The sequence below is a fragment of the Mustela erminea genome, chromosome 13, assembly GCF_009829155.1.
Source record: "Mustela erminea isolate mMusErm1 chromosome 13, mMusErm1.Pri, whole genome shotgun sequence".
Lineage (NCBI taxonomy): Eukaryota > Metazoa > Chordata > Mammalia > Carnivora > Mustelidae > Mustela > Mustela erminea.
The window spans coordinates 64,818,363-64,942,515 of record NC_045626.1 but is presented as its reverse complement, the minus strand read 5'-3'; the positions used below and the strand labels follow the sequence as shown (position 1 = coordinate 64,942,515).

At 51.1% G+C, this 124,153-nt stretch overlaps 7 protein-coding genes across 14 annotated transcripts; 5 read left to right on the top strand and 2 right to left on the bottom strand.

The window, feature by feature from the left end:
- Positions 1–6,331: 6,331 nt before the first annotated feature.
- GUCD1 (guanylyl cyclase domain containing 1) lies at positions 6,332–20,064 on the bottom strand. 5 transcript variants are annotated; one of them, XM_032309367.1, is made up of 6 exons: positions 19,878–20,064; positions 14,118–14,202; positions 13,128–13,293; positions 11,610–11,701; positions 9,516–9,768; positions 6,332–8,833 (listed from the first exon to the last, which is right to left on the bottom strand). In XM_032309367.1, exons 2-6 carry the CDS (start codon positions 14,126–14,128, stop codon positions 8,453–8,455), a joined length of 903 nt encoding a protein of 300 aa, XP_032165258.1. In that variant the 5' UTR covers positions 14,129–14,202; positions 19,878–20,064; the 3' UTR covers positions 6,332–8,452. The 5 variants fall into 5 exon arrangements, with proteins under 5 accessions (XP_032165258.1, XP_032165260.1, XP_032165257.1 ...); XM_032309369.1 differs by lacking the exon at positions 19,878–20,064 and adding an exon at positions 19,125–19,359; XM_032309366.1 differs by lacking the exon at positions 19,878–20,064 and adding an exon at positions 19,125–19,273 and having other exon boundaries at positions 6,332–8,830.
- Positions 20,065–20,068: 4 nt separating this feature from the next.
- On the top strand, positions 20,069–38,267 carry SNRPD3 (small nuclear ribonucleoprotein D3 polypeptide). 2 transcript variants are annotated; one of them, XM_032309373.1, is made up of 4 exons: positions 20,069–20,167; positions 21,767–21,910; positions 35,825–36,017; positions 38,050–38,267. In XM_032309373.1, the coding sequence occupies exons 2-4, from the start codon at positions 21,785–21,787 to the stop codon at positions 38,109–38,111; spliced, it is 381 nt and encodes a 126-aa protein (XP_032165264.1). In that variant the 5' UTR covers positions 20,069–20,167; positions 21,767–21,784; the 3' UTR covers positions 38,112–38,267. The 2 variants fall into 2 exon arrangements, with proteins under 2 accessions (XP_032165264.1, XP_032165263.1); XM_032309372.1 differs by lacking the exon at positions 20,069–20,167 and adding an exon at positions 20,174–20,338.
- Positions 38,268–48,494: 10,227 nt separating this feature from the next.
- Positions 48,495–49,645, top strand: LOC116571508 (small integral membrane protein 15-like; the record flags this gene model as incomplete). Its single annotated transcript, XM_032309467.1, has 1 exon — positions 48,495–49,645. A coding segment is annotated over one exon (348 nt), but the record flags the coding sequence as incomplete, so codon positions are not given.
- Positions 49,646–59,446: 9,801 nt separating this feature from the next.
- Positions 59,447–67,041, bottom strand: LRRC75B (leucine rich repeat containing 75B). Its single transcript, XM_032310074.1, is given in 5 exon segments — positions 59,447–60,829; positions 62,251–62,366; positions 63,702–63,830; positions 66,400–66,651; positions 66,654–67,041. Coding segments are annotated over 5 exon segments (1,260 nt in total). The 5' UTR covers positions 66,891–67,041; the 3' UTR covers positions 59,447–60,303.
- Positions 67,042–72,517: 5,476 nt separating this feature from the next.
- On the top strand, positions 72,518–83,116 carry LOC116571507. The gene is made up of 4 exons (XM_032309466.1): positions 72,518–73,475; positions 73,762–73,989; positions 80,130–80,254; positions 82,902–83,116. Exons 1-4 carry the CDS (start codon positions 73,336–73,338, stop codon positions 83,114–83,116), a joined length of 708 nt encoding a protein of 235 aa, XP_032165357.1. The 5' UTR covers positions 72,518–73,335.
- On the top strand, positions 82,998–94,511 carry LOC116571758 (glutathione hydrolase 1 proenzyme). Its single transcript, XM_032310072.1, has 13 exons — positions 82,998–83,086; positions 83,614–83,790; positions 84,399–84,529; positions 84,693–84,779; positions 87,557–87,749; positions 88,326–88,483; positions 89,482–89,631; positions 90,161–90,297; positions 92,905–93,092; positions 93,311–93,438; positions 93,538–93,650; positions 93,723–93,836; positions 94,179–94,511. The coding sequence occupies exons 2-13, from the start codon at positions 83,627–83,629 to the stop codon at positions 94,323–94,325; spliced, it is 1,710 nt and encodes a 569-aa protein (XP_032165963.1). The 5' UTR covers positions 82,998–83,086; positions 83,614–83,626; the 3' UTR covers positions 94,326–94,511.
- An 83-nt stretch (positions 94,512–94,594) lies between these two features.
- On the top strand, positions 94,595–123,315 carry GGT5 (gamma-glutamyltransferase 5). Of its 3 annotated transcripts, none has more exons than XM_032310070.1 (12): positions 94,595–97,548; positions 113,777–113,907; positions 114,732–114,827; positions 115,317–115,512; positions 116,094–116,251; positions 116,781–116,927; positions 117,776–117,912; positions 118,297–118,487; positions 118,881–118,987; positions 119,177–119,295; positions 119,419–119,529; positions 123,150–123,315. In XM_032310070.1, exons 1-12 carry the CDS (start codon positions 97,376–97,378, stop codon positions 123,231–123,233), a joined length of 1,650 nt encoding a protein of 549 aa, XP_032165961.1. In that variant the 5' UTR covers positions 94,595–97,375; the 3' UTR covers positions 123,234–123,315. The 3 variants fall into 3 exon arrangements, with proteins under 3 accessions (XP_032165961.1, XP_032165960.1, XP_032165962.1); XM_032310069.1 differs by lacking the exon at positions 123,150–123,315 and adding an exon at positions 121,273–121,913; XM_032310071.1 differs by lacking the exons at positions 94,595–97,548; positions 123,150–123,315 and adding exons at positions 111,695–111,907; positions 121,273–121,913.
- The last annotated feature ends 838 nt before the right edge of the window (positions 123,316–124,153 follow it).

Sequence of the window (124,153 nt, the reverse complement as noted above, 5' to 3'; positions counted from 1 at the left end):
TTACTTTCCAGGATTCTCAACCAAACAGGATGGCCAAATCCCATGAACCGTAAAGGTCTACCTTAGAAAGTCAAGTGGTGGTCTCAAATATTGACCTTTCCACTTTGCCTAGATCATTAATCCGGGTATGGCAGGATATATTAGATGCTGCCCAATCTTCACCTGGGTCCACAGGGAAGTCTAGGCAAGTCTATTATCTATACCAACTTAGCCACTGACCTGAAATGCCCTCCAGTGCCAAGATGGAAAGAAAAACCCTGATTGCTTTGGCTAAAATCAGGGGCAAATGTTGCATCATCTTTTCTAATCAGATGTTGACCATGATGGAGATATCTTCCCACAGAGGACACATAAATAATGAGTAAGTCACTGGTTCACAAAGCTCCCCTGAGTAACTAAGGCTACCGCATTTTAGCGAGATCACCATTGTCTGTGGGTGACCTGATCTACTGGTGGTATTGGTTAACCAGTGTAATGGAACAAAGTCCCAAGTGTAAGAGCTAACACTATACAATTCCTAAAAAGAAAACACAGAGAGAAATCTTCATGACATTGGACTTGGCAGTAATTCCATGGATTCCGGCCCATGACCAGCATGACAATGCAAGACACTATTCTGGGGGAAGTTGGCAGGTTACTGCCTGGCTTCCATACAAGAATAGTCATCAGGGCACATGTGGTGCCCCTAGAAAGTGCTCTTTGCAAATACTGGGGTCCCTCAAGTAGGACCTATATCAGGGCACAAGTTCATAACATTTCTGGTGTGGCCTCCTGACCAGCTGGTAGGCCTTTGGTTTCCTAGTTAGTTTGCATAATGAATCTGATGCTTGTTTTTAGAAGGACTGCCGGAGGGTAGTCAGGCCAATCTATCCTGTTTGCCCCTGCCACCAGCTGGGTGACATTTGTCTTCTCAGAATGGCTGAATGAATTCCATGGGGATAGGGGTTGGGAAGACATCTGGCAGTCTTGTGGTTGTTTTCCTGGGAGATGCAGGATCCCAGGACATCCCTGAGTTGTGTTTGCAACAGTCTTCTGGTAAGGTTGATGGGAATGGTGATCAAGCTGTGGTTAAAGCCGTCTGGTTAGGAAGAAAGCAAATGCCTGCAATCAGTTCTATTTAACACGCTTACAAAGTCTGGGTGGGCCACACTGGAGCATTTTTTCATAATGAAGGCTCCAGAAGCAATTATGAAAGACAAAGATCTTTAATGATTAGTGCTCCTCCCTGCCTAGCTCCTAGAACCTGAGCTTTTCCCTATCTAGCTGTCAAAGTTGCTCTTCTTCCTCCAAAGTCATTGTGAATTCCAAAAGCTGAAACATCCCCTCCCCTCCCCCACAACCCCCAGCCCTTGTTACCCCTTTCTTAAACCCCTAGCCTTTCTTTGGAAGGGCCAGGGGCAAGAGGAACAAGGGCATTTTGACAAAATGCACGAATTCCCAACCTCCTCCTACTCGGGCCACCATATGGGGTCTCAGCAAGCAATGTACTCACTCAAGTGCTCATTGTTCTTATGACCTACCCCCATGTCACTCCAACAAGAGAATCCAAGTGCGTGAACCAAATTCAAATTTGAAGCCCTAGGTCTCCTTTTAGCTGGGCTGTCACTTTATTTATTTATTTATTTATTAAGATTTATTTATTTATTTAAGGGAGAGAATGAGTGAGAACATGTGAGCAGAGGGAGAGGGAGAGAGAGAGAAAATCTTAAGTAGCCTATGCCCAGCGGGGGGCCCAAATCTCACAACCTTGAGATCATGACCTGAGCCATATCAAGAGTTGAACGCTTAATGGACTGAGCCACCCAGGTGCCCTCGGGCTGTCACTTTAGAACATGTGGCAACCAGGCTGGCCTGGAGTTACTCTTAGGACAAAGAAAGAAGCAACATGCCCAGGAATCATCAAGTCTGAAGCCCCAAATCCAAAGTGCTGTATGAGAGAGTGTGGCCCAGGAAGGTGTGAAGAAGGTAGGCTCAGAGACCTTTTCTTAAGTTGATTCTGGAGGAGACTTTCCTGTGTTGGTCCCATTTCTCATTATCAGCTACCTTCGTCAACACTGCAAAACGAATTGGAGGTTAGAACCCAAATACTGGTCGGTACTTCTGTGACTTTATATGGGAATTTGTCTCGTTGTCTCGTGGGAGTCTCTCTAAGAGGACCAAAGCTCTTTTCAGCAGCCTGAACCCACTGCAAAAAAAACCTCTGGACCTCTTACATTTGTCTCCTAGTGGAGTTAAGGCTGGCATAAGAGAAGGCAAGAAATGTTGAGCCGGCAGAGGGCTAACTGTGCAATTCCTCCTTGGCAAGTACTACACGCTCCAATCCCTCATTGCTCAAGGAAACTGGCCAAGGTTCCAATGATCCACCTGCTTTCCTCCCACAGCTGTTTTGAATCTCCTGCCCTTCAGGCTCCATGTAGGTCTACATCTCTGTAACTATTTGTTTAAAAGTGGTCACAACCAACTGCCTACCCAGGACCAGACTTACTACTAGGTGTTACAATGGGGCAGACATGAAACTGACCACCAGATGGTACAGGATGCCTACTGCCCCTGGGAAGTTAGCAAAAACTATTGCACCATCCAGCTAACTGTCCTGGGACCTACTTCCAGGGACTAAGTCTGCAGCCCCCTCCCCAATTCTTTTTCACTAACAGGCAATAGAGTGAAGGACTATTTATCATTTGATAGCCGTGCAAGTTGGGGAATAAGGTTTGCAGCTGCCTCTCATGGACTTCCCATTAATTGGCTTGCGAGGCCCTCATTCATCTTCCAGAAAACTATGTCTCTGTGAGCATCCCCTTGGTGCTAGGACTGTCAAGATCCATGAAGGGCCTTATTTTCAAGTTGGCCTGTCACAGTTTCATGGGTGCTAGTCGAAGACAACATTCCTGGATCAGAGCAAAGGACAGTTTATTACAGCAGGAGCAGTGGTCAGAGTACCTCATTTTCTTGCAGATTCTCCAAGTCCCAGTTCCCAAGAGAGCAAGGGACGCAATGGGGTGTGTTGTAGGAGAGGAACCCTGCGTTGAAAGAACCCAAATCTTCTATTTTTTTTAATTTTTAAAAAATATTTATTTATTTGACAGAGAGAGAGGGATTACAAGTAGGCAGAGAGGCAGGCAGAGAGAGAGGAAGGAAGCAGGCTTCCCTCTGAGCAGAGAGCCCGACGCGGAACTCGATCCCAGGACCCTGGGATCATGACCCGAGCCGAAGGCAGGGGCTTTAACCCACTGAGCCACCCAGGCGCCCCCCTAAATCTTTTATAATGGGCAATATATCTGCCTGTCTGTGGCTCTGAAGGGAGACACTTCAGGTCTTCCCAGACTACTTGCTTTACAAACATTCCTAAGAAGTTGGTTCAAGGGGCGCCTGGGTGGCTCAGTGGGTTAAAGCCTCTGCCTTCAGCTCAGGTCATGATCCCAGGGTCCTGGGATCGAGCCCCACATTGGGCTCTCTGCTCCGTGGGGAGCCTGCTTCCTGCTCTCTCTCTCTCTGCCTGCCTCTCTGCCTACTTGTGATCTCTGTCAAATAAATAAAATCTTTAAAAAAAAAAAAAAGAAGTTGGTTCAAAATAGTGCCTCTGCTCATGAGATATGCAGAAATATAGCCCCTAGTTGGTGGGGGTTCATCCTCCCACTCATCCTTATAAGAGAGAGTGTCTGCTGAATTCTGCATAACATCATAGGTTCAAATGCAACCTTCCCCTGAATGGTGACCTCTGATTCTGAAAAGTACAAGAAAGCCAGTAAAACAGGCATTGTTAAAGATCTGCCCTTGACCAGTCATTGACATACCTTATCAAGCATCTACTAGGTGTCAAGGGCCAGGGGCTACAGTAGTGGAGACAGGTAGACAGAACCACGTGGCTGAGGGGTGCAGAAAAAGGTACTCCTTTAAAAGGGGTGACACTGACCAGAGCTTGAGGAAAGAAAGGGCTTTGGCAGGTGAGAGGTATAGAGCGTCTGTTGTGAGCTGTGGACATCAAACCCTTATAAATCAAGGGACTCCGAATAGCTTGGGGAGACTGACTCAACAGATCCCCTGGGGCTGGGGGAAACCCAGGGGCTGGGGGCAGATCCTCAGGAAGCAGTGGTCCGGATGCATGTCAGGGCAGGCAGCCAGAGAGAGACACAGAGGAGGGAGATATGAGGGGGCGGGGGATGGGGAGGATGGAGATGTCACTGGAGAGACCACTACTCTGGGCCCATGGGAGTCTTAGCCTCCATTTCCTGGCACTGAGGTTTTCCCATGAATACTTAAGTCCATGCTGGTCCCATCCCTTGGCCCCTGGGACCTGTATCTTCCTGGTTTTCTCAATTCTGTTCTGATGCTGAAGGGTAGGGCAAATCCATGATGTGCGCTCTAGTGTAGCTTGAGGCAAGTCAGCAAGGAGTGCAGGATCTGTGCTCTTCCAGAATATTGGGGCCACATGCCAGGCTTTCTACCTGGGAAGGAGAACCCCAGAGGCCTGTGGCAGCCTATCTCTAGCTCCAGAACTCAGAGTCCACTTCCTGGCTCTTTTGGCATGGGCTGGACCTACAGGGCCACCAAGTTTACTTCTGACTGTAGTCTGGGCTGAGGGTTGGGAAAGCAGCAATGGTGGGCTGGGGTTTAGCTCTGTCTGTAGCTCACTGAGCGATGACTTTGGGCCAGTTGCCCCCCTCTCTCTGCTGCACTCTCCACCTTGGACTAGATCAATGGTTACCCCAGTGTCAGCATATTTCACAGAATAACAGTATTACAAAAGAACAGCTATGGCTAAGGGATTTGGGGAAACCCTAAACGAAGGGGGTCCCCTTGCTGTAGGATTACATAGAGCCTTTCTGCACATCTTAAATCCCCCAGAGGGGACTGTAGCATGCAGTGTTTGCCCAACTGACCTGACCAGGGCACCCCATGATACAGAGCTTCTCACTGTTCTGAGGGTATTCTGAAGGGCATGCCTCGGGATGTGCTAGACAAGATGTCTCTGGGGGTGTTTCCCAGCTCTGTTCTGAGATTTCAAAAAATTTTGAGATTTAAAAAACGTAGCCACCAGACGTCCAGTGGTCCTTGCCTCCTGATGTATCCTGTGTAGAATCCCCAGTGTATTTTAGATGCAGTCTAAACATCTAAATAGAGTATTGTAGAAATGATAGGATGGCACTTCTGAGACTAGCTTATTGAAAGGCTGTGGCTTCTACTGGGTGCTTGTTTTCTCCCTTTTTCTGCATCTGTCCGGCTGCACCCAGCTCTCCCTTCCGACCTGGCCCATTGGCTCCCAGTGGGACCCCTCCCAGGAATCCTCGGCCTCTGCTATCCTCACCCGGCATGTGCTGGGCAGCCGACTCTGCCCAGTACTCCAGACCTCACCCACATTTGGCCCTCCTATTTCAACATGTCCTGCATCGCCCTTTTGCCTCCCATAATTATATTCAATATATAATTCGGGGCCGCCGAGAGGCCCCAAACCAAACCTTCCCATGCTTGTCCCAACGACGGTATGCCCATTCGGAATGGGGGCCTCTTCCCCTAGGAGGGGCAGAAGGCTCCCGCTAAAGTGCAGAGAGGGGCAAGCATTGTTGGTTAGGCACGTAGCTAGAACACCTGCTAGGCTGCCTGGCACACTCTAGCAGGGCGCCCCCGCCTCAGTTGGCCAACGCCTGGATTGAAGGCATGTCTGTAGGGCTGCTTGCCAGCTTGGAGAGGGGTCTAAGATCTCAGTCGCAACTCCAAAAATATCCCTACAGTGTGGGGCTTGGGGAGGAGCAGAGCAGCAGTCAGTCAATGAGAACAGAGGCCAGAGACTGGGACCCTACCCAAGAAGCCAGCTCTGGCTCTGTCAGCTCCCTGCGGGACCTGGGGCACGTCTGAGGCTGCCGGATAAGGCAGGATTTCCAAACACTTCCTTTTTCAGAAGTAGAATTCTTATCAAATATAACACTAGAGGAGCCCAATAACTAGCAAATAAGGGGAGCTGCTGGTTGGGGGTGGAGGCACAGGGAGGACTGGAGTTCTGGCAGCAGGATTCCCCACTCTATTGCCTCCTGTGGGCCCCCACTGCACCCTCACTCGATTCTGCACCCCCCTCCGGACCTCCTCCTGCCCAAGGCTGTGTGCCCTCCATGCCCTCTTCAAGCCATCCAGCTCATTTCTGTGGCCCTTCCAACTCTAGTACTGCCTACCTCAGCCCTGTACAAGCATGAGGAAGGCAGAACTGAAAAGCAGTAAACAGGATTCTAGTCCCAGCTAAAACCTGGTCTGGCAGGTCCACGACCTAGAGTGGCACATGCTTAAGCTGAGAATTTGGGAGGGAAACGAGAATTCACAAAGGTGGGCCGGAGTGCTGCCATGATTTTGCAGTGAGAATGTTTATTGAGAATGGCTCATTACAAACAAAATATATATATATATGTAGAAAATCTCTGCAATGCAAAAGATCCCTTTTGTCCCTGTGTGGCTGGAGTGAACAAAACCAACTGTCCAGTGTGGTTTTGCTGGGCCCCCAGCATGTGGACTGGGGTCACGGGAGCCACATGCTATGGGCACTGGTTCCTGAAATCTGGATTCTCCAGCCTTGTTTCCATGACGTGTGCGAGAACGCCTTCGCGTCCCACCCATGATCCTCCCGGGCAGATGGCACCATCTGAGGCACAGGTAGCTTTCTTGTTAATCTTCCAGACAGGTGGCCTCTAACTTGTGGCCTGCCCAGGGACTGAGCGTTTTCCACACGTCTCGCGTGAAGGACTGAGGCGCTGTGACTGCTCTCTGGGCTGGCTGCACCCGGCGAAGCCCCACCCATCATCTGAAGCTTCACTTCCTCATTGCTTTTTCCTTGATGCGTCTATTCTCACAATTTTAGCCAGATCCTTCCTGAATGAGGCCCAAACCCCATGGCTGCCACACATGGTCTTCCTGGGCATGCAACCAGAGCTCCCTGGGATCCTGGGCCACCGACATTAAGGCAAAAGAGAGAAGGCCAGTCTGAAGACACTGCTCGTCTCTGAAACCAGGGGGGCTAACCTGTTGGCTAAGCAGCTAACAGCACCACCCTTGGGGCCAAAGGCTGAATCTGGTGTTGAGGAGCAATACAGCTGAGTGGTCCGACAGCCCTTGTGAGCAGAGCCCACCGCCCTACCTCAGAGAAGCCATGGTGGGGAGGCATCAGCCAGCTGGGGGGAACAGATGATGAACAGGGTTTGCAGGCCAGAGGCATAGCACCTGCCATGACATCATGCCTTGGGCAACAGAGGACCAAGACACAGGGGGACAGGGGCAGTGCGGCTGCGGGGGCAGCCCTCTCCTTTACCAGGAATAGCTCATGAGGGGTGGGTATTCTTGGCCCCTTTGGGAATGAGCCAGTTCCCTTAGTTTTCTGGTGCAGACCTGGATTCGAGACCCAACCCCACCATAGTCCTGGGCAAACTCTCCCCAGACTGATGGCCAGATTTTGTCTGTAAGCTGGGGGGCTCTGGCACTCAGCCCGCCAGCCGTTGAGTCCTTTTCTCTTTGAAAGACAACTTGGGCTGGCTGATCTGCTCTGTGCAGAGAGGTGTCAGCGGTTCCAAAGTACCTGCAATCTTGCTATTATTGTCTTACTTGAGAGGGACTCTCACTCCCCACAAGTGAAAAACTTAAATCTCAAAAAAGCCAAACCACCTGCCACCCCTACAAGAAAGAAAAAAAAAAAGAAAGAAAGAGAAAGAAGGAAACAGCTCTAGTCTATGTCTCGTGCTGTGCTGTGTGACCCTGGGCAGGTACCACCCTTCTCTGTGAGGACAGAAGAGACCCAACATTCGGTGCAAAAGGTCCCAGCATGAATATCAGGATGGGTAGGAGGCCACAGACTGTATCCCACCATTGCCTCAGGAGTACAGGCCCGAGCATACCCCGGCACCCAGGCCTATGAGGCTTGGGGCTCCCCACACCCAGAGAATGGGCACTGTCAGGCTTAGGCTAGTGTCAGGAGGGCTCACAGGTTGGGGGGAGTCCTTTGGGACCCAGGCAGCTGCACCTGACCCTCTGGGTCAGGCGTTCTTGGAGTATGCTCTGCACTGACAGCTAGCAAGAGCCGGGGCCCCGTCTACGACCCAGATGGCCCTCCAATCTACAGTGCTGTAGTACCTGGAGGCTGAGGGGTGAGGGGTTCAGGGTCCTTTCAGCCTGAGGCCCAGCCCTCTCCAGAGCCCAGAAGCCCAGAGGCCTCGCCACCAGCCACAGGAATGCGGGTCCACTGGGAGGCGGGAGGGAGTGGCGGCATCCACCAAAGGGCACAGGGAGGTCCATAGTACTTCTGGTGGATAGGCGGGTTGGCTACATGGTCTCCAAATACATGGACACCATCCTGACAAGTGGCATCTTCAGGGCTCAAGCCCCAGGTCTGTGGCGAGACGAACTCAGGTTCTCCCCTGCCCTGGGTCTGGTTTGCAGGCAAGAAGGGCACCCACAGGGCTGGAAGTCCCCTGGGCACTGTTCAAGTCAGGTTTGGGATCCTGGGGGAGGCTGTACTCAGATGCTCTGGAGATGCCTCCAGCAACCAGCAGGTGTACAGGGTAAGTGGCATGACGCCAGGCACGATGCTGGCAGACAAAGCATGCAAGCCTCGGGCTCCAAGAACTCTCTGGGGCTTTGTCACATGGGCCGAGGCTGCAGCTCCGCATCCAATCCCCAGCAGCTTGGGGCCTGGGCCAAGGCCTCCTGAGTTGGCCCGGCTAGGGTGGGGCAGGGTGTGAGGGCCTGGGCACACCAGCCTCCTGCTGTCAGCTGTCCAAGTAGACAAAGAGGATATCCTCATCTGTGCCGTAACTGGTTCTGGCTTCCTCGAAGTTACTGATGCTGGTGCTGCACATTCCTGCTGGGGACAGGAAGGGCAGAGTGGGGTCAGAGGGTTGCGGGTGGGGGAGGTTATACCTGCCTCAGTGACACCCAGGGGAGCTGAGGGAGGTCTGACTGTGTCCCACCTGCTTGGCCACCCTTTGCCACTCATTTTCCACCCATAGGAAGCCTTCCTTGCCTATTTTAGCCTTCATGAACTCATTCTCTAACCCTCCCCCAGTTTAGCAGATGAAGGAGGTGAGACCCAGAGGGGAACAAACAGCTTGAAGACACATGGGGTAAGTCTGCTAGAGTCAGGGCAGTGGGAGCCCTTGCTGCCCCTGGAGCTGGAGCTGGGACTGGGCAGACTTCCGTTTCTGATGAGTGTGCTTGCTGGCTGTCCTGGGAAGCTTGGAAGGAGGGAGATAGGGGGCGGGGGGAGGAAACCGCAGAGTAAGACTGAGGTGGGCCCTGGGCAGTGGTGCAGGGCTGGTGGTGTGGGAAGGACAGATGGCCTGAGCTGGTGTGGCAATGACCGGGGCATGGAGGCCGGCCCGGCCTCAGGTCTATGGTTGGTCTGTGCATGGCCAGAGGAGCAGCAGATTATAGAAGCCCAGGAGGAGCAGAGGCTTTGGGGGGAAGGCAGCAAGGGAGTACGGAGGAGTCACAGGTTGGGATGGTGAATGCAGCCTGCCACCCCCTTCCCTGCTGTCCCTGCCCACCCAGCACTCACGGTCGGCATAGGCTGGATTGTTGTAGAAGATGCAGCCGGTGGCCCGGTTGTAGCCACGCAGCACGATGAAGTGGCCCTGGTAGTCGGGGCTCCGGCAGCAGCAGCGGTGGCCACTGGGGGCGAAGCAGCAGTACTTGACCGGACTGGAGCAGAGGTCGCAGTGTAGTACCCCAGAGTTCACCAGCACAATGGCCACGTGGCCCTGTGCCAAGTGCTCCTGGATGTCCTGCACACTCACTGTGCTGTGGGCAGGAGAAGGGTCAGCCAGGGTTGCTGGGCCCCATTCCCCACCTCTCAAGTGGACCCCTGCTTGGATCACAGAGCTTGGGGGCACGGCTCATCTTCCCCACTTCCTGAGCTCCTTGCAGGGAGGGAGACATCCTACTTTGTCCCTGTGGCCTGGGCTCAGCCCAGGATTAAGCATGGCACTAGTGCCGGGGTGTGGGGGCGGCGGGTAGGAGGACTCTGAGTGTGCCCAAGGACAAGCTGGCCCGGTCAGGTCCTTCCAAGGGTGGCAGGAAGAGGCCACTGAAGCAGCACATGGGACCTCACCTCCCAGCCTAGCTGGTGAATTCTTTTTTTTCCTGCTGAGCACCTTCCTTGGACAGTTACCCTAAATCACATGCGGTTTGCATTGGAAGTTGTGGGTCCAATTTAATCCCCCAAATCTGAGCCAAGTGTGGCTTCGTCAGTTTCAAAACCACGTTTCTTTGAAAGGACTGGTTTTCTTTTCTTTTTTTTTTTTCTTGAAGTCTCCTAAGGCAAAAGGAATTGTCCAGGAAGGGGCAGGTCAGCTCCTGGGGGATCCCCAGTTTGGCAGAGCTGGCTGCTCCCTGAGGCAGACTCGTAGGCACTGCCCTATTCAATGCCCCACAGAAGGCAGTACCCTAAAAATCCTTCAAACTAAGAATCCAGAACGAGCAAGGGGCTGTCGGTGGGGAGGGTTCCCTAGGCTAGGGGCCTCTGTCCTCCATAGACTCCGCAGGAGTGGCAGCATGAGCACGATGTGGCTTGGCCCAACTCCAGCCCACAGCCGAGTCATGTGGCAGTTTGGTTCGGTTGCCTCAGCCCGGGGAAACATGCCATTTTTCCATTTGGCCTTTGAAATGAAATACCTGGCTGAGTTCCCAACGGTATGTAGCAGCACAGGATTTCAACTACAGGGAAAAAGCAGGGGCCTGGGCCAGAAGGAAAAGCACTGTGCTCCATGGAATTAACTTGGTGCGGAGTGTCAGGTTTGGATCACAGCATGGCTGAGCGGCCGGCGGTGATGTTGGGCAGCTCAAACTATTCTTCCCATCCTCAGTTTCTTCACTGGATGAACAGGGACAGCACCAGCTTCCCACTCAACTAGCCAGCAAGTGGCATGTGCCACTAAATGAACATTTGGTGGCTTCCCTCCCAGCATGTGCTCATGCAGTGGATGGATGCGTGGAGACTTCTGTTTTCCAAACTACCTATTGTGTGGTAACATTATGTTAACAATGAAAACAGAAGTCATTCAAGAACAGGGAGACCTGAGAAGAGTGGTCTAGGGTAGCCCAGTAGGGATCTAAGCTGATGTGCCTGAGCCTGGAGAAGAAAGTCATCAGCATCTGGGAAAGTTACTCCCAGGTTCTGCCCAAATTCTGCTCTTACGTATAGGTAAGAGGGGAGACCCACATAAGGTCACGGCAGTCTGTGGGGAGATCTGAGGGCCAGGCCTCCCTAGAGAGCCTTCACAAAGGGCTGTCCTCTGTCACTCTCCATCACTTTGCCAGCATGTTCCTTACACTGTCCCCATTTCCTTAAGGGTTCCTGTGTTCTGTCTCAAGCTACCATTCTGCAAGCAGCCTGAGGGCTGGCTAGAGTCTGTCTGGTTCACATGTCCCTCCAGGCCATGCTTGTGATCCATCCGAGGCTACAGTTTTGTATACTGTGTAGGTCATGTAGTCCCACCTGTCCCCATTTTATGGATGGAAATAGTTAAGTCTCTGGAGGGCAAGTCCATGCCCTTGGCCACCTGGGTAGGATACCCCAGTTCTGCCTGACAGTAAGTACGTGGGTGAAGCAAGCACACAAGGAAGAATGAGGGGAGGCTCACCATTTTTCCACAAGCACCTTGCAGGCCTTGGCTTGTGCAAATAGCTGATTCACCCGGGTCTCCTCCGAGTCAAAGTGCTTCCTGTAGAAGGACTAAAGAGAGTAGGGCCGGTTGGAGGGGCCACCTGTCCTGGCTGCCCTCACCCCCATTTAGATGAAGTACAGGGCCCGTGATGGAGTAAAAGATGGTGAAAGAGGGGAGAAGCCCAGTCTACTAGGGGCACGTGATGGCATGTGAGGCATGCCTGAGCAGAATGCTGCGTGTCTTGAACTGGCAGGGTGGCTGGCCAAGCACACAGGACCACACAGAGGCCCAAGGATGACACTCAGGAGATGAGCAGGCAGCCAAGCTCAGGTCAGCTCTTCAACTCCCCCAGCAAGGCTGGTCATCCTGGGTTGTGTTTCCTGTGGGCACCAGCAGGAGTCTGTGGTAAATGAGCAAAGGGGGGTGGCTGAGTCCACCCAGATGTTCCTCCATAGTTCGGCTTAGCAAGGTGAGGTCCAGGGAACATACTTGGTTTGGTGTAGGGGACTACAGGGGGCTAGAGCCCCTGTCTGTGGGGGAGGCAGGAGAGACCCTGCTCTTGGGCTCTTTTCTCTGCCTCGCAGCTACAGTGATCAAGCCAGATCCATTAGCCTTCCTCCCCTGGCCTGGAAGATTCAAAGGAAAGTTAGGTTGACTGGCCCCGGCCACCATGTGAGAATCCTCTTGCCAACGAGGCCAGCAGAGACCCTGCTCTGCCAAGTTTTGGAACCTGGGCCAACATGTGCCTCTACAGCAGGCAAGACTGGCTCTAACTACATCGGTTGGCAGGGGTTGGGGTGGGGTGGGGTGGGGGAGTGGGTTGTGCACTGGTATCATGGTGAGGCTATCATTTTCTTTTTCAAAAAGAAAAAAAATAAGGAAGATGGCATGTCAGTTTTTCTTCCGGAATACCAATTAGACAGCTTGAAGCCATCTGTCCCTATGACAAGAAAGAACATGGGCAAGTGGTGGCAGGGTAAGGTCAGAGTGACATTCTCCGAGGCCCTGGGCACTGAATGACAGGAGGGAAGGATGCAGAAAGGCAGCCTGAGATGCTTGTCTGTACACCACCCAGTGCTCTCAAAGGCAGGCTGCAGGAATCTCACTGCTCAGATGCTTTGAGCAGGCCGGACCCCAAGGTCACCTAGTCTGGCTAGATCAAAAGTCCTGCCCGTAGCGTGTCTGCTCCTGTTCCCTGGTCTCTGAGCACTTGTGTGTCCACTCAGGTGTCCGGGCCTTGACCATACCCCACTTTTATTTATTTATTTATTTGATAGACAGAGATCACAAGTAGGCAGAGAGGCAGGCAGAGAGAGGAAGGGAAGCAGGCTCCCCACTGAGCAGAGAGCCCCATGCGGGGCTCGATCCCAGGACCCTAGGATCATGACCTGAGCCGAAGGCAGAGACTTTAGCCCACTGAGCCACCCAGGCGCCCCGACCATACCCCCTTTTGATTACTGGACCTGGGTGAAGGCCTGGTGACTGGCTGCCTACCTGGTTCTTGTAGCCCTTGTCAACGCCCAGGGTCTGAGTGCAGAAGCGGTGCCGCACGCCAAAGTGGCGCATCAGATAGGCCAGGTCAATGGTCCAGATGCTCCTGGTGAGTCGTAGCTCCCGCAGGGCACTCTCAAACTCACCATCGTCCAGCGGGCCCAGGTACCTGTGGGTGGACGGGCTGCTGAGGTTGGCTTACTTACACAGGGAAGCTGGTTGGGGTCACCCTCCTCCAAGGGGCCAGATAGCCACTATCAAGAACTCCTACTCCCCAGAAAATTCCATACTTCATCAGGAAATCCTGTATCATCTACTTCTTGGGCATGACCTGACGCTGTCTGGGGTACCATGTTGGCCCTGGAGGCAAGGATTCTGCTTCTTGAATCTCCTGAAGGTCGTATAACTTTGGGTAAGTTGCCAACCTCTCTGGTCTCACTAGCTTCATTTCTAGGATGAGATGCTTGGACCACATCAGAGGTTTCCTAAGAATTAGGCACAGAACCCTTTTGCTGAACATTATCTGGCCTGGATTTCCAGGATATAAGACAAGTAAGGGACAGGTTACTCTGGGATTCCTGGAAGTTGCCTGAAGTCTCCTACAAGGAGATGGCTACAGCACTCTATGCTCTGATGATCAAGGTTCCTATGATATTCACACAGCCTTAGTTCAACAGTAGGCTCCCTAGTGACACAGTCTTGCGGGAGCCTGAGGTTGGACGGTCCCATGTCCCAGTGATGGGGTCACTCTGTGGACCAGGCCCAGGCACCTAGAACTTCTCTGGCTATCCCCAGAGCCACCACCTGGAAGGCCTTGTCCACCTTTTGCCTGCTCTTGTAGATGCAACCAAGTCTGGATGGAAGCTGGGCCTCCTGTAAGGCCCAACCAAGAAAAGCTATATGGATGATGAATCCCACCCAGGTCTCTCCCTGTTTCTCCTTCCAGCCAGAGCAGATGGTATGGATGGAGAGGACCTAGGCCTGCCCACTCACCGCAGCACCATCTTGGAGCAGGCCAGGCCACAGTCCCAGTGGTAGAGCTGCTGGATGATGGGCACGGGCAGCTGCACAAAGTCTCCTATGAGGAAACACAGGGAGGTCACAGACCCTTGACATTGTGCCTATCACTGCCACCCCCCACTGAGGCCACTGTCACTGGCTCCTGCTCAGATCCTATAGGGGCTGTTCAGGGGCCAGCAAACAGCCTTTCAGGTGCCCCAACCCATTCTCTTTACAATGGCAGTAATCTCTCCCAAACACAGTCAGAGTAGGTCAGCCCCACACAAAATGCTCCAGTGGGTTCGTTCATGTATCTCTTAGGACAGTGCCTTCATGGTTGCTGCCCCAGCACCCTGTGCCTTCTTACCTCCCCTCGTCCTCACTGGGCCAACCTCTAGGCAGAACCTTTTCACCTGCTATGATCCCTTATCCCCCAAGGCCCTTGCACACCTCGTCCCTCTGCCTGAACTCTCCCAGTGCCTGACCTAACTCCTGCCTTTGGCTGTCACTTCTCCATCATGCATAGCCCCCCACTACATGCACTCCCAGCCCTACAGGCCTCTCTCTGAGAACACTCTTTTTGGCGGAACCTCCAAGGAGGCAGGGCAGACCCGTGGAGATGCTTAGCAGATATTCATGTCTGAATTCATGAGGTCCCTGGAGGTTTGCCCAACTCCAAAGCCCCCCAGGGCCACCAAAGTGTGAAGTCCACAGTTAAAGGAAGGGAGACTGTCATGTAATCTGTGTATGTGCGATGTTAACCTAGGTGACCTCTTGGTCTGTTCTTTTTTTTTTTTTAAGATTTTATTTATTTGACAGAGAGAGATCACAAGCAGGCAGTGAGGCAGGCAGAGAGAGAGAAGGAAGCAGGCTCCCCGCTGAGCAGAGAGCCCAATGCGGGGCTCGATCCCAGGACCCTGAGATCATGACCTGAGCCGAAGGCAGCAGCTTAACCCACTGAGCCACCCAGGCGCCCCTCTCTTGGTCTGTTCTTGCCAAACAGTGTGGAGGAACAGAAGGGGCCTGACTTCGGCGCTTTAGCCCCAGCTCTGTCAAAGCCTGGCTGTGGGCTGAGCAACTGACCTCACACTAGACTGAGTCTGGCTATCTCTGAAGTGGGGGACTTTGGTCTGATTCAGTCATTCAATCAACAAATATTTCCCAAGAGCCTAGCACCTGGCATGTGAACTGAAGATGTGGTGGTGAGTGACAAGAACAGACTCCTGTCCTGGTGGTCAGGAAAAACAAGCAAGGGTAAAAGAAAAACAGAGGGCTAGGCTGGGAAAATGGGGGGTGGGGGAGGTGTGCCTTAGAGAGTGAGAGTCAGGGAACATAAGACAGAAGGGAACAGCATACGATGAAGTGCTAAAGCAGGGGCCAGCTGGAACGTGGCCTACTAGAACCTCCTACTCTGGAATCCCACGAATCTGGACAAAGTTTAGAGTCTGAAAAAATGGGAGAGACTCCCCTTCAGCAATCACCACTCACTGCTCATCATGACACTCACCCAGCATGTGAAAACCCAGCCCACATTGTTTCTGCATCTCGAGGGTGGGTGGGTGGGTGGGGTCTCTGGGGTCTCTCTCGAATCCACAGCTTTTGCTGTGCAGAGCTGCCCCAGAAGCCAACTTGCCATGCCAGGCCTGGTTTCCACTGCAGACAGCAACCAGAAGGGCCCTGATGTCTGTCTTGGCCTTTCAACCTGCTGGCCTTGTCTGGGCAGGGCCTTGCCTGGAATGGAGTCCCAAGCTCCTACTCTCCTTTGTCTAAACCCTCCCCAGCCTTCAAGGCCTGGCTCAGATGCTACCACTTCCAGTGCCTGCTTTGCTCCCAGGCTGGCCACGCCCTTTCCCTCATCTGTGCTCTGCTAGGCTGGAGTGCACTCTCCGGTTCACAGGTAAGGTTCTTGCTTGGAGCTTGTTTGTATCCTGTGGAGGATACATACATTCCCAGCACGCAGGGACCTGTAGCTGTTCCTTCACTGCCTTGTGCTGGCCTTCCTCCCTCCACTCTCCACCTCCAAGGGCATGCAACAGGGCCTGCAGATGGCAGGATGGCATGGGTGAGCACAGGCCATCTGCTAGCTGAGTCACTTGAGGAGAGGCACTTGGCCTCTCTGTGCCTGCTTCTTCCTCTATGAAATGGACCACCATAGATGGCAGCCTGCAGAGTGTTATGGGCACCCGGGGCAAGAGCGCATCGCACGTACTGACGTGAACCCTGCCCTCCATCTAGAGGGCCCTGGTGCCCTGAGCCCAACTGGGCTGAGGCTTTGTTCTCTCCTTTCCCTGACCCCAGATGCCTCTAAAAGGAACCCAGGCCATCACTCAAGGCCTTCCCACAGTTGCCTCTTCCCAGGGTTGTGGATTCAGTTCGGAGGGCTCTGTCCAGCCTGACTTCTGCCTATCCTCTGTCCCAAATTCCACCCCCAGCTCCTCTCCCATCTGTACCCAGTAGCCAGAGGAATCCCAGTCCCAGTTTCCCACTGCTCTTAGAATAAAGTTGTCACTCCACACCATGATTTGCTGGGCCCTGCCCAACCCAGGCCCCACCAGCATCACCTTGGCCCTTACACTTCACTCACTCAGTTCCAGTTACTGTGGGAAAACCATCAGCCTTCATTCTACCCCTCTGTACGTACAGCTGCCTCTGTCTGGAACTTTCTTCCCCTGCAGCTCTTGAGGTTGCCCCTTTTTGTCATCGGTCCCAGCTCAAATGTTTCTCCTCTGAGAGGCTTTTTTCTGACTATGACTTTGAGGGGGAAGAGGGTCCCCCTTCCCTTTACCATACTTGGCAAAATGAATGAGAAAAATAAAACAGAGATACTCTGTCTCCCCACAAGATTCTAAGCTTCCTGAGGACGGGGAATTTGCTAATCTTGTTCACTGTTACTGCCAATGCATAGTATCTGAAGCTTAGCAGTAACTCAACAAACATTTCTTTGAAGAAACGAGCCTATTTTTTTTTTAAGAAACAAAATTATTACACCCTCAATGTGTGCTATGGTTTGGGGACACTAAAGATGACTAAGTCCCAGGTCTTGTCCTCCAGATTCATATGCTAAAATAAATCCCCCCAATGGGCTTAGTGGAGAGAGAGCTCTATGCAAGGTACTATTTATTCTCTCATGATGAAATGCCTCCCTTTTGAAGAATCCTTCTCTGTGGCCAAAAACTGTCTTTTTGTTTCTCTCTACACGGGCTGTTTACTCCCCAGCCTTTGCTCTTGCAAGATCCCTTAGTCTGGAATGTTGTCTCCCATTTCCCAACAGCCAAATGCTCTGGTCTCTTTCCGTCTGAGCCCTTCAATATGAGTATTTCAGGGGATCATGTCTGCCTTCCCCACTGGACAGACAGAATATCTCAGTGGCAGGCAGGGACAGGGTTGTATGTGCCTTGCCGAAGCCCTTGGACCAGCGCAGGCACTCAGACATGCTTGATGCATGGAAGGTGTTTTTCCAAAAAGGCCTTATCCCTTGCAGTGCCCAGGCCTACTTGTCACAACAATGCCCTAACCCCTCCCCCAAGCTACCAAACTATAGCCCCTCTGTTCATGGCTCCCTCCTTACTCTGCAGCCGAGGCTCTGGCACCAGCTAGCTGGGTCATCTTGATGGCCAGGCTTTGACTCTGTCTGTGCCTTTCCCTATTCCCAGCTGTAAATGTGGCACAGGATAGCTGCTCCTGAGGGTCCTTGTGAACTCTGCTGCACCTCCTCTTCTTGCCCTGATCCTAGAATCCCTTGATCTTGAGGCCCTGTGAGGCTAAACACTTCCACATGGCCATCCCCAGTCTTGGCATGGGCAGGTCAGTTCACAGGGATCCAGAGATACTCCTGTGGGGGGCTGAAAAGGAGAGACAAGGCCTTCCAAGCCCAGAACTACTGCCAGATGTTGATGCCTGGAGCCAAGTGACTGTCTCACCTATATGTAGGGTCTGCCTGTAAGGCCCTGGCCTGGCTTCATTTGGCAGCTGTTGCCAAAGAAGGCAGGCCCTGGATACCTAACTCCTTTTAACTCTATCTGCTCCTGTGCAAAAGGCGCTCCAGCAAGTAACAATGGTAACCTACTTTACAAAAGGGTCCTTATGAGGATTAATGAGGCACCCCATGTAAACAACTTAGCAGTGTCTGCTCATGGAAAGCTCCCTATGAATGTGAGCTATTACTTCACTGGGACTCAGGAAAGGCAAATGTCTGGTCCGAGATCACAGAGTTAGATAATTGGAAGAGTAGGGATGTAAATCCCGTGATAGCATCAGACCCTACGATCTGCAATATTCACAAAAGAGACCACTCCCTGGGCGTGACACCAAGGTCCCTGATGTCTTGGGGTGGGGTCCCACCTGCTCTTGATCTCTCTGATGAGTTGGCACCTCACTTTAGAGTTTACTAGCACTTTCTCTTTCTCAGCAACCCTAAGAGCTGGAATCATTGCTTTCCCCCTCCCCCACCTAGAGAAGCAAACTGAGGCCGAGGGCACTGAAGGTCAGTCTTGGTTTCTGCCCCAAAGGAACTCAGGCCACCTAGGGGCAGAAGGAACCCAAGGATCAAGAACTACAGTAAGACAAAATGCTAAGTCTGGGAGGCCAGGGTAAGGGGCACATCCATTGCTCTATGCTCTCAGCCAGTTCCCTGTCCTTCTAGGCCTCAGTTCCCCCACAGTTCCCCGGAAGGAAGGTGGGATCTCCTAAGGCGCTCCAGCAGGACTTTACGCTTCTGGGGAAGGTGCCGCCCTTGCCCCGCAACCAGGACCCTCCCACCACCACTGACTTCGGAGCTGACTGGGGTCCCAGCCCTAGGACTATCAGTAAATTCCAAATGACCCGGGCTGAGGGTTGAGCAGCCAAGGCGGGAGTGTATACCTGGCCAGGTATCGCTCAAAACTCGACAGTCCGGCCCGTGGCAGCGGTCGACCCAAGGTCGCGCGGCTGGACCCTGCCTGCACTAGGGCGGGGTCCCCCTCGTTCCCCGGGGTGAGGGCCGGGCCCTGGGGAGACACTGACCGGGCTCGAGCTGCGGCCCCGCTGCCTCCTCTGTCCTCATGACCCGGGCCACGCGGGGCGCCCATGGCCCCGGCCCGGCGCCGGCTGCAGCTTCGGCTTCGACTGGGGCGGGAGCCGGGCTGGTGCGTGTCAGATTCCTCCTCCGCTGCCACCGCCACCGCCACTGCCGCCGCCACCACCAGCGCGGTAGGGAGAAGGGGAGGCGGCGGCAGGGCTGCCCCAAGCCCCGCCCCGCCCCTTCCAGGCTTCGGCTCGGGGCCCCGCCCCTTCCTTAAACCCCACCCCGCGCTGGGTCTCGAAGAAGCCCCTCCCTTTCAATTCCCCAGACTTCCATTCCTAGAGGCCCCCAGCCTCCGGATCTAAGCGAGTCCTGGCCATTGGCAGTCTCGGCTTCTGGTAACCCCGCCCCTTCCTCCGCCCCCCCCTTCGCGCAGACGCGCAGGCCCTTTCGCGCCTCCGCTCCCCGGAAGCTCCGCCTCTTCGCCTGAGCGCGGCCCCGAAGCCCTGCCTTTCCACCAGCACTGGTTCCCCAGAGACTCTTCACCTTACCAAACTCCGTCTCTGCCTGGCGGTACTTCTCGGCCACCCTCAGGCCTAAGGCCAGGTCCTATCCGCACACCGCGGGGCTCCGGGAGACCTAACAGTACTCGGACTTCTTTGAAGGACGGCCGTAGGCCTGCTCCCGCTCTACTCTAAACCTCTTTCTCTATCCGGACGGTGAGATACCTCGCCTTAAGGAGGACAACCCCTTACCTGGTGGTGCCGGGTTCCAAAGGTTAAATTGTGAGGGTAGGTCCTGGCCCTCAGCCCCACTGCCTGTTGCCCCCGATCCGCGGGCCCAAGCCCCAGATCCCCGCCTTGCCGTCTAGCCTGTCCCTGGTGCTAGGTGCTTGGAAACGCGAGGCCCCCGCCCCCGCCTTGACGGCCTGAGGATCAGTGTTTCCGGCGGCACCTGGACCCTGTCACCAGCTCTCTCTTCCGGGGTCGGAACTATCGGAGCGGAGTCAACGTTTCCCAGCCGGAAGAATAAGAAGGCAGCAAAGGCAAGACCGCGCTCACCACTAAGAAAAGGAAGGGGCCGGGTCCTGCGCGCAGCATTTTGGGAACGCGTGGTATTCTGGGAGCGCGAGACCCGCCATTCGCTTGGCTCACGCCTTTGCAGTCGCTGGAGTTGCCGCTGCACCGGAAAGGGAGAGTAGGCCGGAGCCAGTGAGGTGAGGCCCGGGGCAGGCGAGGGTAGGCCCGAAGCACGCGTGAGGGGCCTAGGGCTGGAGAAGGACGCGCTGCTGAGGAACTCTGGGAGGTTCGGGGAGGGAGAAGAGCGGGAAGCCCGGGTCGCTCAAACTATCTGCGTTGCCTCACTAGTGCCTGGAAGTGAATTCTCATTAGCTTTTCCCCGAAGTACATGCTCTTTGTTTTCCCTGTCTCTCCAGACCACGTTTTCCCTCACATACAGGCAGTAGTCTTGAAATCATTTCTGGCTGCCTCCTTCCCCCAAGTTCTCTCCGGGTAATCCTTTCCAAAGTTGTTTGCATCTCTGCCTCCATTCCCCTTTTAGGCATTCGTCCTCTTATGCTTCTCATATTGTTACAGAGACTTTATCAAGTTTCCTTGCTTCTAAACTGTTAAAAAAAAAAACTGTTTGATCCGTTTGTAAGTGCTGCTGCCTTTTTATTGGATCATTCCTTACCTGTAATCCTGCAGTCGTTCCGCACTATCTTCAGCATAAAAGCCAAACTCCTAACGCTACTTCCTCACCGAGGGAACCAGTCTTCCCCGAACTCGTGTTTCTTTTCCTCTTTTGGACACACATGATGTGTTCCAGCCTTCATTCGTTGCTCGTCTGGGAATATGAAATCCACTGCTTGTTTCTTTTATTTACTTGAAATCAGGTGATTTCCGTGATCATGCTTTTCCTCCAAGCATTTCCTGCTTATAGCACGGTGTCCCTTTGTGAACACTTCATTTTCTATTTATCCTTGAAGGAGTGGAGGGTCATTGGGTACTTAATGAGTCAGATTAAATGCATGCCTCTTCTAGATTTGCCTGGATTCTTCGGTCTATATCTGCATTGCCCAGTACTTCAGCCACTAGCCCAAGGCCATTGACCTCTTGAAATGTGGCTGATGTGACTAAGGGAGTGAATGTTTAATTTTCATTTTATTTCACTTTAGGTTTAGTTAAAATAGTTATGGGTGGATTGTGGCTACTGTATTGGGCAGCTCAAGTCTATATCATGGGCTCTCAAAAGTAGTGTCATCAACAACTATGGGTTGGCAAGTACATCATGTGGTATGTATAGTTCAGTCCCCTGTCCCCCAACACACACACAATATTGGATACTGGTTATTTGATGAAGGTAAAGAGGCATATGGTAGCAGGGAAGAAGATGGAAGGCACTTTTTTCTCATCCCATTAGCTTTCCCTCTCTCTCTAGCCAGCCCCCCTCCCCCCACTATTCTTTACCATCCCACATCTTGCATATATTTGCCAGATGAGTTCCTCAAAGTAGGGATTAAGCCGCCCCCCCATGGAAAATAGCAGTTTTGGCATTCTTACTAAGTTTTATGGAGTGTCAGGCCTTAAGGGAAGCATGATATGTGCCCTGAAGGATGAACTAACTGTTTTCTCTTTCACTGTAGAACTCTTTTCCTGCCAAGATGTCTATTGGTGTGCCGATTAAAGTCCTACATGAGGCTGAGGGTCACATCGTGACATGTGAGACAAACACTGGTGAGGTGTATCGTGGGAAACTCATTGAGGCGGAGGACAACATGAACTGCCAGGTATCCTGTTTTCCATATAAGGTTATGGGGGAAGCTTGGGCCTCTGTCTTGGAACAGAGAAAGATAGTAATTGGAGGTCTTTTTGCAGTTCTTCTTTTTGAAGAGTTATTTTGGCAGGTCTAATGTATGCCAGCTGTTATAGTTGCTGCTGATGCAGGCGTAAATGAAAGCCATTTAAAGTTTGGGATATCTAATTTTTGTTTTTTCCATCCTGTAATCATCTTCCATATTTTGGGGACTTGTTTAAAAGAAGTATACTTTGGTAGAATCTGTCAGGTTCAAGACCATTCTCCATTTGCCCCCTACATGTTTGTGTAACTGCTCTGCAGTTAGTGGAATCTTCTACTCACGTACCATATTTATTTTCCGTATTTCTTGGAGGAAGAGTCGCATGTGATTATAGCAACTACTTTTTGAGGTAAGCAGATTTGGTGATAGTTTTGTCATCCATAAAATAGGGAGAGTAAGATTAAAAGACTTCTATCTACTGAATGTCTTTCCGTTAACAAATATCGGAGCAGCTTCCTCATACGGTGCCCTTCCTGTGACACTATTTTGTGTTTTGCTAATAACCACGTGAGTTTGTAGAGCATTGCTTTGGCAAGATGTATCAGCACACTTTCTCCTTTTTTCTTTAAATCATCAATTAAGAGCTTGTGCTTCAGAATCAGAGATATGGGTTTGGATCCTAATCATCTGACCTTGATCATGTTAATCGCTTTAGTTTCCTTGTTTCTAAAATGGGAATGGTGTTATGTCCACTGAGACGTATATGCCAATGCAGAATTGTGCAAGAGATTTATTGGGGGAAATGATAATGAAGGATAAAGGAGAAGAAGTAGGAGTAGCTAGGAAAGCTTTCAATCTGTACTGGTCTGGTGCTGGGAAAAGGAGAAGGAAAAGACAGGGTTGAGTGGGAAGAGCCTTAGAGAACAGTGTGTTTCTGAGGAAGTATCAGCCAGCAGGAGGAGTTGCTCATTAGAAGAGTCTACTATGGGGCAGAAATGGCCTGGCTCTAGGATCCCCATTGTGATCAGTCATTGGCCGGCAGCCTGGGGAGACTGGCTTCAGAGTGAATGCTGTGATGGATCCCATAGGTCACAACTGGAGACTGTCAGCTCCTTGCATGCCTCATAGCCTGATGACCCTTGAGGGGAGATCTGAGCAGTGCATTCTGGAGATGGGGATAACACCCACACGCTGGGGCTGTTCTGCAGATCAGTTTAGTTTTGTATGTGCAACAAGTAGTTCACACCACACATAGTACATGTTCACATATAGTTTCTGTTAATGTTTTCTAGGTGAGAAAACTGAAGGTCAGAAAGGGAAGGTGACTTCTCTAAGATCACACTGCAGATCGGGTGTCTTATCTGTTGCTCTGCAGGGTTCACTTATTTACTTGTGACAGCTCTGTAGCTTTGAACATCATCTTCCTGCTAGGTGGACCAGTGGGTGGGGCCAGTTCCCTGGCTCAGGGAAATAGACGTCTAGTAACTGCAGGTTTCTCTCTTCAGTGTTGATGCCATACAGGTAGATGGAGTGGGCTTTCGAAAGGTCCTGTGGGGCTTTGCCTACCTTGTCTTTGTGAGGACCCCAGTTATAGATCCAGTCTCTGGTTTAAGGCATCCTCATCCATTTTAAGGTACTTTGTTTTGGTGAATAGAATGCAAAACTGGGGGTGAGGCACTTTAATGTGTTTATTCAGCTATTTATTTGGACAACTTACTGAGTGTCTAGTGCCTCAGACTGCCCATTTGTTTTGTGAGGGTGTCTGAGCAGATGACCTTGGTGGTCTCTCAAATTTAGCTAGTGTGATGCAAAGCGCACAGCCTGGTATTCGATCTAGAATTAGGTTGCAGTCTGCTACCTTGCGTGACTTGGGTCAAGCTTTGGATCTCCCTCACCCTCTTGTTCCCTCCTTTCTAAGTCAGGAATAAAAATAACACCTCAACCTCAGCATTATAGTGCAGAATAAATGAGTGAATGCATGTCCGATGGGGGGGAGCCAGTCACTTGCTTCCTGCTTATGTTAATCTGGTAGGGCTGTCATAACAAAGTTTCACACTGGGTGGCTTAAACAAGTATATTTATTCCCTCAGAGTTCTGGAGGTGAAGAGGTTTGAGATCAAGGTGCCACAGGGTTAATTCTTCTCAGGGCATGAAGGATCTATTCTAGGCCTCTCTCCTTGGCTTATAGATGTTTGTCTCCTTCCTGTGTCTTCACATGGTTTTCCTTCTATGTAGGTCTGTATCCTGATCTCTTCTAAGGACACAAGTTGCATTGAATTAGGGTTCAGTTGTCTGTAAAGATCCAGTCTCTAAATATGGTCAAATTCTGAGATGCTGAGGGGTTAAGACTTCAACAGATGAAGTTAGGATTCAGCCCATAACACTGCCCATGCCCAGATGCTGAGGCTTTGCTGGTTTTACCTAAACCTGGCTCACTGAATAAAAACCAGCAGGCACAGCTGAATGTACTGTGGTAAACCCAGCACAGTTCATTCACACATCCCCAGTATGCATAAGGCCAGTGGCTCCTGCAGTTCCTGCTGCTTTCGTTCCTTTCTGGCTCCAGTTAGTCTGCCCTTTGGGAGTGAAAGCATCCCCTTAGCACTTCCAGCCTTGACTAGAGGACAGCTGGAATTTAGTGTTTGCCATTTGATGTTGGTTTTTAATAACTTTGTTTTTTTTCCCCCCCTAAAGATTTATTTATTTATTTTAGAAAGCATGTGTGGGAGAGAGTGAGGGGAGGGGCAGAGGGAGAGAGAGAATCCTGAAGCAGACTCCTAGCTGAGTGTGGAGCCCACGGGGCTTGATGTCATGACCCTGAGATCATGATCTGAGCTGAAATCAAGAGTCGGCCATGCAGGCACCCCTAACATTTTTTGTTACAAAAGTGTGGTGGGTCACACACTACAAAGATTTGGAAAACAGGTAAGAGCATCTTGCCACAACCACAATTGGATGGCAGCTGTGCTCACCACTATACCACCAATGCGCCACAGCCACAATTGGCATGGACTTTTTTTTTTTCACCCTAGGAACGTGTCTTAGGATTCTAGTATTTTTTACTCTGCTTTCAAAAAGAGTTAGAGGTAGGGGGCACCTGGGGGGTTCAGTTGGTTGAGTCTGCCTTTGGCTCACATCATGATCTCAGGGTCCTAGGATCAAACCGTGCATTAGGTTCCCTGCTCAGTGGGGAGTCTGCTTCTCCCTCTGCCTCCCCCACCGCCCACTTGTGCACATGCTCGCTCGCTCTCAAATAAATAAATAAAACTTGTAAAAAAAAAAAAAAAGAGGTGATTCATTAAAAAACTATATGAAAGATAAAAATGGACAGATAGGTCATGGTGCAGTTAACTTGGGGTAGACTATAAAATGAAGCCAGGCAGGCAGTTAGTAACCAGAAATGAATCCCTGTACATTTAATAAAGGCATATTCTGTTCTCAGCTACTTAAAGAGTATTGGCAGAGGGAGATCAGCAGTTCTGAGGTACATAGTGCCCTTAAGATAAATACCAGTTGTGCGGTTTTCCTTGGCATTCAGATGTGGGAGACATTTTTCCCCTGGGCCCTGATGAAAGGTATACAGTCTTAGTCTGTTGGATAGTGTCATCAACATCCCCATACAAAATACACGTTTTGGGGTTCCTCAGATATTTTTTAAAGGTTTTATTTATTTATTTGTCAGAGCGAGCATGTGCAAAGGTGTGCGCACAAGTGGGCAGAGTGGTAGGCAGAGGCAGAGAGAGAAGCAGGCAGAGAGAATAGGGTTTTTGTTTTTGTTTTTGTTTTTTAGATTTTATTTATTTATTTGACAGACAGATCACAAGCAGGCAGAGGCAGAGAGAGGGGGAAGCAGGCTCCCCGCTGAGCAGAGAGCCCAGTTCGGGGCTCGATCCCCAGACCCTGGGATCATCACTTGAGCTGAAGGCAGAGGCTTTAACCCAGTGAGCCTCCCAGGCACCCTGAGAATCTGGTATTTTTAATGTAGCCTGTTACCACAGCCCTTTTTTGACAGTGCAGATGTAATCTGTGCAAGAATTAATCTTAGGATGAGGTCCTTGAGATGGTGCTCACAGGGTCAGAAGGTGTAGATACTTCTTTGCATCTGAGGTTTGTTTGGGAAAGCAGGGAGTCTTGTCCTTCTGCTCTGTACCCCACAGCTGCAAGGCAAGCATAATCTGCTAGCCAGGGCTGTCAGCTATGGTGGTATCTATAGGTGAGAGAGCCCTGTGAGTGCTCTGAGAGCGTCTCCTAAGGGCTCTGTGTGTGGGGGGTGAGCAGGGCCTCTGTGGCTCTCCAAGTGTTTTTTTAAGCTGATTTGTGTTTGTAGCAGAGATGGGACCTGATGGAGGAGTGTATCCCATCTCTTGCCCAGCCTGGGTGTCGATGATTTAAAACCAGAGGTCCCCAAATGGAGAAATTTCTGTTGTTGGTTATGTGTGCTTACCATGGTTTTGAAGCATCCTATCTTTATTAAATGTCAGTGAGGGAATGAAGGGATTTTTCTTCAAAATAAAAAATATATATTTCTTAAGAAAGAATACTTCTAGTCAAATATTTGGTAAAATATTAAAAACCAAAAAGGACTTTTCAGGTGAGGAATTATGAGTAGAAAGAAGCACGTTATTTTGATTTTAATAGACTAGATTATATTTATCTAACCTTTCAGAGGCAACTTTTATGGCTATGGATTTTATTGGGTATCCAGTGTAAAGTGTCCCTGGAAGTTCTTGTGTAGAGTCTTAACGAATGCTGGAAGTGTTCTCCCAGCTCAGCAGTATTCAGATATTTAGGACATCTCATAATTTTTTTATGATGGAAGTTTATTGTATTTAAACATATAAATAGTTTTTGCAAGTCAAAAATGCCCATTTCCCAATTTAAAGTGGACCCAAGTTTAAAAATGGCTAATTAACAGAAGAAAAACATGTAAAGCGACTTTTTTTTTAATTAAAGACTTTATTTATTTATTTGACAGACAAATCACAAGTAGGCAGAGAGAGAGGAGGAAGCAGGCTCCCTGCTGAGCTGAGAGCCCGATGCGGGGCTTGATCACAGAACCCTGGGATCATGACCTGAGCCGAAGGCAGAGGCCTAACCCACTGAGCCATCCAGGTGCCCCAAGTAAAGCGAACTTTTAACATACAAAAACAATAACCTTATTAATATTTAGACATGTAAGTTGGGAAAAGGTAAGAATTTCTAAACTTACAAGATGATAAAATAAAATTAATACCACCAAGGGTTCCTTACCAGTCTGCCAGTAGAAGTATAGATTGTTAAATCGTTTCTGGAAAACACATTTAAATGTCAGCATAGAAAAGTTACTACCCTTTGGTGCCATAGTTCTACTCCTGAAAATCATTCATAGTGCTGTGCTGTTTTTATTTTTATTTTTTTCTTAAGATTTGTTAGTTTATTATAGAGAGAGCATGAAGGTGGGGAGGCAGAAGGAGAGGAAGAGAGAGAAAATCCTAAGCAGACTCCCTGCCAAGCATGAAGCCCAATGCAGGGCTCACGCAGGACTCAATCCCTCAACCCCTAGGACTGACCTATGCTGCAACCAAGAGTCAAGACACCCAACTGACTGAGCCACCCAGGGGCCTCTGCATCGCTGTTTTTATTTATTTATTTATTTATTTATTTATTTATTTATTTATTTAAAAGATTTTTTAAAAAATTTATTTATTTGACAGACAGGGATTACAAGTAGGCAGAGAGGCAGGCAGAGAGAGAGAGGAGGAAGCAGGCTCTCCACAGGACAAAGAGCCCGATGTGGAGCTGGATCCCCGGACCCTGGGATCATGACCTGAGCCGAAGGCAGAGTCTGTAACCCACTGAGCCACCCAGGCTCCCTGCAGTGCTGTTTTTAATGATGAAAACCTAAAAACAAACATTTCTAATGAGTTAAATAAATTATGGTTAAACAAATTAGGGTACATTACAAAGAATATTATTCATCTGGTCAAATAATGTGGAAGAATATTTAATGTCAATGGGTAATATTGTTGACCTAAGTGGAGAAAAATACAAAACTCCGCAATATGTTCCTAGTTTAAAAAATAAAGCCAAATTATAAGTGATACATAAAAATGCACTAAGTTTAAAAAAAAAAAGTAAAAAAAAAATAAATGCATTAAGTTTTTGAGCAAAACCAAAGTGAGTAGTTATCTTTTGGTGGAAATTAAATGAGATTAAAAACATTTTTTAGGGGGGAGCGCCTGGGTGGCTCAGTGGGTTAAGCTGCTGCCTTCGGCTCAGGTCATGATCTCAGGGTCCTGGGATCGAGCCCCGCATCGGGCTCTCTGCTCGGCGGGGAGCCTGCTCCCTCCTCTCTCTCTCTCTGCCTGCCTCTCTGCCTACTTGTGATCTCTCTCTATCAAATAAATAAATAAAATCTTTAAATAAAAAAAAACAAAATAAAGCCAAATTATAAGTGATACATAAAAATGCATTAAGTTAATAAAAAAGGAAGTAAAAAAAATAAATGCATTAAGTTTTTGAGCAACACCAAAGTGAGTAGTTATCTTTCGGTGGAAATTAAATGAGATTAAAAACATTTTTTAGAGGGGGGCGCCTGGGTGTCTCAGTGGATTAAGCCGCTGCCTTCGGCTTAGGACATGATCTCAGGGTCCTGGGATCGAGTCCCGCATCGGGCTCTCTGCTCAACAGGGAGCCTGATTCCCCCTCCCCCCTCTCTCTGCCTGCCTCTCCATCTACTTGTGATCTCTCTCTCTCTCTCTCTCTCTCTCTGTCAAATAAATGAATAAATAAAATCTTTAAAAAAAAAAAAAAAGATTAATTAAATAAATAATTAATGAATAAATAAATAATGAATAAAATCTTTTTTTTTTTTTAAGATTTTGTTTATTTATTTGACAGATTACATGTAGGCAGAGAGGCAGGCAGAGAGAGAAGAGGAAGCAGGCTCCCTGCTGAGCGGAGAGCCTGATGCGGGGCTCGATCCCAGGACCCTGAGATCGTGACCCGAGCCGAAGGCAGAGGCTTAACCCACTGAGCCACCCAGGCGCCCCTGAATAAAATCTTTTAAAAAAAATTTTTAGGGGTGCCTGGGTGGCTTAGTGGGTTAAAGTCTCTGCCTTCAGCTTGGGTCGTGATCCCCGGGTCCTGGGATCAAGCCTTGCATTGGGCTCTCTGCTCAGCAGGGAACCTGCTTCCTCCTCTCTCTCTGCCTGCCTCTCTGCCTACTTGTGATCTTTGTCAAATAAATAAATAAAATCTTTAAAACAAACAAACAAAAAACCATTTTTTAAAGTTTTTATTGAAATATATGCAGGGAGTCTTGTCCTCCTCTTTGTACTCCACAGCTGCAAGGCAAGCATAAGCTCCTAGCCAGGGCTGTTGACTGTGACAGCATCTAGAGGTGACAGAGCCCCACAGAATATATATGTAGAGAGAGAGAGAGAGAGTGTGTGTGTGTGTGTGTGTGTTTGTTTTTGTTTTTGTATTTTTTAGTAATCTCTGCACCTTTTGTGGGGCTTGAACTCGTGACCCTAAGAACAAGACTCCCATACTGTTCCGACTCAGCCAGCCAGGTGCCCCATGGGGGGATTGAAATTTTTAAGAAAAAACTTTTTCCCCTCCCTACTTTAAAAATTAAAATATATGGGGCACTTGGGTGGCTCAGACGGTTAAACATCTGCCCTCAGCTCAGGTCATGATCTCCAGATCCTGGAATTGGAGCCCCTCATTGGACTCCCAGCTCAGCGGGGAGTCTGCTTTTCCCTCTCCCTCTGCCTCTCCCCCTGCTTGTGCTCTCTCTCCCTCTCTCAAATGAATGAATAAAATCTTTAAAAAAAAAATTAAAAGATGTGTTAAGTTTATGATCATGAAGCACAGTAAAGATTATTTTATTTTATTTTAAAGATTTTATTTATTTATTTGAGAGAGAGACAGTGAGAGAGAGCATGAGAGAGGAGAAGGTCAGAGGGAGAAGCAGACTCCCCATGCAGCTGGGAACCCGATGTGGGACTCGATCCCTGAACTCCAGGATCATGACTTGAGCTGAAGGCAGTCGTCCAACCAACTGAGCCACCCAGGCATCCCAGTAAAGATTATTTTAAAAGAAGAGGGTATGTTACAAGTAGATAAATGAAGTCCTGGAGTTCTAATATACAGTATAGTAATTAGAGGTAACAAAACTATTATAAACATTAAACTTGCTGAAATAAAAGATCTTAATACTTCTCATCACTAGAAATTATAATTGTATGACATGATAGAGAAGTTAGTTAATGCTACAGTGGCAGTCATTGTAATATAAGTGTATCAAATCAGTCTATTGTAAACCTTAAACTTACACAATGTTATATATTAGTTATAGCTCAATAAAAAGACCCTGAAAATTAGATAAAGGAAGAGGGTAAATGGCCAAATGCAAAATTTCACTTCTTAAAGCAACATAATTCCTAGAAATTTGGTGGGAGAGAGTGATAAGAGTTCAGAGACTCTGCTGGAGCCAAAATGGTGCTTTGGGAGCCTTAGCATGACCACCCCATCACTGACTGTACTGTTCAAACCTTTTTTGTTGTTGTTGTTATGGAAAAATGGCCTGTGCATGATTTCTTTTTGTAAAAATGGTAACCTGAGAGAACCCGTCACATGACTGTCAAAAAACTCCCCAGAATGAATATCAGGAAAGTTTTTGACAGAAATGTGCAGGGTGGTTGGGAATCTCTTTAGATACCCTCTCTAGCTAGAATGAAAAACTGCTTATCTATGTGCTCTCTGTACATGCAGTATTTCCCTCTGTACCATTCAATTCAGGATCACGTATTGGTGCTTAATATCAGCTTGCTTTGTACTTTTTAGTCTGGCACAGTTAAATCCTTTTGCTTTTCCCAGCATTGACATTTTGGAAGAATAATGACCAGTTACTTGTTTTAGAATGTCTTTTGATTGTATGTCTTTCTCTGGTGTTTCTTCATGTTGGGATTTGGGGTTTGTTTTTGTGTTGTTTTGGCTGTTACTGTGTAAGTGATAACTTCTTCTGGGGTTGTCACTAGGAGGCCCAGAACACTTGTTTGACCCTATTGGTGATGTTAACCTTGATAATTTGGTTGAAGTATTGTATGGTCTGTCCACTGTACTTTTTCCTTTTTCAACAAAGGAGAATTTTGTGAGGGAGGTTCTTGAAGTAAATATCTGTGAGTATTCTTTTATTCATCACCACCTTCATCAACCCTCATTTAGCATCCAGTGAAGATTCTTGTTTGAATTTTTTTACCATGATGGTTACAAAAAGAATTTTTTTTTTTAACTTACTAAGATTTATTATTTATTTGAGAGAGAGTTGAGAGCATGTGCCAGGGTGGGGAGGGGCAGAGGGAGAGGGAAAGAGAATCTCAGGTGGACTCCACTGAGTGGGGCTCAGTCTCACAATCCTGAGATCACAACCTGGGCCAAAACCTGGAGTCAGATATTTATTTTTTTTTTAATTTAAGATTTTATTTATTTATTTGACAGACAGATCACAAGTAGACAGAGAGGCAGGCAGAGGGAGAGAGAAAGCAGGCTCCCCGCTGAGCGGAGAGCCCGATGCAGGGCTCCATCCCAGGTCCCTGAGATCATGACCTGAGCCGAAGGCAGAGGCTTTAACCCACTGAGCCACCCAGGCACCCCTGGAGTCGGATATTTAACCCGCTGTGCCACCCAGGCGCCCCAGAATGGTTTTTGGTTTGACTGTATCGTGCTTTCTATATTTGCTGGGTCTACTGGAAGAGCCTTCTCTTAGTCCCCATTTATTCATTCATTTATTGTCAGTATAGGCTCATGGGTTTCTGTTTCATTAAATGGGTTATAATCTGTTACTATTATTATTTTGATTGATTTATCCCAAATTTGTCCAGAAGCTGACTTCTTTTGTGTCCTTTTGGTGTCCCTTGGCCATTTGGTGGGAGCACATCCTTAATCTTCTGAAATAAGATGTTTGTTGCAGGCTCATCTTTTACCTTCCCTAACCCAGCTCTGGAATCAGCCATTTCTTCAGGTAGCCTTGGTTTCTTTTTGGTTGGGAGTAAAATTTAAAATCCAAGATCCAGGTACTGTTTAGTATTTTATTTTATTTATTATTTATTTTTTTAAAAAAAGATTTTTATTTATTTGACACACAGACAGAGAAATCACAAGTAGGCAGAGAGGCAGGCAGAGAGGGAGGAGGAAGCAGGCTCCCCGCTGAGCAGAGAGCCCGATGCAGGACTCGATCCCAGGACCTTGAGATCATGACCTGAGCCAAAGGCAGAGGATTAATCCACTGAGCCACCCAGGCGCCCACTGTTTAGTATTTTTTTTTTTTATAAACATATATTTTTATCCCCAGGGGTACAGGTCTGTGAATCACCAGGTTTACACACTTCACAGCACTCACCAAAGCACATACTCTCCCCATGTTTAGTATTTTAAAAGTCTTAGTTTAACTTGTGGAGATCTGTCTCCAAGAGGCCGTGTGCTTAATAGTACCAGAAATTTCCATTCATGTGGCACCTAGGTGGCATAGTGGGTTAAGTATCCCACTCTTGGTTTCAGTTCAGCTCAGGTCATGATCTCAGGGTTGTGATATCAAGCCCCATGTCAGCCTCTGCACTTGTGAGGGGGAGGTCTGCCTGAAGGTTCTCTCCCTTGGCCCCTATCCCCTACCCCCACCCTCTCAAGTACATGCTCTCTCTTTTCTCTCTAAAATAAATAAATAACTTAAAGGGGGGGTGGGGAAAGTAGTACCAGAAACTTCCATTCATTGCATGCTTATTCTGTACGAGGCACTATGCTAGTGTTTTGTTTTTGTATTTTAAAGATTTTACTTATTTATTTGACATACAGAGATCACAAGTAGGCAGAGAGAGGGGAGGGGGAGAAGCAGGCTCCCTGCTGAGCAGAGAGCCCCATGTGGGCTGGGATCCCAGGGATCCCAAGATCCTGAGATCATGACCCGAGCCGAAGGCAGAGGCTTTAATCCACTGAGCCACCCAGGCGCCCCTATGCTAGTGCTTTTTATGTACAATAGATCTTTAAGTTATCACAGGACCTCTCTGAGGACAAACTTCCAGATGACCAGGGTGACCAAGCATGGAAGGAGTGGATCTAAACCCAAGTCTTTGAGTCTCAAATCTCTGATCTTAACCATCATCTCTGAAGATGAGGTGTATAGTAAACCTGCTAGGTCCTGTTGATTCTAGAATTGTCAGACCCTCACTCTATCAGATTTCAGATAAGAAGATGAGTAGAAAAAAGAGGGAGGCTCTGTTATTAATGGTAGGGCAGGGGAGAATAGGGGAGGGGACCAGACGTTTGTTGAGCCCTTGCTGTGTGCACCGCAACAGGATGTTGTGATTGATGATCCCAGAGCACCCCAACATTGCTTTACAGCCCTGGAATTAGTCCTTTCTTGGCCCTGGATGTGTGGGGAAATTCCCACAATTTTGATTGTATTAAGGTGTTCTCTCTCCCCCAGGATGTCATTTCAGTTGGGTACCTGGTTTATGCCACCTGTGTTTCATTATAGCTGTTTGGGAAAGTTGAATAAAGTGGGTGTTCCACCTGACATCACTGAAACCTAGTTCACTCAAATTGTTGCCTTTGGCTTACGATGCAGACATAGCTTGGGCTTATTAACAAGCTGTATGGGTGGGTGGGCCTGTGGGGCTTTATGCCTAGCACAGCCATTTTTCTGCTGGTGCTACGAGGGAGTGCATGAGTACAGCAGCCAACCTGGTCATTCTTAGGGTTGTCATAGGAGTCAGTTGATGCTGGACCCTTTCCTGCTTCAGCCAGGACAGATCCATTTGTGGAAATAGTTTGTCTTGTTGGTCGTACTGAACACCCTCTGTCAGGGATTCTCAAAATGGGTTGGGGAGGTTGTAGGAGAGGAAGGGGTGAGATGTACTGGATTGTGCTGGAGAAGTAGCTTAGCAGTAGCACCCCCTCCAAAATAGAAATCTTGGTGGTCATTTAGATTGATTGTTTACTGTTCTTCTAATAGGTACTCAATAATAGGAACAGCATTTAGACATATTTGTCTCATTTAATTTGTTCCTTTACTGTTTAAGGAAGTAAGTGGTGATCTGATGTATGGCTTCAGAATGTGGGTTTAGAGTTAGACCTGAGTTCATAGTGATCTGTAGCATTGTGTGATTTATAGGAGTTATGATACGAAATTGCCTGGGATGTTAATAAGTGCTCAGTAAAAGTTGGCTTTTTTTTTTTTTAAGATTTTATTTATTTACTTGACAGAGAGAGATCACAAGTAGGCAGAGAGAGAGAGAGGAGGAAGAAGGCTCCCTGCTGAGCAGAGAGCCCGATGCGGGACTCGATCCCAGGACCCTGAGATCATGACTGGAGCCGAAGGCAGCGGCTCAACCCACTGAGCCACCCAGGCACCCAAAAGTTGGCTTTGTTAATCATACTTCTTGTTCAGTTGTGGCATCAGAGGTTATGGTATTTGGATTTTGTTGTTTTGTTTTTTTTGGAGAGAGAGCACAAGCAGGGGGAGGGCAGAGGGACAAGCAGACTCCCTGCTGGATGCAGAGCCCAACGCGGGGCTTGGTCCCAGGACCCCAAGATCATGATCTGTGCCGAAGTCAGACACTTAACTGATTGAGCCACCCAGGCACCCCCAGAGGTGATGGCATTCTTCGAGGCAAGAACAGGATGGCAAGGATATAGAACCTGTGTGGAAATTTAAGATACTGGGGATGTTGAGCCTAGAACAGAAAATTTACGGGAATCTAGAGCCCTGTAACCCTGAGGGTGGAACAGGGGCAGTGGGTTGAAGCTCTATGAACTGTTCCACCTCCACATTTAGATTTAGTGAGGATGGCCCTGGAGTGTTGTTAGTCTTTCGGCAAACCGAGTGTTCAAGCAGAGGCTGGGTGGCCAGTTAGCTCTTCAAAGAAAAGAATGAGTATAAGGTGGCAACAAGCCAGTTAGGAATCTGGGGAGACAGCACCTCTCTACAATGTGGACTTTAACCTATTCAGAATAAATTATATTCTCTTTCATCCAGAAGACTGAAAATAAGCTACTTTTTGTGGTAAATATGGTCCCTGTTGAGGTCAGCGCTAGCAGGTTTGGGTCCCCTGCTATGCCAAGGCTGTCTGCTGGTTGGTCTCACCTCAAGGCTCTCTGTCTCTCCATCCCACAGTTTATCTATGTTGGCATATTGATCTTTCCAAAGAGCTACCCTGATCCTGTCCACTCTCCCTCTGTCCACAAATGAGTGACCCCATAATCTCCCAAGGTGATAACTTTGTCCCCTCTCTCAATTGTTCTGCTCCAGTCCTTATATCCTGTAGGTTCGTGCCCAAGTGTCCTGTCAGTGCAGGCTCTCGCCTCACACATCTCCCAATATTCTGAGCCCTTCGTACAGGCGCGGCTGCTTGTACTTCTCAGTCCCTGGTCATTGAAGCTAGAGGGGCCCTGGTGCATACTCATGACCTCCATGGTGCCTTTTCTGTGTGTGCTAGACAGATGCAGGACAGGACACAGTTTGGACAGGTGGTTCAAAGCTGTTTCGTTAGAGTTTTTCACCACTGAGAACTCTTCACATGCTGTCAAGGGAGGCAGTATGGCAGAGTTAGGGCTCTGGAGTCACGCCAGCTGGATTTGAATCTGCATCCTTTCATTCTGGCTGTTGGACTTTGGACAAGTGCTTTAGGGTTTTTTGTTTTGTTTTGTTTTGTTTTTATCTGTAAAAGATGGAAATGCCCATAACCTATCCTGAAGGTGCTGTGAGGACCAAATATGTGAAGTGCTTTGCCTGGCTTCTTTATTTCATGATGCCAGTTTGTGCAGTTCTGGACTTCTCCTACCACCAGCCAAGGCTCCCCACTTGTGTGCCCTTGTTCTCTGTTGGTGCTGTTGGCCCCGATTGATGAGCTGATGATTCCCTTCCAGATGTCCAACATCACAGTCACATACAGAGATGGCCGAGTGGCACAGCTGGAACAGGTGTACATCCGTGGCAGCAAGATCCGTTTTCTCATTTTGCCTGACATGCTGAAAAATGCGCCCATGTTAAAGAGCATGAAAAATAAAAACCAAGGCTCAGGGGCTGGCCGGGGAAAAGCTGCTATTCTGAAGGCCCAAGGTATGTGCTCCTCTTGCACTGGTTTTAATGTGTTTGTCCTGTATCTTTTAGGGAAGGGCGGGCCCTGTGAATTGGCTGGGCCTGGGGTGGACTTGGACTTAGCCATCTCCACACTTACTGCCACCCTACAGCCTTGGGGCCCCCACATGTGAGGGGCTGATGGCCTGATCTTACCTTCTGTCTCTTGTCTTGCCTGATCACATTCATAGGGCTTATGCAAAAATCCAAAGTGCCTCCTTCGAAAGAAGAAGGGGACTCTTAAGTGAGAGACTGGATAAGTCTCCTATAATGACTTTGTTTCCAGGAATTCTGTCCAAAGATTCTCGGGGAGGCTTGCTTTTACTAGTTTGCTGAGCAGGAGCTCTGTGGGGTGGCTTAGCTGACAACTGAAGCAGTGGGGTAACAGTTCGCAGAGAGCTTGGGGTGTTTAATGACACCCAGTATAAGTGGAGGGGGATTGCTGACGGTAGGGATCCATTTTCATGTAAGAAATAAATAGTTTTAAGCCATCTTTACCCATTAAAGGGACCAGACTTCTGTTTTCTAATATTCTTACATTTGAAAATAAATCCTTCCTTCAGCATGTCCTCACTGATCCAGTGACTTTCCTTAGCCTGGCCTTTCTTTTTGGTTAGCCTAGTCAGAGGTTTTATCTTTGGGTCCCTGAGAAGCTCTGCTGTGTTGATTATCTAGGAAGCAAGTGCATTCATTAGAAACTATCTGAGTATCGGTAAAAAGATTTATAGTGCAGGAAAGTCACTGGATTCTCCCATCAGTATCTTTTGTTGTGCATATTTTATATATGAGGTAGTTTTTGAGTTTAAAGGTGCAATAGAGTAATCCTTTATTTATTTATTTATTTATTTATTTATGGATTTTATTTATTTATTTGACAGATCACAAGTAGGCAGAGAGGCAGGCAGAGAGAGAGGGGGAAGCAGGCTCCCTGCTGAGCAGAGAGCCTGATGCGGGGCTCGATCCCAGTACGCTGGAATCATGACCTGAGCTGAAGGCAGAGGCTTAACCCACTGAGCCACCCAGGTGCCCCTAGAGTAATCCTTTAAGTGTCCTTCCAAAAAACTGATCAGAGAATCTCCTTGCCCTTGCTAGGTAGGTGGCATTTGTAGAACCGAAAGCTGTGGACTCTTTGTCCTGGTGAAGGAATGATTTTCAGCAATACTGGCTTTCCTACTAGAACTGCTGTTCTCTCTGCTTTCTCAGGGAAGGGCTGTCCTCATTGTCACTGTGTAACTGCACCATCTTCTCTGACAAAAGATGCAACCCAGTAGCCTGTGCACTGGAAGGCACTTGGCAGTTAGTTTGCCCAGGTCCACTGGCCTCTGCCTGAGCCATCTATATCTCTGTCAGTCCCTTGCTCTGCTTCATTTCAGTATGTGGCTGGGCTCCTGGGTGACTTTCCTCCCTCTTCACGAGGCTCTACAAGAGGGTAGAGGAATCAGTCTCCAATTAGTAGGCATCAGAATATTTTCATCTGTCCTTCAAAGCCACTGGTCCTCTCCTAGAACTCTTGGAGTTACAGAGAACAGCAGCTTGTATGCCCTTTGTATGGGGAGTGGTTTTATTTGTTTGTTTTTCTATTATGAAACATTTTATATTGCAGAATACCTCAAAAAATAATAAAAGCTGTTACCCAGATTTAACAGATGTTTAGTATTTAACTATTTGTTTCAGGATTTTAAGTGTGAATTAAGTTCATCTGTTTTGTTTTATTAACTCACCCTAGGCCAGTGCTGGGAAGTCATCTTTTCTGTGGTTCTGAGACCTGTTCCCCAAACCACCTAAGCTCTCAACACCCTGACTCCCAGCCTCATGTTGAAATCAGTGCTGGACTGGAAGGCACTCCAGCTCTGGTCCCCCTGCAATGAGGAAATGTCATGGGGTCGGCATGGTGTTGGACCAGGTGGCTTTTCAGGCCTCTTCTGTGCCAGTGTCCAAGGACTCTGGCTGCTCCGTGGCATGAGCATTTGCTGACCACACTGACCTGGCCTTATCCTTTCTTTCCACCTTTCAGTGGCTGCAAGAGGAAGAGGACGTGGAATGGGGCGTGGAAACATCTTCCAGAAGAGAAGATAAATTTATCTGTTGAACAGAACTTTGCCGTTATTTTTTCTTTTAGGTTATCTGTGTTCAGGGGGGGGTGTGCTTATGTATATGTTCTGGCTTTTCTTTTGACATCTTTCTCTTTAGATCAGGGGAAATGTTAAACTAAATAAATATGGTGGTCCTTTTTGTTGTTGTTTTTCTTTTCTTTTCTTTTTAAGATTATTTATTTATTTATTTGACAGAGATCACAAGTAGGCAGAGAGGCAGGCAGAGAGAGAGGGGGAAGCAGGCTCCCCGCCGAGCAGAGAGCCCGATGTGGGGCTCGATCTCAGGACCCTGAGATCATGACCTGAGCCGAAGGCAGAGGCTTTAACTCTCTGAGCCACCCAGGCGCCCCTTTTTTTAAGATTTATGTATTTGAGAGAGAGAGAGCATGCTGGGGGTGGGGGTGGAGCAGAGGGAGAGAGAAACCCAAGCAGACTCCATGCTGAGTGCTGAGCAGGATGCAGGGCTCAGTCTCATGACACTGAGATCACAGCCTGAGCTGAAACCAAGAATCAGATGCTTAACCGATTGCCAGGTGCCTCTGTTGTTTTTCTTTTTGAAGAAATAAGGACTGTGTGTTCATTTTGGAGTTTGGTGTTCTGTTTCCTTTGGCAGCAGGTTAAATTTTGACACCCAGGAAGATATCCTGGGAGAATGCCAGTACTTTGAAATAGCACAGTTACTGATAAGAGTTTAAGCTACTGTTTGAGGCCAGTTGCTGGTTAAACCCTCGGAGAAACTCCAAGAACACACAGATGTGGAGATATTATCAGCTCAGCTTAAGCAACATGGCATGGGTGCTCCTGGCCCATGAAAAAGTCCACCATTCTGATCTTCGTAGTCTGGAAACCCTAGTGGCTCAGCATCTGGCAAAAGTAATCTAAGCAGCCAACATCTGTGGCTCCTGCACTGGCTTCATAAGCAGTTCTGTGGTGATTTGCGGGGACAGATTCTTAGGCATTTGTCAGAGCATCTCAACATGCAATGGCATGGTCCTAGCTTTTAAATAGCAGAGGTAGAGAGGACAAGGCACGCAAAGTGAATAACTGACAAAAACACAGAAATTAGAAAAGCAAACTTGAAGTCATGCACTGAAAAGAGGTCTTGCCACAGATTCAGTATAGGATGAACTTCAGTAAAAACTATTAAGAAGAAAAGGGATTGATTACCTTAGAACTTTGCACATGGGACACACTGTTCAAGTAATAAAAGAAGAAAGCCCAACACATCTGTTAACTAGGCATCAAGTAGGGATTTTCTAACAAGCTTTGCCTTACAATCATGACCCTACCTCAGTGTAACAGACCTTACATTTTTCTTGAAATAAAGAACTAAGGCATAGGCACCAGAGTGTTGGTCAGATATCGCAGCCGCGTAAGTAAGGCTTCAGAGACTCATCCCCCAGCGCAATCCCTGTACCTCTTGCTCCAGCAGCCCCAGCTCCTCTGACATTTGGACGAATGCTAATGGCCCTGCAGGCTCCGCTTCCCCGGTGGAGGGGCTCCTGGACTGGGCACTATTTCCAATGAACTTCGTGTGAATGGAGTTAAGAGTTCGTTTGTTTAAGGTTTGACCAAAAGTTAATATATTGTTCCTGATAAGAAAAAAACTTGTACATTGAGTTACATATGGAGTGGAATCTCTCTGAAGTGTTTTAAATGATTCTTTCAGGTAGACACTGTGATACCCACTACCCCGAATGAATTCCTTTCTCTCTTCTCTGCCTGACTGTGACTTACAGGCATTGATTTATTGGCTTATTAATGAACACTATTGAGTTACTCATAGAGTGAGTGACAGCAGTAGTTTTCAACATCAGTTTACGGACCTTGTTAGAAATGCAGATTCCAAGGCCCTACCCCTAGAGATTGCGGATTAATTGGTCTGGGGTGGGGCCCAGGAATCTGCATTGTAAGCAATGCCCTTGCCACCCAAGCTAGGTAGATCTGATTTAGTAGATCTGTGGCCACATTTTGATATCCCGGACTGTTTGAAAATGTTATTCTAGTATGGTCACTGCTTAAATCTTCATACTTTTATAGTAAACAAGACTTAAGGAACACATTATACTTCACACATGAATTGCATTCTAGTTCTAAAAAGCTGACTGGATATGGTTTACCTTAGGAACCATGCAGGAATACCAGTCTTGCATGATTTTACATGCAGTAAAAACAACTGTAACCCTACCTAGGTCCTGAAAAGTGGAGTTCCCATTTATGATTTTTTTAATGGGCACAGTAAAAATTTGGAAACTTAAAAATATTTTTCATAAAGGTTTTATTCATTTGAGGGTGTGAGCAGGGACAAAGGGAAAGGGAGAGGCTGGCTCCCTGCTGAGCAGTGAGTCTGATGTATCCCAGGATCCCCAGATCACAACCTGAGCGGAAGGCAGACTCTTAGCCCACTGAGCCACACAGGTGCCCCCCAAATTTAGAAACGTTTAGAAACAATAAATTAACAAAATATGTCTTTTTAAACAGTTTTATATCCTGCATTTTAGGAAGAAAATCTGTTATTTTGCATTGAAAAAACAAATAGTTCTGTGACGTTTGTTAGGAAAAACAGCAAACTTCCTACCCTATCTGCCCTTCCCCATTTTCCCTACTTCACAGTATTCCCTTTCAAGTGTTGGCTGGTCAGTTTAGTTTGCCATCAGGTCTCAATTTAAACATGTGCATGGGTATTGATGTTTGCATCATAGGCATTATTGTTTGACTTTTCTCCCTCCTGCCCACCATGCATGTACTTCCCATGCCCCCATCTCTCCCTGGTATGTTCTAGTTAGAGCATATATTTAGTGTTTACATTATTATGATGGTATTTAAATCACAGCTGAGCCTGGATGAGGTTACCTTACTGCAGAGCATTCATTTCCCTAGAATTAATAGTCCTCTCACATTTTTATTAGTGATTAGCTTAGTTTTCCGGCCACTTGTCACTAATTCAACCCAAATTCTGTAAGGACATTAACCCATTATGTATTTTACCAATTTCTTGACCAGCCCCTATCTGATTGGCTCTCCCTTGTGCTTAATATATTGCTGTCATCGTGGGCTCTCCCCTGCTGAGTCTTCTGTTTGTGTCCCTTCCTCCCCTTGTTTTATTATCTCATTCTGGTAGGTTGGCTTGCAGTAAAAGGGATGTGTGGAAAGTAGTTTAAGGGAATCGCATGTTTGAAAAATGTCTCATTCTCTCATACTTGATCAGGTGTGAAATTCCAGTTTGGAATTCATTTTCCTTTACAAGTTTGAAGGCATTGTTACTTTTCACCTACCATCTAGAGTTACTGTTAGAGGAGTCAAGCCATTCCGAGTTCTGATTCTTTGTATGTGACTCTCTCACTTCTGCCACTGGAGTTCTGAAATTTCCTGGTGGCATACCTTGGTGAAGGTCTGTTTCCGTGTGTTGTGCCAGGCTGTTGAACCCTTTCAGAAGGGACTCTGGTCCTTCACTTCTAGGAAACCTTCTTGAATTTGTTTTTAATGAGTTCCTTCCTTTAGTTTTCTGGCTTTTCTTTCTGGAATTCCTGTTCTTCAGATACTGGATCTCTTGGATTTATCTCTGTGTTTCCTATTTTTTCTGTCCCTACCACCTCCCATTTTCCCAGGTTTTTTTTTGGTTTCTTGTTTTGTTGTTGTTGTTGTTGTTTTTCTTCCCTGGATCTCTTTTATGGAAGATTACCCATTGATCCTCTAAGTGTTCCTTTTTTTCTTTTTTTAAGTTAGTACCTCATTCCATGATTGCAATATCTTATCTCTGAGAACATTGATATGCTTTGTCAAAGCTTCATCTCCCTGCGTGATGTTTTCTTTCCCTTTTTTTGTTTTGCTTTTAGTCTTTCATGTTATGAAAGTCTTTTCACGTTATACTTAGCTGCCTGGCAATCATTGGTAGTCTGCTTGTATTTACAGGTGGGATATTAAGAATAATAGATGTTTGTAAGATGAACTGTTTGAACTTTTTTTGGCAAATCACTAATGTCCATACTACTTTTAGGACTTTGCTCTTGGACTGGTCAGGTTTCCTGGAATAAACTTCCAGTCTCATGTCTGGAGGGTTTACCTTGAACTGTTGCTGGCCCTGTGGGAGCTTATGAAGGAAGAGGGCTAGAGAGCTTCAGCATTCTAGTATGCCCAGATTCACTTGTCTTCTGGGTCTCTGAGAAGATTTACTAATCCAGAAACCTCCCTGCTCTAGAGAAAAAGCTTCCAACTTTTTGCCAAGGTTGGGGAGGAGCAGTCTCAAGATCGCATGGAGGTCTGAATTTTTTTTTTTTTTTTAGGATTTATTTATTTATCAGAGAGAGTTCAGGCGAGGACACAAGCAGGAGGAGTGGCAGGCAGAGGGAGAAGCAGGCTCCTCACTGAGCAAGGCTGTGGAACTCCATCCCAGGACCCTGGGATCATGACCTGAGACAAAGGCAGATGCTTAATCAACTAAGCCAACCAGGGATCCCTGGAGGTCTGAATATTGATGTACATTCTCTCAAAAAACGTATTTTTGACAGCATGAAATCAGAGAGGGAGATAAATTATAAGAGACTTTTAATCATAGGAAACAAATGGAGGGTTGCTGGAGGGGAGGGGTGTGCAGGAAGGGGTAACTGGGTGATGGACATTAAGGAGGGCAAGTGAAGTAATGAGCACTGGGTACTATATAAGACTGATGAATCACTGACCTCTACTTCTGAAACTAATAATACATTATATGTTAATTGAATCTAAATAAAAAATAAAATATAAAAAATATTTTGTTTGAAAATATCTTAGTCTAGGCGTGCCTGGGTGGCTCAGTCAGTTAAGCGTCTGCTTTCAGCTCAGATGGTGATCCCAGGGTCCCTGGATTGAGCCTGCTTGTTTCTCTGCTACTCCCTTCCTCCAGCTCTGCTCTCTCTTGCTATTCCTCCCAATTAAATAAATAAAATCTTTTTAAATTTTTTTTAAAAGATTTTATTTATTTATTTGACAGACAGATCACAAGTAGGCAGAGAGGCAGGCAGAGAGAGAGAGGAGGAAGCAGGCTCCCCGCTGAGCAGAGAGCCCGATGCGGGGCTCCATCCCAGGACCCTGAGATCATGACCCGAGCCAAAGGCAGAGGCTTTAACCCACTGAGCCACCCAGGTGCCCCAAATCTTTTTTAAAAAATGAAAATATATTAAGTCAAAAATGGAAAATCACTTGGCAAGATAAAGATACAGAGCAAAGAATGATGTCAGATAACTAGACCAAGATTTAAGGGATGGATTCTGGTTCTGATTACCTCCACTACTTCTTTCCAAGCCTCTGGTATGTTACCTATGCAAGGGAGGATTTATATTCAGTTGGTTCATGGATACTATGTCAGCCTGTATGCTCACCTGCTGGGTATTCTATAAACTTTTTCTGCCTCTGGTCACATGGAGATAAGTACATGTATTTAGTCTCATGCCTGAAAATTAAATAAAACCCAAACACTGAAGGAGAGGAATCCCTAAGAGATGGGAAATAAATAAGATGGGCTTACTACTGCCTTGTGAGAGTTTCTTTGCGGTGGAACAAGGAGGGGAAACTGAAGTGGACCCTACAAATCTAGCTGGGTCGAAGGGTTAGGAGTTCAGATAAGTTGAGGCAGCTCATGTTCATGAGACAGAATACCAGAATAAAGCTCCACAGAGAATCCAGGAGACCTGCTGAAGGGCCCTCTTGAGTACTCAGAATATTGATCAAGCACAAGAGTGAAAATAACTGAGGCGAAAGAGAGACTCTCAAAGAGTCTCTAAGAGTGATATTTTGCTAAGCTCTCTAATGCTGAGTGTCAGAGAGAACCATCAAAAAGAATTATAACAGCGCCTGGCATAACACAAGGCTGGGAAATGTTCCTGTTCCCACCAGCCAGTTAAAAAAAAAATTCATAGAATATTGGGTAAACCATTGTTTGAAAATGTACCAAGGATTTTGTTTTAATTAGTCATGGTAAAGTGACAGACGTGGAGACAACCGCCTTGAGAAAAGGTGATTACAGTTTCCAAGAGGAGGGAGCATGTCATGCCATTCAGGGTCATGTGAAGAAACCCCAGAGTGAGTCAGGAGGCAATACATGTGAACGGAGAGCATGACCCAGAGACTTTAACTTGGGGTTTCCATAGGGAAGGAATGGGCAAGGTAAGGTAGGCAAGTTTGAGTAAGCTTACAGTTGGTTAATTCAAATAAATTCAGAGGGTTCTGGGCTATAGGTATGTTCTCTAGTTGTCCATACCCTGTCCCTGATGTGACTTAGAATAGAGGAAATACTGGTTTGGTATGTGAGAATTAGGTAAAGGTGGTTGGAGTTACAGGTTGATTAGTAAATTCGTATATGAAAGGCTCACTCTGCAGGTGACTTGTTTACTGTCTAGTAATTAACCAACCCTGGAAGGGCAGTCTCCCAGATTAGCAAGGCCCCAAGACTCAAAAAATCATAAAAATAAATTTTAAAACATTTAAAAAAATTTTTAGGACGTCTGGGAGCCTGCCTCTCCCTCTACCTGCTGCTTCCCATGCTTGTGCTCTCTCTCTCTCTAACAAAAAAATAAAATCTTTGTTTTTTTAAAGATTTTATTTATTTATTTGTCAGAGAGAGAGAGCACAAGCAGGCAGGGTGGCAGGAAGAAGCAGAGAGAGAAGCAGGCTTCCTGCTAAGCAAGGAGCCCTATGCAGGACTCGATCCCCAGGACTCAATTATGACCCAAGCCCAAGGCAGCCACTTAACTGACTGAGCCACGCAGGCATCCCAATAAATAAAATCTTTTAAAAAATTTAAAAAATTTTTTGAACAAAATTTTAAAAAAGATAAGGTATCCAAGAAAATCGTGCCTCATAAGTGAGGAATAATTAGCTCAGGACTGAGCGTCGCTCAGGACCCACATTAACAAATTGTAAATACAAGACTCGAAAGGATCAAACTGTTTCCAATTAGTGTATCCTAGAGCAAAACTCAACAAGATTTACAGGAATATAAAAATACCACACACATTACAAGGTAAAACTCTGGCATCCAATCAAAGATTACCAGTCATGCAAAGAAACAGGAAAACACAACCGTAATGAGAACAGTCAAAGCAGATCCAAAAGTGACCCAATTGTTAGAATAAGCAGAGAAGGACATTAAACATTTTATCTATTTCATATAGTTAGAAAATTAAGAAGCAGGGTTCAGAAGGTTGAGCATCTGACTCTTGATTTCTTTTTTTTTTTTTTTTGAAGATTTTATTTACTTATTTGACAGAGAAATCACAAGTAGACGGAGAGGCAGGCAGAGAGAGAGAGAGGAGGAAGCAGGCTCCCTGCTGAGCAGAGAGCCCGATGTGGGACTCGATCCCAGGACCCCAAGATCATGACCTGAGCCGAAGGCAGCGGCCTAACCCACTGAGCCACCTAGGCACCCTGACTCTTGATTTCTGCTCAGATTTCAGGGTTGTGAGACCAAGCCCTCCTGCCCCCGAGCTGGGCTCTGTGCTCAGCAGGGCGTCTACTTAAGAGTCTCTCTCTTCCTCTCCCTCTGCCCCTTCCTCACGTGTGTACTCTCTAAATACATACATACATACATACATACATACATACATACATAGTATCTTTTTAAAAAGAGGAGAGGCATGCCTGATTTAAAAAGACAGGGAGGGGCGCCTGGGTGGCTCAGTGGCTAAAGCCTCTGCCTTCAGGTCAGGTCATGGTCCCAGGGTCCTGGGATTGAGCCCCGCATGGGGCTCTCTGCTCAGCGGGGAGCCTGCTTCCTCCTCTCTCTCTCTCTCTCTCTGCCTTCCTCTCTGCCTACTTGTGATCTCTGTCAAATAAATAAGTAAAATCTTAAAAAAAAAAAAAAAAGACAGGGGAGGTGAGGGGAATGGGGAAGGGAGGAGAAAGAAGGAAAAGGAGTAAAGGGGAGAAACTTCAAATTGAACTTCTGTGGCTGGATGAGATCAACAGCAGATGAGATACTGCTGAAAAGAAAAGATTAGTGAACTTTATTTATTTTTTTAAAGATTTTATTTATTGGGCGCCTGGGTGGCTCAGCGGGTTAAGCCGCTGCCTTCGGCTCAGGTCATGATCTCGGGGTCCTCGGATCGAGTCCTGCATCGGGCTCTCTGCTCGGCGGGGAGCCTGCTTCCCTCTCTCTCTCTCTGCCTGCTTCTCCGTCTGCTTGTGATCTCTCTCTGTCAAATAAATAAATAAAATCTTAAAAAAAAAAAGATTTTATTTATTTATTTGAGAGAGATCACAAGCAGACAGAGAGGCAGGCAGAGAGAGAGGAGGAAGCAGGCTCCCTGCCAAGCAGAGAGCCGGATGTGGGGCTCGATCCCAGGACTCCGAGTTCATGACCTGAGCCGAAGGCAGCGGCTTAACCCGCTGAGCCACCCAGGCGCCCCAAGATCAGTGAACTTTAAAGCACAGCTGTAGAAACTATCCAAAATGAAATGTAGAGGGGAAAAAAAATGCAAGAGAAAAAAACTGGGAGACAGCTTCAAGACTTCATCTACGCAGAGTTGGAGTTCCTGAGGAGAGGCGATGACAGGGACAGAAAAACTATTTGAAGAGACAATGGCCAAAAACTTTACAAACTTGATGAGAACTATACGCCCACAGATCCAAGAAGCTAAATGAACTTCAAACACAAGAATCATGAAGAAAACAACAACAAAGCTTATCATAACTCAAAACCAGTGAAGAGAAAGCATTTTAAAAAGCAGCTAGAGAAAAAGTATGTTATAATCAAAGGAACAAAGATAAGGATGACATTACTCATTTGAAAGAGTGCAAGCACAAAGATCTTTAAAGTGCTGACAGAAAAGAAAAAACTTGTTAATCTAGTATTCAGTACTTGAGAAAAAGCATCTTTCAAAAATGAAGGCAAAATAAAGATGTTGTATAAGCCTGCTATACAAAATATGATAAAGGACATCCTTTGGGCATTAGGAAAATTATACCAGATGGAAATCTGTTGTCTACACAAAGGAGTAAAGATTGTGTTATGGGGTTTATGACATATGTAAAAGTGAAATGCACAACAATATTAGCATAAAGGCCAAGAAGGAGGAAAGGAAAGCTTGTAAGATTCTTATATTAGAAATAGTATATTATTTGAAGGTAAGATTGTGATAAATATATATAATATAAACCCCAAGCAACTCGAACGAAAGAAGCCAGCACTCAGATGTCCTCAGATGATAAATTGATAAACAAATGTTGTATCCATACAATGGAATATGATTTATCCGTAAAAAGAAATGAATTACTGATCCGTGCTATGAGTGGATGGACTTCGAAAACATGCTAAGTGAAAGAAGCCAGTCATAAAAGGCCATGTATGATTCCATTTAAATGAAATGTTCAGAATAGGCAAACTCATAGAGACAAAACAGATTAGTGGTTGCCACAGACTGGGGAAGTGGGAATAAGGAGTGCCTACTTGATGGCAGTGGGGTTTCTTTTATGGGGTAATAAAAATGTTCCGTAATTAGTGAGGATGGTTGCACAACAGGGATAATGTATTAAAAGCCACTGGATTGTACACTTTAAAATGGTTAAAATGGTGGGACGCCTGGCTGGCTCAGTGGGTACAGTGCATGACTCTTAATCTCTGAGTTGTAAGTTTGAGCCTTATGTTGCGGGCAAAGAGTACTTAAAAATAAAATCTAATAGGGGCGCCTGGGTGGCTCAGTCGTTAAGTGTCTGCCTTTGGCTCAGGTCAAGCCCCGCATTGGGCTCCCTGCTCGGCGGGAAGTCTGCTTCTCCCTCTCCCACTCCCCCTGCTTGTGTTCCCTCTCTTGCTGTGTCTCCATCTGTCAAATAAATAAATAAATAAATAAATAAATAAAATCTTTAAAAAAATCTAATAAAAATGGTTAAAATGGGGAATTTTCTATTATGTGGATGTTACCTCAATAAAAAAAGTTAAGCCAACAAAAAGAGATGTATGATGGATTCATAAATATTCTAAAAGAAGGCTAAAAAAGAGGAAGAGGGTAACAAAGAACAGATCGAACAAATAGAAAATAAATAGCAGGATGATGGGCTGTCAGTAATGGCCTCTCAAGGGGTCCGAGCCCACGGTCCCGGCTGTGACGCAGGGGAGGCTGGTGATGGCCGCTGTGGAGGCTTTGCCCCAGTGCCCAGAAGAGGGAGCCACTTGTGGTCCCGAGGTGTGCTGGAGGCTGAGGGGTGGGAGAACACGGCCCCCTGGGAGTTGTGGCTGGGTAAGGTAGGGAAGGAAGAATGAGTAAGGAGGAAAAAAAAAGGATGGAGGGGACATGCAGATGCCAGTAAAGTACCATCAGCTCTAGCTTCAGAGCTGTGGGCGCCTGGTTTGGGAAACTAGTCCCTTAAGTAAGGAAGATACAGAATTTAAACCTGGTCTCACAAGTGTGTGGTAGAGCCAAAGACAAACAACCAAGGGTCATCTGAAATTGTCCTCTGTTCACTAATAATCTTAGGACAAAGTTGGGGAGCTCACTCTTCAAGCATAAGACTTACAGACAAGCTTGATATAAAGGCTTGGGCTGACTGTGTTGTGAAATGGGCTGCAGAGGACCCGTATAGCCCCCTTACGAAAGCGGTTTCCGCCCTTACTCCATTGTTTCCAGCAAATGTCATACTGTCCCGGAAATTGGCCAGGATGATTGAGGCCAGGCAAAAGGAGCAAAAGAAGAAGCAAAATCGTCAAGAAACTATAGCAGAAGCTAAGCAATTAAAGAAGGACTGAAGGGATGAACAGCATCTCACACCCAGAGGAAAATCACTTGGAAAATTATGCAGCTTTGGAGGGGCCCACTAAGATTTCTTTTCTGGTTTTTATGACAGTGATCTGTAGTAAACAAAGTCTGAGCACATCAAAGAATCATGTTAAGTTGTGACTTCTAGTGCAGCAGCCTCTAGGCTTTGGTGTAGTTGTTGATGATTATTGTAAATTGGCATTTATTATGCTATAAATTCTTTATAACTGACTTAGTCATTTGCCATTTTGCAGTTTATTGTACTGTGAAAACATCCTGTGGAGAATAAGGACTATACATTATGAACTCTATTCAAATAATGGCTTAGAATGGAGTTCTTTTCTGGATGAAAGGAATTGAGAATGTAAAAATCAGAACTATCTTGAGGTGAAAAGTGTGTTTTGGCTAAAAGGCATATAGTATATTAATTACATATTTTATCATTATTGCTTATTTCTTGGAATAGAATCATTTCTGGCTTTCTCAAAGCCAAATATTAACCAATGACTATTTCTGTGTTCTACATTTTTCTCATTTTTTAGCCTTTGAGATACTTATCAGACATTCTGTATTTTTTTAATCTAATTTTATGAAGAATGCTTTTATTGAAAATGTAGAATACCACCTACCGGGTAGAACAAGTTTTGTATTAATGAACACTGCCATTTTCTTAGAGATGTCTTGTTGAGTAAAATAACACTATGACTTAAAGCTTGCAGTAAAGGGACGCCTGGCTGGCTCAGCTGGTTAAGCATCTGCCTTTAGCTCAGGTCGTGATCCCAGGGTCCTGGGATTGAGCTCCACATTGGGTTCCCTGCTCAGTGGGGAGTCTGCTTCTCCCTCTCCCTCTACTCCTCCCCCTGCTGTGTGCTCTCTCTCTATCTCAAATAAATAAATAAAATCTTCAAAAAAATAAAGCTTGCAGTAAAAATGCAAGCCTTGTGGTACTTTGGAAACATTATTCTTTCTTGTGGTAAGTACAAATGTAAATTAGTTAAAATGTCTTATCAGACAATTTGCTAATTATATAGATGCCACTTTTGTGTTTTTTATTCCGTTCTTTGTTTTAATTTATTTAGTAGTGATGTTCTATATGTTGATCAAACAGGTTCATGGTGAAAACTAAAAATTCAAATTTCTTGTAAGAAATTCTTAAAAAGTAAGAAGTCATGTTTCAAGTGGTAAAGAAAGGTTTAACATTTGGGAAGACTTTTTTCATCGTACTAGTAATTGGGTGAAAAGGGTAAATTATGTCAAAATGAGAATGTGTTAAAATTAGAAATAAAGAGCTAAAACATATTTCCTTCAGTTAAGTGGTACAACTAGAACTTTTAGTATTAAACATGGCTTTTAGGGGCGCCTAGGCGGTTCAGTCCTTAAGCGTCTGCCTTCAGCTTGGGTCATGATCCCAGGGTCCTAGGATCAAGCCCACATTGGGCTCCCTGCTCAGCAGGAAGCCCGTTTTACCCTCTCCTACTGCCCTGCTCTTGTTTCCTCTCTCGCTGTCTCTCTCTCTGTCAAATAAATAAATAAGATCTTTAAAAATAAATCTTTTAAAAAAATCTTAAAGTTTTATTTATTTGACAGAGACACAGCGAGAGAGGAAACATAAGCAGAGGGAGTGGGAAAGGGAGAATGTTTTCATAATGTTTTCTTCACCTCTGATAATAAATTTTAAATTACAAAAAATTGTCTAAGAGCTTTAATTTAAAAATGAAACTAGATATTGAAATAAATTTGGGTGCCCAAATGGCTCAGTTGGTAAAGCGTCTGCCTTCTGCCTTCAGCTCCAGTCGTGATCTCAGGGGCCTGGGATCGAGGCCCGCATCAGGCTCCCTGCTCAGTGAGGAGCCTGCTTCTCCCTCTCCCTCTGCTTCTCCCCCTCTGTTTGTGCTCTCTCACTCTTGCTGTCTCTCAAATAAATAAATAAACAAAATCTTAAAAAATAAAATAAAATAAAATAAAGGCGCGCCTGGGTAGCTCAGTGGGTTAAAGCCTCTGCCTTCATGGTCATGATCAGGTCATGATCTCAGGATCCTGGAATCAAGCCCTGCATGCTCAGCAGGGAGCCTGCTTCCCTTCTCTGTCTCTCTGCCTGCCTCTCTGCCTACTTGTGATCTCTGTCTGTCAAATAAATAAATAAAACCTTTAAAAAAAAAAAAAGAAAGAAATTTGATACTTTTTTATAAAGAGAAAAGAATAATGACCTATCAATAACCATTCTAGGGGTGCCTGGGTGGCTCAGTGGGTTAAAGCCTCTGTCTTCGGCTCAGGTCATGATCCCAGGGTCGTGGGATCAAGCCCCACATCGGGCTCCCTGCTCAACAGGGAGCCTGCTTCTCCCTCTCTCTCTGTCTGCCTCTCTGCCTACTTGTGATCTCTGTCTATCAAATTAAAAAAAAAACAAAAACCTTTAAAAAGATTTCAGTGTTGTGAAAAAGCCCAAATGTTCATCGACTGATCAATGGATAAAGAATACATGGTGTATGTATCATCAAAAGGAATGAAATTTTGCCATTTGTAGTGACGTGGATAGAGCTAGAGCGTATTATGCTAAGCGAGATAAGTCAGAGCGAGACAAATACCATATGATTTCACTCATATGTAGAATTTTTTTCTTTTAGGATTTTATTTATTTATTTGACAGAAAAAGAGAGAATTCAAGTAGGGGAGAGGCAGACAGAGAGAGAGGAGGAAGCAGTCTCCCTGCTGAGCAAGGAGTCAGATGCAGGGTTTGATCCCAGGACCCTGGGATCATGACCTGAGCTGAAGGCAGATGCCTAACCAATTGAGCCACCCAGGTCCCCCTCAAATGTGGAATTTAAGAAACAAAGCAGATGGGGGTGCCTGGGAGTCTCAGTCCATTAAGTGTCTGCCTTCCACTCCGGTCTTGATCCCGGGGTCCTGGGATGGAGCCCCACATCAGGCTCCCTGCTCAGTGGGGAGCCTGTTTCTCCCTCTCCCTTGCCTGCCACGCCATCTGCTTGTTCTCTCTCTTTGTTAAATAAATAAATAAAATCTTAAAAAAAAAAAAAAAAGAAAGAAAGAAAGAAAGAAAGAAAAGAAACAAAACAGATGAACAGATGGGAAGGAAAAAAAAAAAACAGAGTGGACAACAAACCATAAGAGACTCTTAATGTTAGAGAACAAACTAGGGTTTGATGGAGGGAGGTGGGTGGAGGATGGGTTAAATGGGTGATGGCTATTCAGGAGGGCACTTATTATCATGAGCACTGATATGTAATGATGAAGCAGTAAATTCTACTCCTGAAACCAGTATTACACTATATACTAACTAACTAGAATTTAAATTAAAAAGCAGTACCCAACTATATGCTACCTGTAAGAAACAAACCTTAAATATAAAGACACAAATAAGTTAAATGTAAAAGGATGGAAAAAGATAATACCATGCTAACAGCTAATCAATCAAAACAAAGCTGGAATAGCTATAGCTAGAATAATATTAGAGAAGTAGGTTTCAGAGTAAGAAATATTACCAGGGGGGCACCTGGGTGGCTCAGTTGATTAAATGTCTTCCTTTGGGTCCGATCATGATCCCAGGGTCCTGGGATCGAGCCCCACATTGGTTCCCTGCTCAGTGGGGAGTCTGATTCTCCCTCTCTGTCCCTTCCCCCAATTTGTGCTCTCTCTCCCTCCCTCTCTCTTTCTCAAAATAAGTAATTAAAATCTTCAAAAAAAAAGAAATATTATCAGAAATAATGGTCATTCCATAATGATGATAGGGTCAGTTAATCAAGGAGCCATAACAATCTTAAACATTTATTTAACTAATAATAAATCTTCAAAATGCATGATGCAAAAAACGCAACTAGAAATAGACAAATATAGTTATAGTCAGGGGTGTCAGTTCCCCTCTCAATAATCCATAGCTCAAGTAAACAGAAAACCAGCAAGGATATAGTAGTCAACTTGATTTTGATTAACACTTAATAGAACCACCCAACAATAGCAGGATTCTCAAGAGCACATTCTTCTCAAGTGCACACAGAACATTTACCAAATTCAAAAGGCTTCAAAGCCACACTAACTATGTTGTCTGACCACAAGGAAATTAAATTAGAAATCATTAGCAGAAAGATCGTTGGAAAATCTCTAAATATTTGGAAACAAAATAACACACTTCTAAGTAACCCGTGGATCAAAGAAAGAACCAAAAGAGAAATAAAAGAGACTTTTATTTTACTCATTGTTTTTAAGATTTTATTTATTTATTTGAGAGAGAGAGAGAGCATGGAATAGGGGCACGTGCTCAAACATGAGCAGGGGGAGGGGCAGAGGGAGAGGGAGACGCAGACTCCCCACTGAGCAGGAAGCCTGATGGCAGGGCCCCAGGATCATGACCTAAGCTGAAGCTTAACCAGCTGAGCCACCCAGGCACCCCTGAACTGACTTTTAAATGGAAACACAATGTATCAGAATTTGTGGGATGTCACTAAAACACAGCTTGGTGGGATGGGGGAGCAGGACCTTTATGGCAGTGTATATCTATATTAGAAAAAAAAGAAAGGTCTCGAGGCACCTGGGTGGCTCAGTGGGTTAAGCCTCTGCCTTCGGCTCAGGTCATGATCCCAGAGTCCTGGGATCAAGCCCTGCATCAGGCTCTCTGCTGAGCAGGGAGTCTGCTTCCCTTCCTCTCTCTCTGCCTGCCTCTCTGCCTACTTGTGATCTCTGTCTGTCAAATAAATAAATAAAATCTTAAAAAAAAAAAAAAAGAATATAGAAAAAGGGGTGCCTGGGTGGCTCAGTGAGTTGGGCCTCTGCCTTCGGCGGGGATCGTGGTCCCGGGGTCCTGGGATGGAGCCCCGCATTGGGCTCTCTGATTGGTGGGGAACCTGCTTCCCTCTTTCCCTCTGCCTGCTTGTGATCTCTCTCTCTCTCTGCCAAGTAAATAAATAGAATCTAAAAAAATAAAAAATAAAAAAAGAATCTAGGGGCGCCTGGGTGGCTCAGTGGGTTAAAGCTTCTGCCTTTGGATCAGGTCATGATCCAGGCTCCTGGGATCGAGCCCCACATCAGGCTCTCTGCTCAGCAGGGAGCCTGCTTCCTCCTCTCTCTCTGCCTGCCTCTCTGCCTACTTGTGATCTCTCTCTCTCTGTCAAATAAATAAATAAATAAATCTTAAAAAAAAAAATCTTGGGGCGCCTGGGTGGCTCAGTGGGTTAAGCCTCTGCCTTCAGCTCAGACCCTTGATCCAAGGGTCCTTGGATCAAGTCCCGCATCGGGCTCTCTGCTCGGCAGGGAGCCTGCTTCCTCCTCTCTCTCTCTCTGCTTGCCTCTCTGCCTACTTGTGATCTCTCTCTGTCAAATAAATAAAATCTTTAAAAAAAAAAAATCTAGAAAAAAGGGCACCTGGCTGGCTCAGTCAGTGGAGCATGTGCCCTTTGATCTTGGGGTTGTGAGTTTGAGCCCCACGTTGGTTGTAGAGATTACTTACAAAAAATAAAAAATAAATTAAAAAAAAAAAGAAGAGCCAATGAAACCTAAAGTAAGCAGAAGAAAAGAAATAAAGATCAAAATGGATATCAATGAAATAGAAAACAGACAACCATAGAGAAAATCAAGATCATAAAATTGATAAACCTCTAGTCAGACTGATGAGGAAAAAAACCCACAATTACCAGTCTTGGGAATGAGAGAGAGGACTACTACAGATTTTACAGATATAGAAAGGGAATATTATGAAATATTTTATGCCAATAAATTCAATAACTTAGATGAAATGGACAAATTTCTTAAAAAATCCAAAGTACAAATACTTACTCAAAGCGAGAATCATCCCAGTAGACCAACGAGCCGCCCCCAAATACTTACTCAAGAAGTAACTAACCTGAATAGTCTCATATCTATTAAGGAAACTGGAATTGTAGTTGAAAACCATCTACAAAGAGAACTCCAGACCCATGTGGCTTCACTGAGAAATTTTACCAAATATTTAAGGAAGAAATAATACCAATTCTCCATAAACTCTTCGTAAAAAATTGAAGGGAATAACTTCTCAACTCATTCTACGAGACCAGCATTACCCTGATAAGCAAAACCAGGCAGGCAAAGATATTACAAGAAAAGAAAACCATAGTGAGGGGTGCCTGGGTGGCTCAATGCATTTAGCCTCTGCCTTTGGCTCTGGTCATGATCTCAGGGTCCTGGGATTGAGCCCCCACATCGGGCTCTCTGCTCAGTGGGGGGCCTGCTCTCCCTGCCCACTCCCCAGCCCCGCCTGCCTCTCTCTGCCTACTCGTGATCTGTCTGTCAAATAAATAAACAAAATCTTTAAAAAAAGAAAAGAAAAGAAAAGAAAACCATAGTGAGATACTACTACCCAAGAGAAAAGGAGATATATGTTCATGCAAAACCTTGTACATGAATATTCATAGCAGCTTTATTTGTAACTGCTAAACACTGGGAACAACCCAATGGAGGTACGTCCATCCAATAAAATACGATTAAGAGGAACTACTGGCATATATAACATCGTGCGAGTCTTAAAATAATTGCGCTGAATGAAAGATAAAAGAGTACACCCCATACTAGTCCACATTTCTAAACTTCCACATAACTAAAACTAAAGAGGTGTCTAGCTGGCTCAGTTGGAAGACTGTGTGACTCTTGATCTCGGGGATCGTGAGTTCAAGCCCCACATTAGGCGTGGAGATTACTAAAAGTATAAATAAACCAAAACAACAACAACAACAGCAAAAAACTCCACTAAACTCTCTAGAAAATGGAACTAATCTAACAGGAGAGCAAGCAGGTCAAAGTCACTCCTGCTGGGGAGGGAATGGGTAGGGAGAGATAGGAAGGATTCACTGTCAGGGGGCACAAGGAAACTTTTGGAAATGACAGACATCTTCACTGTCTTGATTGCAGTGGCGGTTTCATGGAAGTCAAAGTGTACCATACTGTACACTTTTAATTGTAACACTTGTTGGGGCACCTGGTTGGTTCAGTTGGTTAAGTGTCCTGACTCTTGGTTTCCACTCAGGTCATGATCTCATGGGCCGTGAAATGGAGATTGAGCCCCTGTTGGGCTCTGCGCTCAGTGGGGCGTCTGCTTGAAGAGTCTCTCCCTCTGCCCCCCCCCACGTGCCACGCAAGCAAGCACACACACACGTGCATGCGTTCTCTCTCTCTCTAAAAAATTTAAAATAATAAATAGATCCCCCCAAAATATCGTAATGCTTATTATGTCCACTTTATTAGATTTCAGTTGTACTGCAATGAAGGATTACTTAAAAATACAATACAGTTTTGGGGGCACCTGGGTGGCTCGGTCGGTTAAGTGCCTGACTCTTGATTTCGGCTCTGGTCATGATTTCAGGGTCCTGATACTGAGCCCGGAGTCGGATTCTGTGCTCAGCTCCAAGTCGGCTTGAGATTCTCTCTCTCTCCTTCTGCCCCTCCCACACTCACATGCGTGTGCGCTCTCTCTCTCTCTCGAAATAAATAAATCTTTTTTAAAAAATTAAAAAATAGGGACTTCCTGGGTAGCTCAGTGGGTTAAGTGGCTACCTTGCGCTCAGGTCATGATCCTGGGGCCCTGGGATTGAGTCCCCCAACAGGCTCCCTGATCAGCGGGGAGGCTGCATCTCTCTCTGCCTGCCACTCCCTCTCCTTGTGCACTTGCTCTCTCTGACAAATAAATACATAACGTCTCTTTAAAAAAATAAAAATTAAAAATACCGTTTTAAGAAATTAAAATTGAAGTATACAGTTGGGAAAGGAAATACTGGTTTTCACTGATGATTGGCAACTATCCCTAAGAGAGAGGAGGAAGTGTGTCTTCCTCTCCTTCCAAGAAACCAGAGAAAAACCTCTGTGCTAGGCTGATATCAAACACTGGGTTCAGCTGCCAGAGATTTTGGATTTTTTTTTTAATTTTTTTTTTTTTTTTTTTTTTGACAGAGAGAGATCACAAGTAGGCAGAGAGGCAGGCAGAGAGAGAGAGAGAGAGAGGAGGAAGCAGACTCCCTGCTGAGCAGAGAGCCCGATGCGGGACTTGATCTCAGGACCCTGAGATCATGACCCAAGCTGAACGCAGCGGCTTAGCCCACTGAGCCACCCAGGTGCCCGAGATTTTGGATTTTTAAGATGAAGACTCAGCAGAGGCTGACATTTGCTGTAAACTCCTATCAGATGCACCGTATCTGGGCTAACTATTCTCCCTTCTGGGACAGAAAAGAAGTTCCCAAGTGTTGGTCACAGAGGTCCTGTGGAGCACAGGTATCTTTCCTACATGTCTCCCTTTGATGCTCTGAACATCCTGGCAAGGCAGGTTTAGACTTGAGGAGGCTGATGCCCAGGGAGGGGAAGGCACCTACAGTTGTCCCAGGCAGACTGTCAGAAGTGGGAGCCGATCCGGCATGCCACCCCCCACCCCCGCCCCCGAGTACAGGGCTAGGCTTCATTCAGCCCGTTGAGTACTTCGGAACCCACTCCCCATCTGTCCCTTTCAATCCTGGAGAAGGGCAAAGCCTGCATCCTCACCGTCCTCACCGCTGCCTCTCTGCCCATTTTGCATGCAAAGAAACAGGCTCAGGGAGCTCCTGATTGGTCTTGTGCTAGGGAGAGTGTGGCCGAGGGTCTCTCCCACTACAGGACAACTGCCATCAAAACCTGTGGTCTCCTGTGTCAAATCCTCAGCCCCTCGGATAGCTGTGGGACAGGCAGCATCAGGCAGGCGTTAGCATCACAGACAAGGCGGGCCTCCTGGCTCACACCCTGGCTCCTCCAGTTTCTAGCTCTTTACCTTGGATGGATCACTTAACCTCTCCATGTGTCAGCTCCTTACCTGTAAGTGTGAAGAGAATTCAAGGAATGTGAAGCCATCAGAACAGTACCTGGCCCACGGAAAGGCTACAGGAGTGCTCTCTCTAAATAAAGGGCTTCAGCTTTGCCTAGTTCTGAGGGTCTGGGCCCCTGCCATTCCCAGCCAGGGAGCCCAGGGTGGAGGCCCCTGTGACGCTGAAGAGGGCCTGCCCTGTGCCTCCCTTCCCCCACGCAGCAGGCACTTTCCAGACTTTGTCATGCTCTCTCCAGCAGGATAAGGGGGGGCGTGGTTCACCTAGTTCCCAAGATGAAGGAACAGGCCCCAAGAGGACACCACCATGGGTGACAGGGCTGTGACCAGCGGAGCCTAACTGCCTCCAAGACTGGGCCTGGGGCAGGCCCATCTACTGCCTCTTGGGTCTGGAACTCAGGCTGGAGCCCACCTGGCGGGGGCTCTCTGCCCACCAACCTTCATGGCACAAGCCCCCTCCTCCTGGAGTGTCCCTGCCTGTAGTGTAGCCGGTGGCCGTGAGGCCCTGACGGCAGGGCCCATGAAGGGGCTGCGGACACCTGCCTGGCAACAAGGCCAACCCTCTTCTCTTGAGCTGGTTTATGCTCGAGCTCAGCTATTGCATCGCGTGCCTCCGTCTGAGAGGCGGGGAGATTGAGACCAGCTGCCGCCGCCTGGATTCTCCCAGAGCTCGCCCGGTGACACCCTGCTCAGGTCGTCACACCATTCTGGTAGGAGTCTCTCCCAGCAGCGACGTTGCAGGTTTGTGGGCTGGACTGGGGCCAATGGTGGGCAGGGAGGAAGGGGGGCAGGAGGGTGGCGGGGGGAGAGCTTGGCGCCTCTCCAGCAAGGAATCGCAGGAGAACACGGCTGCTTGCCTGTGACGGACTCACCAGCCTGCCCAGTACAAAGCTGGCTTCTCCATCTTTCTCCTCTCCGCGGGCCCTTTCATCTCCCATTCCTCTTTGCCTTGCTCTGGGGAGCCTGAGCCCCTTGTTCTGGAGTGAGGGCACCGGAGACACTTCTGTGGCTCCCAAGCTAATGGGCAGGCCCATGTCTTTAAAACAAGGAGGACCGAGAGGGCCAGGCCCCCAGGATGGAGGGCTAAGAGCTGGAAGGGACTACGGAGAGCCAGCCCTATTTAACACAGAGGGGAAAAGGAGAGCCCCAAGGCCGGGAGAGAGGAGGCCCTGGCCAGGTCCCAACAGCAAGTCAGAAGCAGAGCTGGGCTGAACCTGGTGTTTTCACACACTTCCCACCACCTCCAGATAGGGGTTCCTCCAAAAGCAGCCAGGCTGGCAGGGGCCTGTCCTCGGGGTGGGCGGGTAGCAACAGAGAGGGTGCTTTCTTCTTCCCCACGTCTTGCCTGGTCCTAGGACCCAGCACCATGCCGTCCTCACCCTTCTTGGCCATCTCATTTCTGGCCCAAGAGACTGTTGTATATCTGGCCGACCTGGAATCCATGCTGACTCATGGTCCCCCCGTGGGCGCAACTGTGGAAGGTCAGTTGGTGGGCCTGGGTATGCAGGCCCAGGGAGAAGCCCCACCTTCTCTTTGGCCCGGGGGCCTTCTCTCCCCCATCAGGTCTCTCCTCATCTGTGAGGATCCCCATTGCCCCAGACCTGACCTGGCTCTGCATGGGAGACTTGGGCTGCTGACTTCCCCACTCTGGGACTCAGTTTCCCCCAGGACCTCTTTAAATTTCTTCCTTGTCTTTGCCCTGCCCAACTCCTAGCTGGGCTGTACTCCAGCCCTCCACACAACACTGGGGGCGGGGTGGGGCAACCATGGCTTTAGGCTCTGATCTGGAGCCTGCTCTGATGGTCCTTGGGGAGAGGGAAGATAGCCCCGGCTGGGAACAGCTACCCCTGGGGCAACCCTATGAACACTCCACCCCCAATCTCTTGCTCCTGGTTGGGCCCACCTCCACCTCCTGCGTGCTTTCTTGGGGTCCACCCGAGGGAAGGACGGTGCACATGGGCCTTCAGGCCCTGGAGGGAACACACAAACTCTTTGTCTCTGGTCTCAGGTACCTTCTAAGCCCCCAGAGTTACCCACTAGGTACAGGGAGCCTTGGGAGTTGGTACTAGGGGTGGTGGGCAGCACTCAACCTGCGGGAGATGAACCTTGCCTCCTCTCAGTGCAGTCTTGTCCCCAGCCCCGGGGGTCCTGGGCTCAGGCACAAGATTACTGTGGGACTCTCTTCTGAGCTTTGCCCCTCTGTGGCCTCCCCATTTGCTCCTCTCTGGGCCCCACACAGATGTGATGGTCAGGTCCTTGGCGGCCTCCTCTAACTCCCCAGCCCACAGATGGACCCGACCCCACACCTGGGTGTCTGCCCAGGGAGCACCTGGAGGAAGTCAGTGTGTGCTGGGTCCCTCTCTTTCAGGTGACTCTTTGGCCACCCCTTCTCCCGACTCCAAAAGCAGGGCTGGCACTAAGTGGCCCTGAGGTCCACGGTGCAGAAAGGCTGAGGCGGAGGAGGGCATCACCATTTACTGCAGGATGGGCCCAGCAGGTGCTGAGGGAAGCCTGACACTCCATCCCAGGCTGAGCATGTACGCTGGATCCCTGGAGGCCTGGAGGGCCTCCATCGCCCCCATCCCCCGTGCCTAGGAGCATTGGCCCTCTGGTGGGAGGTGGGTGGTGGGTCACCTCATGCAGCAGGCCTGGGGCTCAGATCCTGGCCCAGTGGCTGCAGAACCCCAGGTGGAGGCAGCAGAGCCGGCCCCAGCCACGCCACCCTCGGGCTCAAGGTCCAGGCCCTCGTAGATGGTGGGGAGTGAGGTGCGCTGGCTGAGCCGCCGGCGCAGGCCGACCAGTAGGGGCTGGGGCAAGGAGGCCACATCCACGTTGTTGCCCAGGTCCACCCAGGCCAGCGCGGGGAACTTGGCAGAGTCCTTGATGGCCTCGGTGAGCTCGCGCGCAGTGGCCCTGGTCAGCCTGTTGCCGTTGAGCAGGAGCTGGGTGAGGTGAGGCAGTGACCAGAGGCTGGGCAGCAGCAGGCGCAAGAGCTCATCGCTCAGCCCCGTGAAGCTCAGGTCCAGCACCGTAAGCCCGGCTCCCTGGCTTCGCAGGTAGCGGGTAATGTGTTGCACGTCCCGTGCGGAGAGTGGGATCCCCGAGAGGTTCACGGTCTCCCCCGCCAGCTGAGTCATCTGGAGACTGCTCTTGAGGCTGTGGGAAGGTGGCAGGCAAGGATGGATTGAGCAAGGGTCCACGGCCCAGGCAAGTCCCCACTGGCTGCAGAGAGCGACCCGTCGGGGCAGCCCACCAGGTGGTAGGGGGACTGGGCCCTGCAGTCAGGCTGCACTGGGGTCCAACAGCTACTTCCTACATGGGTGGCCATGGGCAATTCTTGGAACCTCTCTGAGCCTCAGTTTCTCCTTTGGTGAAAAGGGGACCTGGCTGTTGTGAGGAATAAACATCCAGATGTTAAGCTTCCCTAATCCGTTATTATTACAAAAACCTACTGCGTGCCTGGGTCGCCACATCTGTTATATCTAGAGTAAGAACGATGATCCCATTCTGCAGAGGGGCGAATGATGCTCAGAGAGGTGACGGGACTCTTCCATGGTCACATACCACTAAGAGGGAAGCCAAGTCTTCAAAATGAGGGGCTCTGACTCCGGAGCCCACACCTTTTTTCCCACGCCTCCTCCAAGATCGATCCTTTGTGGGTAAAGATAGATGTTCCTATGAGGGTGACAGGCTATCAGGCTAGTCCCCCCGGCTTTGGGGACTAGAGGATAGGTCCAGAGTAGCAAGAGAGGAGGTGTTGGTAGGTGAAGGGCCCCCGTGTTCTAAGCTGGAAAGGAAGTTTAGAGACCGAGAAGAGTCCCACACCACCCCCGGAACCCCCTCTGGGTCTCTCTTGTCATGTGAATATGGCCTACTATGCAGGGAGGCAGCGGGACCAACTCCAGTGTCCTCACTCAGCATGGCAGGGAACAACCCCATGGGCTCTGGGCTCGTCATGAGCCATCAGGCTCGAAGGATGAGGAAGCAAGCAAGGGAGAGCACTGGGGCTGCGGTTCTGGGTCCCTGGACCTGGGTGTCTGCAGCCAGTCCTTAGGCTGCATCTGGCCAAGGAGCTGTGATGGAGTGACTGGGAGGGGGACCCACAGCAGAGCAAGCTCTCAGGATGGCTATGGAAGCCTTCACTTCAGGCAGCCTGGCAAAGGCTTTTCAAAGAGCTCTAGGTAAATCAGGGTCAGGGGTGGTCTGGGGCAAGCCACCTTGCCTCTCCCAACCTCAGTTTCCTTTCCTGCGAAATTGGCATCATGAGCCAGAATCTGTCCCCTCGCAGCCTGTTGACAGGATCCAGCGGATGTCTGCTGAGCTCACCTTGGCCCTGGGGTCGGGGCCAGGCCCTATGACAGGCTAGGGATTCAGGGGCAAGTGCGCGGCAGGAGGCAGGTCACACAGAGGGTTGCAGCTAGACTTGGGAAACATTCCAGAGCTTCGATGCGGACAAGGGTGAGGGGCTCACTGGGGAAGGGCTTAGGGCCCAGCTGCCTGCTGAGCTGCCTCGCCATGTTGGCCTAGAAAGGGACGCTAAGGGGCCACAAGGTAGGGCTGTGGCTAGGCTCCCTTACCAGCTCTGAGTCTTCCTCCGGGGCAGGCTGGACCCCCGCTGCCGCTTGGAGTGAGGGGTGAGGTGGTAGATGAGCTGGCGGCAGATCTTATCTGAGGACTTCCAGAGCTCATAGTCCTGTTGGGGGGCAGTGTTGTCAGGGTGAGGCTGAGCCCCATCCCTCCCCCGTCATGGGCCTTGGGGATCCAAGTGTGTGCCCCAGCACATGACTCATCATGGATCACTGAGCTGCCCACTAGCCTCCCCCGCCCACCCCCCACCCTGGCTGTAGCCTGGCTCAGAGCCAGGGGAGGCTGCCCGCTGGTAACTGGACAGGCTGGTCTGAGGCCCGCAGTGCCCGGCGGGAGGAAGCTCAGACAATGGGCCCTTGTTCCCTGTCCTCAGGCCCAAGGCCAGTGTCTCGGGCTATCAGCCGGCTCCCTGCCCACCCTCAGCGCTCCCCGGGGGACTCGCCACCAGGGGAGGCAGGCCTGGGCCCCTCCAGGGAGCCCTGCTCCACTGACGCCACCCTCAGGGAATGGGAACCAGCCAGGTCAGCATGCTCTTCTTCCTCTCACTCTCCAAGCCTGCCTGTGGGGTCTGGGTCTGGGCTGCCAGCGCTGGGAGGGTTCATGGTTATGGTACCACCACTTGGATCTCTCCCGGGCCAAGGTGGGCTCTCGTAGAGACCTAGCTCAGAGGACAAACAGGGATGCTCTGCTTTCCGTGGAGCTGACACTGAGCACACTCCGCCATCCAGCACATTCTTTATCCCGTTCCTCTGTCAATAGTGCGTATGCACAGTAGCAGCAAGCCCTGCCTGTCGCTGTGTGGCTCTTGGCTAGCTTCAGAACCCCTGGGGACCACTGCGTATAGATGCAGAGGTCTGGAGCTGGCTGCGCCCATAGCGGGCACCCTTGTTTCACACAGAGACTCACTGTGACTGAGGGGTGGTGGCTGTGTCAGGGGCACAGCATGGGAAGGATGCTCATGGGAAGGATGTTGCCAGGTGCCCCCAGAGCGGGGTTTGGAGTGGATGTGGTGGTTTGGGAGAAGGGGAATGGAGGCCCCAGGTGTATCCATACAGGATGGGGACACGTGGATGGGGGTTCCAGCCCAAGGTGGCTCTTTTCTGGCCCCAGGAGCTCAGAAGCTGGGAGTTTGTATCCATCAGCAGATTTGTCAGAACATTCTATGTCCCAGTGTCCCTGTGTGGTGTTCTGTCTGGGTCCCAGGTCCTGGAGCCCAGGAAGCAGGTCTACCCAACATATGACTTTTGGAGAGTAGGAAAGTACAGCTCACGTGTGTTCCTAGTACACTGAACCTGGCCGTAGGTCCCAGTGAGGGACATTAACCCACTTAAGGCCTTGAAGCAAGCCAGATGAGGACGAGGCTCCTAGCCCCTAGCCGTGGGCGCTCCTGGTCCCTGTTAGCTGCGTTGCCCAGTCTGAGGTCCGTGTCTACAGGCCTCACCGTTTTGGGGCACTGCAGGTCCCGGGCCAGGTTCACAAGCAGGTCATGGGAGATGGGGTCCACCAGATTGAGGAAGGCCACATTCCTGTAGAGGATGTCGGTGAGGAGGGTCCCCTCGAGGCCCAGGTCCTGTGAGTGGTGAGGAGAGTTGAGTGAGCGGAGTCAGGCTCTCCCTTCTCCAGGCCCCCATCCAAGCCAGCCCCTCACATCTGTTCCCCTCTCTCAGGCTCCCTCCTTGATGCTTGGTGGAGTCTCTTCCCAGGCGGCAGTGGGCCTGCTGTCCAGGGGCAGTGGGGACCCCTTGGAAGAGGAAAGTGTCAGTGCATCGGGCCCTTCAGGGAGGTGCTAAGGAGGTTCTAAAACCCTTAGACTGTTTTCCCTGGAGGGGAAACATGGTACTGTGACACCTGCCACCTCTGGGGTTGGGCTTATCTGGAGGGCCCTTTGGGGGCTTCTCTGATAACCCCCCAGTGCCGCTGTCCTCCAGCATTCCTTCCGGACCCTTTGCCTCTCTTCCACCTATTCCCAAACTCTCCGAGTTCTGGCTGCAATCTGTTTGCTGACAGGTGCAGGGCCCTTTGTGGGGGACGGACCTCTCTCTCTGTTCAGATGTCCGAAAGGCAGCTCGGACTGGCCGTGTTCACCTCCTGCCTTGAAGTTGGCATTGCCTCCTGTGCCCCCCAGCTCAGTAAAGGGCATCACCATCCCCACCATCCCAGCACTCAGGCAGGAGCCCAGAACCACCCTGCACTCTTCCCTCACCCTTCTCTGCCCAGCTCTCCCTCCCTACTGCTCAAGGAGCTTCAGGCCTTTCTCCCTAACAGCCTCCTCCTGGGCCTGTTGCCTCCCAACAGCCACCTACTTCCAACCCTTGGGCTGCCAGAGCCAGCTCCAGGAAACACATACCTAAGCTCGACCCTTAACCCCTTTGGTGGAGACCAAATGCTCTCGTATAACACTAGAGACTCAGGCGCAGCCTGGCCTTCCCACCCTCCGCAGCCCCCCAGTCTCTTTCTCTGGCCTCCATGTCTCCTACCCCTCACAGAGACATCACCACTGGGCCTCTGGCCTGACCTGGCCTCCCTGCCTTCAGTCCTTCAGACCTCCCATAGGCCTGGTCTGGCACTGAACACCCTTTTAGAGTGTATTCTGACAAGCTGATGGGACAGGTGCAGCCAGGAGGGGCCTCCAGACCCCTGGGTCCTCCCCAAGCCAGAGAGTGAGACCCTCTGTGCATAAGCCCCCTGTGCACAGGAAGATAGGCCAGGTGGGAAGGCCCAAGGACCATAACTGCAGAGTCCCCACGGTTTGTGGGGCTGGATAGCCCCCTCTCTGGATGGGAAGCCTGACCTCTGAGACACGAGGGGGCAACATAGCTGGTTTCCCGGCTTTAAAAAAATGTTCTGCTGGCACCTTGGGCTCCGGATACCGACAAAGATCTGTACCTCTGGATGGTCTAGCTGGTTGGGTGCTGCTTTGCTGTTTTCATTTTAAACACCATTCAAGTTACAAATGCCAGCTAGGGAAGATCTAGAAGAGAGGGCTAGCTGGTGAGCCCAAGCTGACCCATACAGGGCCCCAGTCGCACAGCCAGCCTTCTGCTGGTCTGGACAGCTCCTCTTAAAGGGCCAGCCCCACCTTTCCAGCCCAGTGAGCCTAGATAAAGGAAACTCAGTGCATCAGGGGGTGGGGCTGGGAGACTAGAGGTTGGGCTCCGGCCTCAGCTGCCCCCTAATTTTCTTGGTGGCCATAGGCTTGCCACTGTTCTCCAAGCCTCAGTTTCCCTTCTGTAATCATCTACCTGCAGGCCAAACACCTGCATGGCTGATTTCAGATTCCAGGACGGGGCATGTTGGGGCAGCAGCTGCTGTGGAGGGTGGGGACATGGCCAGAGAGGAAAGTGGCTTGCCCAGTGTTGATGCTGGGACCAGAACCCATGTCTCCTAGGGCATCCCAGGCTGGCTCAGGTACCCGGTGTGTGTGCGACCAGAGGTGCACTCCCCCACCCCCACCCAAGTCCAGATGTGCTGTTGTGATGTACAGATGCTGGTTTATGTACTCAATGGGCGTGATCTGCCTATCAGGAGGACGGGTGGTGTGAGTTGTCGCTGCCGTAATGTCACGGCGAGGTGGCACCGGCTGACCAGCTGGGCTGACACTTTCTGGGGGTCCTCTCTCCAGGGTGCTGTGCAGTGAGTGCCTCCCTTCACCCTGGAGAAGCCAGGAGCTGTCCTCTTCCCCTTGCCCCTCAGTAAGACGTCGTCCCCCTCCCTCCACTCCCTTGCCGCTCCTCCCAGCCCTACTCTTCTCCTGCCAAGGCCTGAATCTGGGTTCTCAGCTCCAGGCTTGGGGCTCCCTCAACACACACAACTGACCTCTCCAACCCCGGAGAGGTGGACTGCAGTCACGATCCCCGTCTCCACACTCACAGCCCCCAGCCCACCCGCGCAGCCGCGCCGGCCTCCACCCCAGCCCATTGCTTTCCGTGCCTCGCCCTCTCGCCCAGACAAGACCCTTCAGCCGGTCGCACCCTTCCCTTCGGAACCCTCCCGGCCCGCGCACGCAGTCTGGGGCCAGCCCTGTCTCCCGCGCCCCGGGCCAGCTACGCAGCACCTCCCGGCCCCTTCCAGGCCCGCAGCCCGCGGCTCCTGGCCCCTCCCCGGCCTCCAGCCCCGGGTCGGCCCGCTCCTTCTCTCGCCTGGCGCAGGAGGCGCAGTAGCTGCCGGGCGCGCTCGGGCCGCCGCTCACGGAGCATGGACTGGATCTCGCGGAGCCAGCGCACCCGGCGCTCAAAGGGCGCGGGCCCGCACCCCGCCGCCGCCCCGGCTTCTGAGCCCGCCTCGGGTCTGGTCCGCCGGCCCAGCCGCGCCCCCATGGCCGCAGAGCTGCCGGCGCGGAGCTGGAGGGAGTCCCAGCCGTCTGCGCACCGCCCCCGGCCCCGCCCCGCCCCGGCCGGGGCTGCAGCGGGTGAGGAGCTCGGGATCTGGTGGTGCGCGCCCGGGCGGGGCCGCAGCAGTGGAAGGGAGGGGGGCTTCCTGCTGGGCGCCCCCGCCCCGGAGCTCCCAAGCACTCGGTTCGGGAGGTCTCGCTAGGGCCCGCGCTGGAATGGGCGCCGGAGCTATGTGGCCAGAGCCCGGAGCGTTTGGGGGAGGCGCTGAGCCGGGGCCGGACGAGGTGGCGCTTGGCCATGGCCTCCGTGCTGACTGTGGAACAGTCGCTTCGGTGGTGCAAAGAGCACTGGACTCGGAGTCAGGGCGGGATTCCGTTGCCAGCCTTAGGCAGTGCCATCACCTGCCTTCAGGAATTTCCCTGGCAGTGGGCGATTGTAGTAACTGACCTGTCCACCAGCATAGATGTTCCTGCTTGACAAATATTTACTACCCCTCCCTGCCTGGCTGGGGGCAACCCTGGGCAGGCTAGGTGATGCGGGCTCCCTGTGACCCAGGCCTGGGAGACTGGGGGAATGAAGAGTGCTGGTTAACCCGAAGGGCTAACTCTGGGCGGGCTGGCAGCGGGTCAGTTGCACCTGCCCCAGGCTTCGGTCTCCCAGCTTGACAGGGGTGCGGAGGCAGTGTGAGGGGTGGGGGGGTCCTGGCTCCTCCAGGGATCATGTTTGAGCTAGGGACCTACCCAGCTCTCGGGGCCTTCTTGGGGGCCTACTCTCCCCTGCTGGCCCCCCAATTCTGGGCCCTCACATTCCCTGGGTAGGGGACATTTGGGGCTCCAGACCCCCAAATCCCACAGCAAAGAGGGTGCGTCCAGCCCAAGAGGACAGGTGCAGGAGGGGTGAGCACAGACAGGGTATGTGGGGAGTGAGGGGTGGCCATCTGAGGGCACATGGTAAGTGAGGGCAAACTCAGTTCCTCTTTTGGGTTAAGTATTGCCGTCCAGGAGCGTGTCTGAGGACAAGGTGCCAGGTTCTGTGGTTCCCCGGGGCTGAGCCCCTGGTACAAGACAGAGGACAGCTTAGTGTCCTTGTCACTTGACCGTCCACTGAACCCTGACCCCTTTTGTTGCTTGTTTGGATGCCCGTGTTAGGAATGCTCCTGGGAGCTTTCTATCCTGGGCCCCCTTCTCCCCTGCCATCTGCCAGCTGGACCCAGCAGCCTCCACTATCCCACTCTGTAGTCAGCATTGTCCTGGGGCCACCTTGGCACCACAGGTTTCCTTCCTGGCAAACCTGCATGCCTGCTTGGCCTGCCTTCCTCCAGGGCCCAGGCGCTGTTGCTGACCTGACGTGGTGTTGACGGCACCAGAGACTTAAGCAGCAGCCACTTGCCCCAGGGACCTCTGAGACCCCGGTCCAGAGCTGGCAGCCTGGTAAGAAACCCCTCCCTTTCCTCTATATCCTCAGGGCTGGACCCAGAGCTGGGATGTCTCCCAAATCCTGACCACATCCTTCCAGAGGCCGAGCCAGGCCTGGACATTTTCCCCTCAAACATGAGAAAGCTGAGGTGGGGGTGGGGGGTGTGGGGGGTGTGGGGAGGGAGGGGGCAGCCCAGCCAGTGGCAGGCGGGGGTGGTCAGAGTTGGAGTCCCGTGGAAAGCAGAGAACTGCCCCCAGCCCCACCTCTGAGGTCCCACCCCACTCTCTGTGTTCTTGGCTGAGAGATTCCTGGAGGACATTTTCCCAGAAAAAGAGGGAGGTGGCGTCTGGGCCTGGATCCCTGGATGGGCCTCCTTCTGCCTCCTTTGGGGGTGGTTAGGTTGAGTTGGCTCTTAGGGAGTGTTTCTGGACGAAACTGATTTGGGCAGGAGGCCCCCGAGACAGAGCTGTGCCCTCAGGCGTGAGGGGGGTGCAGCATCTCCCCTTACTAGGGGGGTGCAGCATCTCCCCTTACTAGTCTCCATGTATATTTAAGTAAAGGCCTCTCTCCCTGGAATTGCCTTACTCAGTAGGTCTCTGTTTGTGGAGACCCCACTGGGTGGGTGGGTCAGGGATGGGGGGTGGGTGTGTGCTCTGATCACCTCCCAGCCGCTGGGGCTGATATGGAGGTCCCTGGGGCAACCAGTGAGGCGTGCAGTTGGGGAGCCAGACACTCAGATGGGAGGGACACAGCCGGACCCCAGGCCTTCCTGGGGGCATCCTGGGCCCCCAAGTGGGGCCTGCGTGGAGACAAGGAGCCCACCAGTCACATCTGTGGCTTCCCACACCCTTGCCCCCCACCCCACGTGGGCCAGCTGGCGTAAGAGGGAGCCACGGTCCGGATGATCCAGCAGAAGGGGAGAAGGGATGTGGCTGGAACCGGACCTGCCTCAGGCTTTGGGGCTCTCCTCCACCTGCTTAGCGGGAGAGTCTAAGCCCTGGTACCTGCAAGTTCATGGTACCTCAGCAAGTAGCCAGGTGACAACAAGCCTTCTGGCAGCAATGCCAAAGAAGGATGAGGATGGTTTGGGAACTCACTAGGAAGAAAGAAGCAGACAAACCCTCGATGGAAACAGTTTCTCTTGGAGCTGGCTCTATAGGGATGTGTTGTAAGCCTTTGCGGGGTCAGGAATCCCCCTGGTTGAGGGAGGGGGACAAAGGCAGAGGCTCAGGACTGATCGGAATCCTCTGTACCTGTCCTTTTTAGGGTATACAAACATAGGCAAAGTAGGTGGCTGTTCCTAGTTTTCTGTGGCTGTTGGAACAAATGATCACATACCTGGTGGCCTAAAGCAACAAACATATTCCCTCACAGTTCTGGAGACTAGAAGTTGGAAATCAAGGGGTTGGCAGGGGCTGCAGTGCCCCTGAGGGCTCTGGGGAAGAATCTTCCCTTGCTTTTTCCTAGCTTCTGGCAGTGACTGGCATCCTTGGCATTCCTTGGTGTCCATCTCCATCACTGCCACCTGGGACTCTGTTGTCACCTGTTATCTTACCTGTGCCTGTATGTCTCTCCTAAAATGGACTTCCTTATTTATTTATTTTTTAAGATTTATTCATTTAGGGTCGACTGGGTGGCTTAGTCAGTTAAGCTCCTTCAGCTTAGCTGCCTTTGGCTAAGGTCATGATCCCAGGGTCCTGGGATTGAACCCCGAATCAGGCTCCCTGCTCAGCGGGGATCCTGCGTCTCCCTCTCCTGCTCCCCCTGCTTATGCTCTCTCTCTCTCAAATAAATAAATAAATCTCTCTCTCTCTTATTTTATTTTATTTTTTATTTTTTTAAAAAGATTTTATTTACTTATTTGAGAGAGAGAGAGAGAATGAGAGAGAGAAAGCATGAGTAGAGAAAGGTCAGCGGGAGAAGCAGACTTCCTGTTGAGCAGGGAGTCCGATGTGGGACTTGATCCCGGGACTCCTGGATCATGACCTGAGCCGAAGGCAGTCGCTCAACCAACTGAGCCACCCAGGTGCCCCTCTCTCTCTCTTTTTTTAAAAGATTTTACTTATTTATTTGAGAGAGAGAGAGAGAGAGAGAGAGGAGGGAGACACAGAGGGAGAGGGAGAGAGAGTCTCAAGCAGACTCGCCAGAGCCCAGAGCCCAGCTGGCCTGATCCCACGATCTGGAGCTCACCACCCAGCTAAAAGCAGGAGTTGGCTGCTTAACCACCTGCACCACCCAGGTGCCCCTCTTCACATGGCTCCCCACCCCTCTCTTTTTTTAAAGATTTTATTTACTCATTTGAGAGAGAGGGCTACCCGAGCATGAGCAGAAAGGAGCAGGGTGGAGGGTCAGAGGGAGATGATGTAAGAAAGACGATGTTAGGGGCGCCTGGGTGGCTCCGTGGTTAAAGCCTCTGCCTTCGGCTCAGGTCATGATCCCAGGGTCCTGGGATCGAGACTCACATCGGGCTCTCTGCTCAGCAGGGAGCCTGCCTCCTCCTCCTCTTTCTCTCTGCCTGCCTCTCTGCCTACTTGTGATCTGTCAAATAAATTAAAAAAAAAATCTTAAAAAAAAAAAGAAAGATGATGTTAGGGTTCAGAGCCAACAGCCAAGAAACAATTCTTGAGACATCTTTGGTGCTAAAAGGTGGTGTTATTAAAACACAAGGGTAGGACCCGTGGGTAGAAAGAGCTGTAGGGGGGTCATGAGGAGTGGCCCATTATAGACTTTCAAGTTGGGAGAGGGTTAGGAGGAGCCTAAGTCTTTAAAGAATTTTGGAAGCAAGGTTTCCAGGACCTTGAGGGGGGCTGGCTATTGATGGGAAAAGGTCATTTATTGACCTTAGTTCGAATAGACCCATAGACCCTTCAGAAGTGTATCCGTGGGCCATATGCTTCGGGGATGATTACCAAAACATATCTTGGGGGGTTTAGAGGTAAAGGAATTTTTGAAAAGAACTTTTGTGCCTTAAAGTAGACTTATAGGATCCTGGTGGTGGGGTTGGGGGGTGGTGAGGGTAGGACTGCTTTTTGCCCTTAGCGAAGTATTAACATTGAGGCAGTTGAGTCCCTAGAGGAATGTCACTCTGCCTGTTTCAAGGACTTGTCAATGGGCTACAGGTTGTAAGGAAATGTAATAATTTTTCTTCTGCCTTTGTTTCCAATATTAGGAGAGGGAGAAGCAGGCTCCCTGCTGAGCAGGGAGCCTGACATGGGGCTCAATCCCAGGACCCCAGGGTCATGACCTGAGCCGAAGGCAGATGCTTAACCCACTGAGGCACCCAGGTGCCGGCACCCCCCCCTTTTTTTTAAAGATTTTATTTATTTATTTGACAGACAGAGATCACAAGTAGGCAGAGAGAGAGGAAGGGAAGCAGACTCCTTGTTGAGCAGAGAGCCCGATGCGGGGCTCTATCCCAGGACCCTGAGATCATGACCCGAGCCGAACGCAGAGGCTTTAACCCACTGAGCCACCCAGGCGCGCCCCCCCCCCCCCCCGCCTTTTTTAAGTAATCTCTACACCCATCGTGGGGCTTGCCACTTAACCAAATGAACCACCCAGGCGCCCTATTCTTACAAGAACACTGGTTATCCTATTTAGGGCCCACGCTAACACCACCTCAAAGACTATTTCTAGACAAGGTCACATTCAGACCTACCAGATGGTAATGAATTTGGGGGGATGCTGTTCTGTTCACTGTGATAGCTTCCACAAACTTAAGTTTCCTCACCTGTAACACGGGGAAAATAGGATGCCTGTCCGACATTTTATTGTAGGATTAGCCACAACAAAGAAAAGAGTCCAGCACACAGTGGTGTTTTCACAGATTAATTTTCTATGGCTTTGTACTGAGTCCGCCCAGCCGCCCCACAGCCTTCATTGGCCCACTCAGTGACGACCATTGGGCCCTGTGGATACTGAGGAGCCTAAGATACAGGAAGTCAAACTAACAGCTACCCCACAGGGGTGGGAGCTGTGTTGGAGGCCCTTACAGGAATTGAGGAAGACACGGAGGACTTCCGCAGGAGGTTGTATTGGGTCCATGGTCAAAGAAGCGAAACTGATACAAAGCGAAGATCAAGCAAAGCTTTATTTCGCACCAAGGATTGAGAATCAAACTGACCGGCCAGGGCCGTCTCTTGCAAAGAGGCGACCCCTCTGGTCTTTACAGATTAGCTTTTAAGGGCAAAGGCCATGTGGTTGGGCCTGGCCACGCACAGGTGACCAATGAGATTGTAACACAGAGAAAGCTGCACAGTCCTGCTAGGTCACACAGAAGTGACCAATTGAACTAGAATTTACCCTGTAGTAGATATTTGAACTAGCCTATCACCTTGGTCAGAATTGGCGCCCAAAGGGCACCCAAAGGGTGGGGCCCATACTCCTTAGTAGCTAGAGACAGTATGCGCCCCCCACCGATTGGATACCTCCACCTGGCCTGACCCACCCTTGTATTTGGACTTTGTTACCTGGGACTGGTTGCTGGGACTTGTTTTTAAGTAAGTTCCCTGAGGAGGGTGGGGTGGGCAGGGTCAGGATGGAGCTGCTCTGGCTAAATATGTCCTTAGAGTTGCATTGAGGCTGGGGTCTGAAGGAAGAGCGCCAGCTAGAAGTCCCAACGGAGAGCCTGGGATGAACCTCCCAGAGGAAGGGGTAGGGCCCTAGCAAAGCAGGAATCTATCTAGAGGGCAAAGGAGGCTTTGAAGGGTTTTTAGGGAGAGAGGAAGTGCTCAGATATGCAGGCTCAGCAGGGGCTATGGCAGGGAAACTGTGGCTGTGGACCCGGAGGAGGAGTTACCAGGGGAGAGGGCCTGGGGTCGGGAGGGGCCCGGAGGGTAGATGGAAGGCTGCTGGACCACTCCAGTGAGGTTGGGGATGGGTCCTGAGGCTAGGCTGGCTGGGGGGAGGTATGGGGAGTGTTGTTCCTTAGCTCAGGTTTAGGCAAGCATGCTGACCTGAGGCATCTGAAACAGCAGCCCGCAAAATGTTGCAAGCAAGACTCAGAGTAACTGAGTTCAGCTTGAAGTGATGCAGGAGGCGGAGGAGTGAGGTGGCGGGGGTGGGGGCAAGGGAAGCAGAGGGCCAACAAGGCGTGCGAGGAAAGTGTTGGGTGGTTTTGGCATTAGGAGTAACACGGGTCCACCTACCCCTGGTGGAGGGTCTGGGGTGGGGGCTGGAGAGGCTCCAGTCAGTGACTCCCCATGACGCCTCTCCAGGACCAGATCAAGCCCGGCCCTGGGATGGGGGCTGGGGTGGGAGAGATTGAGCCTTGCTCCTCCACCCATTGGAGCTCCCAGACCCACAGATAATTACGAGGTGATACGATAAATGCTACCTGCACGGGGTGCCGTGGGCGGAGAGGGCAGGGCAGCCGGGAGGAGGGGGCCCTTTTTGACTCTGAGCCTGAGCCGTTCGTTCATGAGGCAAGGACCGAGGGGACTGCAGGCCTGGGCGTGGGAACCATGCAGGTAGGGGCGCTAAGCCACCCAACAATTATTTTACTTTATTTTTTCAAAGATTTTATTTATTTATTGGAGAGAGAGAGAGCGAAAGAGAGAGCGAGCATGAACAGTGGGGGTATGAGCAGGGAGGAGCAGAGGAGAGGGAGAAGCAGACACCCCTCTGAGCAGGGAGTTGGGCTATGGTGGGGCTCGATCCCGGGATTCCAGGATCACAACCTAAACCAAAGGCAGACACTTAACTGACTGAACCACCTAGGCGCCCCCAATTATTTTAATGATTTCTGCTCCCCAGACAGAAAACCGAGGGCAAGAAGAGACCCTGGGCCTTAGGTGGCAGGGTTGCCTTTGAACCTAGGGACCCGAGAGCGCATGCCCTTGGCTGTGCTGCTCTCCTGCCCCTGGGCTTGGCCTACCAGGTGCCAGACTGGCCTAGCCGCCAGACATTCCCACGTATTAACGTGCTGACATCTGCGGAGGCCCACACATTGGCAGGGCTCCAGCCTACATCCCTACATCAAAGGTAGGTGTTGAAATGGTGAATATGCCGATGGGAGCAGGGGGTGTCAGCCAGGCTGGGGGCTCTGCCTCTTGGCTACCACTGGGCAACACCAAGCTCTTTACTGAGCTGTCTTCCTTCCATCCCGTCCGTGTGGTCTGCGTGGCTGTGAGAGGCTGTGGCCGGGTGGCAACAGGGTCCGGGCTGGCCCCTGGTCTTCTGCTTGTGGCTTCAGTGGGCAGGAAGTGAGGTCAGGCCCACCTACAGCATGCTGACTCTCACAACCGCAGAAGCCTTCCAAGAAGGCAAACTGGGGCTTGACCTTGGGAAGAGCTTGCCGACCAATCACAGTCTTGCCATCTTTGAAGATACTGAGATCCCCGTCAGGGAAGGTATGCAAGCTAACCTTTCTGGGTGTTGGAGATAGGATACCATGGACCAAACATTTAAGACTCTGTGATTTTATTTTATTTTATTATTTTTTAAAAGATTTTATTTATTTATTTGACACAGAGAGATCACAAGTAGGCAGAGAGGCAGGCAGAGTGAGAGAGAGGAGGAAGCAGGCTCCCCGCGGAGCAGAGAACCCGATGCGGGACTCGATCCCAGGACCCTGAGATCATATCCCGAGCCGAAGGCAGCGGCCCAACCCACTGAGCCACCCAGGCACCCAAGACTCTGTGATTTTAAAGTTGACTAAGATGCTGTGATTTTGGGCATCAAAGTCACTCCTGTTCGGCCAGTTTACCAAATGTCTCCTTGGTGTGGATACCAGGGGACACTAAAGGTCTGGGGTGACATCAGGTTTCCTGGCTCCCAGTGGGCCCTGAGATCCTGTCCCAGCAGTTCTGGAGAGACTAGACCTCCCTCCTGGCTCAGGCTCACGCACGGTGAGGCTCCTGACTGCATTTTGGGAGGTGGTGTCTCTACCTACCAGGGGTGGCCCAACCAGGGCCTGAGGCCCACCTGGCACTTCCTGAGGCTCAGGCCCAGCCCCTCCCAGGACCTGACAGCAGGGTGGGGCGCGGCGGAAGCTGCAGTGAGGTTCTACTTTCGGGAAGTGGTTTACAGGGCGTTCCCCTTTCTATGGGTCACTTATTGTCCTACCTTGCAGCCTTGAGTAAGTTTCTTTACCTCCCAGGTTGTGGTTTCCCTTGAGCACCCTTCTTGCCCCACCAATGCCTTGTTTTCGTAGACACAGAGCTGGGGCAAACCCAAGACCGTCAGAACAGAAAGGGCCCTTGGAGGCCACCTTCGTTCCTCATTTCTCAGAGGAGATGGACCAGGTGTCCCGGCCCCGGGGCCCTTCTGTCTGACCAAGGGCCATAGGGCATGCTAGGCTGCTGATGCTTGCACAAGTAGGGGTGATTAGGAGATAAAAGGCGTCAGGATGGTGGGGTGGCACCCCTCATGCTGCCTTGGCAGTTATCCCTGGCTGGAGGCCAGTCTCGCCTAAGAAACTCTTCAAGGAACAAGGACACGGAGAGCCCATCTCAGCAGTCCACAGCCTTCCACACTCCCTTCTTCCCACAGCCGTTATCCTCTGGTCATCCACCAGGGTCTTAATGAGTGAGCTGGGGTTAATGGGTTACCCAGCCCAGGTGATACATTCACCAGCCTTCTGGGCCTCTCAAAGTCCAGACCCATTGGCCTGGCCTTCAGGGTCTGAGCTCAGCCACTTCCCTTATTAGCATTGACACCTCGGGGCTCAGGAAGGGCCCAGGGAGGTCAAGAGTTTCCTTTGTGCCCTTGGTACTCCCAGACTTGCCTCCAGTGCCAGGCTTCAGGTTTCCTCCATCGGGCATGTCCTACCCAACACGATCCCAGCTCTGCCGGATTCCTAAGGCCCCCGTCATGGTGTCTGCCTCTCCTCCAGGGCCCCGGGGGCCTCCTCCTCTCTAGCTGACCATGCTAAGCCTATCTCCAATCCTGCTGGGGGCTCCTTGAGAAAAGCAGCTGGACAGACAAGGCTTAGATGAGGGAATGAATGAAAGGAGGAATTTAAGCCCGGGTGGTGCTAGCGGTGGCCAGTCTGGCGGGCAGCAAGCCATAAGTGGGTCTCAGAGACACAGATAGTCTTGGGCCTGCCAGTCCTGTGGGGGCACCCACCCTATTTTATTTGATGGGCCCGAGCTGGTAGGGGCCTAAGCAGACAACCCCATTCTCCCACCCTTATCCTGAGTCTTCCATCAGCCTTCCTGCTCACCACCCCACAAATTTAGGGGATGAGGAAAGGCTCCCCTGGGTCGTGTGACTCCCTTCAGTCCAAGTGACCAGGGTGTTTGGAGTGACAGCCCCTAGACACTCCACCTGCAGCCCCGAAGATCAGGGGAGAGCATGTCTGGAGGAGCATTTCCTACTACAGAGTCAGGGGGAGAATCTTAGGCTCCTCAACTTGCTGGAGCCTTAGATGCTTGCACTCCCAGCCCCAGTGGTGCAGGTATCTGTTCGCACCCCAACAATGTGTGACCCCTGTCCAGACGGCGTAAGTTGTGCGGAGCCCACCTCCTTCCAGGGGACCTTTGGCCTGACCTGCCTCTGCCTGAAACCTGTTCTCATTCAGCCCCACTGCCTCCCAAGCTCAGGTCTCTCATTCAGTGTTAGGGACCTTACTGGACTCAAAGAAGCCAGCAGCGGACCCAGGTCACACAGCCCCAGGGACAGGACTGGGAGCCAGCCCAGTTCCCACCTGGAAAGGTTCCTGTGCCTTTAAAGCCTCCCTCCACCCAAGCCAGCAGGGAGAGGGAGGGGAGGAGCTGGGTAACAGCTGGGCACCAGGGACTCCCTCTCCTTTCCATGCTGGAGAGCAGCAGGAGGACCAGCCCTGGAGCCAGGTGAGCCTGGAGCTAGGGGCTTCTGAGGGTGTCTCAGGGCTCTGGGACCCAAAGGACAGCTCGTCCTTTCTGAGCTACTGGACATTGTAGGTTGGGGTAGCTCAGGCTTAGGGCCTCCTGGAAGCATCTGGAAGCGTGGGTTCCATTTCCAGCTCTGCCATGTGCTGGCCTCTACCTCTCTAGCCTCAGCTTATGCACCTGAGTCATGGGGGTGAGCTGAACTTCAGGGTGAGGGGGTTGAGGCTGGTGTGAGTGGATCCTACAAAGAGGTTGCACAAGTCTTTGTCTGACTGGCTCTAGGCTAGAGGGCCTCTTCTTTTTTGTCTGGTAAGAGGGATTGAGGCTGCCTGTCCAGGCTTTGTGGCTCACTGTGCCACAGGTGTGGGGTGGGTGGAGGAGGGCTGTGTGGAGCTGCTGGACTTCTCTCAGGAAGCCTTTGAAGAAGGCACCACACCCCGGAAGTGGACTTTTGGAATTAAGAGGGAGGAATGCAGCACCGAGAAACTGAGGCCCAGGAAGATCTGGAGAGAGGGAGCTGTGATGGGAGCTGGGTCCTCCGGCCACGCTGGGCCCTCCCCCGGGCTCTGGTTTGTGACTGTGAGGGGTTGTGGGGCAGGTTCAGTTGTGCAAGGGGTCATTGCACAACTCTAGGGGGCGCCCACCACCTGGTCATTGCGGATGTGTATAGCTGTCTTGACAGGTATCCGTTTTGATGGCTATCATGCACTGGGGAAGGAGCTTTTTCTAATTCTCAACCTTATGCCACTGGGGTGGGTTGTGAGGGAGACAGATCTCCACCTCGGCCTTGGGCAGTGTGGTAAGCTTCCCCTCGAGGGATGTGGGCCGGGCTCAGGAAGCCAGGGAAAGCTATATGTTCTCAGGTCTGGGGTCGGGGGTGGGGGTGACTCCAGTGTGGGTTCTGGGCCCACATGCTGGTTCAGGCGCCTCCCCCCCCACCACCTGGGGTCAGCTGATTTTGCATGAACTGTTTGTGAATGGGTCTGGGGTTGTGCCCCAGTTTCACCCCTGGAGCTCGGAGGTTGTGGGGACACAGTCGTCAAGCTAGGTTGGAGGATTAATAGAGAAACTTCAGGCTTCCTCTGAGATTTCCACCAGAAAGCTATTCCACTCAGCCTAGATTCAGTGCGTGTGTGTGTGTGTGTGTGTGTGTGTGTGTGTGTGTGTGTGTGATAAAGTCAGTATCTCTGGTGGGCGAGGCTTGTACCTTCCTGGGGACAGGGAGCTTACTATCTTATGTGCCTCGGACAGGAACTGTGGGGTCTGGAGGAGGCTTTTCGGGCCAGCGCCTGCAGCCTTTTCCAGGGTGACATGGTTTCCCCAGACAACACCCCTCAGGTCTCTCTGTCAGTGTATAGGGCTTGGGGGGGTGCTGACAAGAAGAGAATGGGACACACTCAACACGTGAGGAAGGTTCTTTGTTCTGTAAATCATGCCTTTGGGTTTTTGGGGTTTTTTTCTTTTTCTTTTTTTTTTTTTTAAATTTCTTTTGAAGATTTTATTTATTTATTTGACAGAGAGAGAGAGAGAGATATCACAAGTAGGCAGAGAGGCAGGCAGAGAGAGGGGGAAGCAGGCTCCCTGCTGAGCAAAGAGCCCGATGTGGGGCTTGATCCCAGGACCCTGAGACCATGACCCGAGCCAAAGGCAGAGGTTTAACCCACTGAGCCACCCAGGTGCCCCTTTTTATTTTTCTTTTTAAGATTTTATTTATTTATTTGGAAGACAGAGTTCACAAGTAGGCAGAGAGGCAGGCAGAGAGAGAGGAGGAAGCAGGCTCCCCGTGGAGCAGAGAGCTCGATGTGGGGCTCGATCCCAGAACCCTGGGATCATGACCTGAGCTGAAGGCAGAGGCTTTAATCCACTGAGCCACCCAGGCGCCCCTTGGGTTTTTTTTTTTTTTTTTAGGATTTTATTTATTCATTTGAGAGAGCTCGAGAAAACAGGGCGGCGGGGGGAGGGGCAGAGGGACAAGCAGACTCCCTGCTGAGCACGGGAGCCCAACTCAGGCTCTGTATCCCAGGACCTGAAAATCATGATCCGAGCTGGTCAGTCCGATGCTTAAACCGAGTGAGCCACCTGGACGCCCCCATCACGCCCTCCTTGGCACAGCCTTTAATGAGACTCCTTTCCTCCTGACTCCCCTTCCTGGAACCTACAGCTGCTGCTAGGCTTCTGTCTGTGCCCCCAGGCAGCTCTCCACCCCCCATCTCTCCCCCATCTTGCCCCAGGTCAGGAGTTTCCTTTTGGGATCACCTGTGGGGTTTAGGCCACCCTTTGCCCACTAACACATTTTTTTTTTTTAAAGATTTTATTTATTATTTGACAGAGAGAGACACAGCGAGAGAGGGAACAGAAGCAGGGGGACTGGGAGAGGGAGAAGCAGGCTTCCTGCCGAGCAGGGAGCTGGATGTGGGGCTCCATCCCAGGACCCTGGGATCATGACCTGAGCTGAAGGCAGACACTTAACCGGCTGAGCCACCCAGGCGTGCACCCCCCCCTCCACACACACACATTCTTCCTACCCTCCTGCTGCAGCAGATACTGCCATGTCTTATGCCTTCCCAGGGGGGCAGAAATTGCTGAGCAGGCTCAGACAAGGGACAGAGCCCCATGTCTCTCCACTATAGACCCCTCCTAGCTGACTGTCCTGCTATGCAAATCCCCTGACATCCTTGCTGGCATTTAGCCCTCAGGGACGGGGTCATGGGCCTTGGTCCCTGGCTCCTGCCCTGTCCATCTTCTCAGTCATCCTGGTCTGCAGGTAATGTCCAGGGGAAAAGCTTAGTCATGGCGCCCCCATCCTGGGGCCATGGAGGATTGCATTTGCATAGGAATGCATTTTTCTGTGGATTTCATCCCAGGCCTGCTCAAGGGCAGGGGGTAAGAGGACAAGACTTGTTTTGATTGTGTGACCCAGTGTGGGCAGCCATACCCGGTCAGCCTCTGTCTCTCTTCCTGCTTAGCAGCTGGCACAGCCTTGTACGATGGTCATGGATTAGGCATTCCAGATGGAGGCTGGGGGGCTCCCAGGCAGCCTAGATGCACCAGGTGGGGGGCCAGGGAAGGAGTCCTGACTCGAGGAGTGGCTCATCCTTATTCTTGGCAAGTGGAAGCCAAAGGGAAATGGGAAGCAGAGTCCAAGTTCCCCTGGGCTGGGCACGACGGATCCGTTCCTGGCTTAAGATCTTGTTGTTGGGCTGGTCAGGGACACAGAGTACCTTGGGGGCAGGTATGGGCTGACCAGGTGTGTACTGCTGGCTGTGATTTGCAGCAGCTCTGGCCCTCTCTGGGCCCTTTCCCCCTTTCCAGGCTGCTCAGGTGGTTTCTTGGGCCTGAGGCACTAACATTCCTGCGTAGCCAGTGCAACTGGTCTGGACTCGAGGCCTCAGGCTGTGTTCCAGGAAGGCACCCTTGGCATCTGCCTGAGCGGTGTGGTAAGGGCTCTCAGGTCCTGGTTCAAGGCCATCGTGTTTGGCCTTGGAGTTCAGATGCTCTGAACAGTGACAGAATGAGCCAGGGGGATACCCAGCCCAGGGCTTGCTGGCGGGGCACTTGCCAGTGGATTTGCCCTTTGAGGGGTACCAAATCCAAGAGAGTGGGGGATCCTCTGCCTCTGTCACCGCACCTCTCCTTCCCTGCTGGGGCCACACTCCTCACTGTCTGCCGTTGTCATGGGGACCCCAAGAGTCCCTGCTGTCACAGCACCTCCTATCTCCCGCCCAGGGCCCTCCCAGGACTGTGTGAACTTTAGTCACTTAGGGACAGGCTGAATCACTGCGCCTCCCTGCTGCCATGACGTCAGACTCTGGGGCTGTCCTCCCTAACAGGCTTGATCTTTTAGAGGACAGCCTATTCTCCACCCTACTCAGACACCTTCAACTGCCCCATGGGGTTGCTGGGCGTCCCCCGGCAAGCCGCTTGCCCCCTCGGGGACTAGGTGAGCAAGAGAGTTCCTTGGCCCTCTCCTGCCCCTTTCCTGCCTCTGCTCCTCCTTGGAGGTACCCTCCCCCAGATCCCAGTCCCAGTCCAGAGGCCCCCTGAGGGGCTCTGCAGGGGCTGCAGGCGTGGCTCTGGGCCACTCCTGGCAGTGGGGGGGCCCAGCCGGAGCTGTGGCCCAGACTTTCCCAGGCAGACAAATCTGGCTGTGTCCCAGCCCAGACCTTCTTCTGAGGAACAGAGAGTTTTTTTTTGGGCCCCTGCCAATCCCAGGCCTCAGGTAAGCCCATTAGGGTCATGAGGAGTGGGGTGGGGGTGTGAGGCCAAGTGCTGTGCCTGGCCTCAGTTTCCCCTCCTGAAACCAACTTGGGTGAGAGCCATGCCTCTGGGCTTGGACGTTATTTTAGTAAGTCTTTGAGAAAAATGTGGGGTGTGGGAGGGTGGTGGGAAACGGAAGCCCAGTCCCCTGCAGGGTGTCTTCCGCAGGGCAGGAGATATCAGCCTGCAGGGCTTGGCTAGGCCTCCCTGTTGTCCTGTCCAGGGAGCAGAGGTTGGGGGTCAGTGCTGTCCACCCCTAACCATACTCCCTGGCAGTTTGAGCCTTGCTGGGTGCCTCCTATCCCTTCGGAAGCCCACTTGAGCGCTTGAGTGGATGGATGGATAGACAGAGATGGACAGACAGAACAGACTGGAGTATAGACCACAGGAAGTCATGGCTGGACACTACAGAGGCCGGAGGGGAGAAAAGAGAGCCCTGAAGGGGGGTCTTGGCTAATAGCCCCATGGCTGGGAGAAATGAGGCAATGCCCTCAAGGTGCCTAGTGGATGGGACTAGAGGGCCTCCTTGGCAGGTGTGGCTGTGCCCATGCTGGGAAGGGGGTCACTGGCCTCTGCCCTACCCCACCCACCCCCACCACATGTGATGGCGAAGTTCTGTGTTCCTGGCCCAGCTCCTAAGGCCCCTTGGACCTCCAGCACAGCTGTCTCTACCAGAAACCCTTAACCCTGCTCCAGCCCCCCTGGGGTGTGCTCTGAAGCCTATCAGGCCTGCTGAAGGGCAGAGGGCATAGACTGTCCCCGGGACAGTGGCAGGGGAAGGGTCTGTTTGGCACTTTGGAGAGAGCCTTCTGCTGCTTTCTGGAGGACTAGGGAGCAGGTGACACTGACAGTAGGGAGTGTGGGGAGGAGGCTTTGCAGAAGTCCCACCAGAAAGGATTCAGTCAAGGTGAAGAGAAGAGGCCAGCTAGAATCCTCCTGGCGCTGTAGGGTAGTGTCTGCTTTGTGGCTGCCCACTGAGCCTGGGAGGGGAAAGCCCTTCTGGATGTCCCTGACGTGGGGTGAGACTCCATTCCTAGACCATTGCTGGGACACCACTTCTGGCCCTGGAGCTTAGGCCCTCGAAACAGAGGCAGAGTGAACCAGAGGAGTCCCAGCCTGGGGTTTGTCGGGAGATACCCCTTGACCCCCGGAGGTAACCGAGATTGCGCCTGTAACCAAAACTGTCCCTCCTTGCGGGGATCATACCCCTTGCCTGCTGCCAACACCCCAGGGACCCAAAAGCTCACTGTTGTCTCTCCCTGCACAACCGGGAAAGGAGCCAACAGGGAAACAGTGAGCAGGAAGCAGACCAGCTTCCTTCTGCCCACAAACCCCCCTCGCCGACTCCCCCTGTCCAGGCCTCCAGGGCATCACTCTGGTAGCCAGTGACAATTACAGCCAATGCTCCCCCAGCACCCCACCCTTTCCACCCTTTCCAAGTCACTTAACCTCCACAACATCCCCCTGCAGGATGCCTCAGTCATTCGTACTGGACAGGTGGTCCGTGACCTGCCCAGGGCCCCACATCAGAGGAGGGGGCAAGACTCAGATGGGCTGAGCTTGCTCCCCAGCCTGCACGCCCCGTCCCCTTGGCCAGGGACACGTGGGCTTCACCACTTTGTCATATGACACTCACACCACTGAACCCGGGCCCCGTTCTGGGCGAACCCTCTCTCGGCTGTGCCTGGAGATCTCCCACAAACGTGAGAGCAGTTGACAGCCTCCTCTTCAACCCTAGAGTTCATCTGGAGGTCGAGGAACCTCACGGAGCTCCCGGGGTGGGGGAATAGACTCGGGGTGTTTCAGGTATGCTATCTCAGTTTTCAGGAAAACCAGGAGGCTACGTGGTTGTGGTGTCTCTCTGGAGCAGATCCTGCGGCCCCAGGCACCTGCCGTGTGTGAGGGAGACCCCCGTTATCTCATCAGCGGCTTCAGCCAACCCCCGTCCCCACTGCCCCATTTTTGCAGCCACCTCTGCAGGCAAGGCGTGGGGCTCCCATCCCCTGAGAAAGGTAGGCACCTGCCCTGTTGCCCTCAGCTAACGATTGCAGGAGGAGACCAGGGGGGTCCTCTCTCTGAACCCCACAGTCTGTGGCAGGACACTCTGGGAGGGCCCATGGATGGTGCCTGGCTCCGGGCTGAGGTGGGGGTCACAGAAGGAATCAGACCAGGCTTGCCCCTCATGGACTTCTACACTTGGCCATGGCTCCCAGTTTGGGGGATAGATGAGGCTGTGTAGAAGCAGGGGCCCACGGAATCTGGGGGCTTCCAGAAGAGGGTTCTGTTGGACATGGGCTCCTTACTGGAATGCGGCCTTGAGGATAAGCAGGGAGGTTTGGGAGGGCACAGATGGGGTCAGGAGTTTCTGGTGCAGGGAATGGCATGAGCAAAGGTCTGGGGGCTGGAAGGAGACACAGGGATGTGTTTCTGAGACTTGATCTTGGGCTGTGCCCTGTGAAGTGAGGGTCAGGATGTGCCCAGAGGCAGGCCAGTGGTAGGCCCCTGACTCTGTTACCCTCCACCCCCCACCCCCAACCAGGGCCTGCAGAGCCATGAAGAGGAAGTATGTGTATCTGGTCCTGGTGGCCGTGGTGCTCGTGCTCTTCCTCATCATTGGCCTGTGCATTTGGCTGCCCTCAGCCTCCAAGACACACAACCATGTCTACCCCAGGGCGGCCGTGGCTGCAGATGCCAAGCATTGCTCGGAGATCGGGAGGTGAGCAGGCAGGGCATGGGAACCCAGTAGGACCACTGCAAGTGGATCTGGCCCAGACCCTCATCCCCCTGAGACGCAGTTTCCCCACCTGTCCCTGAGCTACCTGGACAAGGGGTGACTGATTCACATGGAGCTGCGTGTCCTTGGAACTTCTCAGCAGCCTCTGAAGGGGAGAAGGGGAGAAGGGGATACTGACTCCAAGAGCAGGGTGTGGGTTTCCCAGGGCCCAGCTGAGCCCCCTTCTCTCAGACCTAAGAATCTCCATCTCATTGGATCAACTGTTGTTTTATGCTATTTTCGACCCCTTGCTCACATTATTTACAAAGATCAGTTCCCACTTAGAGACTTAAACAGGAAAAAAAAGTGTCGATAAAAGTAACAATTTTCCCATTTTCTTTCTATTATAAAATGCATGTTCATCTGTTTGCTTGAAAAGGAAGACCATACAAGCCCATTGGCTTGAGAGTTCTATGCAAAGCCCCAGAACTGGGGGCTCTTCTTCCCTCCTGCTTTGGGCAGGGTGGCCTGACAGGGTGGATGGAGGTGGGTGGCAGGTGCCCGCATCGGGGAGCCCGCAGATGCTCACTGCCCCCGTGTGCCCTGGGTAGGGATGTGCTGAGGGAAGGCGGCTCGGCGGTGGACGCTGCCATCGCGGCCCTCCTGTGCGTGGGGCTCATGAATGTCCACAGCATGGGCATCGGGGGCGGCCTGTTCCTCACCATCTACAACAGCACCACACGTGAGTGCCCCCAGGAACAGGGGGTGGGGGTGAATGGCAGCGGCTGTCTAGCTCAGGCTGGACTTGGGCTGGGGGCAGGCAGGGCTGGGCGGCCCCTGGGCTCACACCCTTGGGTGAGGAGGGTTGGTGTGGGTCTGGATTGCCCTCCTGCTTCTCCTTCCAGGAAAAGTTGAGATCATCAATGCCCGCGAGGTGGCCCCGGGGCTGGCCTTTGACAGCATGTTCAATAGCTCGGAGCAGTCACAGGAAGGTGAGGTGCAAAGTCAGGGTGTGGGTGCAGAGCTGGGCTGAGCTACTGGGGAAAGCATGGGCCTCTGGGGCTGGGGACAGCTCTGGATGGGCTGATGCCCACTGTACCCATCCCTTCCTGGCCCCACAACACCCTCCCGTAATGAACAGTCCAGACCATCATCATGGAGGGAAAAAGAGGTGGAGCTTCAGTTATTTTCGGGTCAGGTCCCTCCAGAGCCACCCAGTATTAGTAAACAGAGAGAATAATTATTTCAACAGCTAGCACATACCGTGGGTCACTGGGGCCAGCACTTTGCTCAGCCCTTTTCGCCAGTGAGCCTCTTGAATCCTCCCTTGTATGCTTGGGAGTCCAGGGAAGTGCTGTGTTGATTCTCATTTTACAGGTCCAGAGAGGTAGTGCAAACCAACTGAGGTCACACAGCTGGATGGTGCTGAGGCCAAAATTGGACCTGGGCTGTTGAAACCCTGTGTTTTTCAAAGGCATCCAAGTCATTCATTTGTTCGTTCATTTGTGGGGCTAGCTCTCAAGAGACAACAGTCTCTTTTTTAACAAAGTCTTATGCGGAGAAGAGGCCCCCAATTTTCCCATGCAGCTGCGGGGAAGCCAGTGGCCACCAGGGGGTGCTGCTCCCAAGGACTCAAACGGGTTGCAGGCTAGGAGGTTGGAAGCAGGAAGTTCTGGCTGTTGGCATTCACTGGTCCCATCTCCAACTGCAGGTTCTGCTCCTCAGCCCTGGGCGGTGGGCGGGGCCCTGCGGGTAGCCCCGCCCCCTTGGAGTCCTCTCCAACCTACAGAGTCTTTGTTTGAATTCCTATATCCCTTGGGAACCTCTGAATGGGTAGAAAGGAAATTCACTGGAATCTTACAGGCTTAGCACCTTAGGGGCACTTGGAATACATTTATTTAAACCAGGACTTGTTGGGCACCTCTTAAAATGTCAGGGGCTGTTCCCCAAGCCAGGGGACAAAGCAAAGGCAACAGGCGAATTCTGAATCTGTGGCCCAGTCGAGCCAGGATAGCAGAGGCAGGGAAGAGCCGGATGGCATCGATTCACCAAGTACAGCACGCTCGGGGACGGGCTGACTAAGCAAAGACCCAGAGGCTGGAGTGGAGTGAGGGGAGCTGTAGGGGTGTCTGGGGGCAAAGCAAGTGGCCCATGTGGGAACCAGCGAGGCTGCACTGGCTGACCCCAGGGTCAGAATGGCTCAGATGGCGTCAGACCTCGTGGGTCATTGCGAAGACCCTGCTTCTTGTCGGAGAGAGGGAGCAGTGTCTCTTGGGGTGTTTGTGGGGGTGGATCTGGGGTAGGTCGGACTTAACCCCTTGGGTTGCTGCAGAAGGGTCAGAGAGCACGCGGGCTGCCCGTGAGGTGACCTGTCAGGAGGTCACCACGATATTGAGGGAGAGAAGATGGTGTTGGGAGGTGGTTGGTACTCAACATACCTGGAGTGGGGAGCCTATGCGTCTGCTGATAGGTTGGGTGTGACACATATGCCAAGTGTCCTGAATGACTGGTGTTCGATCTGCATCCAGAAAGAGGGGGCAGCCCTAGCAGAGAACAGCAAGGCTGTGGGGAATGGGTTTGGGAGATAGTCAGGAATTGCGTTTTGAGCGTGTTAAGTTAGAGATGCCTTTTAGGCATGGTCAGCCGCGTCCTCAGGTCTAGCCATCAGAGGAGCAGGCCAGGCCAGAAAGTAAATGTGGAGTTGTGAGCACATAATGGAACTTCAAGTTCCAGTTCAAGCTCTGATCTGGGGGAGTAGAGAGCAGAGACTCTAGGAGAGCCTGGCAGGTGGGATGCACAGGTGACCCAGCAGGAGTGATGGACCAGGTACGGTGAACTTGAGAGGAGACCCGGGTCTGCCAGTATAGGGGTCAGTGGTGGCTTTGGCGAGCAGGGTGGTGTGAGGCCTGATTGGCCCAAGGTCAGGAAGGCATTTATCTAAGGTGGCAGGAATTACGGGCTGGATGTCAGACCTTCTGAGATGTGCAGACATGCAGATCCTAATATCCTGGCTCTCGTGCCCAGCTTCAGGTTGTTATGAACCTAGACTGCCTAGTCTGGGGGTAGCTGAGATGGCTCTTGTCATTCAGGAGTGGGAACAAGAGGGTGTCTGGGAGTGGGGGCCGTGGCATCAGTATCTAATTTAGGGCATGGTGGGCCGTGGGAGTGGGTGGGGACCAGGGTCTACAGGTGTTTCCAGTGGAACTGTGGGCTCCTCTGAGGAGTGGTCAGATGGGGAAACTAAGGCCCAGAGACTGTAAAGGGCAGGGGTTTGGGCTCAGGTCCTGGTTCTGAGACAGTAGAAGGGAGAAAGGTAGAGGTCTTGCCTTGGAACTGGCTCAATGTCAGGGTGGCCCCAGGCTTGCTCTGGGAACTTCTGTGGGTTCTGGTGGACCCCTTGAGCCTGTGGGCGAGGAAGCTCAGACTGAGAGATGGCAGGGGTCTGGCTTCCCCACAGTCTTGTGTGCAGCTGTGGCCTGGCACAGGATTTCAAGCCCGGTGGCCACCCCCGCAGAGGCAGTCATCTCATCCCTGGACAGCAGAATTCAGCAGAGGGAACCACCTCTCCCTGACCTGTGGCCTCCTTCGCATGTCCCTAACTATCTACACTTTTGCCTGCTGAGCCCGGATAGGACAATGCCATTTCTTTCCGAAACCTCTCTGATCCCATTTGGGGACTGTGCCTAGGATGTGGCCTGAGAGAGCATCCCTCCCGGTGTCCCCAGACTAGAGCCACTAACTGTGTGTGTGTGTCCCTGTCCCTATGCAGGGGGGCTGTCGGTGGCGGTTCCCGGTGAGATCCGAGGCTATGAACTGGCCCACCAGCGGCACGGGCGGCTGCCCTGGGCTCGCCTCTTCCAGCCCAGCATCCAGCTGGCCCGTGAGGGCTTCCCTGTGGGGAAGGGCTTGGCAGCAGCACTGGAGAAAAGTCGGGCAGTCATTGAGCAGCGGCCTGCCCTGTGGTATGTCTGGGGGGGGGGGTTGGCCTGCCCTGGGCCACAGGCTGGGCAGACATGGCCCAAGATTCCCTGCAAGCTGTGAATGACTGGCAGAGTGCTTTCAGGAACCTGTGCTGATGGAGGGCTGAGGTCTAGGATACAGGAACCTTTCCCAATGTGCATGGGATCACATTCTGAGCCTGGTGCCTTCCCAGGCTTGTGTATCCTGAGTACAGGGGCTCTAGGAGGCATGGGTTGGACACCAGAGGATGAGGGTCACACACCCGTGGAAGGGTGCTCGCTGTCTTTTTTTTTTTTTTTTTAAAGACTTTATTTATTTATTTGGCAGAGAGAGAGATCACAGGTAGACAGAGAGGCAGGCAGAGAGAGGGGGAAGTAGGTTCCCTGCTGAGCAGAGAGCTGATGCGGGGCTTGATCCCAGGACCCTGAGATCATGACCTGAGACGAAGGCAGAGGCTTATCCCACTGAGCCACCCAGGTGCCCTGCTCACTGTCCTTTGATCTCCTGTGTGATTGGGTGGGAAGTGACTGACTTAATCCAGCCGGCCTGCCAGCCTCACAGGAGCCTCTCTGCCCCAGTGAGGTGTTCTGCCGCAATGGGAAAGTGCTGCGGGAAGGGGACAAATTGACCTTGCCACGGTTGGCAGACACGTACGAGACACTGGCCTTGGAGGGAGCCCAAGCCTTCTACAACGGGAGCCTCACAGCCCAGATTATCAAGGACATTAAGGATGCTGGTGAGTGGGCAACCTCAGTGGCCCCGGGGAAGGAACCCTGAGCCAGAGCTCAGAGGTCTTAGGTCCTCTGGTCCTGCTGTGGCCCAGACTCTAGGCCCTCAGCAGCATCTGGTGGAGGGGTGGGTGTCAAGGAGACGTCGGCACTCAGTGACAGGTCACAAGAATCTACAGATCTTGGTTAAGTCATGACTGAGAGACCAGTGCAGTTCAGGAGAAAAAGTTCTCAATGGATAAATGCAGGCCTAGGTAGGAGCTCAGACTGAGGGAGCCTTGACATGCAGGTCTGGGAGGACTTCCTAGAGGTGGTAGTACATGAACTCCAGATGAGGTCGGAGAGAGGAAGAGCATTCCTGGCAGATGGAACAGGCCAAGGCCCAGAGAGGGTGAGCTTTAACTATCCCTGAGGGTCACAGCAGATGCAGGTGGGCTTGGCGAGAGAGGCCTTGGAGGAGCTGCAAGCAGGGACAGCTTCTGATGAATTTCAGCCAGGCAGCCTGCGCTGCCTCTCCGTCCCCAGTGTGGATTTCTTCATAATGTTCTTTTTATCAGAGACGCAGAAGAGTGTGATTAGCATGCTGACCTTTAGCGCTGGGGCAGGAAGTTAGCCTGTAAATAACCTGGTCTGTCTGGAGCCCATTTCCTGTAGAATTAAGAGTCTCCTTTCACCCACCCATTAGTCTCTGGCAGAGAGGACTGGGCAAGGGGGAGATAGGAGCCGATATTTTCCACTTAGGGAAGAGGACTCTTGGTGCCAGGGGAAGAGGAGGTAGACCTGGAGGCCAGTGGGGCAAACAGGTGGAGGGCAGCTGGCCTGAGCCTGGCGATGGGGAGGAGGCATCTTTGGGGAGCACAGAGGGACTGGGGGGGTGGGGCTGTAGGGAGGGGGAGGGGCAGGGACCCTCCAGGTGGGCGAGGGCTTTCAGTTTGATGATCTTGTCCTCCCCTCGGATTTGGGGCCCCGTCCCCATGTCCCCCCACTGAGCTGCTCTTGGCATCAGGGGGCATCATGACCGCCAAGGACCTCAACGACTACCATGCCAGGCTGATCGAGAACCCCCTGAACATCAGCCTTGGGGACTCCCATCTCTACGTGCCCAGCGCCCCGCTCAGTGGCCCGGTGCTGGCTCTTATTCTCAACATCCTTAAGGGTGAGCTGTCCCACCACGACCCTGTAGGAGGCGGTGCACAGGGCTGTGTGTGTTGCGGAGGGGGGGGGGGGTCAGGGGCTAAGGGAGGAAGAGGAGTGGTTGGGAAGTAAAAACGGTGTGGAGTAGCATCCCAGGCTGGGACCAGCCCCTGCAAGGGCTTAGGGGTGACAGGGTCTATCTGCCTTGCCAAGTTACCCAGTGCTGGAAGTTCACAGCTAGTGGGTGCGGGGGGGCTGGTCCAGAGGACCTGTCTGACAAATCTAAGTGGTCTTCTGGGACTGGGTAAGACTGGGTCGCCCTTCTAGCTGGACATTTGAGGCCCAGGTCCAGAGGTCCCTTGCCTCATTCCATCCTTCCATTCCTCCAAAGTGTCCACTGGTCGTTATTCAACGTTCCCCTTCTCAAGCTGGGCCAAGCAAAGAGATTCAGGGAGGTGTGAGCCTACCCTGGAACACTCAGCTGTCTTGGCCGAGCTGGGGTGTCCCAAGGGCCCTGGGACTGCCGGTGTGTCCCATCTCTGCTCCATCAGGGTACAACTTCTCCCGGGCAAGTGTGGAAACACCCGAGCAGAAGGGTCTGACTTACCACCGCATTGTGGAGGCCTTCCGGTTCGCCTATGCCAAGAGGACCCTGCTTGGGGACCCGGAGTTTGTCGATGTGATGGCGGTAAGAGGCAGGGGCGGTAAGAGGTCCACGATGGGTGGGGAGGGCCTCTCATGGAGGTGCCACGATGGTTCCCTGGGGCCACCCCAACCTCACACATGCTGAATGAATCCATTTCTACCACCGACTTTGGTGGTGGGCCTACCGTGTGCTGGGATGGACTGGTGACCCCGAGTTCAGCCTTCTGCCACAGGGAGCTTGCAGTGTGACGAGTCGGCAATGAGTAATTAGTGGCCCCTATCCCTGGCCAAGCTCGCACCTTGGGGGCTGTACCCTTGGTCTGGAAGCTTTTGGAGTATTCACTGCTGAGCTGAGGAGTACGTAGGGGCATCGTAACCCTCGAGGGTCATGAGGAGGATGGGGGAGGGGCGGGGGGGGGTCTGGGTGGCAGAGGCCTCAGCCACCAGCTTATTGGTCACACCCAGCAGCTAACCCTTCCCTGATCCTCACCCAGGTCCTGCACAGCCCAACCCACTCATAGCCAAATACCCCAGTTCCAGGCTGAGCCTTCACTGAGCCTCCCATCATGGTGCCCCTTTACCTACTTGGATCCCCCATTCTGGGGTAGACCTGCAGACCCCCTCACACTCACCTGTGTCTCTCAGCTGCCCCTCTGCTCTCCTGGATCTGTCTTCTTTCCTGAGGACCGTTTCATGCTACTCCCCGTGGCCTTCAGGGACCTGGCGACTCATCCCCCCGAGGCCACTGCATTGCCTCCCTCTCTCTCTGCAGCCCCCGCCCCTGCCGTCCTGGCTGAGGCTGGCCCCTCTGCTCCTCCACCTGCCAACTCAGCCTTTCCTGCAGCCCTGCGCTCCCTCCAGCATTGCCATCCTGCCCCTTCTGACAGGTCATTCTGGAAAGAGGCATCTGCCTGTCGCTGCTGCCTCCCCTTCCTCTGCTTCCACTCAGGGCGCACTGGGCCTCTGCATCCCTTTCTCAGGCCCTCTCCCATCAGGCTCTGCCCTCCTCGCTCCACATCCCCCCTGCCAGGACCCCTCACCCCACCCCCCCAGGAGTCCAGCCTCAGTTTCCCCTTTGGGCCCCCCTCAGCAGCATCTCACACAGTTCAGTTCACCACCTCCTTTTCTCACCTTTTCCTTTTGCAGAGTTGTGGGCATTTTGCCCCATCCCCCTCCTCTCTCCATGCTTCCATCCACCCGTTTTTATTGACATGTGTGTGCTCTTTGGGTATCAGATGGTCAGTCCCTGATATCACACTTTGGGTTGTAGCTCCCGAGACTGAGAGATCTCCATACTGCCTTCGAGAGGACCTGGCCCATTAGACCCCTGTGTTCCTGAGGGTCCCAGGGTTGTTTAGGTCCAGAGCCCATCAGACTCATCCCTTGCAGTTTCTGTTCTGTCCCTCTAGTCTCCGAACCTACAACAGATGTCTGGGGTGTTTTGCTGCTTTTTAAAGCCCAGGGCGGCTGTCTTGCAGAACCATCCCACATCCTGGATTTGACTTTCTGTTTTCTTGGGAGTAGATTCAGGCTGAAAATTTTCCCTGTGGGGTGTTGCTGGAAAATTCTGGAGGCATTTTCTTTGCTCAGTCCCCAGGGGCTTTCCTTGCTGGCTCCTGTCTCCTCTCCTCTCCTCTTTGTCCTTACCACCATGACCCTGTTCATGCGCACAGGTTGAAGCAGCGACTGGAGGCTGAGGGCTCCCTGTTTATCCTCAGCCTGATCTTGCCCATGAACTCCACACACACAGATCCATACCCGTCTGCAACAGGAAAAGGCATGTCTCCCAAATCAAGCTCCTGACTGTCCACCTTCACTGCCTCTTCCATAGTGTCTACCTCCCACCTTCACTGTCCCTTCCGCAGTGTCAGCCTCCACAGTTAAATGGCCTCTCTGCACTGAAGGCTTTGGGACCATTGGTTCTCTCCCATCCGCACCACCCCCGTCTCTCACTTGGTTGATGCCATAGCCTCCCAGTTGGGTTCTACACTTCACCCCCACACAGCTGCCAGAGTGATCCTGTGAACTGCTGGTGTGCTCCTTCCTCTGTCCCAGGCCCGGGTGGCTCAAAGCAAAAGCCAGACTCCTTATAGGGCCTCTGAAGACTTATTGGGATAACCCCCTGCTAATGTCTCCTACCACCTCTCTCTTTGACCCTATTCACCCTTTGCCTGTCACTCACAGGCCTGCCTCAGGGCCTTTGCATTTACCACCAGGCCTCATTCTGGCCTCTTTTCAGACATCACCTCCTCTGAGAAGCCCTCCCTGACAATTCCGCTCCCATCTGGTCCTTCTCTATCCCCTTTACCTGGCTTGTTCTCTCCAGCATGTCCCTGCCTCCCTTTATCATATGACCCGTATATGTCTTCCCTGTTGATCAAGCATGTAGTACAAGCTCCATGAATGAATGAAAGGTTGAATGCAGCCAGAGTGGGGGCTTGTGGGGTAGACAGACCAATGCTTAGAGTTGCTGGACTGCAGCTGAGGCAGAGCCTGGAAAGGGGATCAGACGGGCTACGTGAGGTTGGGGGTGCAGGAGGGTTGTGGTCAGGGCCATGTTGGGGGCTTCCCAAGAGCTGCTCGCACAAGCCTGTGCCCCCTCCCCATCCTCCCCCCCCACCTCCTCAGGCCAGCTCTGGGGTCTCGGCAGGTGGTCCGCAACATGAGCTCCGAGTTCTTTGCCGCTCAGCTCCGGGCCCGGATCTCTGACAGCACCACTCACCCGACCTCCTACTATGAGCCTGAGTTCTACACGCCTGATGATGGTGGCACGGCCCACCTGTCCGTGGTTGCAGAGGATGGCAGCGCTGTGTCCGCCACCAGCACCATCAACCTCTAGTAGGGCTGCTTGGTGGCCCTGGGTGGGCCAGGGGCTGCTTGTGTCTCCCAGGAGGGAGATCCATCAACCCCTTTCATGGTGGGGAAACTGAGGCCCCACCTTGGTAGAGCGCCTGCCCTCAGCCTCCCTGGGCTGGGTAGAGCTTTGGTGGGTGGGTGGGGGCTGGGTGGGGTAGGGGCTGGATCTGGCCCAGTTGTCTGATCTGGCTGGTCTGCAGCTTCGGTTCCAAGGTACGCTCAAAGGTCAGCGGGATCATATTCAATGATGAGATGGATGACTTCAGCTCCCCCAACATCACCAACCAGTTTGGGGTGCCCCCTTCCCCAGCCAACTTCATCAAACCAGGTACGGGGCGGGGAGGGACTTGGGCCAAGAGAGGGCTGGTGCCCTGGGCAGGCAGCTGACCAGCATCTCTGTCCCTGCCTGCCCATCTGGTGACCACAGGGAAGCAGCCCCTCTCGTCCATGTGTCCGGCGATCCTCGTGGGCCAGGATGGCCGGGTCCGCATGGTGGTAGGTGCCTCTGGGGGCACGCACATCACTACGGCCACCGCACTGGTACGTGCCATCTACCTGTCCCCTCCAGCCCCTGCCCCTGGGCCACGCTGACCCCATCCCTTTGCCCTCCAGGCCATCATCCATAACCTGTGGTTTGGCTACGATGTAAAACGGGCAGTAGAGGAGCCCCGACTTCACAACCAGCTTCTGCCCAACACAACAACGCTGGAGAGAGGCATTGACCAGGTGGGATAGGGCCAAGGAAACTGAGTCATAAGCGGGGGGAGGGGTCATGGGAGGATCCTAGGAAGGAGGCCCGGATCTCCTGAGTCATCAAAAAGTAGACTACCAGCCTCTGCCTGGGGCAGATGAACTTTACCTCCACTGCCTGGGCCATCTTGAACCCCTGTGCAGCTTGGGTCAGGCCACCTGCTCCAAGGAGACCCACTAGGCCCAGCTGCCCCCAACTTGTTCTTCCTGGCCTCTGGGTGGAAATGGCACCGTCTATGTGGTTCGATGTGGGTCTGTGTGGTTCAGATGGCTTCGCAGGCCCTGCTGAGAACCCTCTATCCCCTCCCCCCCACCCAGGCGGTGACCACAGCCCTGAAGACTCGGCATCACAACACTGAGGACACTTCCAGCTTCATCGGTGTGGTGCAAGCCATTGTCCACACGGCCAGTGGCTGGGCAGCTGCCTCAGACCCCAGGAAAGGCGGGGAGCCTGCTGGCTACTGAGTGCTTGGGGTGGGCAAGGCTTCCTGGCAACCTAGGGATGAGATTCCCCGCTGGGGCCAGAGTGGAACTTGGAGGGATTTGCTTCCCCTGTGAGTGACAAAGCAGTGCAATAAATGGGGGTCGCAGCGTGAGGCTCTGGGCGGCCTTGCTGGCCCAGCTCCCATATCACTGGGCCTCAGTATCCTATGTGTGAATTGGAGCTGTACGGTGAGGAAGGGTGGAGAGGCGGGATTCAGAGGTCATAACCTCTCAGGTGCTGGAGCTAGTCTGAGAACGTACATGAGAGTCCGGCCAGTGGGTGAGTGGAGACGGGATCCACTCAGACCAATCACTGTCCTTCCTCACCCTGAGCCCCATGACCAGGGGGCCAGGTCATCCCTTTTCTGGCCTGGGCCATGGCACTTCCTAGTATCAACCACCAGGGGGCGCTGAAGCTCTGGCGTTTACTTGGCCAGTGGGCCGCCAAGAGATGCTTATAACCCTGCTACCTCGTCTGCCTGGCGGGTGCCCCGGGTTCACACTGTGGAGGATACATGGAGGTGAACCCGAGGTCTGAAGAGTGGGATTGGGCAAGAGGCTGGAGCAAAACGTCTCGGTCAGAGCCAGGCCTAGGGGGTTTTCCAAGCACAAACCCAGAATGAAAACCAAGCTGTGATTAGCTCCAGAAAGAGGCCCGGTTCTCAGGGAACAGTGAGCCAGGAGAGGTCCCCAGATCCCAAGGGTTAGGGCTTGGACCTGTGGGCAGCTGGAGAGTGCAGCCCAGAAAGAGGGGCCTGGAGGGGAATAATGAGACACAGAGGCCTGCCTCCTCCCCCAGGCGCGAGCCCCTCCCTTTGTCCCTCAGGGGCTGTTAACTGGATGTGATCTCTGACTGAGGAGCTGTGAGAAGCCGGGGTGGGCAGGAGAGGGTGGGTCACAGCCTGATGGCCACCCGTGCCCCTGACCAGGGAGCCTGAGCGGGGACCCCTGAGGGCAGGGACACAGGGGCCACCCCAAGTCTGGGCTCTCCCTCAGGAGACCGGAAAACTTGGTGTTTCTAAAGTGCCCACGAGGAAACAGAGTTTTGTGTCTGCAGAGTCTGGGCCCTGAGCCTGGGAGGGTGATACATCCGGGGTCCCCTGGGGACGGAATGGAGGCTTGGCTGGTGGGAAGTGCAAGTCTCCTCAGCTTTCATTTTGGCCCTAGAGGAAAGGTCATGGCCCCATTTGGAGGAGAGAAGACTGAGGCCTGAGGGACTAGTCTCACTCCTTGGGTTCCTGCATATGGGCTGAGCACACACAGTTCCCCAGGCCCCGTGGGGCTCAGCTGTGGGCTCCACCAGGTGCAGGGGGACTTGGTTTCCTCTCTTTTCTTCCCATTGTCTCCTGCACAAGGATATCAGGCCTTTCCCAGCTCAGTCTGTCCAGCCATACCTCTAGCCAGGCCTAGCATGACACTCTTTCCTCTCCTGGGACTTGGCTCCTTCAGTCCCTGCCTCCTGGCCTCAGCCTGATCAGGACGGCTGTGGCGATGGGGGAATGTGCCATTCTTAGCACGCATTCTTACCCCTCTGTCTGCTGCCCCTGCTTTCCCAGAGGGTGGGCAGACCCTGGGCCAGCAATGCATGTTATTTCTGGGTTGAGCCATGTCACTGTGGTGTGGGAGACAGTGGGGACAGAAGAAGGTGCCCACAGCCCTTCCCCGCCCCCCTGTACAGCTGTGGAAACAGGCCTGTTGGAGAGACTGCCTGGCTGACCAGGGGCTCCGGTGGGGGCCTGGCAGGCTGTGTGGGCGGTTCGTCTGTTGTACTAGGAGGTGTCGAGAGGCCTGGGGTGGGTGATGCTCAGCTGGGGAGGAAGCCAGAGAATATAGGGGGGCAGTGGGGGCTGTGTGGGAGGGAGTCCAGCCTGGACCCTGCACCCTGTGCTCCCACTGAGCCTGGTCAAGAAGGGCGTCAATGGGTCCCCCTCCCCCAGTTGCCTCCCCATTGGGTAACCCAAGGCCTAGGCAGGGGACCATCCAGACCAGTGTTCCCAGGGGAGGAGGCACAGCCTGCCCAGATGGACACAGGGAAGCGGACACACGGCCAGGGAAGTGCAGAGACCCAGACAGGAGGGCAGCCTCACTCTCAGGAGGCCTATGGTGGCATTCTGACAGCAGGCCCCGGGGGTGGGTGGCCTGGTGGGCAGTGGGCCAGATGTAGGCCCTGTTTACTTTCCTCACACAGAGGTCTTGTAGTCTTGGGTGTTTGATGGGGATCGGGAAGTTGAGCTCACTCCTGGTCACACCAGTTTCCTGGCTAGGCCATGACTGAGCTGGGACTTGAACCCGGATCCTGAGTGACATTGCCTTGGGTCCTCCAATCCCTCTGTCTCTGGCCCTCTTCAGCCCCATGTCTGGGCCCCAGACATCCTCAGTGTCCTCTGGCTCTGGGGATGCTGAGGAAATCTAGCTGGGCGCAACCACACCAAGGAGGTGGGGTGCCCATGCAGCCCCCTTGTCCCTCTGCGGCGGATCCAGGGGAGGGGACAGGGCAGGTCTGAGTCCTGCTGTCCTGGCTCCCTCGGGGCGGGAGGTGCCAAGTCCCCAAGCACGTGGGGTGGGATAGCCCTGGGCAGGCTGTGGGAATGAGGGAGTTAACGGTGGTGGCTTGCTCCTCTCTGAGAGGAAAACTCCCCATAAACGCCCTGCTCCCTGGCCTCCTGCCAGGGCCAAGAACAGGGGCTGAAAACTGGAAGTTCAGGCAAGCGGCCAGCTCTGCCTCTAGCAGGCGCTTGAGCAGGACAGCAGCCCTGTCGCTGCTGGCGGCTGGTCTGTATGCCCATTGGTCCAACCAGGGGCCTCCGATCATCTGTAAGCCTGTCTGTCCATCTGTCTGCAATCCCGTCTCTGTCCAGTGTCTCTCTGACCGTCCTTCTCTTCCTAGCCTATGTTCAGCTGTCTAGCCTGTCAATCCGTTTGTCTGTCTCTGGCCTCCATCTGTTCATCTGTCCCATCACCCGTGAATCTGTGCATTCACCCACCCACCTGTGTGTCCGTCCACCTGAGGCTCCACTCTGAGCCTCAGAGCCATGGCCCAAGGCCGCAGGGTCACGGCCAGCATGGTCCTGCTGGGGTTGGGGCTGGCCCTGGCCATTATTGTGCCCGCCGTGGTCCTCTCTCGCCGCCACACCAGCTGTGGCCCCCAGGCCTTTAGCCGCGCTGCGGTCGCTGCTGACTCCAAGGTCTGCTCGGACATTGGACGGTGAGTAAGATGTGGATGGAAGCTGGGTGGTTCTCAGTGGCTGGCCCCTCCTGGAGACTCTGTAACTGGTGGTGAGAGTGCGGAGAAGGTGTGTGTGTAAGTGTGTGTATGTGTGTGTGTGTGCATGTGTGTGCACATAGTGGGGGTTGCACAGCTTCCAGCAAGGAAGCAGCCCCAGGACCCTTCCACAGAGCAAGAGGCAGGTGTGCGCATGAGACAGAAAGGGGTTTGGGGATATTGACAGATGTGGCGTATGAGTCTTTTCCTAGCTCCGGGTCTCAGGAGACCCGGAGAGGGCACCGCCACAGTGTCACCGGTCTGGCCCAGGCTGACCCTGATGACTAGTGCTTGGCCATTTAGAGAAGCCACAGCTGTTCTCCAAAGCTGGGGATTTTTCCCAGAAGCGAGGGCAAGACCTGGCCTGTCAGTGTGCACTCAGTGCTGTCCAGGGCCAGTTTCTCACCCGGGCCCAGGACCTAGGAAACCTGTCCTGGCCAGCACCATGTCCCCCACTGCCTCCCCTTCTGATGTCTGGGCCTGGGGCCCAGCCAGGGACTGCTGGATGTTTGGGGCTAGTGCAAGGTGGGTGTTAGAGAGGGGCCCCAGCTGGTGTTTTCCAGCCCTTTTCCAGGAAGCCCAGCCCATGGAAGGCTTCCTCTGCCCACCGGGGCAGAATATAGCAGGACACCCCTCCTGGCTCTTGGCCCCCAGCCCAGGCTAGTGAAAAGCCCAAGCAGTCATCCCCCTCCCGGCTGGCTGGGTCTGTTTCCTGGAATAACTGCCTCATGGATCATTGTCAGGATCAGAAGTGCTTTGTAAGCCGAGGGGACAGTCCCGGAGCAGGGGGGAGCGTGGCCAAGTCCTCACCCAGGTGGCATTCCGTGCCACCTTTGTTTTGGCTTCCCCGTTCCTGCAAACTTTAACCTTCTGTTTCACTCATTCGCCTCCTCCTTCGTTCCTTCCTCCCTTTGTCTGTCCACCTGTCTCTCCCGACCTGGTCCTCTTTCCCCTCCCTCAGGGCTCCTTCAAGGATGAGGGTGGCAGCTCCAGCGGCATGGCCTCCCCAGGGGCCTCCCCTCCCCGCCATGCTCTGGAGAACATGCAGAGGTGCCGAGCCCACCAGAGCCTAGAGTTGTAAAGAGGCAAACAGGGCCTGGGGCTTCAGGCCCCAGAGACCCCTGATGGGGATGTGGCCCCTGGCAGTGGGAGCCACTGCCACCTTTCTCTGTGGGGGGTCTGGGCCCATTGTGTCTCCCGGAGACTTTGTGGGGGGACCTGTATGGCATGTCTTGCTGTGTATGTGAGGGTCAGTGTTGGGGGGGATCTCTGCTCGGAGCCCATGACGCCCTCTGCAAGTTTCCTTGGTGAGGAGAGAGGATGTGGTTTCTCCCCCTGTGTTTTGTGTTTGTTGGAAAGCATTCTCCACTTCCTGTTCTTGTTTTAAGAAGCCCGGAGTGGGAGGGAGCCTGGAGCCTGCCCCAGCTGATGTGGAACATGGAACAGGAGACCCTGGCTGGGCTGGGGACCTCCTGGCTTAGATCCCTCCCCTTGAGGGCTCCTGGCCATGCTGCTGCAGGCTCTGAAGGAAGCTGGCGGTCTGAAGCCCCCTCTCCTTCCTCCCCACTGTCCCCCCGCTTTCCCATCGCTGTCCCTTCTCTCCAGCAGGGCCTCCCAGACCCAGTCTTCTCCTCCCCAGCCAGCACCAGGTTGACTCCTTTGGGGTTGGGCCTTCTGCTGCAGCCTCCTGGGGGAGGTTTTTTTTTGTTTTGTTTGTTTTTAGTTTTTGTTTTTTAAGATTTTGACTCCCCACTGAGCGGGGAGCCTGATGTGAGATTTGATCTTGGGACCCCAGGATCATGACCTGAGCCTAAGGCAGACCCTTAACTGACTGAGTCACCTAGGCGTCTCTGGGGGAAGGTTCTTAGGTTGGCATGAGTGAGGACCCAGCACCATGAGGAATGTATAGACCCATGGTGACAACGAGGTCCCTTGCTCTCTAGTTTATCATCTTCCAGCACTAGGTCCCAGCGTGTTAAGCTTGTGTGCAAACTCTGTGTTCTGAGGCTCAGAGTAAGTGCTCGTCTTTTAGGGAGACTGCATGAGCTTCAGGGTAGTGGTGGCTTTTAGGTTTGTGACATGTGTCTGCTGTGGCCACTTGGAAGTACCTGCCCTCCCACAGGATCCTCGGTGGAACGATTCACTGCTTTTCCCAGAATCCAGTGGGATTCATTGCTGAACTTGATTTATAAGGAAACTAGGTCTGTACAGAAGGGAGCTGCCTGGTGTCACAGAGTGAGAAGGCCCAGCTGGGACTGTCCTCGGCTGCCCCTGCAGGGGAGGAAACTGTCCCGAGCTGCTGGAGGGGTGGGGTCCTCCCAGAGCCCTCCATCGCCTATCCTGGATCCAAATGCCTGCCCAGCTCTAGCAGGCCTGTAAAAGCCAGAGCTTTACTCGTAAAGGGAGTAGTTGTAGAAGACGATGGGGGGGGGGCACCTGGGTGGCTCAGTCCATTAAACATCTGCCTTCGGGGGCGTCTGGGTGGCTCAGTGGGTTGGGGCCTCTGCCTTCGCCTCAGGTCATGATCTCAGGGTCCTGGGATCGAGCCCCACATCAGGCTCTCTGCTCAGTGGGGAGCTGCTTCCCTCCTCTCTCTCTGCCTGCCTCTCTGCCTGCTTGTGATCTCTCTCTGTCAAATAAATAAATAAAATCTTTAAAAAAAAAAAAAAAAGGAAGAAGAAGAAGAGGATGGTGGGGTCCAGAGCGCTCCAGAGTGCTCCAGAACATTGGAGTCTGGGCTGCAAAGATGGGGATAGGATTGGCCCTGAGAGCTGGGTCTTATCAGCTGCTCCAGCCCCATCCAGTGGTCTGGGAGGATCATGCTCTTAGCACAGAGGAGAGCAGGGACTCTAGCAAGTGGTTGCTACCTTTGAGCCTCAGTTTCCTCACCTGTGAAACGGGACTCATGCCAGCGCTTCCCTCATGGGGGTGGGTGGGGGGATGCATGAAGCTTGCCTTGCCAGTAGGAGGCGCTCCCTCCATGTCAGCCGCCTGACCATTAAGTGTTAACATTGGCTTGGACTGGAGTATGGGTCAGCATCTCAGGACCCCGAGTTAGGGCCTGGAGTCAGAGCAGGGAGCCTATGGTGGGGAAGGCTCATAGGGGTTAGGGTGTGACCCCGCCCCTTCCTTCCACCCCAGCTCCTATGACCCTCGTGTTTCTCTGGACTCCTGGCCAGCTCCCCAGGAAATTACTGCATTTCCTCCCCTCTGGGGCCATGCCTGTGGAAACTGCCCATGTGCCTGGACACTGTGCACCCACATGTGGCAGTGTGTCTACCTGGCTGAGTGTATGACAGCAGTGGTGGTGACAGCAGCCCCTTGGCTACTTGGGGACAGACGTGGCAGAAATCTCTGACTGTTCTGCACGCAGCTCTCTGCGGACTAGGACTGCTCCCACTCACAGCCGAAAATGTTCAGGATGCCTGGATGGCTCGGTAGAGCATATGACTCTTGATCTTGGGGTCATGAGTTTGAGCCCCATGTCGTGTATAGAGTTCACTTAAAAAACAAAGCAAAACAAAAAAACAGGCTCAGGGAGGTTGAATCCTGCGCCCTGTCTCATGCAGTTGGAATGCAAGGGTGGTTTAACATAATTTAGGAGACAGAAAAATTACTTGATTGTCTTGGTAATGCAGAAATGCATTTGATGTAAAATTTGCATTTGTAGGCATTTGATGTAAAACCTGATAGGAAAGTGGACAAAAAACTTTATTTTATTTTATTTATTTTTTTTTGAGAAATTTTGCTTCATTTGGGGTTAGCCAAGGTATTTCTTTTTTTTTTTTTTAAAGATTAAAAAAAAATTTTTTTTAAAGATTTTATTTATTTATTTGACAGACAGAGATTACAAGTAGGCAGAGAGGCAGGCAGAGAGAGAAAGGAAGGGAAACAGGCTCCCTGCTGAGCAGAGAGCCCGACGCGGGGCTCAATCCCAGGACCCTGAGATCATGACCTGAGCCGAAGGCAGAGGCTTAACCCACTGAGCCACCCAGGCGCCCCTTTTTTAAAGATTTTATTTATTTATTTGACAGATAGAGATCACAAGTAGGCAGACAGGCAGGCAGAGAGAGAGGAGGAAACACGCTCCTTGTCGAGTAGAGAGCACAATGCGGGGCTCGATCCCAGAACCCTGAGATCATGACCTGAGCCGAAGGCAGAGGCTTAACCCACTGAGCCACCCAGGCGCCCCTGGACAAAAAATTTTAACAGAAACTTCATAATAGAGGATATTTGAATGGCCAAGAATCACAAGCCCTCAACATTAGGCATGGGTTTGCTGATCCTCTGTCTCAGCCACCACAAAGGCAAGGACTTTGACCATGCGGTTACCACTGTGCCCCCAGGACAATGGCTGCATTGCAGACTGTAGGTGCTGTGTTCCTATCTGATGAAGGATCCTGCAGGTAGAGAAGCTTGTATGCCCCTCATGCACCCACAAGGCCCACTGACTTGTACTCTGTTATACACATTCATAGGCACGATGGCCCTGGCTCAGGACCGCTTGGGCTGGAGTTCCCACTCACCAGCTACACGATACAGGGCACGTGATTTAACCTCCCTGAGTTGGGGTCTTTTTTTTTAAAATAAACTCTATACTCAATGTAGGGCTCAAACTCATGACCCTGGGATCAAGAATCACATGCTTAGCTGCATTTCACAAAGTTTTTTGCGATTGTTTTGGCTATTTCCCCCCTCAATGCTTATATATATATTTAAGATTTTATTTATTTGACATAGAGAGAGATCACAAGTAAGCAGAACAGCAGGCAGAGATAGAGGGGGAAGCAGGCTCCCTGCCGAGCAGATAGCCTAACACAGGGCTTGATCCCAGGACCCTGAGATCATGACCCAAGCTGAAGGCAGAGGCTTAACCCACTGAGCCACCCAGGTGACCCTCAATGCTTATATTTTTATGTTTTTAAAGATTTATGTATTTATTTGAGAGAGAGAGAGAGAGCATGAGCTGGAGGGGCAGCGGGAAAGGGAGAGAGAATCTCAAGTAGTCTCAGCACTGAGGGCAGAGCCCAACTTAGGGCTCTATCCCACGACCCTGAGACCATGACCTGAGCTGAAATCAAGAGTCTGACGCTTAACTGACTGAGCCACCCAGGTACCCCTGTTTTTATCTTGAAAAAGTTTTAAACCCACAGAAAAAGAGAAAGAATGCCACTTATACTTCACTTAGGTTCACCAGTTGTTAATGTTTCACCTCATTTTCTTTCGCTCTGTCCATATGTTATCTATCTACATTTTTTAAAAGTTGCATTAATCATTGCACTTTATCCCTAAATACTTAGGTACATATCTACTCTGAATAAGATCAGTCTCCTATATAACATTGATACCATTATCACCCTCAAGAAACTTGACCTTGATATAATAGTAGTATTTGATACTTCATCCAATTCAAATTTTCCCAGTTGATCCAATAAACCCGTCACCTATTATCTATAATCTATCTCTTTAGATCCAGTATCTAATCAGTGATCATCATTTTTTTTTTAGATTTATTTATTTATTTATTCATGTGACAGACAGAGATCACAAGCAGGCAGAGAGGTATGCAGAGGAAATGAGAGGGGGAAGCAGGCTCCCTACTGAGCAGAGAGCCCGATGTGGGGCTCGATCCTAGGACCCTGAGATCATGACCTGAGCCGAAGGCAGAGGCTTTAACCACTGAGCCACCCAGGCGCCCCAGTGATCATCATTTTTTAAAGTCTCCTTTAATCTAGAACTATCTCCTGCTTTTTTTTTTTTTAAGATTTTATTTTATTCTTTTGTTTTTGACAGAAAGAGACACAGTGAGAGAGGGAACACAAGCAGGGAGAATGGGAGAGGGAGAACAGGCTTCCCACTGAGCAGGGAGCCTGATGTGGGGCTTGATCCCAGGACCCTAGGATCATGACCTGAGCTGAAGGCAGACTCTTAACTGAGCCACCCAGGTGCCCCTATCCCTTGCTTCTTAAAATACAAACTGATCTTCTATGACATTAACAGTTTTTAAAGATTGATTGATTGATTGATTTAGAGAGCATGTGAGTGGGGGGAGGGGCAGGGGGTGAGGCAAAAGAGAATCTCAAGCAGACTTCCCTTTGAGCTTGGAGCCTGATGTGGGACTCAATCCCACGACCCTGAGATCATGACCTGGAATGGAAATCAGGGGTAAGCTGCCTAACCAACTGAGCCAGCCAGGTGCATTATAACATTAACATTTTTAAAGAAGCCTGTCCCATTGAATCACAGCCTTGCTTCACAATCTTGGTTTGTCTGATTATTTTCTCATTATCAGATTCTGGTTCAACACGAAATCTCCCCCATCATTAGTGATGTTAAGTTGGATCACTTCATGAAGGTGGTATCTTCTAGATCTCTTCATTGTAAGGCTATCATTTTCTTTATTAAATTAGTAATATATGGTCTGATACTTTGAGACCAGATGAATATCCTTTTTTCAAACAACACTTGACCCCCTGTTTTAGCATCTATTTTGGTCCTTGTCTGAATAAATTCGTGTTTGCAAAAAGGTGACTTCTAAACCTGTCATTTCTTCAACATTCATGAGTTCGTATTGTTCTGTCAAAAAGATCCCCTCCTCCCCAACCTAGATGTTCTTGAATGTCACTGTTGACTCGAGGATTTTTTCAATTCGTTGTTATAATCCATCCCTGTTCTTCTTTTTGATCCCCAAGTTGTCACAAATTTGACGAATGGGAGCCACTCTAAGCCAGCAACTATATTCTTTTACACAAATCCATTAGTCTTAGAAAATTTTCTTGACTTCCTGCCCCAAATGTTCCAAGATCTGCTTGTACATTCCCTCAGCCAGATCCGAAATCAGGAATCAGTAGAGTATAGTATTTCAGAAACCAAGATCTGAGGGCTAGGGATGTTCACGGAGACAGGGAAGACATTGCTTCTACATTGTGTCCATGAACGGAAGCAGAAGAAATGTACAAATATCTTGAGTCTGTACCAAGACCTCCAGCTGAGATCCATGACCATAGGCTTCTTTCCATCTTCCTCTGTCTGACACTGTGTGTCTCTTCCACTATGGTCAAAGAAGTTCCCATCAATGTTAGTATATTTACATATTGACTCTATTCCCAATAACCACAAAATAGTTTCAAAATTACTTCAATAAGACCACTATGAACAACAAGTCTACTAAGTAAAATCTGAGATGTCTTTGCAGGTTTGTTGTTGTTTGTTTTTGTTTTATTGTCCTGAGGCTATATTACATAAAAGATCAGTGGTGAAATTAAATTATTTTTCCTGTGTGGTTATCAGTTCAATATACCATTAGCTTATTTTTTTTCAGTTTGTATTGTTTTAGGGTTTCCGTTTTGTTTTAATTTTAATTTTGACTATAAGTCAAAACTATGTAAAGAGATATCCTCAAAGATCTCATTCACATTACCTTCATCCTGTTCCTACTTAGTCTTTTAGAGGGAATAATTTTCATTGGTCTCTAATTTCTTTTTTTCCTGTTTTTTTTTAACTTACATATCATTCTTTTCGTTTTCTTTTTTGCTCTTTCCTTTCTTTTTTATTTTATTTTTATTTTTTAAATAATTTTTTATTTTTTTAAATAAACATATAATGTATTATTAGCCCCAGGGGTACAGGTCTGTGAATCGCCAGGTTTACATACTTCACAGCACTCCATAGCACGTACCCTCCCCAATGTCCATAACCCCACCATCTTTCCTTTCTTTTTACTATTATTTCTGTGTTTCTGTTTGAAAAACAGCAAATATATCACTTATTGTCTCTTTTTTGCCATAGCTTTTTATATCAAGAAAGACTTGTATTTTTGCCGTAATGGTTATTATATTTCCGTTGAGATCTTTATTGTATGTTATATATGCAATTATAATATTAGATGTATAATTATGGTACTTTTAATTCTGCTTTTTTGGAATATTCTTTGTTTGCTCCTCTGATGATTAAACTAGGCTATGGTGCCTAGTCATTTGGTCAAATACTAGTCTAGAATTTGCTCTGAGGGTATTTTTTAGATGTGATTAACATTTCATTTAGCTGACTTTAATAAAACATTACCCCAAATGTGGGTGGGCCACATCTAATCAGTTGAAGGTCTAAAATGCAAAACCAGGTTTATCAGAGAAGGAATTCTGCCTCAAATCTATGACATAAAAATCCCATCTGGGGGGTGCCTGGGTGGCTCAGTCCGTTAAACCTCAGCTCTGGTCATGATCCCAGGGTCCTGGGATGGAGAACTGCATCAGGTTCTCTGCTCAGTGGGGAGCCTACTTCTCCCTCCACCCCCCATTCATTCTTTCCCTCTCTCTCTTTCTCTCTCTCTCTGAAATAAATAAAATTAAAAGGTTAAAAAAAATCCCATGTAAGTTTCTATCCTCGTGGCCTGCCCTACAGATTTTGAACTTGCCAGCTTCTGCAATAACATGAACCAATTCCTTAAAATAAAAATCTCTCTCTGCATCTATTCCATTAGACTTATAGACTTCCCTACTATGAGTAATATTGAAACTACCTAGAAACCTCTTTTTTCCCCTGTTCCCTTTCTTTCCTAAGAGGATATAAAGGGATATGAGATATCTTTTTACTCTCAATTAATACCTAGCCGTCAATCAATAACCTTATTCTACTTCTTACATAGCCTCCCCATTCACACTCCCATCCTCCTTTTTTTTTTTTTTTAAATCCACACAACAGGCCTCACTACCCATAATAGCTAAAGCTGTTTCTACTATGTTTTCAGTTAATTTTCTCTTTCCACCAAATGAGTTTTCTTTTTTTTTTTTTTTTAAATATTTTATTTATTTATTTGACAGACAGATCACAAGTAGGCAGAGAGGCAGGCAGAGAGAGAGAGGAAGAAGCAGGCTCTCCGAGGAGCAGAGAGCCCGATGCAGGGCTTGATCCCAGGACCCTGGAATCATGACCCAAGCTGAAGGCAGAGGCTTTAACCCACTGAGCCACCCAGGCGCCCCCCAAATGAGTTTTCTGTCCAGACAATCATTAAAAGGAAAATTTTAATTGGTTCACTTAACACAGCCAAACATCTGGTTTCATGTGCAATAACACCGGCACCTTTGCTTTTATCAATACTGGGGCCTGTAAACCAGAGTATTTTTTTTTTAACCTGCCATTGACTGGCCCATAAGTCAAAGACAACAGTCATGTCCTCAAAACAAAATCCCCACTCCATTTTTATGGTTGTACTGTGCCTCCATTTTCAGAAAAATAAGCATTACATTGCTATCCTGTTTCCATAATAACTATCATTTTTAGTCTAAGATCTATGGGTAATTATATATTTAATTCCTACTCTCACTCATGTCGGAATCTTTCCCGTTATTTTGGTTGTCTGAAGTCTGTTCTCTATAAGATTCTTCAGAAAGTTTTCATGCTGAAAATATTCACTGAGTTCTTGCATGTTCATAACAAATAGTTTGCGGCCTTTGTAGGTGACGGTCAGTTTAGCTGGATATAAAATCATTGTTCACATTTCCTTTCCTTGAATGTGTTGATTATAACCCTTCCTCAGTCCTGGCACAAAGCATTGGTGTTGAAAAGTCTGATTACAATCTGATTTTCTTTCTCCTGTAAGAGAGTTAATCTTTTTATCTAGATGCCAAAAAATTTTGTTAATAAAGTCTGATAGGTTTATTAGAGTATACCTCAGTGTTGGCTATTCTGAATTGATTTTCCTAATGTAGTGAAGTGCCCTTTTCAATACAGAGTAAATCTTGCAGTTTTTTTTTTCTCTTTAAATCAGGAAAGTTATCTTGAATTATATTGTTTATTATTCATTCTGTCCCAAAGATTTGGATTTCCACCTTGGGACTCCTATTAAGTGTACATTTTATATTCTTGCCTATCTTTTGTATTTTAAAATCCCTTTTTCATTAAAAAATTTCCCCTTTTCATCTTCTCTTTCATTTAAGGAACCTCTGTAGGTATTTACTCTGTGTTTATCTTTGTTCGGCCTTCATTTCTTTTTCTTTTTCTTTTTTTTAAGATTTTGTTTATTTATTTGACGGAGAGACAGAGATCACAAGTAGGCAGAGAGGCAGGCAGAGAGAGAGGGGGAAGCAGGCTCCCCGCCAAGCAGAGAGCCTGATGCAGGGCTCGATCCCAGGACCCTGAGATCATGATCCAAGCCAAAAGCAGAGGCTTTAACCCACTGAGCCACCCGGTGCCCCACAGCCTTCATCTCTGAGAGTTTTTTCTCCTGTGTTCTATTCTTTCCTGAGTTCTATAATTTTGGGGTTTTTTTCCTATAATTTTTTTAAAAGATTTTATTTATTTATTTATGAGAGAGAGAGAGAGAATGAAAGTACAAGCAGCTGGAGCAGGAGCCAGAGGGAGAAGCAGGCTTCCCACTAAGCAAGGAGCCGGAGCCAGGACCCTAGATCACAACCTGAGCTGAAGGTGGAGAGTTAACTGACTGAGCCACCCAGGTGTCCCTATAATTTTGTTTTTTAATTCCTCTTTTCCAGTCTCTTCATGGGCAGATTTTCTAATTCTGATGTCTGCTGCCCCTTCATTGCCTCTGTAATCCTTTTAACTTATTTTGGCACATCCTGAAATACTAATTTGCTGTTTACATCTGATTTGTAAGCTTGTCTTTCTGGTATGGGGTGTGACTTCAACATGTTTTTTTGTTCACGTTCAAGCAAGATGAATTTTCCTATACTTTTAGGCTGGAAGGCAGGTCAAAATAGTTTTTATCAGTTCATGGCTCTTGAATTCCTTCTGCTGTTTCTGCAAAATGATTGGAAATATATACGGTCTCCTACTTTCTGATACTGTTTTCTCTTTCCTTTGCCTCTGTGGTTCCAGTCCCGTTCAGTTTGCTTCTACTAAAGCAGCTTCTCATCAGGGCGGCTCCCTCTGCCCTGAAGGAGAACGTTGGTTTATTCATTTTGAGAGTTCTCAGGATCCAGAACTATTTGGCAGCATGCCTTCCCTTGGCCTTCCCTTTCACTCACGCATAATCTGGTGCCAAACCCAACCTTTAACACTCCTCTGAGTAAAGGTTCTCAGATTGTTTGGTCCTCCAGACTTCCCTGTGTGGCCCTGTGGTGAATGTGGGAATTCTTCAGACCCACTGCCTCCCTTCCCCAACATATAGTGTGTTATTAGTTTTAGAGGTAGAGGTCTGTGATTCATCAGTCTTATATAATACCCAGTGCTGATTACATCACGTGCCCTTCTTAATTCCCATCACCCAGTTACCCCATCCCCTTACCCCCCCTCCCCCGACCTCCTGCAACTCTCAGTTTGTTTCTTATGACTAAGAGTCTCTTATGGTTGGTCCCCTTCTGATTTTGTCTTGTTTTATTTTTCCCTCCCTTTGCCCATGAACCTCTGTTCTGCTTCTTAAATTCCACATGAGCGAGATCATAAAATTGTCTTCTGGTTGACTTATGTTGCTTGGCACAATACCTTCTAGTTCTGTCCACATTATTGCAAATGGCAAGATTTCATTTTTTTAATGGCTGAGTAATATTCTATTGTGCGCACACGGGCACGCGCGCGCACACACACACACACACACACACACACACACACCCCACATCTTCTTTACCCATTCATATGTCCATGGACATCTGGGCTCTTTCCATAGTTTGGCTGTTGTGGATGTTGCTGCTATAAACATTGGGGTGCACATGCCCCTTCAGATCACTACATCTGTATCTTTATGGTAAATACCCAGTAGTGCGATTGCTGGGTCATAGGGTAGCTCTGTTTTCAACTTTTTGAGAAATCTCCACACTGTTTTCCAGAGTGGCTGCACCAGCTTGCATTCCCACCAACAGTGTAAGAAGGTTCTACATGGGGGTTTTCTTTTCTTTTCTTTTTAAATATTTTATTTATTTATTTGAGAGAGAGAGCGGGAGAGAGAGCACACGCAGGGAGGAGAGGGAGAAGCAGGCTCTCTGCTGAGCAGGGAGCCCGACACAGGGCTCAATCCCAGGGCCCTGAGATCATGACCTAAGCCGAAGGCAGATGCTTAACCAACTGAGCCACCAAGGCGCACCTGTGTGGAGGCGGTTTCTAAGTCATTTGTATTATTTCAGTTCCGTGAAACTTGCTGATATGTTTATATAAATATTTTATGTGTTCTTGAACATTCTTGTGTGTTCAGCTTCATGACCGTTGGATGCTGCGTCCTGCACATGTCGGCTCAGTCATCTTATCATAGTGGTGACATCCAGATCTTCTATAGCCTCACTGATTTTTCTCCTGCTGATTCTAGAAGTTTCTGAGAGAAGTATGTTAGTCTCCTCCCATGTATATTTGTCTATTTCTTTGCATGCTGCCAAGTTTTGCTTTATATGTTTTTTAATCTGTTAAGTGTACACACATCCAGATTTTTATCTTTCTATTGAGTTGAGCTTTTTATGATATTAACGTGTCACTGTTATTTCTAATAATGTTTTTCTTCTTAAAGGCTACTTTGTCTGAAATTCATATAGTTATACATGTTGGTTAATGTTCACATGATATATATATATATATCTATGTATATATATATATATATATGTATTTTGTTGTTTTATCCCTACGTCTCTTAATACATTTTCTCTATGTTCTTTACTTTTTTCCTTCTGTATTTAGATTTTGATATTTTTGTATTGAATTAATCTTTTTTTTTTTTTTTTAAAGATTTTATTTATTTATTCGACAGAGAGAGATGACAAGCAGGCAGAGATGCAGGCAGAGAGAGAGGAGGAAGCAGGCTCTCTGCCGAGCAGAGAGCCCGATGCGGGGCTCGATCCCAGGACCCTGAGATCATGACCTGAGCTGAAGGCAGCGGCTTAACCCACTGAGCCACCCAGGCGCCCCTGAATTAATCTTTTTTTGAAAAAAATCTGTGTCCAGGGTGCCTGGGTTGGCTCAGTTGTTTGAGCATCTGCCTTCGGCTCAGGTCATGATCCCAGGGTCCTGGGATAGAGCCTCACATGGGGCTCCCTGCTCAGCGGGGCGTCTGCTTCTCCTTCTGCTTCTGCCACTCCTCCCTGCTCATGCTCTTTCACTCCCTGTCACTCTCGTACTCACTCAAATAAATGAATAAAAATCTTTAAAAATTTTTGTGTCCAGGGGCGCCTGGGTGGCTCAGTGGGTTAAGCCTCTGCCTTCAGCTCAGGTCATGATCTCAGGGTTCTGGGATCGAGTCCCGCATCGGGCTCTTTGCTCAGCAGGGAACCTGCTTCCTCCTCTCTCTCTGCCTGCCTCTCTGCCTACTTGTGATCTCTCTGTCAAATAAATAAATAAAATCTTAAAAAAAAATTTTGTGTGTGTGTCCAATCTCTTGTTAATGCACTGTTAGCACTGAGCTCCTAATTCCATGTTTTAAAATTGCCATTTCTCTGGGGAAATCCTTCATCTTGTCTTTTATATCCTTAAATGTAGTTATTTAAAATCTGTGGTCAGACAGTTTCATAATCTCGAGGTCCCATGGGTCTCTTTCTCCTATTGTTTGTGCTTTCTCTTGGGCTTTGTTTATGTTGTATTATTACTGCCTTGTTTGCTTGGTTATTTTGAAGACAGCCTTTGCAGAGTGTGTCAAAAATTGTTCAAGATAATTGTTAGAAATAATTTGAGGCCCAGGATACCAACATTCTGGAATGACTTTAATTCCATTTGACTGAGAGTTGATTTGAAGCTGGGCCACTGGGCTTGTCAGGCCTGGCCCGTTTCTCGTTTTACCCCCAGAGTGAGGACAACCCATCGCAAGTCCGGTTCACCAGCACACCCAGGCTCCGGCCACACAATGATGTCAAAAGCACTATGTGGCTTCTTGGCCCCTTCTTTCAGAACTGGCAAACATTTTGAGGAGGGAAAGCTATCTCCAAATGCCAGACTCCTCTGTCTCTAGGCCTGCATTTCTTCCCTGCCTGTGATGCCTTTATTTTTTTTTTTTAAGATTATTTATTTATTTGAGAGAGAAAGGACATGAGCAGGGGTGGGGGAGCACGGAGGGAGAGAAAAAAGCAGGCTCCTGCAGAGCCCGGTGCAGGGCTAGATCCCAAGACACAGATGGTGACCAGAGCCAAGGGCAGACGCTTAAAGGACTGAGCCATCCAGGCGCAACCCCCGTCCCCCGTCCCCTGCCCCCGTGATGTTTTAAAGTAGATGATTTCCCTTTGTCTGGCTCTTCTAGTGGTCTGTGGGAAATTTAATCCGAATGATTTTGTTTCCCATTACAGCGATGTCTGATTTACATTTTGACAGACGATTTTGTTAAAACAGAAGGGGGATGGCAGATGTTGGGGACCAAGGAGGAGGCCGTCGCAACAACCCAGTAAGAGATGCCTGTGGCTTGGATCTGGGGATGAAAGAAAGTGACCAACCGAGAGTGGCTCCAGCGTTCACAGCCTAAGCAAAGGGGTGAAGGGTTGTGTCCTTTTCTAAGATAGTGATGGTAGAAAGGGAGCCATTTTGGGGGCAGAGGTGAGAAGGAAGTGGAGTTTAGGTCACGTTGAGAGAGAGATGCCTTGGCGCCTGGGTGGCTCAGCCATTAAGCATCTGCCTTCAGCTCACGTCATGATCCTGGGGTCCTGTGTTCCAGCCCCGCATTGGGCTCCCTGCTTGGCGGGAAGCCTGCTTCTCCCTCTCCCAGCCCCCCTGCTTGTGTTCCCTCTCTCTCTGTGTTTCTCTCTGTTAAATAAATAAAATCTTAGAAAAAGAAAGTGAAATACCTCAAATAAAAACTTAAGAAAGAAACAAACAAACCCAAACCAAATAAAACAAAAAATGAAATGCTTCTTAGGCACCCAAAGGAGGTATCTTGTGGACGGCTGGGGTGTGCCTGGAGTTTAGGGGAGAGGTCTAAGCTGGAGGTAAAACTTGGCTATCATCAGAATAGAGTTGCATTTTAAGCCCTGCGCCTAGATCAGCTCATCTGGGAGAAGAAAACAGGTGCACAAGGACGGAAGACTGAGCCTGAGGCCCCCAACAGCACGAGGTGAGGGAAGTGGGGAGAAACCAGAGCATGGTGGCAGGCGGTGGTGGGGGCCTGGAAGCCGAATGCAGAAAGCACTTCCAGAAGCCAGGAATAATGGGTCAGGTGACATAAGGCTTTTGTGACGGGAAGTTTTTGTTTTTTAAATAGTTTTCCAGTTTGTCTTTTGTTTTTGTCTGTGGTGTTTTAATTTTGTGAGGCATCTGTGTTTCTCCCTGCCTGGATGTGACCATCTTCGTTGTGTCATGCTGCTGGCTTCCGCCCCTTTTCCCAGTCCAACATACCACGTGTCCATGCTGTAGCCATGTGTGCCCATGGGTGGGCCCAGAGCAAGGACATTGGCTCAGGGGAGCTTGTGAGCCGAGGGTTGGAGGGGGGTGTCAGGCTGAAGTGCTGGAGCTGAGGGAGGATACTGGGGTCGGAGGTCCTATGGGGTTGGGGAGGGGAACGGGGTCCACTCCCTCTCTGGGCCTTGGTTTCCCCATCTGTAATTGGTTTAAATGCTCACTTCCTGGAAGTTTTGTGGAGGATTCCTTAGTGTTCAGGAAGGGCCGGCCTCCAGTGAACTGCTCAGGGCTGTGCCCTAGGAACAAGGTCATTTCCTCAACACAGGCCAGTCTGACTAGACCCATGGAGCTAAAAGGTCTATCCCTTGGTGCCCACAGACAGGTGGGAGACTGAGACCAGAGAACGTTCCCACAGACACTGGAGCCCCAGGAGGGGCTGGGGAACCCATTAGCCCAGGCCCCTGGTGGCAGGGCAGGCTCCTGGGATCACCTGAAAACAGTCCAGTCTTAAAAGGATTGGGACCTGTGGTATCCCCAGTAGGATGCTGAGTGGGAGCTGCCTAGGCTGGGCTCCTGGACTGCTGGGGACTGGGGGGTCTGGCCCAGGCAAGTGAGTCATGGCTGCTGGGAGGGACTAGGGAACAATGGTTGTAAAAACACTGCACAAACTGAGAAGTACCTTATGTAAGGCAACAGGGAGTGTAAATGCCATTATGATTTGCAGTCTGTAGAGAGCTATGGACCTGTGAGCAGCTGGACTTGAGGGGTCAGCCCAATGTAGTCTCCGACCTAACCCAGAGTTTGGTTGCTGCAGAAGGTCACCCACATGTCTCCATTCCCTGGTAAATGCCAGCTGAGGAAGCCCATGTTGGGAGGCTGGGGCCAGGGAGCCAGACCTCTTGTTCTGTGTCATGTTCCCTAGAGCCATTCTCCAGCAGCAGGGCTCACCTGTGGATGCCACCATCGCAGCTCTGGTCTGCACTGGAGTCGTCAACCCTCAGAGCATGGGCCTGGGCGGAGGGGTCATCTTCACCATCTACAATGCAACCACGGGTGAGTTCATAGGAGGGTCCCCATGGCGAGGACAGGCTGGTCCACAAGCGCTAACAGTGAAGTGCTTACAAACATCCTAAGAGTTTGCCATGCACCCACACCTCTTCCTGGGTCCTCTTGGTGCCCCGCACGTCCCCCACCTTGTCTGTGCAAAGCCACTGCAGCCCATCTCAGATGGGAGCACTGCCAGGGAGGAGGAAATTCTTCTGCCCTTCAAGGTCCTTCTAGCTAACTATTAAATTGACAAGAGGGAAAGTGACAGGACAAAATCAAATTTAACTTCCTATGTATGGGGAATCCACACAGACATGGAAATCCCACAGACAGACAAAATCAGCTGTCTAGCGGATAGGGGTCTGGGACTTCAAAGGGAAGGAATGCAATTCACAGGAAGATAAAGAAGAGTAAACATTTGCTAAGCAAATGTGCACGTGGCCACTGGGAAACAATGGGACCCACAGGACTTTTACCAAAGGCCTCGCAAGGTCCCTCCCTGTCTCTCCGACCTAGCTTGTATCCTGCTATAGTTGTCTATGATGATGGTTCTCTTCCTGGAGAAGGTCTTCTGTCTAAATTCTTTCAGGCAGTAGTAGGGGGGGAGATAGAAAGCTCTTCTGGATTCAAAAATAATCTTCAAGGCAAAGTGGTCCATTTTGGGGTGGCCTGCTTTTGGCCCCTACAGCACAGAGTCAAGTTCAAGGTACAAAGAGAGAAACAGGCCTAGAACAGGGCCAGGAGCATATGAGGGGAGCGTATGGTGTGGGGTGAGACCCAGAAGCCACAGGAGTGCCCCTGAGTGCTCACGTGCCCTGACCCAACTCCAGGAAAGGTGGAAGTCATCAATGCCAGGGAGACAGTGCCTGCCAACTACGTCCCGGGTCTGCTGGACCAGTGTGAGCAGGCCCAGCCACTGGGCACAGGTGAGACCCTTGGAGGGACCACCCTCTCATCCTACCAGGCCACTGAGGCTGACTAGAACCCTCCCCTGAAGGGGCTTTGTGGACAGGCTGTGACACCCTGGTGCCAAGGGAGCCCCCCTCGAGGTCCTGACCCCCCGGAGTTGAGAGTCTTCCTGGGACAGGGCTTTCTGAGTAGGGAGTGGTAATCCAGGCAGAGGGACCAGACTGGCAAAGGTCTGGAAGGTTCAGTGGCGATGGGGTGGTGGGTGGGGTGGGAGGTCCTGGGGCCAGTTTGGACTGGGCCCTGAGGGAAGGCAGTGGGGAGCCACGAGGTGGTTATGTGGGGAGTTGAGCGGGGAGTGACAACGTCAGGTGTCTGGGCTCCAGAAAGCTCATTCCGGCTGCCATGCTAGGGGGACCAAGTGGGTGGGGCAAGTGTGGGGTGGTGGAGAACCCCTGCGGAAGGCTATGGGGCTAAGGGCAGGAACATGACATCACTGGGCCTTGTAGGGGCCCAGTGGATCGGAGTGCCAGGGGAGCTCCGTGGCTATGCTGAGGCCCACCGCCGCCACGGCCGCCTGCCCTGGGCACAGCTCTTCAGGCCCACCATCTCCCTGCTCCGAGGGGACTACCGCATGCCCTTCATCCTCAGTCAGTTCCTGCAGAGTGACTTCCTGCGGCCTTCCTTATACAAGACATCCCTGAGGTGAGCACTGCCTCAGGGGCTCCCTGGACTCCTGCTCAGCTCCTGGGTTCAGGGTCTGGCCCGTCTGCCTTGCTCCCACCTCAGTTCCACCCAGCCCCTCCTTGAACTTGAAGGTTGACCTGTGTGGGTGTCGGGGGCCTGAAGGCCGGGAAGGCTAGTGCTTTGCTGTCCCAGTTGACAGACCTTTGAGCTAGAATGTAATCAGAGGGGCTCAGGCCAGAAGTTTACATCCAAGTGACAGGACTCCAGGATGTGGATTTGGGCTCTGCCACTGCCCTCTGGCCCTGCCCTCTCCACCCCCACCATATCCACGCCAGCCCACTGACCATGTCTTCCCAGAGGTGTCCTGGGCCCGTGTAGGGAGGGTGTCCTCCCCGGGCCAAGGTGATGAGTGAGGTAAGAGGTTTCAGCACCCCCTAAGCCTAGAGGAGCCATCTCCCCTGATGTCTACACCAGCTCCTCAGGACCCCAGACCAGGACTGCCTCCCTATAGGTTCCCAAGGAAACCACAAGAACCCCTGCAGGAGTGTGTCTGCCTTCCGGGGCCCGGCCCCACCCTGAGGCTACCCCCAACTCCCCAGGGAGCTCTTTTTCAACGGCACAGAACCCCTGAGGGCTCAGGACCCATTCCCCTGGCCCGCACTGGCTGCCACCCTGGAAACCGTGGCCACGGAGGGGGCAGAGGCCTTCTACACAGGGACGCTGGGCCAGACGCTGCTGGAGGACATTGCCAATCAAGGTCAGCTGCGCCGAGGTCCCAGAGCCCCTGCCCCTGCCAGAGAAAGAGTTGGGCTCTGGGTGCTAGGGGTGAGGCAGGCCCTTCCACAAGCCTGCCGGAATGTCAGCTTCTCCCAGGACTCAGGGAGGCCATGAGTCCAGGCCTGTCCACTGCTGGCCCCAAGGACCCTGTGGTCAGGGCCCCTGGGGAGCAGAGCCCCATAAATCAGCGAATTAGTGCTGGCGATAGTGGGTCACAGTGGGCTCCTGGGCCTGGAGCTGGCTACCCTCACAATATGTCAGAGGCCAGCTTCCACTCACCTCCCTGTCCTCTTCCCACCAACCTGCCTGCCTCTGGCCTCCGTCCACCCATCCCTCACCTGGCTCTAGGGCCCAGCCCTGGCGGCACTGCCCGCAGACCCTCCATCACCCCTAGGGTTCTAAGAGGCTAGGTGGATGTGGGGAGCCCCACCACATGACCTGGGATCAGGAGCTGTCACTCTGCCTCAGTTTCTCCATCCATATTTGGGGTCTCTTTCGTCTCACCTCAGGCAGCAGGCTGACCCTGCAGGATCTGGCATCCTTCCAGCCGGAGGTAGTAGATGCCCTAGAGATGCCCCTGGGGGACTACACCCTGTACTCACCGCCACCGCCTGCAGCGGGTGCGATTCTCAGCCTTGTCCTCAACGTGCTCAAAGGTGAGACTCCCCCTCCGTCCCACCCAGAGTCCTGCCCCACTGGCATCTCTGAGCCCAGCTGGAGCTTTGGGCAGCCTTCCTCTTCCAGCTCAGCCCCTCCTCAGACACCAAATGGAAATGGGTCAGGACGTTATGCCCTAGAGCTGGTCTCCGGCGCAGTCCACACAGTGGGGCTTTGCTGAAGGGTTGAGGTCATCCACCCAGGGAGTCCTGCCCTGCAGGTGGTGAGCGGCCTGGCCAGTGTGTGCCCCTAGGGCTGAAGTCTGGCCTGCAGGATGGCAAATGGAGGTGGGGCGGGGGGGTTCCCAGTCGTGCCCTGGTTTGGGGCGGCCCGCTGCTGACTGTGTCAGTTCTTGGAGACTACTGTGACGGAGTTGAAGCTTAAAGCAACAGAAATTTATTTTCTCCTAGTTCTGGAGGCCAGAAGTCCAAAATCAAGGTGTCAGCTGATCTGTGTTTCCTCTGGGGACTCTGGGGGACAATCTGTTCTTTGTCTCCTCCAGCTCTTGGTGGCTGCGGGCATTCCCAGGCTGCGGCTGCGGCGGCACCCGTGTCTCTCCCTCTGCTCACACAGCCTCCTCCTCTTCTCTGTGTGTCTGTTTTATACGATTACATTTAATTGTGTGATTACATTTAGAGCCCTCCGGATAATCCAGGATAATCTGCTCTTCTCAAGATCCTTAACTTAATCACACATTTTGCCATATAAGGTAAAATTCACTCCTTTGCCCTATAAGGTAGTATTCACAGGTTCTGGGGATTAGGACATGGATAAATCTTTTTTGAGGGGGGCCAACAGTCCACCCACCACACGGGGTGACCCCGACCTGCGCCCATCCCCTCCCCAGGGTTCAACTTCTCCTCAGAGTCGGTGGCCAGGTCCGAGGGGAGGACGAACTTGTACCATCACCTCGTGGAGACGCTCAAGTTTGCTGGGGGACAGAGGTGGCGGCTGTGGGACCCCCGCAGCCACTTGGATATCCAGGTGAGGTGGCCTGTGGCCGCTGGAGAGCCCCCTTCCCAGCCCCCAGGGTTCTGCATGAACAGAACAGAGGCTGTCCCTGGACCCCGGGAGTCTGACTGGGTGAGGTTGGAGGTGTGCGTACATAGTTTCAGGACAGGACAGTCTGGCAGTGGCCCGAGGCAGGGAGGGTGAGGCAGGTCTGCAGACTAGAAGGGACCCCTGAGTGGCAAGTATTAGAAGGACAGTGTTGGCACCATAATTCAGAGGACGTGGAGGACAGGCAGGGTCTGGGTGGGGGCAGCTTGGGCTGGAGGAAGACAGACTGGGGAGGGCCTCTCAAGGGACCCTCTTCTCTGTGGAGGGTCATTGACCTCATTGACCTTGCCATCTGCCCGGCCACCCCAGAACGTTTCCCAGGACCTGCTGGGAGAGACTTTGGCCCAGCAGATCCGCCAGCAGATCGACGCTCGGGGAGACCACCAGCTCAGCCACTACAGCCTGGCTGGGACCTGGGGCCGCCAGATGGGCACGTCGCATGTGTCTGTGCTGGGGGAGGACGGCAGTGCTGTGGCAGCCACCAGCACCATCAACACGCCGTATGTGCCTGACTGACCCCGGGGTGCCCTCCTTTGCTCCCTTAGCAGGTCTTACGACCCCCCCACCCAGTCTCCCCTTGCTTGTGTCCAGAGGGCAGTACCTTGCTTTTCCCTTCGCTGCCTCCTTTCCGTCAGAAGGGCCACTCTCCTGTCTTCTCTGGCTGGAAGGCTGCTGACGGGTGGCCATGAGCCAGGACCTGCTCGGGGATGAGGTTTACCCAGAAGGATGTCCTGACAGGGAGGCCCAGAGAGATCTTTGGGGGCAGTGCCAGGGAGAGAATAGCGGCCCCAGGGTGCTAGCAGGCTGTCACTTGCATGAGGGGGTCAGGCACGTGTTCCAGGGTGGGAGCCTGGAGCCTGGAGCTCCAAGCCCAGACCCGACCTCACCTGCAGCTTTGGAGCAATGCTGTACTCACCACGCACTGGCATCCTCCTCAATAACGAGCTTCTGGACCTATGCTGGAGGCGTCCCCCGGGCTCCCAAGTCACCCCCCAACCCGGTGAGCCTGAGGACCACACTGGTGGGAAGAGGGCAAGTGGGCAGGCCAGGTGGTGCAAGGCAGCCCCTGGGCCAGCCCCAGTGTGCACAGCAGTGAATGGAAACACAGATGGAGGCAGGCGGGGGGGGGCTGCGTCTGGAGGGTGCTGGCTGTAGGTGGGGGTGCGGGTGACACCCACCTGGCCTCTAGTTCCAGGCGAGAGACCTCCATCGTCCATGGTTCCCTCCATCTTGGTCAACACAGCCCGGGGGTCAAAGCTGGTGATTGGTGGGGCTGGTGGAGAGCTCATCATATCTGCTGTGGCCCAGGTGAGTTGGGGAGCACCTGGCTGGAACATCCCCACTCCTTGTGGGGGAAGGAAGGAGCTGGTGTATGGTGGCTGTGGTCAGTGTCCCCTCCCTCCCCTCCTGTGTTCTCCTTCTCTTCCCCAGGCCATCATAAACAAGCTGTGGCTTGACTTTGACCTAAGAACTGCCATTGCAGCCCCTATCCTACATGTCAACAGCAAGGGCCATGTGGAGTATGAGCCCACCTTCAGCCAGGTAAGGCCTCTGTCCCTGCCACCACCAGGACTGATGCCTCGGTGCATGTTGCTCAAAGCCCCCAGTGGGATCTCAGCCACTGAGTCTCTTCAGCTGGGCTCACTTCCCCTTCTGGGGCCATCCATTCAGAAGCTCAGTGTGGGAGGCGCCAGGCCAGTCTTATGGCCCCTGAGGCAGAGAACAGGGTGTCATCCATGCTTTTCCCAGGCCCGGCATCTCTGCCCCTTGGTTTCTGCTCTGTTCTGTTCTCTCCAGATGCTAGTCTTCCTGGCTGTGGCTTTGCAGACTCTCTCTCATGGTGATCTGTTTCCTTGTGGGGCTTGTAGCTTTCATGTGTGAGTTTATTTGTAAGAGTAGTAGTCATTTCCATCTGAGGCTTGGGTTTGCATTAGTGCTGGTCCTTATGAATATTTCTTGGGTTACCCCCCTCACAAGCAGGTCCCCAGAGCTAAATTCTCTCATCTGACTCCCTGCCCCCAAACCCCTGCCCCAATATATAGTCACCTTCTTCTCTGGGCTGGGAGATGCCCTTTGTTAAGGTCTTTTTTTTTTTTTTTTTTAAGATTTTATTTATTTATTTGTCAGAGAGAGTGAGCACAGGCATACAGAGTGACAGGCAGAGGCAGAGGGAGAAGCAGGCTCCCTGCTGAGCAAGGAGCCCAATGTGGGACTCGATCCCAGGATGCTGGGATCATGACCTGAGCTGAAGGCAGCCACTTAACCAACTGAGCCACCCAGGCGTCCTTTTTTTTTTTTTTTTAAAGATTTTATTTATTTATTTGACAGGCAGAGATCTCAAGTAGGCATAGAGTCAGGCAGAGAGAGAGGGGGAAGCAGGCCCCTTGCTGAGCAGACAGCCCGATGTGGGGCTCAATCCCAGGACCCTGAGATTATGACCTGAGCCAAAGGCAGAGGCTTTAACCCACTGAGCCACCCAGGCGCCCCCCTTTGCTAAAATCTAATTTATTTTTATTTATTTTTTATTTGTCAGAGAGAGAGAGAGAGAGAGTACAGGCAGACAGAGTGGCAGGCAGAGGCAGAGGGAGAAGCAGGCTCCCCGCTGAGCATGGAGCCTGATGTGGGACTCGATCCCGGGACACCAGGATCATGACCCGAGCCAAAGGCAGCCGCTCAACCAACTGAGCCACCCAGGCGTCCCTGCTAAGATCTAATTTAAAAGTCTGGCAGCTTTTGAAGGCTTTGAACTTCATGCCTGGGGTCTGTATAGCCAGCTGGGGTTTAAGGTCCTCAAAGCTGCCTTGTCCATGGTGAGGGGCTCTTGGTGTCAAGGCTGCCTCCCGTGGCCCTTGGAGCACTGAGGACCATACAGTGAGGAAACATTACTCCAAGGGAGTTTGCAATCCCTGAGAACCTTGGCCCTGGGGCCTGGAGACTAAGGATTCTCAGACTCTGAGGTGCTCTGCCTCCCTATATAGGGTCCTCCCCATGGTGTCCTCAGATCCAGGCCAGAAACGGTCTTGCATCTCAAGCTCCTTCTGGCCCGGGTGATGTTCTCTCTGCCATGCTCTGCAGAGCCTGGCTTCTCCACTGGGACTTACTGTGGGAGGCCATGGACTCCAGGCCCTCCAAATGAGGCTAGAGCCACTGTCCTCCAATCCTTACCACCACTGATGCCCAGTCCTGCCTTCTCAGTTGGGACACAGATCTCTGTCTGGGCCCTAGGCCCTCAACAGGTGGAGCTAAGCTGTCTTCACCTGTGCACTGGCCTTCTCTCCCCTCCAGGAGGTGCAGAAGGGGCTCCAGGCCAGGGGCCACAACCACACCAGGAATCCCTTTTTCCTGAATGTGGTCCAGGCAGTGTCCCAGGACGGGGCCTGTGTATATGCTGCAGCGGACCCGAGGAAAGGTGGGGAGGCCTCAGGCTACTGAGGAGACTGCTCCTGAGAGCTGCAATCCGGCCCCACCACCAGTGTGTGCCCAGGCCTGGCCTTGGCCTTGGGACCAGGATCTGGACCTTCTGGCGGAGGGTCAGTCTGGGGCTGCAAGAGGTGGGGACAGCCTGGAAGATGGATGACTGTGGGGGCTGAGACTTCTCCCAGAGCCCCTTGTGGCCCTGCCCCTGACCACCCCCGCCCCCACCAAGTCTTCCCTAGGCCTCTCACCCAGGACTGTGGCGTACCCTTACCCCAGGCTACACTCCCCACCTGTATACTGTCTAGTCCAACATTAAAGAGGATGGTGGACCTCCGCCTGATTTGGGGTCTAGTTGTGGGACGGCACCCTTAGAAAGCACACTCACTGAGTTCCTACAGTCCTCCATGACACACCAGCATGGAGGTGTGGAAACCGAGACCTAGCAACCGGCTGGCCTCACTCAGGCCAGCCCTGGACGGAGGTGGCACCCCACCACCCGCTGGGCCTCTGCAATATGGTTGTCGGGGGCCTGCGTGTTGGTGGGAAGGCAGGGCTGTGGCCAAGAGGCACCTGCCCCTGACTCTCGCCAGGACCATCTCTGGAACTTGTCCTCTGTGCCAGGAAAAGGTCGGATGAACTAGGACCTGAGACCCCCACCCCAGTCCCCAGTCCCAACAATTGCCCATGTTCTCACCCTCAGCACTGTTGGCATTTTGAATGAAAGAGTCTTTGTTGGGGGGCTGTCCCCCCATTGTAGTGTGTTGAGCAGCTTCTCTGGCTTCTCCTTCCAGGATGCAGAATGCCCACTACCACCAGCAGTGGCCAAATCATCCCTAGTTGAAAACTACTGCTCTGGACCCTTTAGCCCCTAGTTGCTGAGAATGGCTTTGCCAGCTGCTGTGGTGGGCTGCCCTCCTGGAGGGTGCCTCACGGGACTGAGCTGGGGTTCCTGCCCCACACTGATTCCTGGGAGCACTGGGGGTAACCCCAGTGTCCCACAGGGGCACATCTCCACCTGGCAGGGTCTGAGGCCCGTTCCACTGCTGAGCCATTGGTCGTGGCTTCCCACCCCACTTGTCACTTCTGCCGTATGAGGTTAACATTCTCAAGTGCTAGGGATCAGGATGAGGACCTGATGGGGACCACACACGGGGAGAAGGGGGTAGATGGGGCAGATCTGTGATCTGAGCTTGACTGTGAGGGTCTAAGGGGGTATTCTGACAGACTCCAGGAGAAAGGACTGGGGACAAGGGTGGCTGACTTGGAGAAGGGGAACAGGCCTGCGATCATCACTGTGCTCCGTGGTGGACCTCGGGGCTGCTCACTGTTGCACTTGGGCATCCTGGAGACCACAGCTCCTCCCAGAGTCTGACTTCGGCAGGTAGTGGGAAGAGGACTTTTGGGAAGGGCAGGTCTGATTCAGCAGTCAAGGGTGCAGAAAAAGTGGGCGGAGACACGCAGGAGTTGGGAGGGTACAGTTTCTGACCTGGTGGGGTCCAGAGTCTGGCCCTGTGCTGTCAGGGGGGCCTCCCCTAGGGGAAGGCGCCTTGGCCACTGTCCCAATGTGTCCAGCACTTTGTTCACTGAACTTCACAACCAGCCGGGGTGACAGAGCTCCCCGCCACACTACTTTTGAAGCTTAACAGAAGTCCCAGGGCAGCTCTCACGGGCCCAGCAAGTCCCCCCCCCCGGGGGCTCAGTTATCACACATGGGCTGATGGGTCCCCACCCCCTCTCTGTACCAGGTTTCTGGATCATCAGACCCCATACCCACACACCAACTGTGGCCAGTCTCAGACTCAACACGCCCAACCACAAGCCAGCTCTGAGGCAACCGGAAACTCTCTGGTGTCCTCCTCTCTGACCCTGGGCACCCAATCCTCCCTCTCCCCCTCTGCCTGGCTCAGCCCTGGCCCCATCGCCTTATCCCTCTCCACCTCCTTGGTGCGGCCACTGCCTCCACCCACTCCCTACTCATGACAATCATGGGCCTTGAAAAATCCCGTTACGAGGCAGTGCAGAGCTCTCCTTGGTTCCTGGTGCCCCGAAGGAATCCCACTCTTCTCCCTCCCTGCCCATCCCACCCTCGGGGGCTTGCCCAGCCGGTGCCCACATCCCACAAGGACCACCAGCTATGTCCGTGATCCCACTTACCCAGCCGAGTCAGGGACTCCTTTGCACATCTTGCTATACAGAGGAAATCAGAACCAGGGCTAGAGTTTCCCCAAAATAACATCGGCACGGTACAGACCAGCTCCTACAGAATATGGCTAATGCAGGATCCAGGGAAAATGCATTGTCTGAAACAATTGCATGAACTATAAGCATCAAAATGAATAAAGGATCTAAGTGAAAGTTAGTAAAGGAGCAGTCAGAACAATCAGGAAAGCAAGGGGAAAGGCTCAATAACAACTGAAACTGAGACTGATAAATCTGGAATCAGGAAAACAGGTCTTTGAAAAAAAAATGGGTTATTCCACAGCTTACAGTACAAAAGAAGAAAATGCAAACATACAAAAGGAATGACAGCGGGGGAATGAGCTCAGATATAGAGGAACTCAAAAGATCATTCATCCAAATAAATTTGGCAAGTTCAATAAAGTAAATTACTCTCTAGGATGATGTAAGTAGGGTTACATGGGACATACGCTGGAAACATTATCTGAAATTCAAATTTAAGTGGGCATCCTATATTTTTGTTTGCTAAATCTGGCAACCTTTAATATAAATGACAGATCCAAGGAGGGGC

Bases quoted from the DNA above. Each gene is read 5' to 3' on its own strand.
- GUCD1 (XM_032309369.1), bottom strand. From the start codon at position 19,164: ATGAGGACAGAGGAGGCAGCGGGGCCGCAGCTCGAGCCCG. The intron at 11,702-13,127 runs GTAGGCAGCCAG...TACTCTCTTTAG, and splicing joins ACAAGGGCTACAAGAACCAG to TCCTTCTACAGGAAGCACTT. The intron at 9,769-11,609 runs GTGAGCCTCCCC...TCCTGCCCACAG, and splicing joins AAGGTGCTTGTGGAAAAATG to CACAGTGAGTGTGCAGGACA.
- SNRPD3 (XM_032309373.1), top strand. From the start codon at position 21,785: ATGTCTATTGGTGTGCCGATTAAAGTCCTACATGAGGCTGAGGGTCAC. The intron at 21,911-35,824 runs GTATCCTGTTTT...ATTCCCTTCCAG, and splicing joins AGGACAACATGAACTGCCAG to ATGTCCAACATCACAGTCAC. The intron at 36,018-38,049 runs GTATGTGCTCCT...TCCACCTTTCAG, and splicing joins TGCTATTCTGAAGGCCCAAG to TGGCTGCAAGAGGAAGAGGA.
- LOC116571507 (XM_032309466.1), top strand. From the start codon at position 73,336: ATGCTACCTGCACGGGGTGCCGTGGGCGGAGAGGGCAGGGCAGCCGGG. The intron at 73,990-80,129 runs GTAGGTGTTGAA...CCCCCTTTCCAG, and splicing joins CCTACATCCCTACATCAAAG to GCTGCTCAGGTGGTTTCTTG. The intron at 80,255-82,901 runs GTAAGGGCTCTC...CTCAGTTTTCAG, and splicing joins GCATCTGCCTGAGCGGTGTG to GAAAACCAGGAGGCTACGTG.
- LOC116571758 (XM_032310072.1), top strand. From the start codon at position 83,627: ATGAAGAGGAAGTATGTGTATCTGGTCCTGGTGGCCGTGGTGCTCGTG. The intron at 87,750-88,325 runs GTATGTCTGGGG...TCTCTGCCCCAG, and splicing joins GAGCAGCGGCCTGCCCTGTG to TGAGGTGTTCTGCCGCAATG. The intron at 93,837-94,178 runs GTGGGATAGGGC...CCCCCCACCCAG, and splicing joins TGGAGAGAGGCATTGACCAG to GCGGTGACCACAGCCCTGAA.
- GGT5 (XM_032310069.1), top strand. From the start codon at position 97,376: ATGGCCCAAGGCCGCAGGGTCACGGCCAGCATGGTCCTGCTGGGGTTG. The intron at 115,513-116,093 runs GTGAGCACTGCC...CCAACTCCCCAG, and splicing joins TTATACAAGACATCCCTGAG to GGAGCTCTTTTTCAACGGCA. The intron at 118,988-119,176 runs GTGAGCCTGAGG...CCTGGCCTCTAG, and splicing joins CCAAGTCACCCCCCAACCCG to TTCCAGGCGAGAGACCTCCA.